Genomic DNA, 139,974 nt, shown 5'->3' on the forward strand with positions numbered 1-139,974 from the left:
AATAAATAAAATAAAAAAGGAAAGAACAGAAAAGAAATCAAAGAGGCCGATATCAGGGTGGCTCCACCGAGGAAGGCTTCCCGTGAGAGTACAGGGCATGGGCAGAGGTGCGGGGGGATGAAAAATACGACCTACACCACAATAAAGTTAGTGTGGCAAGAATGGGATGCCATGCCTGGGTCTCCTAAAAGTTATGAGGATTCATCGAATGCTCTAATCTGGAGGAATTTGAGCTTTTAAATAGTTGCCCTGCAGGCAGAGCTGAGGAGGGGTTAGTGTGAGGCCCAGAAGCAGGGCTGGAGGAGAACCTGCATCAGGGCCACATGATTTGAAAGAGTCCTAAAGCAGTGTGGACAGGGACCAGGCATGCTTAGAAACAAGGCTGACCAGACATCTGGTTAGCATCCAGGGGATGCAGGAGGCTGGGAGAATGCCAAGCGTCTGGTTTGGGCATGGGTGGATGGCCGTGTTCTTTGTGGCCCAGGGGAAGCCTGATTCTTCCATTTGTCTGCCTCCAGATTCCATCCTTGGCCTCTGGAGACTTTGCTCAGCTCCCTTTTCTGGGTCCCCATGGCAGGGTGTTTCCTGTGGTCATTCCTTGGGGATTTGTAGCTCTCCTAGGCTCTGTTTTCCAATCTTCTGTCATTGCCACTCCTGGGACTCAGAGAAGTTATTATTTGCTAGTGTAATCACTGGTGCGCATTCAGGCAGGGAGAAAAGGGAGGGCTTCCTGACCCTCTGGCCCCCCAACCCATTGTCACTCATCAGCTACAGACACTGGTAGGCGCCAGTGGATGAGATCTGGTGCTCGTGCAGAAATGAATGAGATCCAGTCTTTACTGGAGGGTGGGGGAGCTGACAAAGCGTTCTTTTCAGTCTATTTCAAATCCAGGCTACAGTAGTCAACAGGAAAAGGTGCCAGGAGTGGAGATGCCGAGAAGACAGGCTCCTGGAGCCCAAGTGTGGCTGAGACTTGAGACTAATTTGCTGGACAGATGGAGTGGTCTGAGCAGCAACTATCGTTAAGGCTTCCTGGCATCACTGGTGGCTGGAGGACACAGACAATTTAACACTGCTAAATCATCTGTCTTTAAATTTTCTCTCCTCCCTTATTGGTTGGGGGTGGGAGTGGGGCGGCATGTCCTTGAGTCCTGATTTTCATTTCTATCAAGTAGGGTGAGATTGTCCACTTTCCTAGGATTGCCTTATGAACTATGTGGTGCAATCTATGGAAGTATTTGGCACACAGTAGGTACTCCACAGCCACAGGAATGCACACACCCCTTAGGAATAGCAATCAAGAATGTAAGGCGTGGGTTCTCTTATTATGCCCATGCTACAAGGGGACTTCAAAGCTTATTTTAGCAGGGGATACTAAAAGTGATCTTCGTGGTGAAAAGGTTTAGGCTCTGAGGTGTGCTACCACTTACCCAACTTTGCAGGGTGAGCCAGGGACAGCAACCAGACTTAGACCTGGGGTGCTAATAGTGAGGCCATTTCTCTTTTTACTGAACTGCCCCCCAAAAGGGGTGAGTGAACTGACTTGGGCAGTGTTCAGGCTCTCATTTATGACACCTCCTGCTGCCCCAGGCATTTGAAATGGGTTCCTGATATCTGGCTTTCAGTTCAGTCCACCTAGGCTTCTCAGCAGGGACTGTCCAGGAAACCCCTTCTATTCGAAGCAGGTGTGGGTGTGGGAAGGATCCTTGGAGATGAATCATCGCTGCCTCCTCCTTGGTGAATCATGTTGAGACTTGGGAACAGCTAGCTGGTGGACCTGGGGGAGAGCTGAGAACTACATTGCAATGACACATCTCCACCACTAGAAGGCAGAAAAGGGATAGGCAAAACGAAGCAGCCTCTGCTGCCGCTCAGAGCTTGGGAGGGGGTGGACGGAGCATGAGGACTCAGCTGGGGCTGAATGTGGGCAGTCAGTGCCTGGGGTGCCTCCACCGCCTGCCTCTGTCCTGGCTTCTCTGCTGGAGAACGTCAGAGTAGAGTGGGGTTTGGGGGATGCTGGGAGGGGGTGGGCTCATCTACCTGATGTTATCTGTCCTGATGCTCCAAGTGCAGATGTCCAAGGTCACAAGAGAATCAGAGAGGGAAGTCAGACTGCTTTTCGAAGTTTCAGGAGCACTGCCATTGGATGGGGCACAGATCTGGCCTCCATGTCTGAGATGAGACCCCTGTGAACAGGTGTCCAGGTCCTGCTGCCTCTGTAGAGCCCCTCTCTCATCTTGTCCCTCTCTCCCTTTGATCCATTCCCCAGATTGCTTCTTTTTGCCTGATTTCCACCTGACTGCTTCTCTGTCCTCTTTGTCAGCCTCCAGTCTCCATCCCTGCCCTCTGGGGACTTTGCTTCTCCATCCCTTTTCTGGGTCCCCATGGCAGGGTGTTTCCTGTGGTCACTCCTCAGGGATTTGTAGCTCTCCTAGGCTCTGTTTTCCAACTCTGTCTCATTGCCACTCCGGGGACTCAGAGAAGTTATTATTTACTAGTGTGATCACTGCTGTGCTTTCAGGCAGGGAGGAAAGAGATCCCCTCCTCCTGCCCACCCACCAGCTCTACTGACCCCTGTTGCCAGTTAGCAGTCATAAATGCTGGGAGGCGCCTGGCGTGGGCGAGATCCTGTGTTCATGCAGAAATGAATAAGACCCAGCACTCATCGGTGAGCTCACCACATGGCCAGGGAGAGGGAAATGGAGTAGACAAGTGAATCTGCCTAAATAGGAAGACCAGGATAGTGAATTTCCCCATCGGCTCCAGCTAAGGACAGGAGGGAGGGCACAAGGAGAGCTTTGTATGTGCCAGAACAGGTAGAGATGGGATCTAGTTGGGTGAGAGAAGGCCTTTTAAGTGGCCTTTCAAAGTGTAGATGGGATCTCAGCAGGAGACACCTGTGTGGGGGTGTGGGTACATTCTGAGCAGAGTCATCAGCGAATGTCTTGGCTTCACCATGTGCTTGTACCCTTGTTCAGACAGCAAGGAGTGGCAGGGAGGCTGGAGAGCAGCAGGTGTTAGCGTGTGGAGTGTTTCACTGTGCACTTTATGGAAGAGGCACAATGGAGTTTCTGAGCAGAGAGAGACCTGCTGATGGAGAGGCCACACTGGGCAGCAGTGCTTTGTTCCCCATGGGCCCCTCCTCAGGGTGGGGAGTTTTTATTGAGCTCTACCTAAAGAAGGTGGTGATGGGAAGGGAAGCATCATGAGGTGTGGGGGGGGGCTGGGTGGTATTGCAAAGGCATAGAATAGGAGGACTCAAGACCCACTTTATCTGTGCTGTGCAGCTGGTTCCCATGGTGACCCCGGCAGAGTCCTGGGGGGTCTGATTCTGCTAGCTCTCAGATTCCCTCTGTGCTGACTGGTATTTGTGGGTTAGAGTTTCCTGCTGTGGCTCTGGCCCTGGGGAGCAGGGTGTGCCGCTGAGTCACCACCTGGGCATCTGGGCCCAGGGAACCATGGGTGAGTCACCCAGCACTGGGGGAGCAGAGAGAGGTTGCTTGATGTCCAGAGAGAGAAGAGAGCTGGGCCCACAGGAAGGGTGGTGCCCACTGGGGATGGGATAAAGAGCAGAAGGGGGCAGTGTGGAGTCTGAAGGCTTGAGGTCAGCTCTTCCCTGAGGCCCAGTGGAAGGACACAGTGTTTGTTTTTCTCCATAGAGAAGACACACTGGGAACTGGTGAGGGCCTGAGGGATGGCCGTGGCTGGGTTCAGGCCCCTGTTTTTCAGCTCCGGGTAGGGGAGTCATTCCCACCCACTCACCTCTCTGTGAAATGAAGAAATGTCTCCCTTTATTCCTCTTTTGCATCCTGTACAGACTGCTGCCCACTGCATTTGTGCCTGGTACAGAACAATCACCATTACTCATTTTGAAGTAGTTTTAAGCACATTCAGTCACTCTGCTACCCTCTTTAAGAGGGATTCTGGTGCCAGACATTTAAAATAAAACAAAACAAGCAACAACAAAAGATTTCTTAGACCTCCTGACATCCTCCTCTGGATGTTTCCAGCTGCTCTTTTGGGCCCTGGCTTTCTAAGGGTTGCCTGGATTGCTTCTCTCCAACTCTTTCAACTCTCTTACACACACACACACACACACACACACACACACACACACGCTCGCACCCATGAGCACAGGCTGTGAAGTTCCTCCCTACCCTGTGTCCCCTCATCCTCTGACACAGGAGGGAGCTGTGACTCACAGGCATAATATGAGAGCCAGGCTTGGAATGGTTCTCTAGGCCCCAGAACAAAAAATGTCTCCACCCCCACCCCGCCCCCATCCATTCTTGCTAGGCTCCCCTTTCCCACAGTGGCTCTGTCTCCTTGCTGAGGCCTGGGTGAGCTCAGGGATGCCCTTGGCTGTGCCTGGAGGCTCCTTCAGCTGGTGCTGAGGCCAGTATTGTCTGAGAGGGAGCTTGTCCAGTGAAAGGAGGTCAGATTTTATCAAGATCAAGTTGGAACAGGTTCTGTTTCCCAAAAACGACAAAGTGGAGGCCAGTCTGGCTTATAAACCTCTGCCCTTGGTGTTTTGGCCACTTTACTTCCTCTGGGGTCTCTCTGCCACCTGGTTTGGTGAGTGCTTCTATCCTACAGAGGACCTGGGTTTTGATCTTTGTCCTGATGTCTTAATCCTTGTCCATGTAGTTTTCTCTGACTTCCGAGTAGGATCTCCCATTTGGAGGACCTTTGTGAAGTTTTGCATGGGAGGGCTTTTCCCAGATTCCCCTTTGTGGTTGCCCTGTGGCCTGTTCTCCCATCTCTGAGAGAGGTCTCTGTGTTTTCACTTTGGATATGTCTGTCTAGGGTCCCATTTTGGAGGATTAGTCCTAGGACTAGGTCATAGTTATGTGAGGAGTGCTTTGATAAGAATCCCTAGTTTGAGCCAGATGCAACTGCAATGGAGTCTATCTGTAATCCCGTACTCAGGCGACTGAGGTAGGAAAGTCATGAGGTCAGGGTCTGACTGGGCTGCACAGTGAGATATTGTTACAAAAACAATCAATACTGAGTTTGTTTTGATTTTGCTTTTGCGAAGTCTTGGATTCTATTAGGACTAAGAAGCCAGAGACAGGGTCTCAGTGCTTAGTCCTGCCTGGGTTCCTGGCCCTGTGTAGTGGTAGAGCCTTGCCCAAGGAACCCACCCAATATTTTTAGAGGAATTTTGAAAAAATGACCTGTGAACTCTTCAGCTTCTAGGCTGACCCCAAGATACTGGCTATTTAATATTTTATTAGTTCTAACTCCAGCAGAATCCTTCAGTCTCCTGCATCCTGTCCCCTACCTGCAAAGAGCCAGCCTGTCACCCAGGGGCAGTAGCCGGTGTGAAGGAGGAAGCATTCTCACCTAAGGGAGCTTCCCTTTAGATGGCAGAAACTCTGAATTCAGTAGACTAGAGTTTTCGCAAATGTTTGGCCTTTTCATGGAGGCTCATACTTCTGGACTATTCCCATGGCGACTGCCAGGCAATCCTGGGGGCCCATAGACACATTCCTGACACAGATAGGAGTCAAATAGAGACTGTAGTTATCCTGCAACTTCCTCCTGCCCCCCTCTCTGCCTCCCATAGACACTCAAGTAGGGAGGCCTACCTTCAGAGGTGTGTCCTTAGGACACAAGGTTCTGCTTTAGGTGACTCCCAGACCACAGGAGACGTTTAATGTCTGATTACAGCGTGAACTGGCAGTGTGGACCTGCATCCTTAGGGAGGCAAGCTTCCAGGGCAGGGATGCAGGCACTGACCTGCCGTTCCTCAAGGAGTTTAGTGGAGTAGAAGCAGGCCTTGTAGACTGGACTTGAGGGCCCAAGTGACTGGATGGTGTTCTTTTGTGTCTCTAGATCCAAGATATCTGGTCCCCTGGAAGATGCTATGGATGTGATGGTCTTCACCTTCCACAAGTACTCTAGTCAAGAGGGGGACAAGTTCAAACTCAGCAAGGGGGAGATGAAGGAGCTTTTGAATAAGAACTGCCCAGTGTTGTGGGGGTAAATGAGGCAGGTCCAGAGGGAAGAGTCCTGGAGAGTGGGGGAGTGGGGGACGGGACACAGGACACAGAATAAATCTTTTCAGGCTTTCATTCTCAAGGTGCATGCTGGTGCCAGTGCCAGGGTGGGGCTCAGGATTTCCCCATCAACCTCCACTTCACCGGTCCATGGGGTGGACGTTAGGTCTATGTGTGAATGGGCTTATTGACGGCTGTTTCTTTCAGTATTCCTAGGCACATTGCTGTTGGGGACTTCGGAGTCCATCAGTCTAATCCTGAACTTAGAGAAAGGTAACAGCTGGCCCAGGGTCACACAAGTACATTACTGGGGTATTCATTTCTCCTTTTATTTTATACATGTATATGGCAAGCCAAGAAAGTATTCAGAGAGAATGGATTATAGCTAAGACACACACCCTGGGACATTTGTCAGCAAGGTGCAGCTAGCTCTCAATTTACTTCCTGCCCTACAGTCAGTCTCAGGCAGAAATAATTGAGGCTGTTATTGTCTTTTTCTTTTCTTTTCTCTCTTTCTTTCTTACTTTTTTTTTTTTTAAACTTCATTTTGGGTAAATTCTCTCATTGTTGTAACTGGTATTAAAAAGTTTGTCTTTTCTGAATTCATCTTGCTGATGTAGGTGGAAGCAAGCTTTGATTTTTTTCATTGTTAAGATGAAGCTGGGCTCTAGCAGAGGTTGGAGTTTAGACATAGTCTGAGGAATACCCAGCACCCTCCATTCCAGCAGAGTGCTGGAAATTCTTACATCACAAATCTGTCTGTCCTTCCTCACTGGCCTTCTTGGTACCTCACAGGGGTCTCCTGCCTACTATGAACCAGGCCAGCGGGGAGAGGATGCCAGATGCTGCTGTGAAGGGGAGGTTTTGGTGGTGAGTAGGACAGGGGCCAGCTTGGCGATAATTCCACTCCCTGTCAGCATCAGGAGAAGGTGGATGAGGAAGGACTAGAGAAGTTGATGGGCAGCCTTGATGAGATCAGTGACCAGGAGGTATACTTCTAGGAGTTCCTTGTGTTTCTGGCACTCATCACTAGGATGCACAATGACTTCTTTCTGGGGTCCCCAGACTGGCCCTGAAGCAGAGCGCTCCAGTCCCTGCCACATGTCTTCTGGGCTAACAGGGCTCTCTATCTTTGTGAATTTTGTACTAAATAAACTTTTGGTTGTTTGTTCGTTTGTGGATAATATTGCAATGGCCAGTGATGTTTTGTGCTTCGGCTGGATCAGTTGCAGGACTGGAAACAGAAAGCCTTCTAGTTTCCAACATCTTCTGCTCCCCAATTCTCCTGAGGCCAAAGGTTCTGGTCTTCGGAAGTTCATGTAAATGAGAGTTTTGGTAATTGAGGTAGGCTGGTAACATTTTATTTTGTTAAGAAAGGTATTTTAAAAAGGCATGTTGGGCATGGTGGTACAACTTTAAATCCCAGCACTCGGCAAACAGGGGCAGGATTGGGGGGCAAGGGTGGGGAAAGGGTTAGGGGCAGGGACAGGGGCAGGAGTAGGGATAGAGGTGGCAGGTCTCTAGGAGTTTGAGGCTAGCCTGGTCTACATAGTAAGACCCTGCCTTAAAACAAAACAAAACAAAACAAAAACAAACAAACAAAAGACACAAAAAGACAAATATTATCTACAACTGCAGTCATTTCACCTCCATCCAATTTTGTATTTTAAGTTTTTATTCTTGAAGGGTTTTTGAAACTGCTGGATTTTGTACCATTTACACAAATATTTGGAAGTTACCCTAGGCCTGACCTGTGGTGGCGTAACTAAATTGGCATTTGAATGCCCATTTAGACTTCTTGGTGAACAGTTCAAGTTTGGTTCAGTGACTCATAGATGCCCTACTAGCTACCTGTTGCATAATGAACCACCCCAAGACATGGTGGGTGAAATCATACTTTTATATCTCTCTTGGTTCTGTAGGTAGATTGGAAATAGTTGTGGGGGGGTCTCACTTGGGGTGTTTCAGGCAGCTGTAGATGGAATTTGGGGCTATATCACCTAAGGGTGCTCTCTCAGCATGCATGGTACTTGGTGCTGGTTGTGTGGCTGGAGCTAAGACAGAACCATCAGTGTGCTGCTACATTTATGTCAGCCTGACACAAACCACAATCATCTGAGAGGAGGGAACGGGGATTGAGAAAATGCCTCCATGAGATCCAGCTGTGGGCAAGCCTATAGAGTATTTTCTTAATTAGTGATTGATCGGGAGGTCCCATCCCATTGTGGGTGGGGCAGTTCCTGGGCTGGTGGTTCAGGGTTCTGTGAGAAAGCAAGTTGAGCAAGCCATGGGGAGCAAGCCATGTGGAGTGAGGCGGTAAATAGCACCCCTCCATGGCCTCTGCATCAGGTCCTGCCTCCAGGATCCTGCCTGTTTTGTGTGCCTGTCCTGGCTTCCTTCAGTGATGGACTACAGTGCAGAAGTCTAAGTCCAATAAACTCTTTTCTTCCCCAACTTGAAGTTTAGTCTTGGTGTTTGGTTGCAGCAATAGAAACCCTAAGACAGTCAGCTTATTGGATCCCTCACCAGCAGGTGTCAAGAAAGTGTCCTTCTCTCTATTACCATGAACACAGACCATTTGTCCCAGAGGGCCTGCTTAGCCTTGTCTCCTAGCCCTACATATGTAGAGAAGACAGAGCACTGAGAGCAAATGGCTGTCACATGGCCTCTTCAGAGCTCTGTCTGATCTACTCTGCAAGTGGACCACACATCAGAGTTTCCCAGGAAAGAAGGAAAACAGCCAGAAAAGCACTGCCTTTACTTGTCTTATTATAATTATCATCCATCTCCTCTTTTATTAACCCCTCCCCTTAAGGTGTCAACATACTCAGCTAGAAGTAGCCATATCACATTGCTAAGTCCCAAAAGATGAAGGTGAACCCCTGCATAGAGAGGCCATTTCTGCCATATTAACAAGGCAAAGGCTCTTGAGGACAAGGCTTTTCAACTCTCGTCATCACTCTGTCTTCTACCTAGAGCATGGACAATGACACCTGGAGGTTACAACAGCTGTGTTGTGATTAGGAATCAACATAGCGTAGGGGACTGACTGTGTGCTGTAGGTTTAAAGAACAAGACAATGAAAGGACACTTCAGATGTGTCCCTGGGTCTTTGACCTAACCCCAAACTACCTACAGCAGGCTTACTATATTAAAGTGATTAGAGACACTGTCATCCAAGTTTTCTATAATTTACTGCTGAATAAACTCCAAATTAGTAAAGAATTTGACATTGTGGATGTGTGTGCGTGTGTGTGTGTGTGTGTGTGTGTGTGTGAGAGAGAGAGAGAGAGAGAGAGAGAGAAAGATGAGGGTGTTGTATATGCTAAGTGTACTTGTGGAGATTAGAAGACAACTCCTTTATTCAGTTTCCTCCTGAATCTGAGCCGCCAATCCTAATGATTTGTGCAATGGAATACAGCAGAAACGATGCCCTGGGATTTTGGAACACAGCTTAAGAACTTTCAGCTTCCACTTTAGCCTCTTGCAGTGCTCACTCTAAGGTATGTCAGAAGCCAAGGGCTATGTGCTCGGAGAAGCCCAAACTATGTGAGGAGACAAGTCAGACCTTTCTTCCCAGGGAAACTCTGCTGTGTGTGGATCACTTGGAGAGTAGATCACACAGAGCTCTGAAGAGGAGGAAGGGGCCCGGTGAGAGCCCATGTGACAGCCACTTGATCTCTGTGCTCTGTCCTCCCTACACATCTAGGGCTGGAAGACAAGGCCAGGCAGGTCCTCTGGGACAAATGGTCTCTTTCCATGGTAATAAAAAGAGAGAAGACCACCTTCCTGACACCCTATTGGAGAAGGATCTGGTAACTATGGGTCAGGGAGTCATGATGCCAGTAATTAGCATCCTGGGACAGTTTTCAAAGTTCTTGTGAGCACACTGTCATTTCAGCACCATGGTAACCCCAAAGGGGCTATCATTAATGCATTTTACAGATGGGAAAGTGGAGAGGGGCAGCTTCAGCCATTTGTGGAGTGCTGCTTCTGACTAGGTGCTTGGCCTACTCATGCACCAGCCATTTAATTCTCCCGGAACCTACACCTTGCAGATGAGGAAAGAGGCTTTGAGATATTAAGGACTAGTGTCTGGGCTTGACCTACATCTATAAGAAAACTCATCATCTCTGTGGGACACTGGGATGGCAGACTGGGCCTCTTTCCTCTTTCTGAAGCCATCTCCAGAGCTTTGGACTCTGTGTGACCTGGAGGGGACCTGGCTGAATATGGTTCAGATGTACCTGGTACATCACCTAGAGTCATAGGGAAATGGTTCCTCCTTGCAGGTGGTTGGCTCTAATTTCTTTTGGTGCTGCATGGGTGCAGGGTTCTCAGGTTTGAATCTGGACAGTCAGTTGGGCTAGAAAGACCAGACTTACCTTGCTGCCTCCGAGGTTTTACCCACTTGGAGAGGTTCCAAAAATGGCTAACCATTCCTTTTGGTATTTGACATCAGACTGTTGAAGGCAGGCTAACAAGCCTCCCTATTCATTGTGCTAAGGCAGAGGAGGGTCTGGACAAGCATGCCAAGGGTCTGTGGCCAGATCTCCCCCATTCCTCCTGGGATGGTGCTGGAATGAGAAATGGAGCAACCTCACCTCCTCTCATACCATCATTTTACTGTGTGGTTCAGCCACAGAAAGCTCTCTCATGCTCTGTGGAAAGGGAGACTGAAGGCCAAGGTGAGTTAGTTGCCAAATCCAAGCTGATTGCTTGCTCAGCCACTCAGAAAGGAGCCCAGAGAACAAGACAAGTAAAAAGATCTAGTTCAGAAATCCAACAAAATGTGAAGACGGTTGGATAGACATCACCTTAATTCAGCAGTCAAGGCCCTTCTATCATTAAACAAGAGGGAAAGATATAGGTCACAGATAGGGGTGGCTTGAGATTCCCTGTGCCTTCCCCGTGATCTGGAGTAGGACATTGGGAAACGTGGTTGATACACGTGCAGTCACAAGGTAGTGGTGTGTCTGTGAATCTTGAAAACATCTTAGTTACTCTTCTCTGGGTGTCTTTAGCCTTGACCTGGGAGGAGAGAGGTTAGGATAAGTTGCTCTTGTCCTGGGAGTCCAGGCAAACATTCACTAAATGACTAATGTGTCTGTGTGTAGAGTTCAGCAGAATCTGACCCAAAGGTTAAGGTAGCACGGGAGACAAGTACAAACAGCGGAAGCTCCTAGCATTCTCACCCTTATTTATCATTTATTTGAGACGAGGTATTGTTATGAGACCTAGGCTGTGCTCAGACTTTCAGCAATCATTCAGCCTCAGCCTTCCCATGTCTAAGAGTAGAGGCATACAGTGCCAAGCTTGATTGCATCTGGTTGTAGTTATACATTAGACACCCTGTGAGCCAGAGGGGCAGCGCGTATAGTAAAGTGGTTTCCCTATGTGACTTCTGTTTTAGTTTTTGAGGCAGGGTTTCTCTGTCTGCCCTGGCTGTCCTGGAACTCACTCTGTAGACCAGGCTGACCTCAGACTCACAGAGATCCGCCTGCCTCTGCCTCCTGAGTGCTGAGATTAAAGGTGTGTGTCACTGGTGCCCAGCACCTAGGTGACTTTTTAGTTAGTTAATTCATTACATCCATGTGTCTTTTACATCATGTATCTTGATCCTATTCATATCCCCATCTCTTCACTTCTGCCCTTTATCCCTACACCCCTCCCCTAAATAAAACAAAATTTAAGAGAGAGAGAGAGAGAGAGAGAGAGAGAGAGAGAGAGAGAGAGAGAGAGAGAGAGAAAAGGCTAAGGGAAAAAATGCAGTGTCACACAGTAAACCCATATATCTTTACTTGCAAGTGTTCATTGCAGAGTCATTGGTCTGGTTTGAGAGCTCTGGTTTCTACTAGGCCTTCACTGGGCTTAGTAGACACTGGGCCTTCACTAGGACTCTTGCTCTGTGTTGTGGAGATCCTGCAGCTGTAGGTCTGTGGGTCGCATGCTCCAGCAGATCATAGATGGGATAGCCGATGGGGCAGCCTAAGTCATAACCCTGGGTCTGGGCCTGAGCAGCTGTGTGGTTGGTCCTCCAGATGAGAATGGGGATAGCTCTCCCACCTGTCCCAGGCACTGATGGGCAGGGGAGGGTAATGGGGACAGTTCTCCCATGCTCACAATTTTAGGGCTGGCTCACTCACACCTGTGGGTGGGCCGGGGGGTGAGGAGGCATGGCACGACCTAGGTGACATTTATCATTTTAAGCCAAAAATCAGAGATGTCAGTTGAACTAGGAGACTTGTTTAGCTCATCATCTCCAAAGCTACTGATTTTCAAAGGCAACTAAGAGCAAGCAAAGCTTGAGTTGGATGGCTCCACCCTTAAGAGCACCAACACAACAGCCAGTTATGGGTTCTGGGATGATGTAATGAACTGGTACCCCACTCCACAGCACAGCTCCCACATGGGTCACTCGATAGATCTCTCTACCAGCTCGCTGTTCTCATCCATGCAGTAGACACAACCAGCCATTGGCTTGTTGTCAAAGCAAGTGGTAGATCTAATCTCTGCAGGATCCTCTTGGTCCCAGCTTAGATTCTCTTCCCTTTTCCCAGCTCCAATTCTGTAGCTTCGGCTGCAACTTCCTCCCTGGCCCAGTGCTGGTCCCAGTAATCAGATATCCTTTCCCATATGTTCTCTATACTTGGCCCAGAAGGTCAGAAAGGAGGTCGATTGTTTAGGTCAAGTTAACTTAACCTCATGGGGCTGTTGGATTCGGGTGGTCACTCTGACCCCAGGGCTCAGGCCCCTTTGCCAGAAATAAACACAATGTCCAGATTCTTGGGTCACTCTATCTTATTCTTCCCTGAGGTGCAGGACCAGATACTGCCACTTAGAGGGGTGATGTGTTTTCCAGGGATCTTAGGCGATGGTGATGATAGTGAGGAGGCAGAGGGGGAGCCAGGGAGAGTCAGGGTTGCAGCTTGTAAGAAGTCCTGCCAGATCAGCTAGCATCTGCTTTCACCTCTGCTCAGCCTCCTGCTCACCCTTCTCCAGCAACAGCCAACAGCACATTTCTCAGCGGTCAGCTCACCTGTCCTGGGGGAGCTATGCAAGGTAAGAGTTCAGCCTAAGGATGGGGATGGAGCATGTGGATGGGAGGGAGTGGGAAGGAAGGACGATGACTCTAGTCAGGCCCTGGAACTGGGGTCCACTGCTGCTCACTGTGGGTCACTACAGAAGAGAGTTCTGGGTAGAAGCTGGAAAACTTCCAGGCGGGCAGGAAGATGCCAGGTACCTTAAGAAGGTTTTTTTTTTGTTGTTTGTTTGAAAAAGGGGAGAGAATTCATTCAGAGTCCTGACCTCCATCTTTGTGGAGGCAGAAGCTAAGTAAGATGACCCAGTAAGGAAGGGCGGGTTCCACTGTTCCCCACCCTCCCATCTAGGGAATTCAGTGTGTTTCTGTTGAGTTAGACTTGGGGGGCCAGAGCCCTCACATTTCCACAGTAACAACTAGTAACAAAAATAACTTTGATTTTTTTTTTTTTTTTTTTTTTTTTTTTTTGAGACAAGATCTTACTATGTAACTCTGACTGGCCTGAAAGTTGCTATTTAGACTAGTTGGGTTTGAACTCACCAACATCAGTTTGCCTCTGCCATTCATGTGCTGAGATGAAAGACATATTTCACCATACAAGGCAACACTTTGGATTCTTAGGGTAAGAATTTTCCAAACCCTCTTTGCAGGTAAGGAAATTAAATTTTTACAAGGAAATTAACTCTCTAACAAACTTCAAATGTGCTGAAGTCAGATGCTAAGCAGGGGAGGAGTTTTGAGTTAAGGCCCAATCAAGTGTTCTTTCCATGTGCATTAAGTGTTTTTTCCATGTGCATCCTCCAACTCCATATCTCTACCAAGACAAGTCTCTTAGCCTCTCCCAGATTTCTCCCTGTCGACAAAGATGCAGTGTTCCTAGGAGCTGTGGCTGTGCCCAGAAGCAGGAAGGGTTGTTGGATAACAAAGTGGGCTCAGGAGCTAGGCTACAGGACTCTTCAGCTTATTAAACATTAGTTTGTTATTGTCTGTTTCTCCCACTAGATTGCCGTCTCCCTTGAGAGGGACTGTGTTTTGTTTATGCTATACCCTGGATGCCTCGTATCAGTGCCTCTAATTATTTGTATGAACAGTGAATAGCGAGTCTGCCACTCACCAGTTATGTGACCCTGGGCAAGTCACTCCCTCTCTGGGTTAGCATTTACCAAGTCCTTACTATATCGTGGTAACATTTGTTCCATGAGCCTGGCTTGTGCTAAAACTCCACAATAATCCTGAGATAGTTACTACTTTTATTTCCATCAATGAGGTAAATCAGGTCCCAGGAGCAGAGATGACTTGCTTGAGGTGTTGGTGGGTGGTGGGAATAAGTCACTGACCCAGAAGAAAATTAATTGCTGGTCAACTCTGGCCCCTCCTTCTGCTGCTGTGTGACCATCTCTGTCCTCTGTCCCAAAGTGCTCATAACTCCTTGCCAATAAAACAGGGCTAATCACAGCCCTTCCTTCCTTCTGCCTCCATTGCTCACTCCCCTCATCCACAAGGCTGGCAACCTCCAGGAGGAGATGGTGGCCCAGGCAAAGCTGGGTGCTGGGTCCAGGGTGAGGTCAAGGGCTCTCAGGCTGCCCATACAGGCATGAGGGTTTTGTCACTGGCTGGGAAGAAGTCAGGCTCCTCTTCTCCTTCCCGCATTCTTCTCTCTCTCTCTCTCTCTCTCTCTCTCTCTCTCTCTCTCTCTCTCTGTGTGTGTGTGTTTGTGTGTGTGTGTGACATGGAAGCTTAGAGTTGGAGAGAACAGAGAAACAGCAGGAGAGGGTTTCCAGTGAATGGTGGTCTCTACTTATGTGAGCTAAGAATGACAGGAAATGCCGGACAGAATTAAAATGATCTTTTTCTAAACATCAAAGAACAACAGGTATTTAGAGAAAGCCAGACCAGACATGACATCACATGCCTTTAATCCTGGTACTCGGGAAGCAGAGGCAGGTGGATCTCTGAATTTGAGTCAGCCTGGTCTACATAGTGAACTCTAGGACATCCAGGGCTGTGTAGAGAGACTCTGTCTCACAAAACAAAACAAGCCTCCTTGTGTCTGGAGAGATGGCTCAGAGGTTTTTGCTGAGGACTCAGCTTTTGTTCCCAGCACCCACATCGTGGCTCACAATCACCTATTACTTTAGTTCCAGGGCATCCAACACCCTCTTCTGACCTCCTTGGGAGAAGTCCTGTGTTAAACAGACATGTAGGCACTCACTCATACACATAAAATAAAAATAAATGCATCGGAAGAAGAAAGGACGAAAGAAAGAAAGGGAGAAAGAAACCCCATCAGAATTTTAAGTGAGGGCTGGAGAGATTGCTTAGCTGTTAGAGTGTGTACCGCTTTTGTGGAGTTTGGTTCCTAGCACCCACATTAGGTGGATCACAACCACGTGTAACGCCATCTCCATGGGGACTCAATGCCTGTGACCCATGTGGGTGCCTGCACTAATGTGTACATTACTGATGCAATATATATATATATATAAGTAAAATAAATAAAAAACAACAAAAACCAAAACAAAATACCTCATTAAAAAAAAACATAGGTGATGGCAAAATCTGGGAAGTTGAGCAGGGAACCTGGGGGCTCTGGCCAAGCCTAAGCTTGAATTGGTTTGATGATCTGGGGAGTGAGGAAGACAGTTGGAACCCAGGACCCACACAAGAGGGGATATAAGTAGAGAGGTGATGCTGAACCCCCTGGGGACAACGTGAGTGCTCTACCCCCAGGACTGCTTGGAAAGTTGCTCCAGCGCTGAGCAGAACTTCCTCAGGAGCTGGGGACATGCCAGCTCTCACATGAATCTGTGGCCCAAATTCATCCACATCACTAGGAGTACAGAGACAAGAAAGTTCAAGCCCTGACAGCTGGAGGCTCACCAGGAGGCACTCCCTTCCTCTGGGTCTCAAAAATGCCTCACCAGGATTTCCTTCAGTGAAATAAGCAATTCACAGCCAAAGGCCACCAAACACTCCGCAATCTGGAGGCTGTGCACACAGGGTGTCCCATGGCCTCAGATTTCTCACTTGTAGTTAGGGGCCTTATCCAAATGTTCCCGAGGCCTCTCCTGTGCGGGGACTCTGGAGGTACAAGCTAAGAGAATCCAAGGTGGGTTCCCATTGTGTATTCTGGGTATCTTTATGGCAAAGAGCTCGGGAGGGGGATATGTGTGGCTGGAAGGGCTGGAAGAGGCTACCAGGAAGCCGTTGCCTATTGCCCGCTTTGGGGAAGGGCAGAGTGGGAATGAGTTGGGAGTGGTGTCTGAGACTCAGACTGGGTCTTTGATCTGTGCGTTGCTAGGTGGGTGGTGGGCCTGTAATAGAGGCTACTGAGGGAAGAAGGCAGGGGACCCTGAGGGCAGCCTCAGCGTTGACCTACTTGGGCCCTTATAATTGCTCCCTTCCTCTCTCATGAGGCTACAAATAGGGACACCCCGTTGTTAGGCTCCCACAGCTGAGACAGCAGCAGCAGTGGTGAGTGTGGCTGGTTGGGAACTGCCTTGGGTTGGGTGTTGGGGCAGCTCAGGAACCCCTCAACAGCTAGCCTGTTCCTGCATACAGGGCCTGGGTATGGAAGCAGAAAGGTCACATTAGCAGGTGAGGGTAAGGAAAATCAGATATGGTGGACTCAGAGGTCCCCTTGAACACTAAGGAGCTGTAAGCTGTAAGGAAGTTTGGCCTGGGGAGTGTGCCCGGCCAAGATCTGAGCGATGCGGGGACAGTGGCCTGGCTATGGTTCTGGTGCAGCCCTTAAGTGAGCTCCTTGCCTCTTCGCTTCGTTCTTGGGGATGAGTTGGGACAGGCCAGGGCTTCTGAAATAATAGCAGAAGTGGCGCCAGGCAGGCTGGAAGGAGCTCAGAAGGGCTCCGAGGTGCTGAGCTCTTGGGATCATGGCTCTTTCCTCCATTGGGAATGTGGGTCCTTGTTCCGGCCCTGGGCTGTCATGAAGAAGTAGACACCACAATGCTTGCCACTTCAGCCCCCACCCCCTTACTTCCTTGCTGCCCCTTTGCTCCTAGCAGAGGGAACTTGCCAATAAGAGTCTTGGCTCTGGCTGCCCTGTACTGCAGGACTCCAGTCCCCTGAGGGAGTCAAGAGTGAGTCATGTACTCACATGGAAACAACTCTATTGCTTTCTTGCCTGCCCAGGGTTTGCCCAGGCTGGATGGGCAATGTAGGGGACAATAGATATGGGGTGAGGGAAGGAATTCTAGGAAGTACTTCCCTCCCATCAGTGTGGGGGACTCTTTTCAAAGCCTTCTGTCTTAAGATTACCTGCCCCCACTGCCAGGGGAATGGAGTATGGCAGGTCATAAACGAATAGATCTATGAGCCAATGAACTTCCCAGAGAACCCCTGGTCCACATTTCTGGCTAGGCCCATGAGGCTGGATTAAACCACTTTACAGAAAAAGACAACCGAGAACCAGAGAAACAGTTCACCCAGGGCTGCAGAGGGGGGAACCGCAGCTTCTTCAGGTCAGGGGAGGAGGCATAGTGAGGTGGCAGGGGACCTCCTCAAGCTGACCACTCCTGCTGGCATTAGCCTCGCCAGGGCAAAGATGCACCGGAAAGGGCTTCCTGATCCAGCTCTTACAGGATGGATCTCCAGGTCCTCAAGGGGCAGAGGCATCTAGGACCAGGGGCTGCATCACATGGCATGGTACCCAATGGGAGACTGAGAATTTCCAGGAGTGGGGGTGAGAAAGGACTGGAGGGAATCAGTGCTCTTAGGGAGACCCTCATTGAGGGATGAATGTGATGAGGTGGGGCATGCTATTCCCGGGGAATTTATGGCAGTGTTGTGGAAATGAAATGTCTGTCCAGACAAACCACAACAGGCACAATGGGGAGAATCGGTGTGTGTATGTATGGTATGTGTGTATGTAGTGTGTGTGTGTGTGTGTGTGTGTGTGTGTGTGTGAATGTGCATTTGTGTGAGTGTGTGTATGTGTGAATGTGTGTGTGTGTATGAGAGAGAGAGCATGTGTGTGCGTATGTGTGTGTGTGAGAGAGAGAGAGCATGTGTGTGTGTGTGTGTGTGTGTGTGTGTGTGTGTATGTGTGTGTGTGTGTAAAGCAGTTGTCAAGGAGGGCTGCTCAGAGGAAGGGGAACTTCAGCATGGCGGAGTTTGACAGGTTTGGAATTAGCTCCAAGGAAACACTGAGGGTGAAGACTGGCCTGACTTTCCTTGTGAATCACACCCATTTTTTGTGACAGTGAGGATGACCCGGCCCCTGGAGCAGGCAGTAGCTGCCATCGTGTGCACCTTCCAGGAGTATGCTGGGCGCTGTGGGGACAAGTACAAGATCTGTCAGTCAGAGCTCAAGGAGCTGCTGCAGAAAGAGCTGCCCACTTGGACCCCGGTGAGCACCCTCACACCTCTTCCCCTTAGTGGGAGGTACCACTTGGTCTCTGCAAAGAATGGCCTGGGACCAAACATCAGCACAGAACAGCAAGAGGGAGAAGCTGTACTGTGGAGAGGGGACACAAGGAAGTGAGCTGACATGGCTGGATGAGCCTTAGCAAAATGGGATGTAAAGTGGGGTGACAGTCACTCTTACTGTCCTGTGGATAATGCCTCTCAGCAGGCTCTGCAGAGCAAGGAGTCGGTGCTCAGCAAGTGAGCTGAGAAGCAGGGCTGGGAAATGGGTGTCTAATCAGGATGGGTAGGATGAGGTTGGCCCCCAGGAGGGTGTGGGTTGGAATCGGGGAGGACCACCCTCAGAGGGGAGTGGTGTGGGAAGCTGCTTAGGCGCCTCACCCCGGGTTTCCTGACTTTCCCTTCTCATCCCTTCCACAGAGTGAGTTCCGGGAGTGTGACTACAATAAATTCATGAGTGTTCTGGACACCAACAAGGACTGCGAGGTGGACTTTGGGGAGTACGTGCGTGCCCTTGCCAGCCTCTGCCTCTACTGCCACGAGTACTTCAAAGACTGCCCCCCTGAGCCCTCTTGTCCCCAGTAGCCTCTATCCAGAGGGGTATGCCATCCTGGAAGGGCAGGGTCTACTCTAGTCTCTGTCCCTGTGGTGACCCTGGATGTGTAGCCACACTCTTCCTGCCCTCTCTGTGGTAACCCTTTCAGTCTGGATTTGCCAGGTCCCTAATGTGCAACCCTGGCTTCTCATGCACTGTAGAGGCTTTCCTAGGGCTGTCGAGGTAGTGAGGGGTGGAACAGAAGCCAGCCTTTGCTTTTCTTCTTGGAAGGGAGAACATCTGCTCTCTCACTTTGGAGGCTCAGCCATGTGCCCACTGTGGCAGGGGCCTACTCAACTCCTAATAAAGAAATGTCAGCTTGGCTTGGCTTGGTTCTTTTGACAGGATGCACTGGACTTTGGGACTAAGTCTTTGGGGATCTTGATTCCTCTATCACTGAAGGAAGGAGGTTGAAGGCAGAGGCCCCAAAGGCAGTGCCAGACCACATAGGAATGCACACATCTTAGGGTTCAATAGGAGGGTGGGGCCATTACAAGCCCCCATCAGGTGAGGCTGGGGGGGTCTTTGTCTCCATCTGTCCCCTGTTTTGAGGTAAGAGCCCTTGTCTTGGGCTTTTAGGAGGGCAGGAGGCTCCTGGAGAGGAACTCAGTATTTGTGACTGGATGCTTCAAGGAGGGTGTGGCTGTGGGTAAGGGTGTGGTATAGCTGTGAGAGATCAGAGAGCAGCAGTAATAGGATTAGGGCCTCGGAGGTACTTGTTCCCAGCCAGGGAGGAAGGCTCTGTATTTATTGGAAGGGGGTGGGGATAATTTGAGTCAGTCCCCATCTGAAACCACAGTCCCCATGGGCTCCAAATCCCCATTACTAACCCTTGATCAATCCCCGTATTTGTACCCCATCCTCAGAGATTAATCCTGACTGCCTATTTTATGTATTTTTCCTCTAACTCTCTTCTCCAAGCTGAGTGTTCAACCCTGAATGCTCCCATCACCCCTGATACCCTAACTGGACCTTCTACCCATTCATGAACTTCCAGGCCTCACTCCATCACACCCTCCTAGGCATCTTTCCCACCTGGGGTGGTCCCAAGGCCCCTCCGGACTTGCCAGTCTTCACCCTGGGTCTTACCGATCATGACTGAGAGTTGTTAAGGCTGGAGAGAAGGGCTGACTGATTGTCTCCCTGGCTGGTGTCACCTCCCTAATTCCTGGGCCACACATTTCCAGGACAGTTTCCTACCTCTCACCCATCACCTCCCCATCTCCTTGCCCTTGGCCCACATCCCATGTTCAGGTTGCCCCTTCTCAAAGCTTCCTAAAACTTTGGCTGAGCTGTGGCTACTGGGTGGGATCTATATCATTCAGGTCTTGTGTCCACTGGGGCTTACTCACTGCTTGCCTGTGCCTGCTGGGTAACAGGAAGCTTGGTTCTCAGGCTGGGCTGGTGGAGGGGACTGTGACATTTACTACATCAACCAACAGTAGGAGCACAGTGTCCATGCTCCCCCCATCCCCTGCATGGGCAGGGCCCAGCAGCGTATAAATAGGGCAGACATTTGGGCTTTCCTCAAACCTCTCTGTTCAGCACTTCCTCTCTCTGGGTCTGGTGAGTTGTATTGGCCCTGATAGCAGTGTTGGTGGCAATGTCAGAGGCTGAAGCTGGGACAGGAGAAAGGGAGGCTGTTGGGGAGACAGATGTTTTTAATAGATCCAGATGAGAGATTCTGATGTGGAGGCTCGTGTGTGTGTGTGTGTGTGTGTGTGTGTGTGTGTGTGTGTGTGTGTGAGTGTATGTGTGTGTGTGTGTGTATGTTGCACAAGAATGAAAACAAAACACAAGGTGTATAGATGGCATTTGAGCTCTCAAGATTTCTAAGACGTTGAGGCTTACACTTGTTGTTACAGTGTATGTTTGTGATTGGGAGCCTTGGATAGGTACCCTGACTGGTGTTTGCTGGGTTATTCAAGCCGGTGTGTGCAGGAAGCAGGCGTAGGAAGCAAAGTGAGGGAACCTGTAGGCTTTCCTTCTTTCTTCCTTCCTTCCTTTCTTCCTTCCTTCCTTCCTCCTTCCCTCCCTCCCTCCCTTCCTTCCTTCCTTCCTCCCTTCCTTTCTTTCTTTTTTTACTTTTAAATTACAGTTATTTATTTGTGTGCATGCATGGGTTGGGAATGGGGGGACTCATGCCAAGGTGAGCTTGTGGAGGTCAGAGGGCAACTTGTGGGGAGTCAGTCTCTCTCCTTCTACCATGGGCTCTGGAGATCAAACTCAGGCCATTAAGCTTGGTGGCAAGCACCCCTACTCACGAACCCACCACTGCAGCTCCTGCCTGTATGTAGGCTTTTGTGTTCATATTAGTGCCCTATGCCATACAGCACCCCTCCCCTTGTGTCCCTGCCTCTGCCATCTCATCTCACTCCTCTCTAAGCTGGTCAATAGGCAGCGGGGGTTTTTTTCCGCGGAAGGCCCATGGGCAGGCAGCCAGCAGCCGCGCCCAGTGCCGGGAGGGGGAAGAATGGGTCAGAGCCTGGTGCTTGTGGTTGAGTTGTGGGAGTGAATGCGCTGAGCGAGAACGGAAAACTTCTATTATTGAGGCCAGGCCTGAGGGCGGACCCAAAAAGCAGTTGGCACGAATCTCCAGAGATTGTATGGTAGGCTCTGCATGTTTCAGAGTCCAAAGCATACAATGCCTTCTTGCCATTAGTGGGTCCCACTCCTCTGATCTCTCTGGGAATGAGGACAGTTTCTGGAAGCGCTCCCGAATGGAGCAATTAAAATGGGGTCAGGATGAGTCTATGACCTTGGTGATGAGTAGCACCACACAGCCAGTTCTTGATACACTATTGTTGTGGGGTGGGTAAGGCTACCTTTGTGTCTTCTGCCCCTAGGTCTCAACTGTCACCATGGAGTATCCCCTGGAACGGGCCCTTGATATGATGGTGTCCACCTTCCACAAATACTCAGGCAAAGAGGGTGATAAGTTCAAGCTCAACAAGTCTGAGATGAAGGAGCTGCTGACCAAGGAGCTGCCTAGCTTCCTGGGGGTGAGTGGGCCCTGCCCATGTATTTCATGTGTGCTGCATCCCCAGGAGGAGGAGGAGGAGGTTGGGACTCTGGTGGGCACTAGCCTTGACGTAGTGCCTAACTACAGCTGGCATGTATCTGTAAAGTGGGGAGGTAGAGGCTGGAAAGCTTGCTCCTGGTGCTTGGTGTGGAACCACAGTGAACCATCTACCCCTCACTAGCCCTCAGCTGAGAGAAAGTTTAGAGTGAACACAACCGAAGAGACAGAGAAAGATCAAAACAACTGCCTAAGACAGTCAGTGTCTGAAACTGCAGGCTAGATGAGGGCTGCTGGCAAGAGAAGTTGGGCTTCTGACATGATGGTAGAGGCACATGAATGCCTGCAGGCCCTCCCCGCAATAACGCCTTGCATTGGTTAATGCATCACTCTCATGGCTGTTTCCTAATGAGATACTTAAAGCAAGCATGGAGAAGATGTGGTCCTGCACTTTCCCAGCTATCTCAAGTGCACATCCTCGGCACATCCTCCTCTACGTAGCTTAGCCCCAAGGCTTCCTGAGTGGCCGGAGGCCTTCCTGAGCTCCTAGATGGAGGCAGAGATCTAGCTTGGGTTTGGCTTTTAACTGTTCCTCTTCTTCTTCCAGAAAAGGACAGATGAAGCAGGATTCCAGAAACTGATGAGTAACCTGGACAGCAATAGGGATAATGAAGTAGACTTCCAGGAGTACTGTGTCTTCCTGTCCTGCATTGCCATGATGTGCAATGAATTCTTTGAAGGCTGCCCAGATAAACAGCCCCGGAAGAAGTGAAGACTCCTCAGATGAAGTGTGGGGGTGTGGCCTGCCAGGGGGTCTCTTCCCTGTTAGCTTTGAGCATAGTGCCTTACTCTGGCTTCTTCATACACATGCACAATGCCGAGAAAGTTCAATAAAGAATCTTGAAACTATGAGCTGTTGTCTAAAAGACTGGAGATTGTGGGTTGGAGGTTGAGGGAGGGTATATCACAGGGTAGTGGTGGGGACTGCTGGGAGTTGAGCTGGAGCCTTGTGGGGACAAAACTAGAAAGGGGTGTGGAGGGGGTAGAGTGGCCTATTTACGGAGCATGCAAGTGTGTGTGTGTGTGTGTGTGTGTGCATGCACACACATATGTGCAACAAAGCAAACTCTGGGAACACTTAACATAGAAGCCACCAGAGGCTTGGCTTGAAAGGCTCCAGATGTGGGAAGTTAGCCAGCCCACCACCCTCCTTCCTCTCTCCAGAACTGCCTCTGGGCTCAAACTGAAGTTGGGATGGGACTGAAGGTCACATCTGTTGCTGCTTGGAGTCTGGAGGGAAGACAACAGGCCTGAGTCACAAGGAAGGAGTCCTGAAGCCAGAGAAGGATGGAGAGGTGGACTGGTACCCATCCCTGACATTTATAGTCCAGGTCCTGCCCTGCTACCCATTCCAGCTCATTGGCTTCAAACAACAGATTAACCCTTTCCTGTCCATGGCTGGTGAAGAAGGGCAGTATAGAGAGGTCATTTGTGGGAGCGTAAGTCTCTCTCTATGTCTGTCTCTCTTTCCTTCTCTCTCTTGGAGAAGAGGCTTCACTCCTATAGCCAAATGTAGCCTTGAACTTCTGATCCTCCTAGTCAACTTCCCGAGTTCTGGGATTATAGAAGTATACTACCATGGCTGACTGACATAGCCATTCTCTTAACATACTGTCTCCACCCTCAGAGGGCTGTGGGACAGGATCTACTATTTCTAAGAATCATGTTGCTTAGAGGAGGACAAAGGACCTCAGGACCAATAAATGGGGGTGGATAGTTGCTAGGTGATAGAAGCAGATGATGGGGAGATGACCACAGTTTTAGAGAAATGATTTTGGCCATGTGATCTGATAAAGAAAATTGAGATCTTCATCCCCTCACTCTCTCACCTCTAGAACATGAGGCAAATGTAGCTGCCCCTTAGGGTGGGCAGTGGTTCTGGAGTGCCGAGAATGGGGTTGAGGTTAGATGTCAAGCCCTTGCCTGGGTGGTATGGGGATGCTTAAAGAAAGGTATCCACAAGCTGTCCCAAGTCTGGCGAGTTTGTTTTCTAAGCGTCCCTTCTCATCATATTGTGCTTTCTCTCCAGCCTCAGGGGAGTGGGGTAGGTGACTCAGATGTTCCCTTGGAGTTTGACTATGGAGACTTAGGTCCAGGTTAAGACTATCTTCTCTTTTTTTTGCACTCCCAGTCAATCTGCCTATCTTCCACGGCAGTGTGCTCCCAGGAGCCTCCTCCTGCATCACTCTACTTTCGGAAACTCCGGTTGCTTAGAGACAAGTTTCCGCTGTGTCACTAGTATAATAGCTGCGGTGGGATGACAAAGGGGGCAGTGGAGAGGAACGAGGCAGGCTAGGGTGGGATTTTAGCCAAGATTAGGGGCTGGCCCCTAACCAAATTCTGTCCTTAGAGTCAGTGTGAGTGTTCCAGAGTGCAGGAAACTCACCTTGACCCCTGGGCCATCCATGCATGACTGTTCCTGAAACTGGAACCTCTTCCACAGTCCACAGCCTCAACCCAGTCCTAAGCCCTCCTTTGATGGTCTTCCCCAACCCTGGATTTCTAGTCCTCCAAGCCAGGTGTCTCCAACAACTACTTCCCTTCTTTACTTTGTGTTAGCTAGTGACTTTAGCTTGGCAGGAAATATCTTCCTTCACTGATCCCATCCCAAGATGGATCCTTGTGGGCTTGGAATTGATGCAAGGATGGAGGGCTTCAATGTGGAGAGTAGTCTAGGATATGGGGGCAGATATATATACCCTGTGTTTGGTCCACACTTTCTACTGTTTCTTTCCTGGAGAGCCCAACTTGCCTTTTTCAACCTATTACTTCACCAGATGTGAGGTTTGGTAGGAAAAACGGGTCCTGGTATTGAAAATGTGTATGTCGTGCTGGGCTTCATGTGCCACCTCCAGTTCTGCTTGTAAACAGCAAGTGACAGTTTCCAGAGAGGGTTCACGTCAACTTTTTCTGGATTCCTCATATCTCTGATCCCTTCTCGTTGGCCCCACCCCTCCTGATTCTCCTGGGCCTTGGGGATGAGGGAATAAAAGCAGAGAGTACTGGTAGGGAGGCTGACTGCAGCCTAGATTCTCCAGGTTTACTTCTTCCTTGGTGAGTCCTTCCTTCTGGATGACCTTCATTTCTGCTGGGCCAGCCTGGCTGAGGATAGTGTGACAAGACATGGAAACCTCTGCAAGGAAGGCCTGGCCTTGCAAGTGGGAGCATGCTTAGGGAGGAGGGGGTAGTGTGTTTGTAATTGTGACTAAGGATTTCCTGAGAATCCAACTCTACGAGCAAGACAGCTGAGGCAGGAGGATCATGAGTTTGAGGGTAGTCATCTTAGGATTCATGGTGAGATACTGTCTCAGGGAGAGAGAAGGGGAGGAGGAGAGAGGAAGGTGGGGAAGAGAGCCGGCTCACAGAGTCAGCAGGATTTTCCTACAAATGCTTAGAGTTCCTTCCTTGCCTTGAACTGTGGTCTGACTGAGCCTCCATGAGAGGCTCATGGAGAGAGAAGCTGATGGTATGGGTGGCGGGAAATGAATGATGGGTTCAGTCCAGCTCAGGAACTTCTTGGGTTGGAGGTAGGAGTTGGCACTTTCTCCCCAGGGTTCTCCACCGGATCTACAGAAGCCTCCAGTTCTGCGGCCATTGTTTCCTTCCTCTTGAAGAGGAAGTGGTTTTTAAACAGGAGCCCCACAAGCTTCAGCTGTCTGTTCTTTTTGAGAAGTGACTAAGCTGACTGAACTGAAACCATTATTCAAACCCAACCTATAGAGCCGTATTTCATAAGGTCCTGGCCATGTCGATACCCACCCGTCCCTGCCCCTGTCAGGCTGTACATAAAGCTCTCTGGGCATCAGACTGGAGGTCACTGGGCAAGTCCAGTCACCTCTCTCCTGCTTCCTGCTGGGATCTTATCTCCCAGTTTCAGCACCAACCCCCTCTGACCCCTGGACTCCTTTTTTTCCCCCCTCCACCCCCCTCCCCCAGTGAGACACTCCTTCATTTCCAGTGACTCAGCGACTGGAGAAAGGAGGGTGATTAGGTGGGAACTATGGCTGGAAAGCCAGAGCCTAAACTGCATGGGGAAGAGAACAACAGTTCTTTGGAAGAGGCGGTCCTGTACCCTCTTTGTTCCTGGACCTCTCTGTCAGCACCTCTGGATCAGGGAAGCCCGCAGCCTTCTTTGGGGGCTGGGCATCCTCACTGCTTTGGCTGTGCCAGTATGTTTGTCATGGCTCTCATTACAACCTGTCTGTATATACGGGGAACTTCTTGTTGGAGGAATCTGGCCTCACTGTGGGCTGCTGGCAATGGTGGTTTGGGAATGACTGGTGAGGAGCAAGTCTAGCTTCTCCAGTGCTGTGATTGTCTCCTCTCCCACTCCAGAGTGCACGTGGTGATGGAGACTCCTCTTGAGAAGGCCCTGACCACCATGGTCACCACTTTCCATAAATACTCAGGGAGAGAGGGCAGCAAGCTGACCCTGAGTAGGAAAGAACTGAAGGAGTTGATCAAGACAGAATTGAGCCTTGCAGAGGTAGGTGGCCATTCTCTCGTAGCCCACTACACATTCTGAGCACCCCTTCTGGGAAATGCCCACATACTTGTAGGGTACTCTAGCCGAAGCAAGGAACAGGATGGCTGAAGGGCCAGAGACAGCGGAAATGGTTGGCATCTCTGGCTACCACGGCTCTAAGCCTCTGTGCTGGGGGATGGATCAGTCACTGGAAAGGAGGTGAGGCTGGGGTGCATGACTGCCCATGGGAGGCTATGGGGTCACATAAGGGAGATTTTGATGATGGGTTGCATAGCCTGTGTTAGGGATCTTGAGGGTTTGAGGGATGTGAGGTACCGGGTTTGGCTGTGTACAACTCAAGGATAGGGATTCTTCTTGATTCTCCTCTGTGCCTGGCACAGCCAAGGTGTTAAGTGATGTTGTCAAGTAAACCACATGGGGTAGGAAGGAGAGAGCGTTGATTCTGATTAGATGGCTAACTCGAAAATCTATGAGCGAGAGTAATAGAGCCTCAAATGCATCAGAGAACGTGCCCATTGAGACCGGGCTGGAATTCCAGGCTAGGTCTCTGCGCCAACCTCCTATTTATCTTTATAGTAAAGTCCCAAATGCCACTGTTCCCCCAGGGAGAGGGCTCCTGGAATATGTCCATGGGCAGGGGTGGCGCAGGTACCACTGTTCTCAGGTCTCTCTGTGGCTTCCCCAAGGCATGTGGCATTCACCATGCCATACACACTTCCTTTCACTTCTTTTTCTTTTTGAGACAAAGTTTCTCTGTGTGGCCTAGGTTGTCCTGGAACTCGCTCTGTAGTTCCTGACCAGTCTGGCCTCCAATTCACAGAGATCCACCTGCCTCCATTTCCTGAGTGCCACCATGTCTGGCCTGGCATACACATATTCAATACCAGGAACCACTCTGCCATCCTGGAACTAATGAAGGTAGAGGGACCCCTGGTCCATCAGGTGCTAATTACTGGGGGACAGAGCTCCAGGGGAGGAGCCTCGTCTGGGGACCAGGATCATGTCACAGAGAGGCAGTTTCCAGCATCCTGGGTATCAACATCCTGTATCCAAGGGAGACTTGGGACTGATTTCCATAGAGGGAGAGCAGGGTCTGCCTGCTTGTATTTTCTTGCTCCACCCTAGGGCTCTGTCTTCAACTTCCTAGAGGAGCCAGGGTACAGGGACCAAACTGAGAGTACATCTGGTGCCAGGCTGAGGCTGAGGGCATTCTCAGCGCCAGTGTACTGGTCTTCCAGAGAAGTATGTACTGATGTCTGAGTCCTTTTCCAGTTTGGTCTTATAATACGGGCACATTATGTCTGGGACTTGGATGATGCTCAGAACTACAGAGCCAGGACTCAAGCTGTTTTTAGTAGTTACTGGTATAAATTGTAGATTATAATTTCTTTGCATGGGAGGATGTCCCAGGAGCAAAGGCTAGACCAGCCTTCCTCCTGTAATTCATTTGGAATCAGCACTCAGGTCATGGACCCCATTTGATGTCTGGTCCTGTGTAAAGGTGAGGGTTGGGGCTGACTTGCTGAGCAGTCTCCTCCCCCTGGGCTCTTGCAGAAGATGAAGGAGAGCAGCATTGACAACTTGATGAAGAGCCTGGACAAGAACAGCGACCAGGAGATCGACTTCAAGGAGTACTCCGTGTTCCTGACCACACTGTGCATGGCCTACAATGATTTCTTCCTAGAGGACAACAAATAGCCAGGGTCCTCTCTACCCACACCTGCAGCTCCTGGTCCGGCATGCCCCCTGCAGCCTCTTTAACTGCTTCTCTTATGCTCCTGGCCCTTCTCTTTCTCATAGATGGACTCTTCCAGTAGAGAAATAAAGCCTTTCCCCCCTTTCCATGTGCTGTTTTTGCAGTGGTTTGTCTCCATTGGCTGAGTCAGGGGAGAACAAACATTTTGAGCCATTCAGCCTCAGGTCACACACAGGAGGCCTGTGGGTTCAGGGGGTGGGCTTTCACCCCACTCCACTGGCTGTCTGTTGAATGTGTCCTGGCTTTGTTCTGCAATGTAAAACAACAAAGCTGGTCCAGGCATTTGCATGCTTCCCCTGGCGGCAAAGATGCAGAGGAAACAGTGAGAAAAAGCATATTGGGAGTGAGGAGGCTGGGGTGATGGCCTGTGGCTTCCTAATGCAGTGATGCTCAGTGGGTCTCACTTGGGGCACAGCCCACAGCAGGCGACTCTGGCAGCCCTAGTGAAAAGGAAAGGCACATTTTAGCCCCCTCTCCACTGAGTGATTCCAGGAGGCTAATTCTTCCTCCCCCAACTTCCTCTTCTCAAGACTTTTTCTTCAGGAGAAAACATCCAAAACTTTTCACTTGAGATGATAACTAAGCGTGCTGGCTGGGCTGGGCTCCATTATGTGCACATTAATGCATAAGCTGCTCTAAAGATGAACTCCCAGGCAGTGAGCTGGAGGAAGCGAGTGATGGCGTTAGACAGAAATTTACTGTTGGTGGGGGATGGTGTCTGAAATCCTTTGTCCTGCTCCCTTTTTTGACAGGGTTTTATATAGCCCAGGTTGACTCAAAATTCTGCATCGTGGGAGCAACCTACTGAGCTATATCTCCAAGTCTTAAACTAGCGAGGTCGAACCACCCTTTCAGAGGGGTTGCCTAATATCATCGGAAAACACAGATGTTTACACTGCGATTCATAACAGTAGCAACATTACGGTGTGAAGCAGCAACGAAAATAACCTTAGGATTGGGGGGGGGTCACCACAACATGAGGAACGGTATTCAAGGGTCGCAGAACAGAATTAGGAAGGTTGAGAAGTATTGTCATAGATCACTAGCTGCTTGCCCTCCTTCACCTGGAGCTGACCTTGCCACCAGAGGGCGACAGTATCAGTGAGGTTCTCACTCCCCCTCACATTGATGCTGACTTTAGGGACACGTTGTGCTCTGGTTGGCAAATGGCCCAGCACACAATCCGGAGTCACGAGTCACGTGCCAGAAGTGCAAACTGAAGTATGGAAATTAGGAAAAACTCGATGTCTCCGGTTTGCTCTGGTCTCCTAGACCAGGGTCACTAGGCTCCCTCATGCCGCTCCCAATCCGGGACAGTCCTGGCAGCAGAGGCGTGGAAAACTGAGGGTTGTTGGGGGGGGGGGAGTGTTTTGCTAGCCTCAGGCGCCGGGTGGGGCTCGGGGGCGGGCCGACACTCCTTGGGCGGGCCTCCCGAATGCTGGCCGCTATAAGGCCAGCCGGACTGCGACACAGTCCATCCCCCTCGACCACTCCTTTGGCTCTTCGCTGTCTACGGTGCGGTGAGCTCTTGCTGGGGCAGCCCTAGGTCTCTCTAGGGTGGGCTCCTGGGCTGGGGGGTCAAGCCATTTCCTGCCCTAGTCAGCCTCCGCGGGCCTCCGCGGGTGGTCTGCACTGGGATCTAAGTTTGCCCAGCACCGGGATGGGAAGGGGAGGTAGGGAGAGCCAAGATCAGCTGGGTTGTGCCAGGCAAGCCCGAGGCTAAGGCATCCCTGTGGGGCGGCTCCCCGAATCTGCTTTTCTGGGGTGCGGGAGGGTTTGCCCTGGGTGTGTCATTGTCCCAGTGTGTGGTCCTGTCAGGAAGTGCCCAGGAGCAGCCTCCATCCCATCCTCTGCTCAGTCATATTCCCCAGCTCTCTTGGAATCCCTGGAGGACAATGTTCAGACATCCCAAAGCTGGTTCTGTTCGTACATCCCAAACCCCAGTTGCCCTGTGCTGTCATCGGTGTTGGCTTGAGGCTAGCTGGTTCAGACAAGTCGTCACCTGGCTTAGAGAATGATGAGAGAAGTCTTTGTTACCAGTAGCACTGACTAGCCCCTCTGTCAAACAGCTTCTAGCCCAGTGGTCAATTATGGCATGCCCCCTGGATCAGGCCATTGGCCTTCTCGTGGCCATCTTCCACAAGTACTCTGGCAAAGAGGGCGACAAGCACACCTTGAGCAAGAAGGAGCTGAAGGAGCTGATCCAGAAGGAGCTCACCATTGGCTCTGTAAGTAGCCCCTGCCCAGTTTCCCCCTCCCATCTCTGCCCATCTGAGCAGCATTTACTCTTAGTTCCTGATCTTCCGTTGGAAACACGCTTGTATACTCCCAGCCTGCTGAGGGAGGAGCAGGGGCTGAGGAGAAGTAAATCAAGGTAAACCCAAGCTGAAGGCCTATCCTTGGTGACAAATGAGCAGAGACACTTAACATGAGCAAGGACTTCCAGGGAAGGGGTAAAGAATCTAGAGTACTGGCCACCACTGAACGTGGACGTCTCCTTCTAATGTATTAGAAACTGCAGGATGCTGAGATTGCAAGGCTGATGGATGACCTGGACCGCAACAAGGATCAGGAAGTAAACTTCCAGGAGTATGTCGCCTTCCTGGGCGCCTTGGCTTTGATCTACAACGAAGCTCTCAAATAAAATGGGAAGGTAGAGATGCCCTTTGGTGGCCTATCTCAGCCAAATCCAGTGGTGGGTAATTGTACAATAAATACTTTGTTTTTGTTACATCTACTCATGTACTCTGGCTCCCCACTGATTTCTAGTTGCTTTCTGGCTTGCTGCTGAACTCACCGTCTTAGTCACAGTTAATCTCTGAGAGTAGCTCATTGACCAACCCAGATAAGGTCTGCTAGCTCACTAGGAGTCTTTACAAGCATTGGAAAAGGTTTCCCCTCTAGGCAAAGCCACCTTCAACAAAGGCTCAAGTGATCTATCTCCAGGAGGATATGGAGTGTGACGTAGAGTTAGGGGCCACTAGAAGCAGGGCAGTAATACTCCCACTTGTCTTCTGGAAGTCGAGCTTTGGTCTGGGTGTGGTGAGAGGGGAAGTATTACTAGACCGGCCCTGTCATTGAGCAATCTGCCTTTTCACTGTGTGGGAAGGGCACATCTGAGATGCCTGAAGTGACCAAGGACACAGACAACTGAGTTTTCTGCAGCTGCCTTGGAGATGGGGTGCACTTTAGGAGTCTGTCCCTACTTTCACTATGGGGCACTTTTTGTTGGGGTGGTGACCTGAGCAGCTAGCTGGTGGCTCTGTGAACATGTGACACATGAGGTGCTCACAAACAGGGCAGAGTTGGGGTCCTTAGACATGCCAAATGCAGCTTCAGGCCTTTCTGTCAATATTGACCCAGCCCGTCCCTGCAGAATGACTCACAGGGCTACTCCCGTGGAACCCAGCTGAACCCTCAGTCCCTATCAGAGTAGATGGCCAACTGAGTTACTGTCTGTGTGTACATTAAGACTTAAATCATAGGCGTGGGGAAAAGCTGTGATGTGTCTGGGTGTCACGGAGACAGCATTTGCGGATATTCCTTCCCGGAAGGCCTAATCCAAGTTGGGCAACACCTTGGCCAAAACCTGAGGGGAAAAGATTTTGACTTCATGTGGAGATCATAGCCCTTTTCTCTTATTTCCCTACCTTCTCCAGTTAACCTCTTGGCATTGAGTGGGACTTCCCTTGCATTGGGTGGGGGTTAGTAAACAGCAGCAATGACATTTCTTGAAAACCTTCTTTCTCTAGTAGCCTCCTGGTCTCACTGCACCGTTGTTCAGGGAGAGGGTCCCCGAGCCGACCTCCCCCTATGCTGCGCAGTGTTGGCTCTGCTCAGTGGCTCTGGAAAAGTATGCTTTCGGTCCTGGCCCACACCCAGTTGTTGACTCTTTGGGGTGCAAAGAGATCGCCCTCTTGTGGACAGAGAGCAGGTTGCTGAAAGGGAAACGGGTTGGGGGTGTGGGGTTGGGAGGTGGGGCCGGGAAGGGGGAAAAGGATCTTGTTAGAGAGCTGGAGGAAAGTCTAGTTGGCTTTTTGAGTTCCTGATGAAGGGGCAACAGCGATGAAGCCGGGGGTGTGGGGGTGGGAGTTAAATTTTAGGAAGGGAAGGGAGAAAGAATTAGGTAGCTATTCAGGGAATGTCCCGGTGGAGGCATGGCTCAATCGATTCGATTTCATCGGAGGCACATTTGTTAAGAGCAAGTCAAGGGAGGGAAGTTTTCTGTAAAACGAGGGGAATCCTAGCCCTTTCCCCTAGATTCCTTTCCAGGGTTAGAAGATCGAGGTTCTTGGAGTATGAGGAGGAGTTGATTGGGGTGCAGAGGCTGGTGGTGGAAAGAGAGGTTTGGTCCTTCAGGCAGGCTCTGGTGTGTATGTGTGTGTGTGTGTATATGTGTGTGTGTGGGTGGGTGGGTGGGGGATCCAAAGAAGAGAGGAGCGGAAGGTTCATCTGCTAAACAAAACTTCACCTCCCTGAGTGTAGTGGCTCACTTCTCAGGAGACAGAGACAGATGGATCGCTGTTGAGGGGTAGCCTGGTCTACATAGCTAATTGCAGGCCAGTCAGGGCTGCATAGTGAGACCCAATCTTAATGAAACAGACAAACAAACAAACAAAAAACAAAACAAAAAGGGGGGGGAGTAGGCTTAAAGACACCAAAACAAATGGCAAAACTTTTGTCTGCATTGGGAACATGGTTTAAAATTGAGAAGAGGAGAGGCATTTATTTACACAGGAACTTTTGGTAGGTGCAGCAGGCAGGGCATAGAGTTGGGTGTGGTCAGGTGCAGACTGACTATTTTCATTTGTTCAGAGGATTTCAAGTTGGCTCTTGAGCATGGTCTAGGTTCCGAGGAGGGGGCTGGGGACTTGGCAGCAGATTCCTTCCTCTCCTTGGGCATCTGCCACCTATTCAGGCTGGTCAGAGGGAGTGGCCCTGCTACCCCTCTTCCCGTAGTAGAGGCTCTGTTTTTCCCTTCCCCTGCATACTTGGCAGTAATCCCATAATCTAGTCACCCTTACACCCACGATGCTGGAACAGCAGCATCTGCTTCCATAAAGTGGTCAACCCCCAGGTAGGGGGTTGGGGTGAGCCTGACTCAGGATGCATTATCGGTCCTCTGCCAAGCACATAGCTAACTGAAGAAGGAAGCTGTGTCCCACAGCTCTTGCATTTGTACAAGGTGTCATGTCTCTATACCTACTGTGGCCTCATCTCCAGAATTATGTCTACTGTATGTTACTAACCCCATTCAAATGAAAGGATAGAGTTGCAGGACCCTTCCCAAGGTGGGGCAGTAGGAGTTCTGAGAGGGACTAAGCTCTCTTGACCCCAGGCCAGCTCATCCTCCAGTTTCTCTGCTGTTTCCAGATTTAATTTCAATATTCCTTCTTCATATGTTTCTCTTAAATATTTTAATTAAATATAAAGAATATATGAACAGCTTATAGATGACACCTAAAATATAGACACTGAAACACAAAACACCCAGTTTAAGAAACAAACATTTGGCTGAAACGGCTCAGTGGGTAAAGTCATTTGCTGTCTAGCCTGCTGACCTTCCACATGGTGGAAGGAGACTGAACACATGCATGTGCACATATAAACAAATAAATGTAAAATAATAATAATAATAATAATAATAATAATAATAAATACTCATCATCATCATCAAGCATGAAGAGATAGCTCAGCAGAGGTCTGGGACTGGGTTCCCAGCACTGAAGTAGGGCAGCTGGCATCAGCCTGAACTTCCAGATCCAAGGGATCTGATGCCCTCTTCTGGCCACAGCATGCATGTGCACTCAATAGCACATTTCCCCCCTGCAACACGTATACACATCTAATTAAAAACTAAACTTAAATCTTTAAAAGAAAGAAACACTGAAGCAGATATAGAGTTTGGTTAATTTGTTAGAGGGAGTGGCTCAAAGAGCCAGAGAGACCCAGTTTGTGCACTGGTTCATTAGGGATATACGAAAGGAAGGAGAACAATAGCTGGATGGAAAAGATGCCCCAGGCCAGGCATGTGAGGTGGGATAAAGCATGCTCCTGCCCTCTTTGGGTGCTCTACACTCAAGGACCTCTATGTATTCAGCTATCTGAGCACTCTTATTTGTTTTATTTTATTCAAGGTCTTGTATAACCCCAGAAGCCCTTGGCCTTGCTAATTTTTTGACTCTGGCTCTGCTTTGAATTCCCCATTCTCTTCCCTCTCCCTTCCAAGTATTGGAATTACAGGTTCATGTCACCATACCCAGCTTGAGCCTGATCCCTTTAGGTTATTTATAGAAGCTTTACTAGGAAGCATGATTGATTACATCCCTAGCCACTGACCAAGTTTGCCTTCAGTCCTGGAGGGTGACAGGTGGGGAGGAAAGTGTCAATCATCTAACATCTGGGTCTAGTTAGGGTTACTATTGCTATGATAAAATACCATGACCAAAAGCAAGTTGGGGAGGAAAAGGTTTATTTGTCTTATACGTCCACATATTAGTCCATTACTGAAGCCAGGCAAGGAACAAAAACAGGGTAGGAACCTGGAGGCAGGAGCTGATGCAGAGACTATGGAGAGGTGCTTCTTACTATCTTGCTCCTCATGGCTTGCTCAGCCTGCTTTCTTATAGAACCCAGGACCACCAGCCCAGGGATGCCCTGACCACAATAGACTGGGCCTTCCCCACTGATCACTAATTAAGAAAACACCTTGCAGGCTTGGCTATAGCTTTTTTTTTTTTTTTTTTTTTTTTTCAGGGTTTTTCTGTGTAACATCTGTGGCTATCCTAGAACGAGCTCTGTAAACCAGGCTGGCCTTGAACTCCTGAGTGCTGGGATTAAAGGCATGTAGCACCACTATTGCTCAGTCTTATGAAGGCATTTTTCAATTGAGGTTCCCTTCTCTCAGATGACTCTAGCTTGTGTCAAGTTTGACATAAAACACTTTCTTATCACTCTGTAGATTCCAAGGGTTCCAGAAACTGTGTGTCTGGAATGAGAGGAAGACCATACATATATTTCACAATGTCACAGTCTGTCTGCTTCTGACTTCCTTTTCCTTTTCCCCAGCTGATCCATTTCAATGCCAATACAATGCATCCTGGTATAGCTTACAATAATGTTTGAGATCCACTAAAGCAAATTGCCCACTTGTTCTTCTTTTGAAAGACATTTTATCTATTATTGGCTTCTGCTTTATGACATACACTTTAGGGGACTGGAGAGATGGTTAAGAGCACTTACTTGCTGTTCTTACAGTAGACCTGGGTTATGTTCTGAGGACTAACATGGTAGCTCACAAAGGCCTGAAACTCCAGTTCCAGGAGGAGCTGATGCCATCTTCTGGCCTTTGTGGGCACTGCATGCATGTGGTGCACTTACACACATGCCAGTAATATACATAATATAAAAATGAATAAGCCAGGCATGGTGACACAGGCCTTTAATCTAGTACTCGGGAGGTAGTGGCAGGCAGATCTTTATGAGTTCTAGGTTAGCTGAGCCTACACAGGGAGACCCTGTCTCAAAACAAAATAAAACAAAACCCAAACAAACACCTCCCTGAAGAAATAACTATGAAACATATATATGTCTATATGTATGTATGTATGTATTTCAGTGTCAGATGTTCAAATTTTAAAATTTTGATTGACATTGTGTTGATTCTGTAGTGCAAATTTTGGAGAATATTGACTCTTCAAACCCATGAGCATGATTTAATCTCTTTTCTGTTTATTTGTTTTTTGAAGCAGGGTTTCTCTGTATAGCCTTGGTTGTCCTGGAACTTACTCTGTAGATCATGCTGGTCTCAAATCTGTCTGCCTCTGCCTCCCAAGTGCTGGATTGAAGATGTGTATGTGTTACCATGCCTGGCTTATCTTTTCATTTTTAAAGGGTGTTTTCAATGTTTGAGTGACATGCTATCATATCTAATGTTTAAGAACTTGTATTAGCTTTCTGGTACTGTAACAAAAGACGTGAGACAATCAACTTAAGAAGAAAGGTTTATTTTAGTTCAGTTTTGAAGACTTAAATCCACAGTAGGTTGGCCCTATTGCTTTTGGGTCTCCCGCAAGGCAACGGTCACTGTATTGGGAGCCTGTGGTGGAACCATTTGCCTCATGGCCTAGATGTGAAAGAGAATAAGAAGGGACTGGGGCCTAAATATCCCCTTTAATGCTTGCTATATCTCAGTTGATGATAAGATCTCTCACTAGTTTCTACATTTTCCCCTTGTGTGTTGTGTGCTAGGCAAGCAAAAGTACAAATCTTGTGATTTAAAATATTTATTTATTTGGTCCCACCAAGACTGTCCCTGGTGCACAACCTGTACTAGGAAACACCAAAGGTCAAGGGACACTGGTATCACTGCCCTTGCTAATGTTCTGTCATCCTAGGATGACATCCAAGCCCCACAAGCCCCACCATTCTAGGCTCCAGCCAAGACCCCACCCTCTGGCCTGTGTTCAGCAAAGCCTCTATGTACATCTTTGAATGTGTGTCTGTCCGCCTCCTGCTCCCCCCTCCCACAGTCCACCCAGGTTAAGTAGTGCCTCACTAACAGCTGCCAGAACTTGCCTCAGCCTACCTTCCTCAGCTCCAGACCTCCTGGCTGTCATGGCCTTCATTTGAAAGTCCTCCCAGCTCTTCCTCACCCCCAGCCTGGAAATGGGGCTTTCAAGCTCCATTAGTGCCTATGACTGTTAAGAGCGTCAAGTTTTTCAAAGGAAGCTGCTGTGAAGAGATGTCAGAGATGCCAGGAAAGGCTGCTCTCTTTGACTGCTAATGGAAGGGTGAACTGTTATTACTGTTTGGGAAAGTAATATAGCAAGAGCTACTTAAATTAAATATGCATGTGCCCGGCACCCAGCAGCATCACTCCTGGGGTCTATATCATTGAAATAAAAGCATCATCCCTTAAAGAGGCAAATATATAAACACTTGGGTGAAATTATTAATTGCTTTCAGCCGGGGGGAAAACGAAGCAGGAAAGGGTTCTGCATCAAGGGAGTTAGCAAATGGCGCTTCTCAAAACAACGTACACTCATCTTAAAAAGTATCCAGAGTCTGCTGTGGTGGCATGGGCCACAACACTCAAGAGGTGGAGGCAGGGGGACTCCTACAAGTGTGAGGCTGTTCTGGGTTATACTGTGAGTTCAAGGCCAATCTGATACATATCTAAAACCCCAATCTCAGAAGCCAGGTGGCCCCAACCCTCATAAGAGGAGCTGGGGGGAGGGAGTAGAACTTAGAGAAGGTGGGAAGGAGCTAGCTATGGAGCTCTTCTTGAAGGTGTGGTAGGTGAACTGGGAGCAAGGAGGAACCTGGGAGCCACTGGCCGTTGCCGAGATTTGTCCAAAGAGTTCCCCTAGTGCCCACACCCTAGCAATGTGCTTTCAGAGCTAAGGGAGGGCAACTCGTTTCTGTGTCCAGAAGATGGAGGAGGGGTGGGAAGGCTGTGGGCTCCTGCTTCCATCCTTCTTCCAGAGGAAGACAATGACCACCGATCGGTAGGACTTCTCCTGCTGCAGGCTCACTTAGAGCTCTCCGGTGGGGAGGGTCTCACACGCTGCTTCCTCTCAGTGACCTCTCTCTTCCTCCTTCAGACCTAAAGCTCTGCATGCTCACATTCATCCCCATCTCACTCTTTATTGAAGTATATCCCCACTGAAGTCCCTGGGGTGTTGGAATGAAGGCTCATGGGGTTTCCCATGATGCTTTGCCTGGGCCCAGCATGGGGGATGACAGCACACTAACCACCAGTCTTCTCTGTATGAAGGCTGTTACTGATCTCATGAGCTATCTAGAGGAAGGTCCACTATGACTTCCACCTGCTCCATGCGCTTGCCCCTCTGGATTATTCCCTCCAGAGAAAAGAATTAGTAAGCCAAGATGTCACACATCCACTACAATAACTTCTTTTCCTATCACATATTTATTTTGTATGTGTATGTAGATGTGTGTGAGACAGACAGAGAGACAAGAGAGAGGGAGGGAGAGAGAGGAAAAGGGAAAAGGAGGGGGGGCAGAGGCAGGGGAGACACTTTTGAGAGCTGTTTCCTTCTGCTATGTGGTTCCAGGGATTGAACTTGGATCATCAAGTTTGCCTGCAGGCACCTTTACCCACAGGACCATCTCTCTGACCCCTTTCTTCTTTTAACAAAGCTAAAACACCATATGTGGGCCCTTACAGTGTGTACCCAGTGTCCAGTGAGTATCTTCCCCGTTTTCTTTCTAAGAGAAAAACAGTCTAGTTTTCTTCTTCTGTTTTTGTAAAAACAGCCTTATTCAGGCATAATTCACATGCCACAAAACTGACCCTTTGAAAGGGTTCAGTAATTGAGTGCTGAGTGTGATGGCTCACACCTGTGACCCTAGCTCTCAGGAGGCAGAAGCCGGAGGACCACCACATGTTAGAGGCCAGTTTAGGCCACATAGTGAGTGTCAGGCCAGCCAGGGACAGACGTATAATGAGATTCTGCTTCAAAAGCACCCTGAATCCAGACCCCCACAATGTTCAGTGGTCTAAATTTTTGAGAATACATTTTGGTGTTTTGCTTGTATGTGTATCTGTGAGCTACTGTGTGGGTGCTGGGAAAAATCTGGATCTTCTGCTCTTAACTGCTGAGCCACCTCTACAACTCCAACTCAGAGGTGTTTAATAAGCTCACATTCTATAACCTTCACCAAGATTTGATTTCAGGTCACTTCAATCCCTTTAGCAACCTGATGCCCATTGGTGGTCCTTCCCTCTGGCCTCTGACAACCTCTAACACACTTTCCATCTCTATGCCTTTGTCTGCTCCGGGTATTGCATATAAATGAACCACTCAATAGCCTTTTACGATGGCTTCACTTGTTTTCAGTTCATTTCTGCTGCAGCAAACACACACCAGCACTTAGCTCTTTTTGTGAGTAGCACCCATCATATGTATACACTACAGTGTGTTGATATGTACAATGGCTGATGCACATCTGTGTTATTTCTACATTTAAAAAATTACAAATCATGCTGTTCTAAACATGAGTGTTCACATTGGGTTTGTGCAGATACAGTTTCAATTCATCCGTTTAGGGACATGCACAGGCATGGATGGACTCCTTCATGGACACAGAAAGCAACTTACATGGATCTTCACATCACTCACCCTCTTTGTGAGGTAGCAATGTGGGCATTATTGTGGCCCTTGGTTTCCTGTGAGGCTTTTATCAGGGTCAACCTCATAAATGCTGTACAATTCTCCCTCCACTATTGGGGTGTTTGGCTCAGTCTGCAAACACACTTTCCAGTCCCCATATCTTCTTCTGAGCAGAGAAGGGAAGATCTATTTCTCTCTGACACAGGAGACTCCAGCTGTCTGATCTGTCACCAGGCCGGGGGGGGGGGTAGGGGGGAACGACACTCAGGTCATGCTGTTACAACATGGTTGGTTCACTGTGTCATCCTCCCCTAGCAAAGTGGTCCTTGCCAGGCTTAACAGAAGTGTTATGTAGGTGCCCCAATGCCCTGCCCAGAGAGCTGTCTGAAGCTCTGAAGCTGGGAGGGCAAAGGAGCCTCAGAGGCCCTGCGGTGCTAATACAGTCACAGTAGCTGCTAAAAGAAACAAAAAGCACCTGCTGAGTGAAATCCCCTAGTGAACCCAGCAGCTGGGAATCTGGGGGCAGGCTGCCAAGGTCACCATAGCAACCAGAAACAGCCTTTCACACAGTCTCCTTTTCAGAGACAAAGACCTGTGGACCTCTTTGTGAACTTTGGCATCTCTTGGCTGCTCAGGTTGCATCCCCTCTTTTTCCAGGTTTGAGGACTCTTCTCTGATTGGTGTTGCTTTTTTCTTCTTATTTGCATACCCATATGCAGCTAGGTAGCCCCCCCCCCCCATGAATCCTGGCATTCCAGAGCTGCAGAGCCCACCAAGGAGGAAGAGAAGGGAGACTTCAAAGCCTGCCCTCTGGGTGGCCGGCAGCCGGATCCAGATGTTCCTCCTTGTTCCAGAGATCATTCCTGAAGACTTCAGGGTCTGGCTCTTTGCTGGCTTGCTCATTGGAGAAGGAACAATGCCTTCCAGAATCACCAGGGACAGAGAGTAGAAGGTCCTTGGGTCCAAGGCTTCTGCCCTGAGCAGGAAGCTTTCTGGATTCCAGGATTTGATGAACAGGTGCAGGTGAGGGACTGGAGTTTGTCTCAGCCTCCAAGATTCTTCCCACTTGGTGACCTAGATGGGAATTTCCCTCCGCAGCGGCTTTTACTCTCTGAGATTAGGCTTCTGAGCTTGGCAACTATTGGGAAATTGTAGTACTTGTCCTTTACAGCTCTCTTCCTCCCCACCCAGCTATAGAACTCCCATGCTCTCAAGGTTGATCAAACAAGGTTGGTCTCATAACTTTCTGGTGTGCAGTTCCCATGCCTTGACCCCAGGTGTGGGTGGTGCATGGTTTCCTCCTATGCTTAGCTCATCCCCTGGCTTGGGTATATAAGCCCACTACTCTCTGTAATGAACAGCAGCATTTTCCTCTTCACTTCTTGTGGTGGTCTGTTAAATGTTTCAATCCTGACACCCTCTGCCAAGCTAGGTACTCTGGCCCCGTGGGTGCGGCAGGCAGCTCCAAACTTCTAGACCCACTTTGGAGACTTGTGACTCCAGCTTTGGATACCCATTGCTGCAGAGGTTTTCGAGAGGCCTGCTGGAGACAAAGGGCCTGCTTCTGTCATTCCCATTGCTGCTCTGCAGGCTTGTTCTGTAAGGCACCAGTGCTGGCACCAGAAGGCTTCCAGCCTTTGAGGTTTTAACAATTCCTAGAGTTCTAACACTTCTCAGAGCTAGCACCCCAGTGCTAGCTTAAACCTCTGCCATTTAAATCCTGCATGGGCACCGGTTTCAACTTTTATCCCATTTGAAGGGAGCTAACAATAAAGCACCTCACTCCTGGTTTGAACTCTTCACTGCCTGCCCACTTCTTCTTGGAGGAAGGTGGGACAAAAACCTGGTTGGAGACAGATGGTGTTCTCCACTCACTGTTTCAGAAGGGCTGTCTGTGGTAAAGAGTTTAGGTTTTGGAATAGGCAGAATTAAGCTCAAGCCTTGTTGTGAGCCTGGTGTGGTGCTCATGCCTCTCATCCAGAACCTAAAAGTCAAGGTGGGAGAATTACCAGAGGTTCTAGGCCATGATGGCCTACATAGTGACATCTAGGCAAGATAGAGCTATGTAGTGAGATATTCACTTTGTCAGCACCTGTGGCATAGACCACGCCCATGGGGGGTGGAGACAGGGCCGGATGTGACCTGGGGGAACTAAGGCTGAGGAGGGGGCTCGGAGAGCTCTCTTGCTTGCAGCACAGGGACGGGAGCACTTCCAGAGGCATCCTTGGGGCCAGGAACCTGCTGGTGTTGATCTGTCTCTGTTGTGAGTTATTTCTCCCTGAATAAACATCTGTTCGGCCTATTTGTTTCTCCTGCTCCTTATTAAACTTCAATAGGGCTACAGTGAGACTGTCTCCACCAAGTAAAACCAAACCTACCATGCCACATGAAAACAAAACCAAAGCATTTACAGACCAAGCCCACAAAACGAAATGGAACCAAACCATATCAAATCTTCCCTTTGCCTTAGATATGGGCACAGCTGTGTGGAGGCTGAAAAAATTCTCAAGGCTCAGTTTGGTCATCTTTAAATTGACATAAACATGGCTTCCTGTTAGGGATGCTTTGTGATGGAAAGAAAAGAATGCTTTTACAGTCCTTAGCATTACACTAGAGTTCATGATGATAACTATTGCTAGCACAGTTAAAAATGTTACTAGTCAGTATAGTAAATGCTTACCAGGTGGTGGTTAGAGTAGGTTGAATGACAATAGCAGTATCATTCCACAATTAGCTCCCTCAAAGCAGGGGGTGGGGGGTGGGTGTGGGAGGGGGTGGGTGTGGGGTGGGGTGGGGAGGTGGGGTGGGAGTGGAGTGGCCATCACTTCTATGGAGGAGGAAGCCATATGTTGGTGGCTAGCGGAGGAGCATCAGGCTGAAGGGGCCAAGCATGGGCCTAAAACCGGAAGTAGTGAGCAGATGTGTTAACAGTGGTTGAAGTGAAACTTGGAGGGGGTGCAGGGTGAGGAAAGCCATTTTCCTTATAAGGGACACTGGGATTCCTTCTTTCCAACCTTGTTAATATAACACCAACACCAGAAAGCTGATGGATGGGATAATAGAGGAATAAACATGATACCTGTGCAAAAAGAAGTTGTCCCCAGAAAAATCTTTTTGTAACCATTCAAAAAAGTCAGCCACAGGGCCCAAAGAGGGAGATGACCACTCAGTCTGTCACCAGCTGTCCTTAACCTTTTGCTGTAAACAATAAGAACAAAAGTGAACAAAAGATCAAAGCCAGCTGGGGTGGAGTGAGGTGGGGGTTTAAGCTCACCATATCAGGTGGTTCTGCACAGTGGAGTGCCTGGGGAAGGAATGGGTGGCAGAGGCTGTTGAGAAGCTCCCAGGAGGAGATGCGTGTGGTTCCAGCATCCAGGAAGAAGCTGTGTGGCCCATCAGAGGAGGAGGCTGCATGACATTGCAGTGCCATCTACTGGGGGAGGGACTGGTGGCCAATGTGGCAACAATCATCCACAGTGGACATGGGCTGTGGTGGACAGTCAGGCCTGCTCTTCCTGAGGGACAAGGGCAGGGCCAATAACCTTCATAAGAAAATTGAAAAGACACTATTCCAGATAAAAAAACCCCAAGCTAAAAATTCCAGGTTCTTCCACCCCAACAATGATGGGTTTTCATACCATCTTCAGAGGCTCTTATGTCATCATATGGAGATGCACACTACCAGGCATTTTACATTTTCTACTTGACCTGTGGCATAAGTTGCCCCCACCACATGCTTAAAGTATTCTGGGTACAGCAGAAGGGGGGTCCTCTCCACTACACCAAGGATCAGGGGGTGCCCATTGCTGTACAGTTGTCTTGGGGGGTCTCAGAAAAGCTGTCCTGCTGGTGTGTGTGTCTGGCTGTGCAGCTCAGGCTCTCATTGGACAGAACATCAAGTTCCCATTCAGAGGGATTGAGACCAAAGCATTGGGGACTGAAGGGCCAGCTGGGAGAGCAGAGGTGTACTCTACCTCCAGGGTTATGACTTCTCTTGCCCTGTATCCCAGCACCCCAGAAGGTGACTGGTGTCTCTTCGATAATTCTTCCAGCCCTGCAAGTTCCAGCTCTCCCAGCCCTCACCCCCTGGTGGACACCCTGGTCCTTTTCTGTTTTTTTTTTTTTTTTTTTTTTTTCCCTGACAACCCCCAAATCCCTTTATCCTCCAGTACAGAAACCAGTGTTAACTGCAGTTTAAACATAAAGCCATGGAAAAACCGGTTTAGCCTGGGAGGCCTCATTCTTAGTGATTATTACATGGGGCAAAAAATCAACACTTGTACTTTTATATTTCACAGGGCAGCAAAATATGCATGGATATTTGTATTGTACGTAGAAGTTTCCAGAACCTATTAAGTGACTGGAACAGCATACTTAATATATTTTGAAAAAATTAGAAAGATCCTATAAAAATCACATAAAAGGCAAAACATAACCCCCATATCCTCAATCTTCAACAAAGCAAGAAGTCCCTCGTGCCTTCTCTTAGCTCAGGTGAGAGCTGTTCAGTCTGCTCCAGGACCCTGCCCTTTTACTGCAGACCTCCCTCCCCACCCCAAAGACAGCACTCATGTTTCCTCATTAAGTCTTCCTAGAAAAGCATAATTACCATTTTAATGTCAGAAAGAGCTATTTGCTGCTGCCATGCAGTGGTTGCTAATGTCTCTTCCTTCTGGACACTTGAGACTGTTTCTGGTTGCACTTCTCTGAATTACGGAGGGCTTGTGGAGACTGTATTAACAAAAGCAGCTTTGCTAGCAGTGATTTTCCATAGCAGGAGGCATCATCAGATATCTTACTTCTGTGGCTTGTACTGAGTCCTGCTTTGTCATTTTGTTTTGATAAGCCATTTCTGCAGCCCAGAGCCATAGTGTTAGTTTAGGAACACTCACATCTAAGTATTTGAAACTTGACTTATTTGCTAATTTGCAAATTTGGTAAGCAAAAACTACTCCAAGGTGGATCGAGGGGACAGCTCAGGTGGGATCTCTAAGACCCCCCTTAAAAAGCTGGGTGTGGTGGCGAATGCTTAGAATCCCAGAACTGGGGAGGTGACAAGTCTTAGGGATTCCTTGAGATTCTCTAACCAGTCATCTAAGCCTACTTAGCAAGCCCCAAGCCAATGAGAAACCCCATCTTAAAAAAGGGGGTTTTCAGTTTTAACAGACATTTACAACACAACTCCCACCCTAAGGTTTAGGGATCATTTCAGAAGAGGGAGTGGAAAGATTGTAAGAGCCAGAGGGACAGGAAGTTAGCTGTGAGAGTGGTGGGGACATCCGGTGAGTTGCAGCAGATCTCCTGTGGCTTTCAGATGTTATGTGACAATGTGATTAGCTTTGGATTGGTAGGAACTAGTGGCCTGACACTATGCTTCAGAAGAGCTTACGTTGACAGTCACAAGGAAGTTAAGTGGTGGAAATGAATAGTTATTAAGGGAACTAAAGACAGCTGGAGATAGTTTGGCTCTAGGTCTGCATGGTCCCAATGCTTAATCACAAAGCTCTGGGGCGGTCTATCCATATTGTGGATCTGTAACAGGTGTGACTTCTTTTCTGGAGACTTCAGTTCATACTCTTCATTCCAAATGTAGGAATGAAAGACAACCCCTTTCTACTTTGTGTCCCCATCTGAGCTCAGAGCCTGAGGGCAGGAATGATGGAGCCCACAGGGTCTGCACAGGTAAGGAGACTGTCTTCCTCTTCTCCCTAAGACAGGAGGAAGCTGACCAGCTGGTGGTGTCTCATTCCCCATCCTTTGGCACCTCCTTCTGGCCGGTCCATGGCCGGTCCATTCCCATTCATGTGGTCCTGCCAGGAAAGTGGTCTGCAGGTGGTGTTAAGGGGTCGCTGGGGGAGTCCAGTGGTCAGCTAGTTTAAACAGCAGCTGGTTGGAGTAGAAGCCAGACCAGTTTGTTCCTCTCAGGGCTAAGTCATTGGGCTACAGCAGAGCATAGGCTCCCATAGGGAAGATCTGAATTAAGCTTTTCTGTGTCAGTATATCTGCTGTGTTGCAGTTGAATGTGCTTTTGTTTTCTCAAGCCAAACTGATCCTGTAATTTAAACCCTTCATGGGCTTCATCCATGGGCCAGGTCCTAATTGTAAGTTTGCACAGCAAGCCCTCTGAAGTTGTGTCTCTGGCTCTTCCAGTTCATTTTCTGCAGTCATTTCCCCCGCTTCCCTCCCCCTCTGGTCCGAAGTTTACAGGTGGACAGAAAGATTCCTGGACACACACATAATTCAAACCAAACACTCCCCCCTGCAACCCAAAACAAACACACCCTTCCCCAAAACCAAAACCAAAAATCTTTCCTGCCAGTTGTCTTGGAGAAACCTGGGTCATGATGGGATGTATGGGCAAGGTGCCATTTGCCTGATGGTACAGTCAGAGGCATCAAGGTCCTCTGAGAGATTAACTATTGAAAACAAGCAAAAATGCACCTGGGCATAATAAAGCCAGTGCCAATACTTTGCAAAGAGGATGCTGAGGGCAGATAAATGGGAGCATATGTATCTTTCATGTAGAAAATGTTGTGATTTGTTGCAATGTAGCAATTTTGTTTGCTAACAGGTAGGTATTTTAGGAGAAAATGATCCCAGCACTAAACTGAAGCCAAGGCATTCACTAACCTCACTCTGTAGAACCCAGGCTGCACTGCACTGCTGCTGGCAAAGGAGCCTGACCCAGGGGGCATTAGGGACTGGCTTCTTCTGATCCTGCATCCTCCCCACCTCCATGGTTCAGGCATGTAACTTTCCTGTCATGTTTCAACCCTCCCAACTTTTTATACCCAGCTGCATGTTGTCTACTCAGTGACATCTCAGGTCCTGGGTTCTTCACTGTCCCACTGTCCTGATGCATTCCTCTGCAACAGTCCTTGTTTCAAGAGGATGATGTTTCCTTCCTTCCTTCATTTCCCCCTTCTTCCTACCTCTCCCTTGAATCTGAACTGAGATACTTCTCACAGGGCCACATCACCCTCTTCTTCATTTAAGTCCTGCCATATAGTGGGTGCTCAGTAAATCTTTGCTCACATGGGGGAGGGATGTGGGGTAAAGGGCTCAGGGAGGGGAGACTGTGGAGGGAGAGTGCTTTTAGGTAGGAGTCTGATCCACGAACATTTGGAGGCTGAGCCAGAAAGATGAAGTACTACGTGAGATTAGGCCGCATGGGTGTGTCTCTGAGACTTCTATCACGGGGTAGGGGTGCCTGTGAGTCATCATCTCAGGGATACCTGGAGGGATCAGTTCTGAAGGCTGTATTCATTGTTGTGTTCCTGAGTCAGGCAGAGCAGGTGCCTATGAGTCACGATCACTGACTTACTGAAGTGCAAAAGTAGACGAGACCTTGTTCTCTTCAAACGGCCACCCTTCTTTAACCTGGATAAAATCATGGCTGGCCCCATAGCCTTCTTAGTGTCTCTGAGGTCATGACTTCCAGTTGGTGGAAAGTGTATCCAGTTTCAGTCAAAGGGTTCTACTGCTCCAGCTGGGCCTGCCCTGCAATGGGGAAGGGGCACGTGGGAAGCCTTTTTATTCTTTTAGCCACTTGTCCCCACACTATGTGTCTGCTTGCTCTTCTAAGTAGGGAGAATAGAGACACAGTCTCCACACAGACTCTGTTGGGTTAAGTTGTCCTATAGGTAGGTCCCGTTTTTCAGGGATCTTCATCTGATCATGGGACTTCAACATTGTCCCCAACATCAGATGGCAGTACAGTGAGCCATTTTTCCTCACTGGCTTTGGGGAAGGCAGCCTCTCATCCTTAGAATGTTTCATACACCAGTCAGGAACTATTTCCTTTATTTTCCATTACACAGCTGACTCTAGTCAATTGAGAGAGGTTCTCTTAGTGAGCCTCTCACTTCATCTGTGGGGATAGCGCCTACTTTCCTCCTCTATAATTATGAGGTGGGAACAAATGGAATCTTTGAAACACCTAGCTCTGTTTCTCTCTGAATAATCCCACACTGTCTTTTTCTTGAGTCAAGGACAGGTTTACTGCTTATTTTGGGGTTAACCACCTATCTAATTCCCATAGAGGACCAAGAGCTTCTCTAGAAAGCTTTGAAATGTATCCCCTTTACCTTCTACTTTGGGGCCACTGTAATTGAAGCAGTACAAATATTTAACTTCCTGTGGCATTGAGGTCTGGAGAATGAGTGAATGGATGGAATTAGAGTTGGGAGGTTTCAGGGTTGTTTCCTCCAGGAGACTTCTTGGGTGAGGACTGAGGCTATAGGAAGACAGAAGGCTGGCAAGGGAGTAGCAAAAGGGGCTCAGCTCTGAGTTCCTCCGGGGCAGACTCGGAGGCTTGGGCTTGAACCCTGCCACCTCGCCAGCTATGTGCTCTTGATAAATATATTTGTTTTCTTTGCAAGTTGCCTCATCTCGAAAACTCAGACAATCATAGAAGCTGCCACACAGCACTAGTCTTCAGGAGACACTTTATGTCTCAGTGTCGGTGGAATGACTGATCGTTGAAGGCCAGGGCTAGCATGCCAGCAGGTCAGAGAGTGGTTGGGAAATGAGAGTGCTGGGGGTGAGGAATTTGGTGCAGAAGAGAAGCTGGTGTCTGGTTCCTGGCGGAGTGGCTGTTGGAGAAGAAAGCTGAAGCTGAGCACTGTTAAAGCTATGCTGAATAGGATCTCAGCCCATCCCGCGCGCATGCCAGTCTCTCTGCCTGTGTCTGTGAGGGCCTTCCACTCAGCCTCAGGCCCGGAGAGGGCCCTAGTTGCCAGGGTCTTGTGCATTCTAAATCTGTTTTTTTTTCCCTACCTCATTCTCCCTCAGGGACAGCTCTCACTTCAGGCCCACTGTCATAGGGTCCTGGGCTTAGGGGATTTGATTCATGGCTCTGGCTCCTCTGGCAATAGTCTACCACCTCTCTTGCCTGGCTTGGAGATGCAAATGCTTGTTCATGGAGCTAGTGAAGCTGGTGAGTCCAATGGGACTGGATGGTAGTTACAAAAGGACCCAGGAAGTCCTGAGTGCCCCGAGGATGGTTGTAAGGCCAGATGGTCCTTGATATCATCCTTGCGATCACGTTCATCTGTCCAGCTACTACCCTCTTACCTTTCTGATGCTTTGTCCCTCATTTCTAGGGCAACTGTCTTTCTCATTTCCATTCACTCCTGGACATGCTTCAGAATCTAATACCAACTTACCATAGAGTGGTTGTATGACAACAGACCTGGATGATCCTTGTCCCTTCATGCCATGAGCCCTGGACAAGCCCCTTGTGTATATTCCCCCAAAGCTCCAAGTGCAGAAGGCACCTTACAGTGGCCCATATTGCAGAGTGGTTTAGCACACATGGGTGATGAAACAAGATGGCACTCGTAGCTGACCTGGGAGTTAGAGTAAGAGGGTGTGGTTACTTGAGGGTGCATTTGGAACCCCACTAGAGTAAGACAAGGTTGAGGATGTGAGGGGAAAGGGGACCTGACCAGTGAACTTCCTATAGCTGAAAAATTCTGAGGAAGTAAGTTCTTTGGCTATTTTACACAGCATCAACTCCTCACAAATGAAGCATCAGAGGGTTTCCTTTTCTCCAAGCCTTTAATCTAGCTCTTGTGGATAATGTCACCCTGGCCACAGTGACTGTTCAAAGAAGTGGACATGTGACCCGAATCAGGCCAATCAGAGCTGTAAATTAACTTGGTCTTTTATTCCTAAGGTTATAAAATCACCACAATATGAAGAATATTCTTAGGAAGACATTTACATGCAGGATAACCACTGACTATAGAAAAGGAAGGAGCATTCAGAGTGCAAATATTGCATCTTCAGAGAGGCAGGGACAATGGGGTGGGGTGTGTGTGTGTTCAGGAAATGACTTTGGTGGAGATGATTGTACAGAAAGTTGGGCTATATAGTGGTATGTGCACCTTTCCATTGCAAATTAGTATATATAGCTTTATAGGCCTTTTTGTTTAGCAAGAGAAACTCCACAAGGAAGCTGGAAACCAGATGAGACAGAAATTGTGAAAGTCATGGTCTAGGAAGAAAGAACACTGAAAACATGCTTTTGGACAAATGACTTTTACTGTCTTAATGGTTTTAGTTTACCAGATGGCAACAACAAAGTACCTTAGACTTGGTGACTTCCCCGTGTTGGAAGCTGGGAAGGCTGAAATCAAAGGACCAGCAGATTCAGTGTTTGGTAAGGGTCTGTTTCTTGGTACATAGTAGGTTTTAGTTGTTTTCATTGCTAGTCCCGTCTCTCATCTCCCTCCCTCTCCTATTGAATCCTTCCTTCAGAAATCCCCCCTCCTATTTTCATGTCTTCTTTTTGTGTGTGTTTGACCCACTGAGCTTAATTAGAGTTCTTGCTAGAGAGTGAGTAGGATGTTATTTGCTGGAGGTTGGGGAACTTATTGGCTACACCAATGAAGAAAATGGACATCATCTACCATAACAGCTGCTAACTGCCCATAGTCCCTTAGGGAGGGTGTTATTGTATCCCTCCTCTATCCATGATGAAATGTTGAAGAGTCCAGTCATGTGCAAGTCTTGTCCAGGTAAACACAGTGTGTTGAGTTTATTCTGGAAGAGGTCTTTTTGGATATGTTCTTATGTAATGGAGGGATGAAGGGACAGTGGGGTTCACTAATCCAGTCATAGGGTCTGTACCTGCACAGCCTATTTGTCCAGTAATATTGATATATGGAATTTGGGTGTGGGGGGTGGCATAGACATCAGTCTATAGCAAAATGAAGGGGAAAAGTGTTTGCTTTGCTTAAACCATAAAAGGTCCAAGGTTGAGATCCTAGATTGTTGAGCCACCTGTGCAGTTTCTGGCTGTTTGGCAAGTGGTAATGATGCTGCAATTTGTAGTTATACCATCCCATAAATGGTGTGTTTGGTTTCCAGTTGTGTATAATAAACCTAAAACAAAACCGGAAGCTGTAACTGTGGGTCTAGAACTGTGTGGTGATTTGTCTGAAGATGTAAAACCAAAGGTCTGACAGAAGTGGGTGGAGTCAGGAGTGCAGAAGGACAGTCTGAAAACACACTTAGGACTATGATTAAGAGTCACAAAGATGGCTATGGAGAGATGGTTTATTGGTTAAGGGCATTGTCTGCTCTACAGAGGACCTGAGTTTGGGTCCCAACATCCACCTGGCATCTCTCAGCTATTTTTAACTCTAGTCCCAAGGTATTCCATGTCCTCTTCTGGTCTCCACAGACACCATACAGTTACATGGTACATAGATATACAATCATGCATACATACAAACATACATGCATTTAGGCAAAGCACCCTTACACACAAAATAAAAATGCGTCTTAAAAAGTAGTCAGAAAGGTTGTCAGAAGGAGAGCTGAAAGAATAACACTGTAGGGGCTGGTAGATGGCTCAGTGGTTAAGAGCACTAATTGATCTTCTAGAGGACCTGGGTTCAAGCCCCAGCACCTACATGGCAGCTCATAACTGTAATTCCAGTTTCAGAGGATCACCATGACAAAACACCAATGTAAGTAAAATTAAAATAAATAACAATTAAAAAATAAAAGATAATAATACTGTAACTACTAAGTATATAATCACTAAGACTGTATCCATTAACATTGTAACCACTAAGACTGTATCCACTAAGATTGGAACCAGTAACATTGTATACACTAACACTGTATCCACTAACATTTTAACCACTAACACTGTATCCACTGAGATCGGAACCACTAACATTGTAACCACTAAGACTGTATCCACTAAAACTGTAACCACTAACATTGTATCCACTAAGGCTGTACCCACCAAGAAACATTGTATCCACTAAGGCTGTAACTTCTAACACTGTAGGAGGAAGACAGGGAGAGAAGGACAAAAAAGTTGCCTATCCCTTTCATTGCAGGGAGTCAGTGGTAATGCTCTGGTCAGTTAGCTAAATAAATAGAAGCAGAAGTTGCCTTACCAAGGTGGTGGCATACACAGAGCAAGGGAAAGGGAAGTCACTAAAGTGATCGCCCCCAGGAGAGGGACTGCAGGCAGAACAGGGGTACTTTTGTAGTACAAACATCTGAATTATTTAACTTAAAAAAGGCATATGCCTGCATTTGTTTGTAGCATAATGGTTGTCACATTTCCTGTCCTGTAATGAGGATGGGTCACTTTTGTAATTCAAAAGGGGAAAAAAGCACAGAAAAGAAAAGTTAAAATTGACATCTTGGGATTATTTACTATCAGTGGTAAAGTGCTGTACAAGCCCAAGGGCCCATGTTTCACTGAGTCTCAGCACCCATGTAAAAAGCAGGTACCCTGTATCAAAACCTTTAAAGCCTTGCCTTTTAAATTTTCATTCAGGGTTTAAAAAAAAAAAAGGAAAAAAAGGAACAACAAACTATATGTTCCTTATTCTTCTTCTGCTTTCTTCTTCTCTTTCTCTCCTTTTTCTCTTTTTCTACCCTTCTCTCTTTCTCTCCCCAGTTCTTGGTGAGAGAAACACACATGCAAGCATGCAGGCACACATGCTTTTTGCAATACAATGTGAGGCTTGAGTTTCTCAGGGTCAGCAAGGCAGATGAGATTTATACACAGAGCAATAAACAAAAACTGTTAGGAGAAACTTTTAGCAACAATTGCTTAGGGCTTTAAGTCAAGGAAGGCCTAAGTTAAATTTGCACAAGAAACAAAACCTGGTGCCTTCCAGTGCTCTGGCCTCAGTGGTGGCAGGGGCCTCCAGGAAAGTTTTCCCTGGGGATGAGCAAATGAGCGGATTGCCTTTGTCTTTATCTTCTCAGGGGAAACAGGAGGGAAACAGTAAATTTTGAGCTAAAATTTTTAGTTAATAAAACGAGAAGTTGAATATCTTTTAGTGTAGGGTTAGTTTAAGTTTTGGCTTCTCTATCTGCCAGTGAGGTAAAACCAGGGCATGCTTATTTTTTTTTTCTATTCAACTATGAGTCAACAACTTTGGGTGTGTAGTAATTCTATGTATGTCCTTGGGTATCTGGGAATATCTTAGATGGAATGCTTTTGCCTGGGCCCTAAACACTGACCAAATGCCTGTCAATAAGGATAATTGCAGGAAAGCAGATCTCTGTAATTACATAGGAGAGGGGGAACAAGGATCTGATAGTAGAAAACAGGTCTCACACATAGCTCAGGAATGTAATCAGTAAACTCCAACTGCATGGGGGAAATTGTTCCCAGTAAATGATTAGATAGTGTTAAACTGTGGGAAGTAAATTCCAAGTTAGTTGCAGAAAGAAATAAGCTACAGGAAGAATCTACAGCAAGAAACAGCCAATTCATTCACACGACTATAATGCCAAATAGAACTTTTGTATTGGTTTCATCCACCGGAAGAATTCTTAATTCTTCTGAGTTGTCTCATGATACAGTAGCTGTATAATTACTGTGTGATCTTGTGACTTGTAGCACTCTTGTAAGTGTACATGTGGCACTTTTGTAATTCTAGTGCTGGGGGTGGGGGTGGATAGAGGCAAATCCCCAGGACTTGATGGTCAGCCCACCTAGTCTAACCAGCAAGGCCCAGCCTCTAGTGAGAGAATAAGAACAAAAGCCCAAAGTGCACCATGCTTGAGGAGGGGTACTGAGTGAATCAAGTGTAGCTGGAGGACAGCCTGGGAGAGGAGGCCTTCAAGAGAAAGGGAGGCAAAGGTGGACTGACCTTGTCTGGGTTAGCTGAGGACTTGGACCCTTCTCTGAAGGCCTCTCAGAACTTTACTGCTCCAACCTGCTTTGAGATGGCTGGCTCCTCCAAGCTGGCTTGGGGTTCCCTGCTTTTCAGTGAGGATCCTTGAGGGTCCTTAGTGTCTGTGTCTGCCATGGATTGTTCACTGATTCCTGGTGTTATTTAGAGAAGTGATGTGTGGGTTGCACATGGATGCTGGGGGAAATAAAGGCAATTGGCCCTTAGAAGTATCAGGTCATAGCCACTTGGTGTCATGGGAAGCTGTATGGAAGCCATGTCAGCAGGCAGGGACCCGTACTTTCCTTCCTTCTTTCCTCCCTCCTTTCTTTCTTTCTTTTTGGAGATGGGGGTTTCTCTCTGTGGCCCTGGCTGTCCTGGAACTTGCACTCTGTAGACCAGGCTGGCTTCGAACTCACAGAGATCCTCCTGCCAGGCCTGTTCTGTTCTTTTCTAGTGGAATGAAATTCCAGAAAAGTTAAATATAACTTGGGAGTGTATCCTTTGCCTCAGTGCAGGTCAGGGCAGGTGTGACCCTACCCTCCTGTGCTCTGGAAAGCCAGTCTGTCCTAGCTGAGGTCTACTATGATTTTCACCCTTGCTTGGTGCTGCTAGTACTTGGCTGGCTTAATTCCACCAGCATTTCCTCAGCTGGCCATAGAAACTGCTGATAAAATGCTCAGGAATGGGCATCACAGAGCTTTTCTCTGGCTAGGACAGGGTGACCCAGTATTGATTCTTTCATCACTCTTGAGTGTAATGGGTTATAATGTGAAGATTATAATGAAAGAATATAATGTTTCTCCTGGCCTTGTGGGAGCTGTAGTTGAGGACTAGTAGTATATCCTTGAACATCAGTCTTCTCAAAGGGGGGGGGGGAGGGGAAAGGTGGGACCAGAGCGGCTCAGGGTCATTGTCAAGAATAACCAGCAGGGGGCAGAAGTACCATTTCAAAGGTGAGAGATGGTGGATGAAGGAGGGAGGCAAAAGGAGGAGAAGGAGGGGGAGGAGGAGATGAAGGAAAAGAAGAAGGAGAGGAGGAGGAGGAGGAGAAGAAGAAGTTGATTTGGATAAAGGGGACTCCTAGAGTGCAGGCAGAGAAGAGCTTGGTGGAAGTCAGTAGACTCAAAACCAGTGGGGCAGATTGCCGACCACCTTGCTTCTGGCCTTGGCAGGCGGGTCTGCACAGACTTCTGGCAGTTCACTTGAGGATCCTGTCCATCATGGCTTCTGGGAGGGAAGGAAGGCTGTTTTCCTTGGCCTCCAGCAGCTCCTGCAGCGTCTGGTTTTGATGAAGAACGTCCTCTTCTAGTACATCCTAAATTTTCTTTAATTGTGGGACAGTAAGAGGTTCTTCCTTCATAATGTTTAGGAGCATGAGTGCCAGTGAACGTCCTGTGCTTTCCTCATTTGTGTTGCTCTGTGCCAAGGCTTGTGCTTCTCACATGGAAGAGGACAGGTGTCTCACGTGTAAGGCTGCAGAGGCAGAGGTGGGCCCGGGAATGCCAGACTTCCCACCACTTGTGGGAATTTTGAGAAAGCTTTGGACATATGTGAGAGGTGGGGGTGGCTTGGAGTTGGGTGGGAGTGGAGGAAATGGTAACAAAACCTGTCAGATTGGAGCAGAGTGTCTCACTAAGGTGGGGGTGAACATGGCTGGGGTGGGCTATGAAAATGAGGGAGGACATGAGGAGAGGGATTTTTTCTTTTTCTTTTTTAAATTGTAGATACAACAGAGAGAATACCAGATGCACTTGGAATAGTCTAGACTGAGGCAAGAAGAATAGACCAGGCCATAGGGGATGGGGGAGATGGCTGAGAGCAAGAGAGGAAGAGAAGAAAAGAAAGAGGGGACTAGGAGAGGCACCAAGAGAGTCCTGGCCAAAATGGCCATTTTGTAGGAAAAGAGAATCTGGGTTTGGTGTGGGTGGGGTACTGAGAAGTGCTGAGGAGAGCCTTGGCTATGTAACAGGTATTTATTTACTTTGCTAACAGAACTTGGTGGCCAGCATCTGCTTTGATATGTCAACAGGCCTTAGGCTTTCCATTTGCCATGAGTCTCTCTGAGACCTGATAGTCTATGGAAACCAGGGAGAAATGGAGAGATAGCTCAGAGGTTAAGAGTGCTGGCTGCTCTTCCAGAGGTCCTGAGTTCAATTCCCAGCGACCACATGGTGACTCACAACCACCTGTAATGAGATCTGGTGTCCTCTTCTGACCTGCAGATAGAACACTGCATATATATTAAACATACTGTATAAATATATGTTAAATATTATATGCTACATATATAATATATATTAAAATAAATAAGTCTTAGAAAAAAAATCCAAGAAAACAAGGGAGGGACTTAGAATCCATATGCTAGGAAGCAGCAAGTTAACAAAGAAATGTAGTCTTTGGGGTGAGGTGACCACAGATGTGCAATATAGAAATATTACATTATCCTCATCACATTTGTTGTTGCTTCGATTAAATACTTAACAAAAGCAATTGAGCAGTTGGTCAGCCACCTCAGGCTGCCACCACCAAGACATTCCTGCCTGAATGGACGGTGTTTGAAAACTGTGAGCCAAAGCAGCCTTTTTCTCCCTTGTTATGGTTTGGCTAAATGAGCTGAATACAAGCATTCAGCAAGAAGCAGATGGTGACAAATACCAATATTCAGCTCACTGTTTTTTTTTTTTTTAACATATATATATGGAATTGTCCCAAAGGGCACACAGTTTATTAGGCAGCAGGTGGGAAATCAGCAGTTAGACTTGGCCACACGCTCCAGTTCATCCTTCTTGATGGCATAGGAGTTGAAGGAGCCCTTGGCAGCATTAATGAGCTCATCTGCAAGGCACTCAGCAATGGTCTTGATGTTCCGGAAAGCAGCCTCACGAGCTCCTGTGCACAGCAGCCAGATGGCCTGATTCACTCGGCGCAGTGGGGGCACATCCATAGCCTGCTGCGTCACTGTCCCAGCTCGCCCAATGCGTGTTGAGTCTTCCCGGAGGCCACTGTTGATGATGGCATTGACCAGGACCTGCAGAGGATTCTCACCAGTGAGCAAGTGGATGATCTCAAAGGCATGCTTGACGATTCGCACAGTCATAAGCTTCTTGCTGTTGTTGCGGCCGTGCATCAACATGGAGTTGGTGAGGCGCTCCACAATGGGGCACTGGGTTTTGCGGAAGCGCTTGGCAGCATACCGCCCTGCACTGTGGGGCAGATACTTGGCATACTTCTCCTTCACTGCAATGTAATCCTGCAGAGAAATATCATTGATCATTGATCATCAGTACTACATTTCCCAAAGAGCTTGATGTCTGGGGTCTCTGCCACCGCCGGTGTGGCTGTCTCCCACTCAGTCATTCTGACCATGCAGACCGCACTTCGCCGCCGCTCGCTCGGCGTGGACCACGCACTGTCCTGGCACAGACAGGAAGCTATTTATTTATATTTCAAACAATCTTGTTTTACATGTCAATCCCAGTTTCCTCTCCCTCCCCTCTTCCTCTGCCCCCCACAGACCCCCTATCTCATCCTCTTTCTGCTCCCCAGGGAGGATGATGCCTTCTATGGGGAGTCTGTTAAACATTTTTTTTTTCCACTTGTTTTCTTTGGAGAACTAACTTGTTAATTCATTTCCCCATTCACTGATTAATAATTTAATTTGGAAGAATTTAAATTTTCATTCTTTATGTATTCTAGATATGAATTCCCTATCCAATGTGTACATGGCAACAGTTTTCTCCCATACCGAAGGCTGTTTCTTCATTTGCTAGTTGTTTTCTGTCTGCACAGAAGCTTTTAAATCCCACAGAATTCCATTCCCAAGTTGTCACTGTTATTTTCTGAGTTATTGGAGTCTTTTCAGTAAGTTTTTGCCTGGTATTTTCCCTGAGTAGTCCTCTAGCAGTTTGAAAGTTTCAAGTCTTACATGAAGGTCTTTGACTCATTTTGATTTGATTACTGTGGAAGAGAGAGGAGACAGAGATCTCCATTCATTTAATTACTGTGCAGGGGAAAGAAGACAGAAGTTTAGGTTCATTTAATTACTGTTTAGGGGAGAGGAGACAGAGGTCTGGGTTCTTTTATCAGATATGTATATACATTCTCTTGGGACCAGATGAAGAAGCTGGCATCTACCGAGTCACTGGATTTCATATGAAGGATTCTAGTCACTGTTGGGAGCCACTAGGACCCCCCAAGAGCTACTATCTGACTTCTGTTTGTCCAGGTCTCCCTTAACCACTCCAATTACTCCTGCTGTTTGAAGAACCTGCAACCACTAACTCCAACACAGTTTGACATTTCACTCTTTATTATCAGTATTTCTAATTGCTTTCTCTTCCTAAAGTATCTTTCAATGCTTGGCCTGTGTGGTTAATCAGATTTCAAGAGTGAGGCCTGGGGAGATACCCCTAGGGGCCTGAATTGGAATCTCAGAAGACATGTAGAAAGAATCCAGGTATGGTGGCATGCACTTGTAATTCCATCTTAGGTACACAGAGACAGGTGGTTTCCTGGGGAACGTGCCAACCAGCTTAGCCTACTTGGTGAATTACAGCCTACTGAGAGTTCCTGTCTCAAAAAGGAGATAGACAGACAGGCAGACAGAGATAGCCTGAGGAACAACATTCAGAGTTGTCATCATTCTTAACATGCAAACATAAACACTTGCACACACACACACACAAGCATGTATATACATACACATAGGCATATGTTAGCATTCACTCAATTACACACACACAGAGAGAGAGAGAGAGGGGGAGAGAAAGAGCTTTAAGATAAACTTCTCTTTAGAAAAATTTTCAAAGGTGAACTGCCAACATGATACCCAAAAGAAATAATGGATAAAGGAGAGGATGAAGAGTTAAGCAAAACTAAGGGTATATGAAAAAACCTTATTGAAATCTGTTGCTTTGCAAGGTAATTAAAAAAAAAAAAAAAAAGGTACTCCGCCATGGACAGACCATGCTGCTATCAAAAGACATGGGTTATTAAACAAAAGTCTCAGGCATGTGATCTCTCTGTGTGTTATTGGTCAAGTAGGCTTCAGAAGCCTCCAAAACAGTACAGGCTATTTCCATTTCTCTTATTTACTTGCCATAACTAGCTAATATAACCCGATTGCTGAAGACACCATACACTTTTGTTGTAGGACATGAACAAATCAAGAATGAATTCACCAAGAAAGCTTCTCCTAGAACTAGCTTCCATGGTGCAGGAAGGTGCCTAGCAGAGTGCTGGAGAAGAGACACCAGTGGTCTTACCCAGCACCAGGCCGTGCCTGCTAGAATACAAATCTACCAGGCAAGGTGTACCCATTGGTATAATAGTGGCATGCTTGTTATGGGCATAATAACTGCTTTCCAGTTGGATTTGAAACCTGTTCTACAGGGGAGAACTTGTGCCTCCATGGTTGGGTAGGCCATAGGCCTTAGTGGGTAACTTACTACTGCTGTTTTTCTAAATGTTTATGTGCCAAGTTACCTCTAAATATTTCCATTTTTATTCATAGATTAGTGCTGCTCTCAAGCATGGTCAGAGAAGTTTTAATATCAAATACATTCTATTGTCCCTTACTTTTGTCTTCTCTTCTGAGCTCTTTCTGACTTCTGGCCTATACAGAAACTCCAAAATTAAACCAGAAGTCTAAAATAATCTAGCTGGGATCCATGTATGAGAAAGAACACATAACACTTGTTAATCTAGAGACCCGATCAAAGAGCTAAGAATAAGTGGCTGTTGAGTGCTTGGCTGTAAATGGGACATCTGCATCAGCCCCACCCCAGTGTACTCCCAAGACTTAGAAGCTTCCGCCCTACTCTTCTCTGTCCACAATCTGTACTGGAACTACAGTACAGGGACTCAAAAGAGGTCTGAGTCTTGTTCCCTTCATTTTCAAACCTCCTTTCTTCTCTCTCTCCCCCTTCTCTTTCTGTCTCTCCCTCTTCCAACAAAACCTCTGTTTGAGGTTTACTGTTCTTGAGGCCTTATTTGGAGTTCTGGCAGGAAAGTTCAATTGCTCCTCTACCCATGGCAGAAGAACAGTCCTCCATCAGGGAAGGTTGTCTTCTTGGACCAAGTTCACAGCTTCACAAGGAAACACATGGAACTATAAGGAAGTAGACAGTATCCTAGCCAGCCACATTAGTCAAACCCATTTTCATGACCTACGGGAGGACTGATATTGTGGTTCTACACCTCTCTCCTCATATCTGGATTCCCTGCTCTTGTTATCTAGACTCTGTTTTTATATTTGTTAATGAACTTTGTCCACTGGAAGAGGGCTGTTAAGTTTGATCAATGGTGATATGCCACAAAATCAGAGACAGTGACAGAGAACCTTCAGGAGGCAGAGGCTGTAAGTGACATTTCATCTCATGAAGTGTCACTGACAGCTAGAAGGAAGCCTACCCACTGACTAAGCAGCACATTTTTCCACCTAATACCAACCCATCACATCCATGTAACTCCCAGTTCAATACCTGTTTACCTTTGTCATCTTTTTAGGACCTCCATATTAATCCAAGATATGAAGTCGTGTTATTTACTCCCCTTTGCAGATGCGAACATTGAGAACCAGAGAACAAGGTTGACTTCTACAAATCACAGAGCAAAATGAATATTTGGCCATAGCAGAGCCCAACCAAGATGGATAAGTCAGACTTTCATTCACACAGACATTGAAGAACTGAGGAAATCCCCATTCAGTATCTTCATCAAACCTGACTTGTTAATCATGACATCATTATCCCTGTATTCATGAAGCATGCTGTTCATACCCATTATGGACTTCTTAGCTTTAGTGTTGTTCATTTTTATTTTCAAAAGTCTATAGGGGACGAAGACAATGATTTTCCTAACACTCTTCCCTGATCATTTCTAGCCTCTTCTATCAGTACCACTCTTCCCCCCAAGCAGTTAACCCCCCTCTATGTGTGTGTCCTCTACATATGAGAGGACACTTGCAACATTTGTCTTTCTGAATCTAGATTATTTTATTAGCACAATGGCCTCCAGGACTATCCATTTTCCTGCAGATGACATACTCTTCCTTGAGGCTAAACAAGACTCTGTTGTGGATACAGGTCACATTTTTTTGTCTTCTTGGTTGTGAGCCTAGCCCTTAATGGCTGAGCTATCACTCTAGCTCTATGGGCTACATTTTCTTGGTCCATTCATCCCTCTCTAGTCATTCATGGGTGTCCAGGCTGATTCTATGTATGTTGGTTATTGTGAATAGTGCTTCTTGCTGTTATTTCCTGAGCTACTGGAGTGCAGTCCAGAATGTCCTTGTCTAGTGTTTCCCCCATGTGTTCTTGCAGCTTCAAAGCTTCAAATTTTGCATCAGTGTCTTTGGTTCATTTTATAAAATCGGAATCTATCTGAATCTATAGATTGCTTCTGGAAGGATGGTCATTTTCACAATCACCCTCCCAACACATGAGCATGGGAGGTCTTTCCAGTTCCCGATATCCTTTTCTTTGGTGTTCTAAAGTTTTCATTGTACGAGTCTTTCATTTTCCTGGCTAGGTTGACTTCAGAGTCATTTCTGAGGCCATTGCTATCAGAACTCTTATTTAAAGTGTGACCTAAGTGGATGGAGCCAGGGAGGAAGAGCAGGTAGCATAACCTGTGTGTCTGTGTCACTTTTGGTGCATAGAGAGTCCCTGGTGGGGTGGGCTGTGATCAGGGAGGGCACAGGAGTCCTGGTGGGGTGGGCTGTGATCAGGGAGGGCACAGGAGTCCTGGTGGGGTGGGCTGTGATCAGGGAGGGGACAGGAGTCCCTGGTGGGGTGGGCTGTGATCAGGGAAGGGACAGGAGTCCTGGTGGGGTGGGCTGTGATCAGGGAGGGCACAGGAGTCCTGGTGGGGTGGGCTGTGATCAGGGAGGGGACAGGAGTCCCTGGTGGGGTGGGCTGTGATCAGGGAGAGGACAGGAGTCCTGGTGGGGTGGGCTGTGATCAGGGAGGGAACAGGAGTCCCTGGTGGGGTGGGCTGTGATCAGGGAGGGCACAGGAGTCCCTGGTGGGGTGGGCTGTGATCAGGGAGGGCACAGGAGTCCCTGGTGGGGTGGGCTGTGATCAGGGAGGGAACCAGGAGTCCCTGGTGGGGTGGGCTGTGATCAGGGAAGGGACAGGAGTCCTGGTGGGGTGGGCTGTGATCAGGGAAAGGACAGGAGTCCCTGGTGGGGTGGGCTGTGATCAGGGAGAGGACAGGAGTCCCTGGTGGGGTGGGCTGTGATCAGGGAGGGCACAGGAGTCCCTGGTGGGGTGGGCTGTGATCAGGGAGGGCACAGGAGTCCCTGGTGGGGTGGGCTGTGATCAAGGAGGGCACAGGAGTCCCTGGTGGGGTGGGCTGTGATCAGGGAGGGCACAGGAGTCCTGGTGGGGTGGGCTGTGATCAGGGAGAGGACAGGAGTCCCTGGTGGGGTGGGCTGTGATCAGGGAGAGGACAGGAGTCCTGGTGGGGTGGACTGTGATCAGGGAGGGAGATAGGTCAGGTAGATCTTCTGGTCTCTGGACAGCAGCCATGGTTATTAGATCGTCATTCCACATATGATGGCTACAGCTGAAACACAAAATATTATGGAGTATTTGTCTAAGTACTAAGAGGGTGAATCACATGATTTTAAGGTTTTCATTTACATATGTTTCTAAATTATAAATACTGCAACAGGGAATATTTTCTGAATTATTGCTTTAAAACCTCTAGTTAGTCAGTTTCTTGGGGTAAATTCCTGGGGGAATTCCAAATAGTTGAGAAAACTGAGCTGTAATTTTTAGCATAGAAACACAATAGGGGTCCAGTAAACCACTTGTTGGTTGAGGAAATTGTTTTGTTAGATGAACACAAACTGGGAAGGTACTGGCTTAAGTCTTTGTTATTATTAAGCATGTCATTATGCTATTGATGCTTTGGTGGTTCTGGTGCCGGGAGGACTGAACCTGTACCACTCACCAATACTGCAGCATCTCCCTTCAATTTCTGTGGAACCCTCTGAGATGCAGACTCTGAATCAGTTATTTGTTCTATGGCGCCACCTTCTGGGAGAAACAGTCATCAGATTGTGTGGTTCCAGGTGTGCTACAAGGGTTGAGATGATCAGCAGAGGGAGCCATTGAGCGAAGGTTCCCACAGGGGGAAGATGAAGAGGAGAGTTAACTTGTCCCTATATTGTTAAGTGGCACGTGTGTAGAGGCCAGCTCAAAGGTCTGGACTTCTCAGTAGAGTTACTTCTGGGAGGCAGTTGGCTATTTCCTAATGGTAAAAACTTGTCCTAGCACTTTTCTGTGCCCGTCATACATCACCCAGGCCACCAAAGCAACTTTTTAGCTCTTTCCACACAGAAAGCCAGGTTTCAGCAAGGCTAGGTGCACAGAGCCTTCACCTTCCATCTGCCTGCTGCCTAGAGCTTTGTTCCTCTAAGTATTTGTGGACACCCTGTCAACTCCATGCCCAGAGCAGACTATGTAGCTCCACACCTCCAAGCCTTTGCTCAGGTGGTCACCTCTACCTAGAGCTCCTCCATTCAATAGAACAGCTTAAAATTTCTCTTCAAGACACCACTTCTATAAGTAAGTCTTCCTAAATTTCTCTGGGAGAAGGTAGTCCTTGTTGGATGCCCTGAGTGTCCTCTAGTTGCTCAGAGTACATGGTACACATGTATAACTGTTAGCCCCACCCCTTGAGTTAGCTGGCCCAGTGTCTTATTCATATTGCCAACAAAGGACCTGGCATGCTTCAAGTACTCATGAAAGAGTTGTTGAATGACTGGATGAGTGTGATTCATTACTGTAGACTTTGGAGGTTCACTAATTGAGGGATGGTGTCCAAGGAAGATGTTTTTAAGTGTGGCCTTGGAGCTGGGGGGTGAGGGGAGGAAGGAAAGCTCTGATGGGAGGTTGTGTCTGGATAATGAGACCTTTTGTGACTCTTAGGTGTTTCAGATCCTGGAGGTAGGTCCCTAAAACCAGCTGAGTTTATCTTAGTAAGGGGTGTGATGATGTCATCCCAGGAATGCAGTTAAGGTTTGGTCCTGCTATAGGAGAACCTGTGGAGAGTCACATACTGGCTGTCATAAATGAGTAGACCAGGAATGGGCAGGATGTCCAGCATGGTGGGAGTTCCCCTGCTCAGAAGGCTGCCTTTGGTCTGATTTCCAGGATCACGAAGAGGCTAAGCTGTGGATGCTGAGCAGCCTGGCACTGGCACTGAGAGCAACAGGTCAGTTCCTCTTCCAAGGCATCTTGGGGGTAGTGTGGGCTGTGCTGGGTGTGTGCATCTCCTGGAGAGCAGAGACCTTCAGCTTGCCTGTTTTGGAGAACATGTTCAGTATGGAGAGCATCCCATGATGGAACTGTCGCCCCAATGTGGCTTAGAATCCCAGAGGACAAGCATGTCTTTGGGCTTGTCCACAAACACAAAGATTTGAGGACAAATATAGGTGTAGTGATTGTGTAATCTTGGTAAATTCCCTAACCTCTTTGGATGTCATTTTCCCTTTAGGAGAATGAGGTAGTGATGCTCAACTCCTCAGGGCCCTGTGTGGATTAAATGGGATAATGTACAAGATGCTTTGCCTGTAATCTAGCTGGGGACATGGGGCTGTTTGTGCAGGAAATAGGGAGGGCAGCAGCTCTCTGTTACCTCTGCTTCTGTAGGAAGTTTGGAGTAAGAGACCATGGGCATCAGATGGACAGTGCATAGAGCTGTGAGAAGGCCCCAGGATTATAGAAACCTTGCAGGGAAGGGGGATATCAGTGCCTAGGGACCATATGCCAGATGGTGGTGGGGACAAAGGGGTCAATGCCTATACTGTCTGTGTGCTCCAGTGAGAAAGAAAACACACAAACAGCACAATGCCCAGCCTGATTCTCCTGTGCAGTACAATTATTTTAGTGTTCTGCTAGTCTCATAAAGTAGTTTACTGTAGGGGAAGGGATCTTGCCTTTTCAAGGATATCAGCAATCAACATTATCACTGTCAACAACAAAAGCAGTACCTTGCCTCAAACCATCTTTTGTTCTGTTCTTGACTATTAGGAGGAAGGGACTCGGTCTGAGAAGAGGCAGGAAAGTTGAGGGCAGAGACACTGAACCAAGTTCCCATGGGGCCAGTGAAAGCATGAGGAAGCCCCCTTTCTGACAGTGCAGGAAAGTGGGCAGGAAGGCAGATGTTTCCAGGAGGAAGAGTCCACCCTGTTCTGGACCTCTGCAGATCGGGTCCTGCTCTCTCCCCACAGACTTCCCTCCTCCTGTGCTCTGCAGATTTGACCTGCGGGGCCCAGCAGTCATGCCAGACACACCAGTGGAGGACTCCCTCTTCCAAATCATACACTGCTTCCACCACTATGCCTCCCGGGAAGGGGACGTGGAGACCTTGTCCCTGGAGGAGTTGAAAGCCCTGCTCCTGGACAGTGTGCCTCGCTTCATGGACACCTTGGTGCGTCAGGTCTGGGGTTGGAGTGGGAGATAAAGAGAGGACCAAAGCGCTCAGAACGTGCTGTTGGTGGGGTTGGAAGTGAGTGGTGAGGTGCTGGAAGGAGCTGCCTCCCGCAGGAACCTCCTGGATGGAAGAGGTTCTCCTTCTGGGGAGGGTGTGCCTCTGGCAGCGTTTGCTTTATGTCCTGTCCTTCCCTCCTCTGAAGTCACCTGCTTGGTTTCACTCGAGTCCTCGAAGAACTAGTCTCTGACGCTCCAGCCTGACACCACACCTGCTGTTTCTGCTGCCTCCTGTATCCTGTGAGCATGGGCTCAAAGCTCTTCTCTGTGCCCCAAACTCAGACTCTCTGTGAGCCTAAGCCCTTTCACCGGTGCTGCCGCCACCAGCCTGGAGTGGGTAATTTAGGCTGTGGAGGCTGCCCTAGTCTGGTGGGCATGGGAGCTATAAGCTCCTCCACTTCTCAAGGCTTGGGCTTCTTAGAGCTGGATGGGACCAGCCCCAGAGCCTGGGCTTACAGAGCCTGCTCAGCCAGTCTGTCATCAATTCCCAACTACTGTGATTCTTAGGGACTGCAGCACTGAAGCAAAGTCTAATGCTGTCTTCTGAACTCTGTGTCCCAGGCTCTATCTGGCCTGCCATCTCTAGAGGAAGTGGGGCTCAACTCAGTCCTGTAAAATATCATCTTCGTTTACCTCCTTTTGAGAAAGAATGTAAAAGACAACCCCATTCTCTCTGCACTGTTCCTTGGAGAGCTCAAAAAACAGCCTGGGTGGATGTGTGCTTTAATTATTTTTGGGAACTCCTTTCCCTTCGGGAACTGCTTGGCAGCTGTCCTGGATGGCCTAGGCCTACAGTCATGGAGCCTGAGGTCTGCCTTTGCTGCAGGGTTCTTGGGGATAGACATAGGGGCATGGCTGGCAGAGTTGGTAAGGATGAACATTGATGAGGGCTCTGATTTTCTTTGGTTAGGAAACTTTGTGGGTGGGATGGGGTTATAGGATGGTGGAACTTTCACGGGGAGAGAAACTGATGACCCTCTCACAGGGATGAGAGACTGCCCTCTAGGTCTGCAACTTCTTACAAATGCATTACCTTCCTCTCCTCCAGTGCTTCCCAGATGTTCTATTCTGTACTTGAGTGTGCTTGCACCCACCAGGAATACCTGGTTGAAACATGCTTTTCCCGCCACTCCCTAGTTCTCAGCCATGCCTACCTGTCTCCATCTCTCTTCTCTCAAAATAAGAAACCCAACTTTCCTCACGCTCGTCTCCCCATCTCAAGCAGCCCCTCCCTGAGCCATTCTGATCTTCAGCTGTAGGGGCCTCTGCTCGCACACCCTGGACAGCTCCAGTGGCCATTTCTCTGTCTTTCCCTGTTTCCTGTACTCTATAGTTGAACCAGGTAGAGTTTCACAAACAATGCCTAAGCAGGTAACACTGCACACAGAGATACAGTTTGCTTGGAGATGGTCCTGCAGTCACATGGGAGATGTGCGTGTGCACAGAGACAGGTGGCTCCCCCCCTTGAAGGAGCTCTCGGTGTGGAGAAAGGAGGCAGTGTCTTGCCTTCAGGAAGCCTACAAAGGTGTCTCTCTAGGAGAGCTTGCAGTGTAGCTGGGAAGACAAGGCACAGCCACCGTGTGTGTGTGTGTGTGTGTGTGTGTGTGTGTGTGTGTGTGTGTAGACTGCTGAGGGCTGTTCTGGAACTGCTCACAGGTCTCCTGTGAAAGGGCCAGGTTTGGTCTCTTGTTCATGCCTATGCCACTCTAGGTCTGGTGGCCCAAGGTGTCCACCCACACCTGTGCCTCTTCAGCCTGATTTTGTAGCATGTGGTGATCTTGCCACTGACACTCCGTGTGAGGGCTTGTTTCCTGAATGCCCCTTGTAGGGGGACGGTGCTGCTGGGCTCTTTCCATGTCCAGTAGGAGGAGGGGTCTGGAGGATGGTGTACTGGGTGCTCAGTGGGCATTGATCTTCTTTGTATTCCTCAGGGCCGCAGGCAGCCATACTACATCACAGAGCTGTTCCGGGCAGCTGACAAAAACAAGGACAACCAGATCTGCTTTGATGAGTTCCTGTACATCTTGGGCAAACTGGTGAAGGACTATCACCTGCAGTTCCACCGGCAACTGTGTGCACACTACTGTGCCCAGCACAGCCTCTACTAGAGGGAGGACGGCCAGTCCTCCATGGGAGTCTGTCCGGGGAGGTGTGGCCTGACCAAGGGTGGCTTGCAGAACTGAGCCATATATTTCTTCCTATGTGCGCACACATGTGTACAAACAATATAGCAAATATTTCTGGGAAGTACTCAGGGCATGGGTCTGGGCAACCACCAATGTTCAGTAAAAGATGTTTAGCCTTTGCTACATGGAGCATCATTTGGGTCAGGAGACATGGTTCCTGCCTTAGGTGATCCCTTGCTTGGTCTGGGAATACTGGCCTTGAATCCAAGGTACCTTTATCTGCTGCAAGAGACACAACTTTGCTAACAGAAATCCTATCTGAGGTGTGAAATGGCCCTGTAAGGAAGGGGCTCTTCTCTGGGCCACGACACTCTCAGAGAAGGAAGTGAGGCCTCCCAGTGGTGTTACTGATCATACAGTCACTGTGTATGTGGGATAGCAGGAGGGGAGCCACATGGATGATGGTGCAGAGATGGGTGCTTCCATGAGTCTGTATGCACAGGAGATTGGCCTGGTTCTGGCAAGAACCAGGAGACGGGGAGGAGGTGTTTTAAGAAGACACAATAGCAGTGGAGACTCAGGTGGCATGTCTGAGACAGCAGAGAGCTGCCTGGAAATGAACGTCCAAGGGGAACTTGTGAGCTTCGTTTACTCAGGTGGATACTGGGATGTGGATTTTATCATTGAAAATGGGGTAGTGGAATTCGGGTATCTTAGAGGACGCATCAGGTGAGGAGAACTTGGAGACTCAATAAGGGGCTCCTGCCCATTCTGGACAGGTGCAGAGCAGACAGGTCAGCAGTAGCTGCCCATAGGGACAGAAGGAACCAAGGAGAGAAGCAAAGGCATGTAAAAGTAAAAGTCCCAGTCCCCAAGGGCAGATTGGGGAGAGAAGGGTTCCATAGTGAGACACAGGGAGCTGCCATTGGTGATCCTGGGGAAGATGATGCTGGTTATTGACCTGGGCTTGACCCGTGTCAGCATGGGAGCCAGTGTGCTAGGGAGTGCTAGGTTTTGTGTATGTTGAGTCAGAGGGGCAAGGCAAATACTGGCAAAGCCAGCCCCACAAAGCAGCAGACAACTGCCACGGGAAGAATGATGAACAGAAGCTGGGAGTTGCCAATCAGGCAAGGCTTCCTGGAGGAAAGAGGGGTTGGGTGTGGTGATGACTGGTGTTTCTCCTGGTTCTGAGCTATTCATGACTCGATGGGCCAAGTCCTCCTGTGGGTCCTGCCCTCCTGACTGGTACCTGTTGCTGCCCGATTGTGCCGCTCTTCTCTTTCTTCCCAGAAGCCCAGAGATCAGGGAGGAATCCCCTAGGAAGGGTTTCTTTGCCTCCAGGCATTTTTAGTGCCCATCTTGGTGACCTGTCTCTTCTGAAGACTCCAGGTCCTGAGTTTTCTGATAGCAGGGACTCATCACATTGATTTCCTTTGGGCAGGTATTTGCATCCCTTTCCCTGCGAGGTCTAGTCCCGTAGAGGAACATTCTTCCATCTCTCTGCAACTGGCCTAGTGTCCTCATGTGACAGGTTCAGCAGGTGTTTGGGGAAGGAAATCAGGAAGGGGACCCATGGAACTGAAGTCTAGTGACTTAGACCTATGACTCTCCTGTGACACCTCTTGATCATCTCCAAGAGCCAGTGTCCTGGGTCACTCAGCTACTCTTCCTCAGGGCCCAGGCAGGTCCTGCTTGTTACATGGAGGGGTGGTGGGTCACATGACCTTTCAAGGTCACTGAAGCTCTGGCAGCCTGAGTCCTCAGCACCTACCCCACTCCACCTGGCAGTTTCTCCACCAGTCTTGCTTCCTCTGCCCTCATTTCTTCAGACCCTGGCTATTGAGACACGGACCCGGGGACACAATCTTTTCCTGTAAACACAGGAATCATTTAGATTGCTCCATATTGTCAGGTATTTACAAATTCTGCCTTTCCTCCAGCATGCTCACTTCCTTCTTTAATTGAACTCAGAGGTCATAACCAGTGTCCCATGTCAGATATGGTCACCCATCCCCAATAAGCCGATGAAAAGAGGAAGATTATAAGTGGAAAACATAAAAAGGAGATTTACTTATGTGGCCACGTTGGAAGAAGGACCAAGAGACTCAATGAACTCCTGCAGTAAGATCAAAACTTAAATAGAGGTCCAAGGATACCCATGTCAGAGCAGTCCTAGTCCAGGTGTGGTCCTGCCTGTTACTGATCTGGGCTTCAGTCCGTCCTGTAAGGTGGTCTGAGAAGTGACTAGGATGGTGTGAAATCTCTTCTAGAGTCAGCTGCCCCCACCCTGGCTGGTGCCTTTCCCTTCTCCCACTGTGAGCCCCTCTTTCCATTTCTTTGGGATCCATTGTTTCAATCGTCCAATAGGTTGAGGGACACAAAGTGTTTCTTTAGAATGTCTTTGTCTCCACCAAACAAGTTGTGTCCTCAGCACACACAAATGGTTCCTGCTGTCAGACAACCCTGCTGCTCACTTAGAGGGAATCGTATCTGGTGGTGAGCGTTCACAGGCCCATTAATTATCCTACTGGAAGTGCTGGCAGAAGCCTTCATTAATGGACACCTTTAGGTTCAAGGAAGCTGAGGAAAGATGTTGAGTAGCACATGTGCCTCAGTTTCCTTATCTGCTAGGTTTCTGGGACTATCAAAGGAAACAGAAGATGTAAACATACTTAGAAAAGAGATGGTAAGGTGGTTTATTCTAAATCATATAAAACAGTGCCTGCTTGGGAATACGTATGATTATTGCTTGAAATCTTGTGATATAGCATTGAGAAAAACATCCTATTTTCCTACCCAAACATCAGCTTACCTCTTGTTATGGTGGATGTATACCATCCTTATTAAAAAAAAAAAGACATGATGTGGCTGAATGTGATAGTTATTGCATTGGACAATGAATAAAGGCTTGGGTAGAACAGACGGTTGACTGCACTGTTGGGGAGGACAAAGGGCCAGGATGGATAGTGCAGATAGCACTTAGCTGGATGGCTAAATAAAGAACTTGTCAGGAGAGGCATTTCAGGCTATGGAGGAAATAGATGCTGTCACATCACGTCCTAAGCCACCTCAATCCCAGTGTCTCTCTCATGTTTCCTTTGTACAATGGGTTTGTAATAACATGTGCCCCATAGGATTGAGAGTTAAGCTGGTTGATGTAAGTAAAGCATTGGGGAAGTCTTCACAATGGCACACACCCAGTAATTGTCAGCTATTAGCCTCCACTATTCACTGCTATTACAGTTGTGTCTGCTGCATGTCTGTCACTGTGCAGGGCTGTGGTCAGCTAACAATGCCTCAAGTGAGACAAGCAGAACAGGCTGAGTAACCCAGGCTCCTGTATCTCTGACACTACCAAGAAGTGATCAGGAGCCCTAGGTAGGATATACATCCAGATCTCAGCCATGCGGGCCCTCTTCCCAAACTTCTTCCTGTAGCACCCGATGAGCCCAAGGTGGCATGGGACCAGATTTGGGGACTTGGCTTATTGATTCTTGCTCTGGAGGTCCACTGTTTAGTTACAGGATCAGCCACAGATCCGTGACACGCTCATGGCTGCCCTTCCTTCTCAGTTCTTACACCTGTAGGAGCACTTTGTATGTGTATGTGCGAAGTCTCTCTCCTCCCCTCCCCTCCCCTCCCCTCTCCTCTCCTACCCTCCCCTCCCCTCCCCTCTCCTCCCCTCCCCTCCCCTCTCCTCTCCTCCCCTCCCCTCTTCTCCCCTCCCTTCTCCTCTCCTCTCCTTCCCTCTCCTCTCCTTTCCTCCCCTCTCCTCCTCTCCCCCTCTCTTTCCTGTCTGTTTGGGTTTTTGACATATCACTCATTATGCAGCCCAGGCTTGCCTTGAATTCATGGCATTTCTCCTGTTTCAGTCTTCCTGAATCTTGGAATTAGACACATTTGCCACTACATCAAGCTGTGTGTGTGTAAGTTTTTTTCTTAATAAAAACATAGTTCACATTACTAATAATGTACAATAGTGTACAATAACAATAGCAAGTTATATCCTAGGGCTTTTGACCATGGTTACAATACCAGGCATGAAGTTCCTTCTGTGGAGCAGGCTTTAAAATCCAGTTAGAAAATGGCCAGCTAAGGCAACAGTAATGATCAGAGAAACTTCCTTTTGCAGAGAGTGGCAGCCAATGCAAAGATGCTTAACTGTCAGAATACTGAGGATAAGAATCTGAGTGCTTATTATTATCGACCCCATCCCTGCCTATGCTCAGGCAACACTGAAGAAGAGAAGGCAGAAAGGAAGGAAGAGCTAGAGCATTCGAGACAACTTTATGCCAACTTATAAGCTAGAGTCATTTTGGAGGAGGGAACCTCAGTTGGGAGAATATTGAGTGGCCTGTGTGCACACTTGAGGCTCCTTTCCTTGATTGATGATTGAAGTGGGAAGGCCCAGCTCTCTGGGTGCCATCCCTGTGCAGGTGGTCCTGGATGGTATAAGAAAGCCACAGGGAGCAAGCCAGTAAGCAGCACTTCTCTGTGGCATCTGCATCAGTTCCTGCCTCCAGGTTCCTGCCTTGAGTTCCCTGAAAAATGGACTACAGGTTGAAAGATGAAATAAAGCCTTTACTTCCCGAGTTGCTTTATCACATGGTGCTTGCCACTGTAATAGAAGCACTAAGACATGGAGGGTAGGGAGCAGTGCTATGAAATGCTGTCTTCTGGACATGATGTGGATGTCATGTTCATGAACTCTCATTAAGATGTGGTCACCTCTGCAACACACACACAAGATCAAGCCAGATGAATGGACGGATAGAGGGGACCCACCCCCTTTACTGAAGAGCTTTTGCCTACCTCCTTTACCCAGCCCCCACCCTTTACTGAAGAGCTACTGGCAGTGGGTAGCTTCATTCTGAGGGTATGACCGTTGGTAGGTTTCCCACACCTTACACTCTTACACATACATACAGGCATCGTTGATTGGACTTATTAAAATAAAAGTTGACAACATAAAGTTTGGAGGGAGAGGATTTTTGAGGTACAGGGAAGTTAGAGGGGGTAAAATGGAGAGTGTATTGTTGCTAGAGTTTTTCTTTCCAGTGTGGTCCCATAGCTTTTTAGCCCTAAAGAAACACATGGACCCTATATTAATTATAAAACTGTTGGCTGATGGCTAGGACTTCTTATTGGCTATCTCTGTCTTAATTATTAACCAATAGCTATTAATCTATGTATTTCTACATGGCCTTATCTTGCCAGACAACACCTATCCTCCTGGTCTCTGCATGGCGTCCCTTTGTGGTGCCTCTCTCTGCCTACCTTTCCCAGAATTCTCATCTCCTAGTCCTGCCTATCTTCTTGCTTCTATTGGTCAAACTGTTTTATTCACCAACCAATAAGAAAAAATATAACAGAAGGACATCCCCCATCAGTGTATATGATACTTTATTGTATATGTATATGAAATTCCCAAAGAATAAAATGAAAAGAATGTTACTCTCTGTTATGCTGCTGACCAGTCTCCATGGATGGTCCCACACCCATGTGTGTGTGAGCAGCACCAATCGGTCTTAGTGCTAGGGACCTTAGGGCCTCTTAGAAAAGAGGGCATGGAGTTGGGAGGGGAACATGGGAAAGATGTAGGAGGAGTTAGAGTGTGAAGTAGGGAGGGCATATGATCAAAATACATCCTCAAAAAGTAAAGAAGTCATGAGTGTTATGAACATGGTGTGAGGTGAGACTTGGTGGGAAACCCCATGGTGCGTGAGAGACAAATACTCCATCAGGTAGGGCTTATGTGGAAAGTTTATTGAGAGAAGGTAAGGGAGTAATGGAAGAGGAGAGAGAGAGAGAGAGAGAGAGAGAGAGAGAGAGAGAGAGACAGAGACAGAGACACAGAGAGAAACAGAGAGGGCTGCTTCCTCAGAGAAACAGCAGAAATAAGAAAGTGGGTGGAGCTTGTCTCTTAAGGGGCTTTTGTACCTACATACAGAGCCTGATATGTGTGCCAGGTTCCCAGGGGGCAGGGCCAGGTTTGTGTTTGCCTGGATAGTAACAATGAGTCATATATTCCCATAGAAAAATGTTCCTTTATTTTTATTTATAATTTTTAAATTAAAAATTTTACACAGTGTATTTTGATCATGATCTTTCCCCTGACAACTTTTTCTTATCCACCAAACTTTGTGTGAGATTCCATCTTACACCTGTTGGAGTGGCTAAGACCAACAACACAAATGATGTGGAACAAGAGGAACACTCCTTCATTGCTGGTGGGAGTGCAAACTTGTACAGCCTCTGTGGAAGTCAATATGATGGCTCCTTAGAAAATTGGGAATTGATTACCTCAAGACCTAGCTATACCACTCCTGGGCATATACCCAAAGGACACCCCATCCTACCACAAGGACATTTGCTTGACTATGTTTATAGTGGCTTTATTCATAATACCCAGAAGCTGGAAACAACCTGGATGTCCCTCAGCTGAAGGAAGGATAAAGAAAATGTGGTACATTTACATAATGGAATAGTACTCAGCTATTAGAAAAAAATGACATCATGAAACTTGTAGGCAAATGGATGGAACTAGAAAAAAAATCACTTATAAGTGGATATTAGCTGTTCATTAAAGGGTAATTACACTAAGATCCACAGACCAAGAGAAGTTAGATAAAGAGGAGAGGTCTGGGGGAGGGTGCATGGATCTCCCTGGGAAGGGGAAATAGAATAGATTTCATGGGTGGATAGGGGTGGAGGACAGGTGGGGATCAGGTGGGAGAGGGATGAATGGAGGAAGAGTACCGAGAGAGTCAACTGCAACTGGGAGCATTTAGGAGGTGATATGGATACCTCGTGCAGTGGAAACTTTCTAGAATCTATGAGGGTGACTCCAGGAAGGACTCCTAGTAACGGAGGATGTAGAGCCTGAACCAGCCATCTTCTGAACCAGATAAGACTTTCAGTAGTGGGATTGGAACACCAACTCAGCCACAAAATCTATGACCCACAATGTGCTCTGCCTGCAAGATGTGCTTGGGGTAATGGTGGCTCAGAGCTTGTGGGAGTGGCCAATTGATGACTAGTCTAACCTGAGGCCCCTAGTATGAGAGGAAGCCCAGGCCTGGCACTCAGAAGCTGGACGGCTCAGAGACCTAGGTTAGAACCAAAGACTACTGACCAAAAAAAAAAAAAAAAAAGTTAATGAGATTATTCCTAAGGACATTCTGCTATATTCATAGGATAGACTCAGTGCCTTGTCCAATGCCATCAGAGAGGCTTCCTCTAGCAACTGATGGGAGCAGATGCAGAGACCCACAGCCAAACAAACATTAGGCAGAGCTTGGGGAACTCTTCAGAGTGGAGGAGGAGGAAGGATTGTAGGAGCCAGAGGGGTGGAGGACACCAGAAGAACATGGCTCAGGACCCCGAGGGCAGGCCAGTACAAATGCCTGAATACTAACAGGGATTTCTCTTTTCCTCCTGCTGGGTTGCCTAATACAGCCTTTGATATGAGGGTTTGTTCCTAATCTTATTGCATCTTTTTATGCCGTTTGGTTGATATGCCTGGGAGGCCTGCTCTTTTCTGAAGGGAAATGGAGGGGGAGTGGGTATGGGGGAGAGGGAGCTGGGAGGGTGGGAAAAGTGGAGGGGGGGGAACTGCTGTCAGGATATATTGTATGAGAGAAGAAGAAGAAGAAAAAGAAGAAGAAAAAGAAGAAGAAGAAGTAGTAGGAGGAGGAGAAGAAAAAAAAAAAGAAGACAAACAAAAAACAAAATCCCAACAACTTAAAACCCAAAACAAAAACAAACAAGCAAAAGACCAGTGAGACAAAAAAGTTATACAGATAAAGCAAAATGAGACAAAAAAAAAAAATGGCAAAAATACCATTGAGTTCATTTTGTGGTAGCCAACTACTGCTCCTGGGTGTGGAGCCTGCTCTCAAGTGCCAGCTCAAGCTGGATCACAGAGCTATAAAAAAAGTGGCTTAATGGGATCCACTGGACAGTGGAAACTGGAAGGAGAGAGGTTAATCTGTTCTCTTCTCCAGGAAACTGTTACTTGGGTCATTACAGTAGCAATCACCACCATCACAACCACCACCACCCAGGCAAAAGCAACTTAAGCAAGTGTTTATTCTGGCTTCCAATTTCAGAGCATATAGTCGGTCAGAGCGGGAATGCGAATGCATGCGTGGTGGAAAGAGCAGGAGGTAGCTGTTACATTGTGTCCCGTCAGGAAGCAGACAGAAAGGGTGTATTTACTCAGCGCTTCCTGTGTCTCCAACAGGACCTCAGCCTATGGGAAGCACTGCCTACGTTTAAGGGGGCTCTCCCTCCCTTAATTAATCTGATTTAGACAATCCCTCGAAGACATACCCAGAGATTTGGTTTCATGGTTTTCTGAATCTCATTGAGCTGACAGACAACACCAACAGTCACAGCTCTGATGACCTGGGTGCTCGTGTGGCACAGGATTGGTATCTGAGTACTTAGAGGAAGGAAAGAGGCGAGGAATTTCCCCCACTGTCTCCTGTTCTTGTCAGACTATGCTAGGACTCGGAAACTAACACACCTGCACTGGGAAATCAGATGATTCCCTCCACCGTTCTTGGCTGCAGCTTCCTCGTCTGTACACAGGCTGGTTCAGTGCACTGCCTTCCTGATAGCCAGTTACTTCAAGTGGCATCTTACTGGGGCTAGGGGATCACTCTTATGAATTCCTGGAGATGGGCACCCCTTCTTCCCTTGTGCATGAGACACATAAGGATTCTCCAAACATACTTTACCCCTCACTATCCTAGAGTAGACTCCTCTCTTCATCCCAGGCTCCTGAGGTCCAAGGCACAGTGACCATTCTGAAAGGGTGGAAGGGTGTAAACATGCTGTGACGCAGCGGTTTCTGCAGGGTAGATAGATAGAAGAGTAACACTTACATCCCAAGGCTCGGGACATCCCTAGCTTTCAGAACAGAATGATCATGAAGGGTCGTGCAGGTCAGGAACTGGTCCAACCCCTGGGAAGAAAGCTTTCCCCCCAAGACTCCACCCACCCATCCAGATACAAGCTCATTTCAGTACTCCAAACTGTACTAAAATCCAGTATCTAGGACCAGCGTTAAGGTTTAAGGTTTCTGAGGTCTTTGATACTTAGAGAACCTGGTGGAAACAGTCTCTTCTATGCATCCACACTCTCACAGCAGCACCCAGTGTCAGAGATGGTAGACTGGACACAAAGGTGATAAATCAGCAGTGGCAACAGAGCGGAGGGCTAAGAATGGGAGTCTGTCTGGACACGGGGATGGAGTGCCAGGGTCCCAGAAAAGGACTGATTGCCATGCCCCATCTTGGTTCTTCCTGCTGGGCTCCTGTCTGATAAATGTTTTCCCTGCCCCAACACTTCCACTTCCTCAGACTCAGAAACACCTACTGTGCTCAGTGATTGCCACATGGACCCGGTTGGGAAACAGAGGCTGTGGCAACTCTGGAAGGGAAGAGTACTGTCTCCATAGCCTGAGGCTGTGGGCAGCTGACCAAGCTTTCTGCTATAAAAGCAGGTGACACTTAGCTTCACGTGCCCTCTGTCAACTCAGTCTCAGGCAGGGACATCAGGTAAGCAGAGCTGTGTGAGTCTATCCCACACTGTAGGCTTTCCTTGGGGAGGGTTGGGGGATGGAGTAGCCTTCTCTGAGAGGGCAAGAAAGCACAGATCAAATGCCTGAGGATGAAGGAAGTGGAATGAGGATGAGAAAGGATTGGAGCCTTCTAGCAGAAGTGTGTGTGTGTGTGTGTGTGTGTGTGTGTGTGTGTGTGTGTGTACACTGACGTCCCTCTAATGCTCCATCCTATCCCTTCCCATCTAAGAGAGAGCCATTTTCAGAATTTTGTAGTCTGGGTGATACATGCCAGGCCAAAGCTGCTTCTTGGGTCACAAATCTACTTAGTCTTCACTCTACCACCAGTAGCTGCAGCACCCATGCCTTGGGGTTCTTCCTTTCAGGTGAGCAAATCTTTAGCTACAATGCCGTCTGAACTAGAGGCAGCCTTGGAAAACATGGTTACTGTCTACCACCAGTATTCCTTGACAAAAGGGAATCACCATGCCCTTTACAAGGATGATTTGCAGAAACTGCTCAAAATGGAGTGTCCTCAGTACATGAAGGTGAGGAGGTGCTGCCTTCTCAGGTTTTCTAGGATGCTGGGGTGGCTGGTCCTCTGTGCTGCTTTCTACAGAGAGCCATTGCTTTATTTTCCCTAAGAGCTTTACAGTCTGACTTTCTCTCCCACTCTTCTGGACAGAATAAGAATGCTGAAACCGTGTTCAAAGAGTTGGACATCAATCAGGACAATGCAGTTAACTTCGAGGAGTTCCTTGTGTTGATGATAAAGGTGGGCGTGGCAGCCCATAAAGACAGCCACAAGGAGTGAACTTATGCTGAGCTTCTGGCTTGGGGCTGGGCCCCTGGACATGTCTACAGAATAATAAAATTGTCATACCTCAGGCCTCTCTGAGTCTCTTACCTTTACTAAGGGTTGGAAAGCTGGAAGGAAGAAACCCATTGGCTTTGCCCTTTCTGCTTACTGTCCTTTGGTCTGTTCCCAGTGACTGTCACTCTTCTCAACACTCCCCAAAGTTGTTCTGAGTCTCTTCTGACCTCTGCAGTGGTTCTAGGATCTAAAAAAAAGATTATAAAAGTCTCTAACTTATATTTGATAGTTTTACTGGTCGGTGCTGAATGGGATATTTGGGAACAGAGGAATGTGAGGCAAACAGATGCTGTGGGACACAGCTTAACTTCTAGTTAAATGCCTTAGATGTGACTTTTTGGAAATTAGTGGGATAGAGATGAAGGGTGTACATATGGGAATGGAGAAGAGCAGTAGAGAGAGGGAGGAGGAGAAGGAGGGAGGGAGGGAGGAGAGAGGGAGGGAGAGAGAGAAGACCCATTCTCTGTACTGTGGCAGGTAGATGGTCTTTAGTCAGACCTTAAGTGCTAGAAGAATACCATTTGGTACCACACCTTGTGTTTCTTCACTTTCACTCCACAATTCCAAACTCAGTTAAATGGTACAGGGATGGGTGGATAGGTCAATGTGTTCCTAAAGCTCAAAGGATAGCTCTGGTCATCTGTGCACTGGCTAATGTCCCCATCATTTCATCTGTAGAATTCTCTAGGGCCTGGTACAACGAGAATGTTAGAGAACTTTCACCTGGGTTTAGCCATTGAACTGGATTTCTCTCGATTTTTTTTTAATTTAAAAATTTATTATTATTTTAAAATAAAAAATTAAATTTCATGTATGTTCTGTATTTACATCATCCCCCCCCTCTTCCTTCTTCTCCTTTCAACCTCTCCTATGTTATTCCTTCACTCCCTCTCAAATTCATGGCCTCCTTTTTCTATAATTATAATTGCTAAATACATGTGTGACTACAAACTGCTGAATTCATTCAGTGTTGTTCGTGTATATGTTTTTAGGGCTGACCACTTGGTATTGGATAACCAGTTAAGGGACTCATCCTTTGTTGACTGATTCTCCATCTCAGCAGTTATTAATCGCTTATACTCTTCACCTAAGGGTGGAACCCCATTTCTCCCATTCATATCACCATGCCAATTGGTGTCAGAATTGTTCAAGTCTTGTTTAGGCAGCCATATTGTTGAGACTTCATGGGGAAAGCTTTCCTGTCATATGGAGAAGACGCAGTCTCGCAGCTGATGTTGTAGTACTCTGGCTCTTAACAGGATTGCTGAACCCTCTTCTGTGATGTTTCCCAAGTTTTTCATGTAGGATTGTGCTACAAATGTATCAGCTGTTGCTGGGTCCCACAACATTGGTTATTCTCTGTATGTAGTCGACCAATTCATGGCTTCTGTAATATTACCTGTTGCAAAACAAGCTTCTTTAATGAGTGGTGAAAGATACACTTTTTGGTGGGAATAAGGATAATTAATTATCTAGACTATATTGGAAATGATTTTGGTTTAGGAAAATGGCAGTTGTAGGCTCTCCTCTAGGGTCTACCATCCACAGGTAGATGGCTATGATCACAATATAGGCATGGATTCTTTCCTACTGAGTGGGCCAGTAGATGGTTGTTGGTTGCTGCCCAGAAAGTAAGTGTCACTATGGCACCACTGGGGAAATCTTGCCTTACTGTCCTTGCTTTGCTTCACGGGCTTCACATATGTTTATGACTTTTGGTTGCTTTCCTCCCTTGTCAGCCTTCCTGTACTATGAAAGCTAATCTTAAGAGAGGAGGCTTCTGGGTCAGATTCAAATCAGTTCCTCCAAATTTTATGTTTGAAGTGTGTGGCGTCTTGGAGAATAAGGGTTTACCTTCAAATTCTGGGAGACAGCCAAGGACAATAACAACCGTCTATGTTGTTTTGGGATTTGCTCAGATTCCCATGATCCAGTAACTCTAAAGGAGGAATGTTAGATAAGGTTTCTATTGTTGTGATAAAACAAAAGTAACTTGGGGGAACGAAGGGTTTATTTTGCCTATATTTCCAGGTAAGAGTTCATCACTGAGAAAAGTGAGGGGAGGAATCTAATAGCAAAAACTGATAAGGAGACCACGGGGGGGGGTGGGGAGCATATTGGCTTGCTTCTCAAGGCTTGCTCAGTCTTCTTTACAGACCACTAGCCCGGGGATGGGGTGAGGGATCGGGAGGGGTGGGGTCACTGCTTCCGCTGAGCTCTGCCTTCCCATGCCAATCACCGGTGAAAACAGCCCAGAAGCTTGCCCTCAGACCAATCATGTGGGGGAATTTCCTCAGCTGTGGTTCCTTTAACTCTAGCTTGTGTTAAGTTGACATATAACTAGCTAGTACAACTGACCCCTTGTCAATCTGATGTATCTGCTAAACCATAACCATTTCTTCTTATTCATCCCTAAGATCTCATATTAATACTGATATCACAATACAAAACAAACAACTTTAAACACCCTACAGTCTTTAGTCTCTTTAAGTCACCCATGGTCTTTTTTTCAATGTTCAAAGCCACTTCAAAATATCCAAAGCCTCTTTAAACTCCAAAGTATTTTAACTGGGGGCTCCTATAAAATTAAAAAAAAAAAAAAAGTTAAACACTTTATTACTCCAAGAAGGAAGAACTAAGGCACAGTTGAAATCAAATCAGAGCAAACTCAAAACCCAGCAGTTTAAAACCTCACTGCTTACTGTCTGGGACACACTCATCACCCGCTGGTCTCCAAAGGGCCCGTATCACTTCTCTGGCTCTGCCCCCTGCAGCACATTGTTTCCTAGGCTCAGACTGGCTCCATTCCAGGGCTGCTGCTTCCTTGGTGGTTGTCCGATAGTGCCAGCATCTCTAAAATGTTGGGGTCTGTATCGCAATGAGGCTGTACCTTCACCAATAACCTTTTCTTGGTTTTCTTCCGGGACTATGACCCCAACACATGGTGCCACGCCTCAACTTTTCTCTGATCCCTTCAATCCTGGAGCTTCTACTTCAACTGAGGTTGCATATTCTCACCAGTTGCCTTTCCTGGCCTCTCACTGTCCCAAGCCTTAGCGGCTCTTTATGATATCTTCATGCCGTCAAAACCAGTACCACTTGGGAAACTCTTATATATTACCAAGTTTGATTGCCAGCATAAGGTACAGCCTTGGCTCCCTCTGGAGCAGTTTGTGTGTTGACCCTGAGAAAGCACTTCCCAGAAGATTTCACCTCAGTGATGCTGGACTTTTCTTAATCACAGCTGGCTTCTCAACCCCAACTGACCAGCATCAATTGTCCCTATAAATCAAAGTTTCTCTTTAGTGGTGCTTAATTCAAAATATCGAGCAGTCCCAATAGAGTTTTCAAGTCACTCAAACTTTCCTCTGAAACCCTACAAGCCAGACCTCTATCCTCTGCACTGCTGTCAGCATTATCTACTAAGTTCCCACAATAGCTCATTAAGCTCTGAACATCCAGTGACTTTTCTAGCCCCAAATTCCAAAGTCCTTATATGCTGCTCTCCAAACATGGCCAGATCTGTCACAACAATACTCCATGATCTGGTACCAATTTCTGTTTTATTTAGGTTTCTATTGTGGTGATAAAACATCATGACAAAAAACAACTTAGAGAGCAAAGAATTTATTTCATAGTACAGCTTGTGGTCCATCATCCAGGGAAGTCAGGACAGGAACTTAAGGCGGGAACCTGGAGGCAGGAACTGGAAGAACATTGCTTACTGCTTTGCTTCCCCCATGGCTTGTTCAGCCTATTTGCTTATACCATCCAGGACAAACAGCCCAGCGGTGGCACTCAGTGACCCAGGCCTTCCCACATACGTCATCAATCAAGAAAATGTTCTTCAAGCTTACCTATAGGGCAATTTTGTCAGGGATATTTTCTTAATTGAGGTTCTTTTCCTCTAAATGACTCTAGCTTGTGTTGACATTAAAATAACCTGCATAGGAGAGGTTTTCTTGCCTATGGCCATTGTGGAAATCATTATCAACCCAAGTGAAATAACTTTATTCATATATTTCCTGATTTATGAGGTTATTTCAGGTTAGGTACTCACATCTGAACATGAGGCAGTTATCTTTCTGGATGAGGGCTGCCCCACTCAATATAATAGTTTCTAGTTCCATGCGTTTACCTGCAAACATCATCTTTACAGCTGAATAGTATTGCATGGTGTATATGCGCCACATATTATCCATTCATCCGCTGAAAGATGGTTAGGTTGTTTCCATTTCCTAGCTATTGTGAATAGAACAGGGATGAGTGAGCACCTGTTCGGTAGAATGTAGAGTCCTTTGGTCACACGCTAAGGAGTGGTATGTAGAGGGCAACAGGTCCTTATGCACACAGATAAGCAATGGAGAAGCCAGAAAAGTTAAACACACTGACATCCTTCAAAGGAAGGAGATGTTTAACATGTCTTCCTCCTGGAATGCTGGGAATGGACGTAGTTTACAACCTGATGATCCTTTGCTGTCTGTCTGATGAGCCAGGCTCTGCCCATATCTCCCAGAATTTATGTTTTATTTATCTCGGACTCTTTCTCCCTAAAACCTTGATTATTACTTGTAAGTTATAAAACTCATCCATGTGAGAGATGTCATTTGTACAGCCTAAGTATCTCTCTCCTCCAACAGAAGTATAGCTGGTCACATAGTAGACTTACTTGGAGCTTTTTGGGAATTTTCCACTCCTTTTTCCATAGTGGTGAACCAGTTTGTACGCCCAGCATCAGTGAATGAGTGTTCCCTGGTTTTGTCGATCTTTTCTGCTCTGATTAGGGTAAGAGGAAATCTCAAAGTTGTTTAAATTTACATTTCCCTAATTGCTAATAGTATTGAACACATTTTTCTTTTCTTTTTTGTTTTTCGACACAGGGTGACTTTATATAGCCTTGGCTATCTTAGAACTAGCTCTGTAGACATGACTGACCTCAAACTCACAGAGATCCATCTGTTTCTGTCTCCTGAGTGCTGGGATTAGAGTCATGAGCCACCTCTGGCTGGCTTGAATATTTTTTGAGATATTTCTTAGCCATTTAAAATTTTTTTTTCTTTTGAGGATAATTTGTTTAGATCCATAGCCCATTAAAAAACTGGATCATTTTAATTCTTTGTATAGTCTGTATATTAATATACTACCAGATTTATAGCTGGTGAAGATTCTCTATACTTCATGGCCTTCCCTTTCACTTGGTTGATTGTTTCCTCCAGGCTCAGGCAGAGCTGAAGCAAGGACTCGTGATTTGGACTCGTGATTTGGAACAGTGCAGGCGAGATGGACACAGGATGTGTGGTCTGGAATAGACCTTGGGACTGGGGATGGTACAGAAAGTGTGGGATTTGAGGAACTCACCAGACTGTCCTGAGCACAGAATGAGAATCCAACTTAAGGCCTGCAGTGGGTGGAGGAAGGTTAATGTCAGGTAAGCTGACCAGACTGGGCTGGCACACAGGATTGTGTGACCAGGGCCAAGCCTGGGGGTTTGGAAAGGCACAGAAAAGACAAAAACATTATTATTATTGCTGCTGCTGCTGCTGTTGTTATTGGTGTGTGTGTGTGTGTGTGTGTGTGTGTGTGTGTGTGTACCTAATGTTCCTCTACAGTCATCACTACATTCTCAAAAATGTCCAAGATGGATGTACACCAAACCTGAAAACCAGAGTCAGGCCCTCAGAGCCCATGTAAAGGCAGAAGGAGAGAACAGATCCCACAGAGTTGGCCTCCACATGCACACAGTGGTACATGTAGGCACATACTCTCATGATAACAGTAAAATTAAAAAAGTGTCACAGACTTCAAAAGCTTAATAGCCCCAATCTTAGCTGTTGGCTCTTGTAATACAAGATGGACTACTACTGTGGGTGCATTTGGATGGATAGGTGAGTAGAGCCTTTGGAAGAACCTGTGTTCCCAAGGGTTGGATCAGTTTCCACCTGCTGCTCACAGCCGATCGTGATCTTGCTTTGGAAGCTTAGGGTGTCCTGATCCTTGGGAGTTAAACACCAGCTAAGTCTGTTTGCCCTGAAGTAGCCACCTATTCACTGTATGATTGCAGCAGGGACCCTTCCGGGTAGTTACTCTGCTTAGATAGTTATTGTCCCTGAACTGAGCTGAAGAAAGGAGCTGACTTTGAGGCGGCCGGCGTGAGGGGTCTTTGGAGATTTTGGATGTGTTTCATGTCCAATAGTAGGAGAGGAGGAACCAATTACACAGGGATTCACAAGGATGTGCCAGTCCCTAAAGTCCAGTACAGCACTGTTAGGAACTAGCCAACTACCAGGAAGATGGTTCATTCCTGAGCACTAGACTTACTGTTCATAGAAGACATTAAATACAAATGTAGAGGAAACAGCGGTGCTTTCTTTTTTCCCCATTTTTTCATTTAAATTAAAAACAATCGTATATTACATACCAATCTCAGTTCCCTCTTTCTCCCTCCTGTCCTCTCTTTCTCCCCACTACCCCCCCCCATCCACTACTCAGAGAGGTGAGGCCTCCCATGGGGGATCATCAGTCTGTCACATCATTCGGGGCAGGACCTAGGCCCTCTCCCCTGTATCTATGAGAGAATATCCCTCCATAGGGAATGGGCTCCAAAAGCCATTCATACACGAGGGGTAAATACTGGTTCCACTGCCAGAGGCTCCATAAATTGTCTAGGCTCCCCAACTGACACCTACATTCAAGGGGGCCTGGGTTGGTCCTATGTTGGTTTCCCGGCTGTTAGATCCCACTTGCACAGGCCAGCTGATTCTGTGGATTTCCCCAGCATGGTCTTGATTCCTTTGCTCATTAATCTTCCCTCTCTACAACTAGAATCCAGGAGTTCAGCTCAGTGCTTAGCTATGAATCTCTGCTTCTGCTTCCATCAGCTATTGAATGAAGGCTCTAGGATGGCATTTAAGGTGATCATCAATCTCATTATAGGGGAAGGGCGTTTAAGGTAGCCTCTCCACTATTGCTTAGATTGTTAGTTGGGGTCATCTTTGGTGCTTTCTTATTTACCAGTGTTTCAAACAATAACCAGGTAATGATAAGCAGCATATCTGTGCAAATAGTGGGCAGCCAGTCTCCTAAGAGTAAAGATTGGGACTAAATAGGCACAGGAGTGTGGTCACAGAAGAGGAAGTGGGAATGCTATGACACACAGGTAGAGAAACAGGTCTTTCAGGTAACTAGGCCCTAAACAGAGGGCCTGACAAGAACACAGCCAGCCTCCCTACTGCTCAGGGTCAGAGGCAATATGATCATGTCTCACTGTTATGCATTAACCAGACCTGCCTCACTGTCATGCATTAATCAGTCCTATACATCCCATTGCTCTGTGAAATTCTCCACTCTTCCCTTTGCTCCCAAATGTGCTTTGGGCATTCTAGGCACTTGCTGCTGGCCCAAGTCACAGGGTGAACAGGCTCTTTCAATCTAATTTTTCACACAAAGGGAGGGTACATATTTCCTTGTAGCATAGCACCTTCTGTCTCTCTCTCTTCCTTCTCCCTTAACTTTAAAAGAAGTCACCTTTGTAGTGCTATCTGGCTTGTACAAATAAAGACTGTCTAAAGGTCAGAGAATGGAGCTTGCCATTAGCTAACCATAGACATTACCACACACTTTGCTTTGTTTGGTAGGGTGGGGAGCTAAGACTTTTCTTCAGATCCCCTCCATACTGTTGATAATAATGAACCTCTTGCATGAAGGAGTCAATTAAACCCCATGCCTTTCCTCTCCAACCTTCTCTCTACTCCCTCCCTAGAGCCTAACAGGGAAGTGAGAGGTCCTGGGTGATTTGCTTTCTTCAGTTTCATGAAGGATACCTTTTTAGATCATACTCCTAGGCAGGGGCATGGAACACACTGTGTAAAGCAGAAGACAGAAGGGTAATTTAGCTTGGAGAAGGACTCTTGCTAGTATGCTCTATGTTTTTCTAATGCACAATTCAAAAGTGAGTAGCTAGTGTCAAGGTGGCCTAGGGAGAAGATCAGAGAGGTTCTGGGTTCACCAAGACACATTCCAGGCCCCACTCAATATCAAGAGAGTATGATGTATGGAAAACAGTTCCAGGATACACAAATGAGAGCAAGCTATCTGCTTGGGTGGTAGTGGTGGCGGCGGTGGTGGCGGTGGTGGCGGTGGTGGCGGTGGTGGTGTGTGAGTGTGTGTATGTAAAATGGTGTGGGAGGACATGTCTCAATGCTTTGGACTTGCTGTCACTAGATATTTGTGGGAAGATACTCTGAAGTAATGCTCGCCTTCAGTTGAAATTTAGTGAGTTAGCTTTTTCTGAGCCCACCAAGATGAACCATAGGGCAGGTGGCCCAGGTTGCCCTGTGAATGGGGTACCAGTTTGGAAGATTCAGATTAATACACAGTTACCAACAACTAATTCCAAGCTCATGGTTGGGCAGGGAAAGATGATGTAAGGGAGACAGGTTCTTGATGCTCCGTGGAGAAATGGGATAGGGTTATCATAATAGACAACATTGTGTCCCTCATAGGAACGAGGGGGCAGAGTCAGGTAGGGCCTGTGGCCTGGATCATGGTGATTTGGTTTCCTGTTTCCTCATTTGCAGAAGAAGAATAAGGCAGTGGGAAGTTGAGAAAAAGTGGATTGGCAGGAAACCTCATGTAACACTTGAACCACAGAGGATACCTTGGCTTATTGATTGAGGCAGATCCGGCCACTGAGATTTCCGGGGCCTGCAATTTTCCTGTCTATCTAGGCTGAGTTCAGCCAAGATCCTCCTGATTGTAATAATGGTTCAAAAGGGTAGAGAGAGTCTGGGATTGAACAACTAGTCTTCAGTAGCCAAGCACAAAGCACTTATTCTAGTAGGGTATGTCTGCATATATTCTGCCTGGGAAATGAGCCATTTTGGTTGGGTCCAGACTTCATCCCATTTGCTAGCCTCTAAATACAAATGGTTTAAGAGGGTCAGACAAGCTACCACTGTTTATTGGGTTCCATCTATACAGCAGTGTGAAAGAAAAAAGTAGTTTACAACCCAAGAAAAGACAAATGGTGGCTGTCTCTTTCCTGCCATCATCTATCTGGAAGAAAGTAGGTCTTGTTCCTTGTTGTCATTTGATACTTGAGGAAAGTATTCTGTAAGGTATGACTGATTGAAAAGTTTCAGCAGATAATTAAGAATGTGTTTTCTATCTCCCGGGCAGGGCAGTGTAACTTACAGCTTGGTCAAGATGGTAAGTCCTAGGCTGTCATGGTCATTACCTTGTTTAAAGCTCACTGAATCACTTAAGAATCTTAGACATTCATTTTTCGTCTTCACATATTTTTGGATAATCATCCAGCTGTCTTTTTAAGAGAAAACTCTTTGATGATTCTCTTACTGAAGAATTAAAGAACAATTTTGACAAAGGCCTACTATGTTTGTTGGCAAGTTTTCACTTTTTCTTGAGACACTATTGCAAAGTAATTCATGTGTTTCTCTTATATTTATGGTTGTGAGCCTAGCCTCACAACCCTGAGGCTGAGCTATACCTCCAGCCCTCATGTGTTTCTCTTAACAACCTCGTGAGAGAAGGCATTCTGATTTCCATTTTTCTAATGAAGAGATCCAAAAGGTCAAGAATCTTGAATAATCCACACCACCAGAGAAGCTAGAAAGAAAGGAGGACCCTAAGAGAGACATACATGGTCCCCCAGAGAAGGGGAAAGGGACAAGATCTCCTGAGTAAATTGGGAACATGGGGGGAGGCGAGAGGGAGTTAGGAGAAAGAGAAGGGGAAAAGAGGAGGGGAGAGGAGGACATGAGGGAGAAGGAAGATTGAGTATGTGTGTATGTGGGAATACAATAGAGCAAGAAAAGAGATACCATAATAGAGGGAACCATTATAGGTCGAAAGAGAAATCTGACACTAGGGAAATGTCCAGAGATCTACAAGGATGACCCCAACTAACATCTAAGCAATAGTGGAGAGCCTACCTTAAATGCCTTCCCTGATAATGAGATTGATGACTACCTTATATGCCATCCTAAACCCTCCATCTAGTAGCTAATGGAAGCAGAAGCAGACACCCACAGCTAAACATTGAGCTGAACTCCTGGAATCCAGTTGCAGAGAGGGAGGAGTGATGAGCAAAAGGGTTAAGATCAGGCTGGAGAAACCCACAGAAAGAGCTGACCTGAACAAGTGGGAGCTCATGGACCCCAGACTGATAGCTGGGAAACCAGCATAGGACCCACCCAGACCCCTTGAACGTGGGTGTTAGTTAGGCCTGGGTAGTCTATGGGGTCTCTGGTAATGGATCAGTATTTATCCCTTCCACATAGAGAGATACTCTCTTAGCCTAGACACACAAGGGAGGGCCTAGGTCCTGCTCCAAATGATATTACAGACTTTGAAGATCTCCTATGGAAGGCCTCACATTCTCTGGGGAGCAGAAAGGGGATGGGATAGAGGTCTGGGGGGCAGGGGAGGAGAGGAGGGAGAGATAACTGGGATTGAAATGTAAAACAAGCTTGTTTCAAATTTAAATTTAAAAAAGAAGGAAAAAAAAAAAAAAGAAAGAAAGAAACTTGAATAGCTATTAACTAGTTTGGCAAGTGCAGAGCAAGGACCAGACCTATGCGCATCATAGGTGGAAGAGGTTCTGTTCTAGCTGACTTTGTGTCTAGTGACTGAACACAGTCAAGCTGCCCTTGCTCCTCTGCTTCCTCTTTTAGCCTTTTTCTGTCTTCTCTCTCCAGTGCTTCTGTTGCCCTGGTGCCAAACAGATTCCAGTAGACTTGTCTCTGGGGCTCTGTCTTCTGCCCGAGACTCCACCCAAGATGCCTCAGGGCCTGAAGTGCTGGTGAATATTTCCTGGTGTGAGCAATCTGCTAGACAAGGATAATTTCTGGCACAAGGAATAAGAAAATTGGCATTTTGATTTCCCTAAATTCTTGGGGGTTTCCCCACTCTTCCTCCAGGATGGACGAACCTTCCTTCCAGTCTTCTTTGTGACCCAAAGCATTGTTGCGTTAGCCATGCGCACTTGGAATATCCTCCATACTCCCAACGGCATACACACAGCCCACACTGTCAGTTTGGTGGGAATTCCAACAGCTATCTACAATCTGATTGGAGGGCAGCTCAGTACAATTTACCTGAAGCATAGACATAAAGTTAGACAGGTTTACACATTGCCAATGGCGTGTAAGATAAGTATGTTGTTCAGCCTTACCCCACCACCCAGTTCATGGCTTTGGATTAGAGACTCTTATCAATGAGCATTCTCTGGCTGAAGTTCCAAGTGCTGGGTTGGCTTATGTATTCTTTGTGGGGTGCCTGTCACACCCAGGTTGTTTGGGATTTTTGCATTCAGAGGCATTTGGGCAAAATGATCTGAACCAGGATGACTGACTGTCTGACATTATGTGGTTCTCAGAAACATCCTTCCAGGAACAAACCAACAGATGTATTGTTGTATGTGTCCTCATATCTGGCACGGTCACACCTGCCCTGGGAAAGCAGTATCCAACCTGTCACTGACTCTAGTGGAGCTGTCTATACTACCGCCTTGCCTGTTTAAGACCATCAAGACTCACGAACTTGGCAGATGTCTGAACACTCTGATTCTCTGCTACAGAAAACGGTCTCATTTTGTTACTGTAACACTTCCTGCTGTACATGGGTAAATTTCTTAGGTATTGTGGAGAAACAGTGGGAGAAATCCAGAAGCAGGTCCTCCTACTGGTTACAAACAATGGGTCCTCTTTAGCTTCTTGCAGTAGTTTCCTACCTGGGTAGATGGGATTTTGGAAGAGGGCATTGCTCCAGGTCCAGTCAGCCTGTCTGTTGTAGGAACTTCCTGGTCTAGTGAATTGTGTTCTGGCTTTGGCTCCACTGAGAACTCTATCAGTCCAGGTCTATCTAGCATCTGAGAGATAAGCCTTGGTCATCATGTCCAGGGAAGTCTGAGGCCACATGCCTCTGTGTAGAAGGATTGGTCCCCACATGACTTCCTGACCTGGTGATCTCAGTGTTCTTTGCTGTATAAAACACAAGGAATGCTTTTGGGCACTCTCTCGTCCTACTCATTATGGGGCATCATGCAGATGAAACTGTCTGCTTTGGGTGGTTCTGAGGGATTGGCTTGCCACAAATTCTAGTTTCAAGCTTTGCTTAAACCTGTGTGAGAGTTCTGTCTTATTAGCTTCCTGTAAGTGTCAAAGTATCTAGTGCTTCAGAGATGCCTAACAGATGCCTGGCTCCAAGCTAGTCCCAAGTGCTTTGTGGCTTCTGAGCTGTGGGGCTTGTGCTTTGGTGAGCACCTTTCTTCCAGAATGGAGCCATGTGACTCTTTGGCTGAATTCAACACCTTTCTCTTCTTTACCTCGGCAACCTCAGTGTTATTGCAGAGAAAGGTGTATGGCCTCATTCAGCCTAAAGTCTCAGAGGGTAGGCATTGGTGCCAGTTTGTTCCTGAACTTAGCATAAGGCAGTGACCTATAGAATAATTATTTTGTTTAGTCAATCTTATTTGCATTTTAAAAACATTTGAGAGCACCATGTAATTATGTGTTCTCATTTTCTGATCTGCAAACAGATACCTTAAATGGAAATTTAAAAAATCAAATTATGTACATGCAAAATACAATAATTATGCATGCCATCTAATTCACAAAGTGTATTTGATAGAACATATTCTTAGGATTTAGAATAGGCATCAGAAGAAAATATGACTGAATTCATCAGTCAGCTACTTGCTCATCTAAAGAGAACAATGACTCAAGCCTGTCTAAGAGGACAGGGTTTTTAAAGGGAAAATTGGAAATTAACTGTATTAAGACAAAGACTAGGGCAAAAATAAAGATTGGATCTGACAGATGTCAGATGTCTTACAAAAATCATCTTTTAAAAAAGGTTGAGATGGTATTTTCTGAAGTAAAAATCTATCCTGACTTTAGGGAGTTTATAACAGCAAAGGTTTTGGAGACAGGTGAGTTTGACACTTGGAAAAATTACTTCACTTCTGCAAACTCATTCTTCATTGCAAAATAGACATCTGAGCAGCCCCAACCCCAAGGCTGATTCACGGTTTAAAGAAGGCCTTTTGCAAGGTGGTATCTGGTGTGTTGTAAGTGCCTCAAACCTTACTTCTTAACAAATGGGATTTTTGTAGGTTTATACAAAAGTTAAGAAGGCACCACAGACAGTACCTACATACCTGTGCTTGGTTTCTTGCATTATTTAACACATATTATATTTGTTTAAACTAATCGCCACTGATATGTTATTTTAAAAATTCCTTTCATTCAGACTTGCTTAGCTTTCAGCTGAAGCCTCTGTCCCTCCAGGATTACAAGTTCACTTAGATTGTTTTTAATGTCATCATCATTTTTTTCTTTTTGTATCAATAAACATTCAGCAAGTACCTCTCCCTGTCCTTCACTTCCCAGCAGTGAGGCTTGCTGTCTTGGCATTTGATAGGAAGCAAGGGTGGATCTGAACATGGAAGCTGGGTTCTGCCCTTGTCTGAGAACTTTCGGGGGACTTGGGTATAGGTGAGTGGCAGGACACGAGGCTTCAGGCTGGCCCCAGGGTGAGATGCAGGAGAGTGAAACCTGGGCAGCAGTTGTTGAATTGGAGGTTTTTCTTGAGCACTGTTCATCAATCATTTCAAAATGAATTAAAGAGATTTTTAATCCCCCCACAGAAAGCTTTGCATATGAAACCTTCATGTCTAGTGTCACTCACTAGTTCTTATTTATTCCCATAGTTCCTGTTTGTGTGTTGAGGAGTAAGTGCCCTTACTTTGGTTAGTACCTAGAATTCCACAACTGGGAGCTGGAAGTCACAGTCTATCACTTGACCTAGTACTTCTGGGCTGATAACTGCTCTTCGGGCTGAAGTAGATCTGCTATTGCATTGCCATCCATATCATTCTCAGCACTGAGCATTTACTCTCTCGCCCTTCAGGGGGACATTTCCAGCAGGCTATTTGTACACTACAAGTGCAGATACAGTCTTGGCAGTCAGCAGAAGGATCTGGATTCAGTGGAACAGTAGCCATAGGCCCCTGATGTGAGAACTCTTGGGAATCACCATCATTTTGACTTGGCCAACACAAGAAGCCTTCACAGTTGAAAGAGCAAGCTAAACTAAAGAAACCAGAAGGCTGATTTCTCACATTGTCTAACATCTCACTGGGCATGCAGAAATGTAGCGTCTGTCCCTCCAGAACTCAGTCTGAGGAAGGCTTTCTTCACTCCAGTGAAGAATACAGAAAGGTGCTCCTCTTCTGAGTTTCCTGGCCATTTTGTGTTTAACACACAGTTCTCCTTGTGTTTTCCCTCAGGCTGGTGCTGAGAATGTGTATTTGGCTGTCTGTCACCCAGCCCCCATTTGATGGAGGGCATCTAGCTGGTGTGCATCTACCAGTGTCTGACAAATGACGAGGTCAGTGACCCTCTGCAATAGCTCCCTAAGTGCCCTCCAAGCCTTTTACTCTGCCTTTCACGGAAGCAGCCCTGAGACCACCACACAAGTCAAATCATGTCACCTGCCCAGGGAAAAGCCCTCACCAGTGTCCAGCACATCTGAATACATTCTCATGAAGATAGTTCTACTCGGGCCTCATGCCTATTGTTTTCTGTAACAGGGTCTCACCTAGCAGTCACTTGATCCTGTCTTCCTCCATTGTTTTCTCAGCTACCTATTTCTCCTCTTGGGTGATATCTTACTCTCCCTGAGAGGCAAGCTCTAGGAGAGCAGGGACCTTATGTGTTCTGTTGATAGCTAGTGTCAATAGCAGCATCATGCATTAGTGGCTGATTCTGCAGGAAGGGTGAGTGATCAGTGAGTGTTTGTTTCCTTAAATGGAGTCCCTATGCTCAAGCAGAAGGAAGGGATGGCTGGCAGGCACTGAACCCAGGAAAGATGCTTTTGGAAGCACTGGGGAGATGATCAGCAGATGACTTTCATCGTAAAAAGTCCCATGGGCCTTGCTGTGGTATGGACTCCTCTCCCTAGGTCTCAGCATTCATCACAAACTCTCCACTTCTCCCAAGTCTTTTAACAACAGTCATAATGATGTCTGGTCAGTGGCAAACAGTGTATAGGACAGTGGTCCTTTAAGACTATGATGGAGCTAAAAATCCATTGTTTAGTGATGAGTCATGCCTATAAGGTATAAGGCCTCACTTGTGTGTGTCTCTGATGGTGCTGGTATAAACAGATTCACCACATTGCCAGTCATATAAAAGTATAACACACCCAACTATATAACACATGCAATGCTTGGTCATTTTAACAAGTGACTATGTTACTGGTTTATGTATTTATTATTACTCACTATTTTAAACTGTGCTCCTCCTATTTATGAAAATTGTTTACTGAGGGGCCGGAGAGGCGACTCTGTTGTTAAAAGCCCTGGCTGTTTTTCTAGAAGACACATGTTTGGCTTCCAGCACCCACACAGCAGCTCACAACTACCTGTAGCTCCAGTTCCAGATACCCTCTTTTGGTGTTCAACAGCACTAGGCACATACATGGTGCATGCACATACATGTGGGAAAACACTCATATACATAAAAACTAGAAAAAGGTAAAACAAACAAACAAAACAACACAACAACAACAACAAAAAACAACGCAGTGTTTTACCAGCAACAGCTGCAAGCACTTCATATTCGGGAAGTTTCTCAAGGTTGTCAAGATGAGGCCATATCAAATGACTGGCATGTGCCACCTAGCTCTTTGTCAGCATATTAAAGAAATAATCCCCCTTCCCCATGAGAAATCATTCTGCACACTTAGAGATTAATAAAGGAGAAGCTTTTTACTTAAAAACAAAACAAAACTAACAACTCATAGCTGATTGTGGCTAACGCCCAAGGAAGAGCCAGCCCTGAATAGAAGATATTACTGACTTGTGTGCACCAGACAGAGGCTGTACATTTTTCAGGCACTGTCATCCTTAACTCTCCACCAGGCCCAGGTCCAGGTCCAGGTCACACTTCAGATTATTTGAACAGACATGGGAGACTGCAAGTCTGGCCACTTGGGCAGGTGGGAAATGCACACAACAAAGCTGCTATTAGAGTTATTTCTTGAGCACACCACTGCTGCTCTTTTTGTGTAGTTGTTACGTGGGTCAATCTTGCCCATCTGGAAGAATTATACTTTTCCTGGTAAAAGCGTATGGAACTTAATGGCAGATTAGGACCCGATGGCAGTTGTGACTCTGTGGTGTCCCCTTGAGCTGCTGTGGTGTGTTCTTTGGGAATGGGTCTAATGGCTGGTCAGTCCTGGTGAACAAACATTTACATCCTAGCATCAAAATTTTTGCTTAGTTAGCCCTTATGGTGGTAAGACTATCTTTGGGGAATTTTGGAGGCAGTGCTCCTTCAGCTAAATTCTATGTTGTGTGAATTAAAGTCTCCTCAGCAAATCCGCTGGTAAATCTTTGATAATATCTATTCTATTACTTTGAGTTTCTATATCAAACACACTATATGATGTTTGCACAATAGCAAATCGTCCAATACTATTAAGAGACCTACAACGGTTTCCCTCTGGTGATTTTCTCCTTCCTATATTATGAGGAGCCTTGAGAGCTAAATACTGTGCCTTAAGTTGTTCAGAATTACTTTGCACCCCACCCCACCCCCACACGCTGGCACCCTAACAGCATAGGGTTGCATCTCACTAAGGAGTGTAGCAGGTCAGAGAGCATTGAGTGAGAGAGTGAGCAAAACAAGGGAAGAGAGAGGGAAAAGAGAGGTACAATTCAAGGAGAAGGAAGAGAGAGAGAGAGTGGAAGAGAGAGAAAGGAAGAGAAAGAGAGAGAAAGGAAGAGAAAGAGAGAGAGAGATTGGAAGAGAGAAGAAGAGATCGGCATAAGGCGGGGCTTCCCTAGGCTATGTGCCATGGGGATCCTGCACCCCTGGCGGTGCTGTCCTGTTCTCTGAAGCCCACTATAAGGTCTGCACCCGCAGTTTCCAGTTGTGAAGGCAAACACTGGAGAACATACAGTAGAAAGAGAGAAAACCCATGAGAGGCCTGTGGTTTCTGCTCCTGGGGCCCATTTCTCTGTCTCTTGAGGGGCTACCTCTAATAGGATCAGGAAGCCTACCTAGTCTTGAGACAAACATTAACCTAGGAAACTTGAGCAACAGTTACATCATTCCTGCTATTGTCTTGGAAATTGTAATGTCAAAATTCATAACACAGCACTTTCTAAAATATAATTTTAGGCAACTCTGGAAGGTGAGGTGAGCAGAACTCTGAGGTTGGGTTCTGGGGTTGCATAAGATTGCCTCACTGGACTGCTCACAACAGAGGCCTCTTCCCATCCAAGGCCTTGGCAAACAGGACAAAATTACAGTAATTTATTTATTCAGCGTATCAAATTTGGATTTATAATCTGAGCCTGAGCCAGGTCCTGCCACCCTTCCTCAATAAACCAATCAAAAAGGTCAAGTTGATATTGGAAAGCGACAAGAGAGATTTGTTCAATGTGGCCACATTATAAAAAGGGATAAAGGGTCCCAGCAAACACCCAAGCCCATGCTCTGGGTCCTGACAAGTGAGATTAAAATTTATATACAGGGAAGAGGATGCATGCATCTCAGTGGCACAAGTCCTCATGTGGTCCCACTGGGAGCTTCAGTCCTCATTCTGTAAGGACGTTTGACAAATTGTTATAAACCTCTTTCCTAGGCACAAAGTCCCCCTGTGGCTGAGACTGTTTCCCTTCCCCGGTGTGTAATTCCTGGGAAACTTCCCATTTTGGGGTGCATCTTTTCTGTAGTCCCATAGTTTGGCTGAGAGACATCAGTGTCTCTTTACTGTCGTCGCTGTCATTTACAGGTTCAGTACAATAGGAGCTCCATGCCGTGCCTTCTCTAACTGAGGGGCATTTTATATTCTGACCAAGTAGGTGTTTTTGGAATGGCACAGCGACAGACTCTAATAAGCTCTCAGCTAGACTATAGTGCTATTGACTCCATCTCCTAACAGGCTATGTGCCTGTGGCCTCTTTTTGCACAAATATGATGCCAGAATTTCCTTTCCTGCATCCTTTGCTGTGTCTGCCCTTTGCTCTCCCGACTGAAGAGTGAACTTCTTGGCTCCATGTCTGTCTTGTTTGTCTGTGTAGCTTTCACCTCGCTCCCTCATATGTCCATGCTACTCATTCCCACATAGCCTTGTACCTGCCACACACAGGCCTTTTTCTGAAGTATTTTTGTGTCTGTCCTGAGATGTCTGCAGTCTCAGCTTCAATGCTTTTTGGTTCTCACTTCTCTTAGCGAGGCTTGGGAGCTTAAATGTACAAATCCCAGTCCTCAGGAAGCCAAGGCAGGAGGGCCACAGCAAGTTTGAGGCTATCCTGGGTTACATAACAAGATATTATTTTTTTTTTTTGAAGAGGCAGGAAAAAGGGACAGGAAATATGAAAACAGTCCTCCAATGCATTCGAGTGCACTTCACCAGCTAAGGCTGATCCTCTCAGGTTGCTGTTCAGTATTTTAAGAGTAGTGGCAGATGCATCAGCAGATTCTGATACAGGAGAACCACCACCTCCCCTCTGGGGCGGGGGGGGGGGGCAGCTCTATAGATGGGTACCATTCCAGCCTCAAGGTCCTACCTAGTGCTACACCCCTTGACTTTTCCCTTTTCATATTAGAATGACCCAAGCACCTGTTTAGTCTTCCTGCTGGCCTTGACGCTCCTGGCCAATCCTTGCTCACTGCGGTGGCTTCTTGGAGTGGTCTGGATTGCCTAGCACTCCGTGAGTGTCCAACTAATGTATCCTGAAAGAACCAGTGGTCAAAATAGTGAATGGATGAGGAAATAAACATATTTCCAAAATTTTAGAGATTTTCTTGATTCACACAGGACCTAGATCAGATTCAGACATGGCTATTTATGACTTCCCCTGTTTTGTAAAACTAAAACTTCAGGGACCTGTTTCTACTTTGGATCATGAAATTTGGAGTAGTCCAAATCTGTTGTCCCTGCCATGGTTTCTCAACATGACTCAAAAACAAGCTGTCTCTTACTCCCTTTGAGATGAGAGCTGTGGTTTTGTGTTGACGACCGTAATACTTGTGATAACACATCTAGATCTGAGAGGAGACCTTTCCCTGTACTGAACAGGCCATTTTTTTTTCCTAATGGGAAGGAGGGGGCTCAGTCACCACGAGTGCCTCTGTTTAGCTACTTACAAAAATTCCTACGGACTCTGAGAAACTGGGTTGCTCTGAGATATTTGCCTGCATTCTAGAATGGCCACCTACATTCAGGGTTCACAGAGACATGAGACAAGGAGAAGTGCTCTTGACACTTAGTAATGTCCATCCTCTCTGCCCTTCTCCAGAGGCCAAGTCTCTAAGCAGTCCGGGCCCCCCCCCCCAGCTGCCCCAACTACTTGCCACAATGGCTCTGCTCTGTGTGTGAACCTTTGCTGCCAGCTTCTTTAGGTTTTTCCTACCTTTCTTGTTTAGCCACAATCAAGACTTTGTCTCTTAGATGGGAATGCAGAGACTGCATGGAGTAGGGACAGTGTCAGCAGCACCGAGGGAGATGGAAAAAGACTCGCAAAGTAGAGCAAATGTCTGTGCTGAGTGAGCTCTTGGCCACTGATTAGGGACAGGAAGAGCTTCCTCCATCCTGTGGACATTATGTGGTCCTTGCAGTTTATAATTTCAATCCTCAGGCTCCACTGGCTCTGTGGACCAAGGACCCAGGCTCTGTGGACCAAGTCTAGGCTCTCTATAGGACCCAGGAAGTTTGAAATGCAGGATCAGGTGGGAGCTCATCCCTTTCACTGGCAAGTGAGCGTTTTTTACCCCACCATTCTGATGCAACTATGGTGGACTTGGGGGTAATTGTTACTTCCATCTATGTGAGGATCACAGAGACCCCCCCCCAGCACACACATTTAGGATTGTATGTCTATTGGGAGGATTGCCTGCCCTTATGTATTCAGTAAAGAGTTAGTACGCGCCTGTTCTCCATAGATTCTTACTCAGTACATCTCCCCAGACATGGAACAGTTTAGGTCCATTTTGGGAAGACTTTCCAAAGGGTATGGGGAGAGAAGAGGGAGAAGGAAATCAGGAAAGCAGGGACATGCTGACAAACTGGAAATGGGTACTGTCATCCAAGATATATAGTGAGGGAGGTAAGGCTTATGGGTTCAGAATGGACATAGGTTGCTGGCTCTTTTTTTTTCTTTTAAAATTATGACCTAATGGAGGACTCGAGCTTCAGACAAGGGTAGGACTGTTTAGCACTCAGATCCCTGGGAAGGACAAGTGTGAAGGACACAGAAACAACATACAGAGCACTGGAATGGATAAAGACTTTATTTTCTATCATTTCCCAGCTCCACAACCAAGGTAAGACATTTCCTTTCACCTTGGTTGGGCAGATGCAAAGTGGCTGTTCTCCTAATTACTTCCCAAGGCCTAAACCATGGCTGTGGTCATGCCCACGTGGGTTTTTCTCATGCATCTTCTCATGGGTGGCATGGACCATCTTTGCCATCAGGACCACAAACTCCTCAAAAGTCAGCTGCTTGTCCAGGTTTGTGTCCAGGTCCTCCATGATGTCATTTATGAGTTTGTCCTTCCTTTTCTCCTTCTGTGGGTGAAATAGAGGAGACTGTTAGGGCTGAGTGTAGTCAGGGAAGAGGACCCTGGAACACAGTGAGTGACTAGATGGCAAACACATAGGAAAACCTGGTCCTGGGGTTAGATTTAAACATAAAAACAATGTACTTAGTGTTCATGATGGAACAGAGGCTAAACACCTACTAAACACTTTCTAATTTGTTCCCTAGACATCCCTCTGCCTTGGACACTAGGACTCTGCTCTATAGAAGGTTTAGCAATTAGTAAGTATAGAAATATCCTTTGCTCATCCTTATAAGATAGAAAGGTAAATGGTTCTGGAGGCTGGGAGGAGAGGAGATGTAAATTTGGATCTGACTTGGAGGATTATGCACCCACCAACTCTTCTCAGTCTCTTAGTCACCCCCACCCCAGTCCTTTCCTTGGAGGTGACTAATTGGCAAAGCTTATTTAGGCTACTTAGTGGAGGAGGCACCCAGGAAACCATGGTATATTAAAGGGGCAAACCATTTTCTGCTGATCCCAAAGGGTGTGATAAAGTGTGGGGGAAGACTCAGATAAAGATGGGCTATAATATGGTCAGGCTCGTCACTCCCCTGGGAAGAAGTTATAAAAAAAATAAAGATTTTTCTCTGACACACATACATACTGACTCCCTCCCCTTTCAGTTTCTCACTTCCATGTTGTCCATGGTGGTCATCTCTCCTTTCTTTCACTTTATGCTATTTTCTTTAACATCTTCATAATGCATATAATGCTCTCTCACCTAAGACTGGATCATGGCCTCCATCACCACCACCATCATCATTCTCTCTCTCTCTCTCTCTCTCTCTCTCTCTCTCTCTCTCTCTCTCTCTCAATAAGGCCCATTCTTAAGGGTAATTGGTCTCAGCTTTCTTCTCCAGGAACCAACTGAACCTGCCATGCCAGCTCATTGTTTTAACATCCCACCAGTCCTTTACCAGGGATTCAGCTAAAGTGTTATCCATTCAAAGGGGAGGTCCGTTTTTATTTTTTAAAGCATTTTCAGTCACCCCACCCCACTGAACCCAGCACATACTACCCACAGAGCTCTTATGTTCCTCCTGACTTCCAGGCTATTGAATTTGCCTACGTTGTTAAAGTTGCCTGTTGCCACCATTGGGATAATGGAGTCCTGAATCATCTTTACATCCATTTGCCCACAATAGGGTACCACACATTGCAGGTGTTCAACTGAACAATTTCCTTACTCATGTCTAACTTCAAGTACCTCTAGTGACAGAACCCCACTGCCCCTGGTGGAAAGTGCTGGAGTTGTCTCCCTGACCACCACAGACTGCGCCCTTCTCCCTTACTAACCAAGCCTCACCTTCAGAAAGTTTGCCAGATCAGCTTTCACCATCTTTTTGAATTCACCCTGGCTCAGGGTGTCTGTGTGTCCTTCCTCCTTAGCATATTTGTGGAAGGTGTCGATGATGGTGCTTATGCTGCGCTCCAACAGAGATGGTGTTTGGGTGGCCATCTTCTTGTTTCTATTTGAAAACAGGGGAAGCAAAGGTTACAAATAAAAGGGTAGGATGCCGAGCTTCCCTGGCCTGGGTTCTGCCCATTGTCAGGAAGGAAAGGGATGGGAAACACAAAATACAAAGAATGGTATGGAATGTAAAATAGCAAAATATTTTTATAGTACAACACTCCTAGAAAAAGTGAAGGAAGTTGTAAAATGGACAGAATCAGCCAGGGAGGGCTTCTAGAGAAGGGCTTTGAAGAAAGTTGGCCAAGGGAAGGGATGAGAGACCTTGCAGGCAGGCTTCTCTCCAGAGAAGATGAAGCTCACTTACCAAAGCTAAAGAGCTACAGAGTGTTTGTCAGGAGCAGCGCAAGCCCAGCATTTATAGGCAGCCCCTTGCTAGACACATGGCTGTCCCTGGGAAAGATTGCTTCACAGGTGAGCGGTGTGGTAACCCTGCCAGTGAGGGAGTGTGGGAGCTGGGGTGGAGTAGGAAATACAACTCTTCTTCTTCCTTTTTTTTTTTTTTTTTTTTAAATTCCCAGCCCTAGGCTTGGAGCTTATTTGGGAGGAAGCTAGTTTATTGGCCCACTTCCTTTCCACCCAACCCCCCCCCCTTTCCAGCCACCCCCATTTTAAGCAAGACAGCCGCTTGCCACACGTCTGATACCCTTTGTTTCCTTGTTCTGACTTATAATATACAAAGGTGTCAGGGGATCCCTAATGGCCATCTCAATCTGTTTTTGTTGGCTATGTGGGCACTCTGTCCCCTGAGTTTATGGCTGAGCCTTCCCTGTGTTTCCTTGGTTCTTTTGGGAAGGGCGAAGGGTTGTAATGGAGTTCTTGAGTGGAATTAGTAATAGGAGGATCCTTAGAGGTGAGAACTCTCTCTTGCTGAATACGTGAACCAATCTGATGTCCAGAAGGGGTCCTGAACACAGTTTTTTTTTTTTTTTTTTTTTTTTTTAGCTGATGTGTGACTTAGCAGGGACTGAACTCAGATACTCCAGGTCTTGTTTAAGGGCATTTATTCCCCTTTTGCATCCAAGTGAGGGTCTGTCTTCAGTACAAGTGAGACTCCAATGGGTCTCAGCATCACTCTTTCAAATCCTGCCTCCAGCTGTCATTCCTCTAGGAACTTACATCCCAGAAGACAGCTGCTTTGAAAGTGATAATTAAGCTGTATTAACTATACAAAGCAATGAGTTCCCAGCTGTCACTCATGCCCTCTGGGAACTTACATCCTAGAAGACAGCTGTTTTAAAATGACTATTAGCCTGTATTAATTATACAAAGCAATGGGTTTCATTTTAACGTTTTCATAATACATATAATGTACTTTGATTTTAAAAAATTCCCACTATTCCCTTATCATATCCCTCCTTTCTATTCCCTTTCTCTCCTATCTTTATGATAGTCCTCTTTCATATTCTTTTCTGGGGATAGTGGTTAATCAATTCATCCTTTAGACCATGAGTCAGCGAAGTTTCTTTAGAAGCCTGTCAGGGGCAGCCGGCTGGACAGTAGCAAGGGTTCCATCTGCAGCCCCTTGCTTTGCTTTCATGTTCTGTTTCTCTTCCCTTAATTTTCACATATGAAAGAGAACATGGAATGCTTGTCTTGTGTGTCTACTTATTTAACTCGATAATCTCTAGTTCCAGCCATTTTTCTTGCAAATGGTACAATTAATTTTTCTTTATGGTTGAATAAAACTTACTTTTGTGTGCATAGCACTTTTTCTTTATCCATTCATCTACTGATGGGCACCCAGCCTTCTTGTATATCTTGTATAATGAATAGTTTTACAATGAATATAGATGTGCGGGTACATGTCTATTGTATGGCTTTGATTCCTTTGGCTCTATATCAGGAATAGCAAGGCTGAGCTATATGGTAGCTTTTCAAAGAGCCTCCATGCTGATTTCCATTGTGACTGGATTAAGTTACCTTCGCATCAAGTTTCCTTTTGTTCATATTCATTCCAGCATTTTTTTTTTTTTTTGCTTCTTTGACTCCCTTCCTTCCTTCCTTCCTTCCTTCCTTCCTTCCTTTCTTTTTTCTTTCTTTCTTCTCTCTTTCTGAAACAAGGTTTTACTCTGTAGCTTTGGCTGGCCTGGAGCTTGCTATGTGGATCTGGCTGGCCTTGAATGTACAGAGATCCACCTGCCTTTGCCTCCAGAGTTCTGAGATTAAAGGTGTGCACCCCTGTGCCTGGCTGTTGCTTGTTTTCTTGATGGGATCTACTGTGATTGGGGTGAGGTGGAATTACAAGTTTTGATTTACATTTCTGAAATGGGTAGTGGTATGAATATCTGTCATATATTTATTGGCTGATTATACTTGCTCATCTGTAAAAATGTCTGGTCGGTGCATTTGCCCAGTTTCTGACTGGATTATCCTTTTGATAGTTACTTGATCCACTCTCTTTGTGTATCCCCCGTTAGATGAATATCTGACAAATGTTTTGTTTCATTATGTAGGCTGCTATTTCACCGCCATCTCCTTTGTTGCTCAGAAGCTTATTAATTCAATGGAATCTCACTGGAATTTCCTCAGCTGTTGGAATTCTATTACCTTAAGGCATTCGATTAATGTTTGAACTGATATTTGTAAAAACGTCAAAGAGCGGGATCTAGTTTCTGTTTTTGATGTTGTTTGCTTGAGAAATGTCTCACACCACCCAGGCTGTCCTTAAACTTGTTGTGTAGCTGAGGGTGGTCTTGGACATATGATCCCTATGACTCTACATCCCAAGTTCCAGTATTACAGGCATGTGCCACTACACCAAACTTATGTGAAGCTGGGGATAGGGCTTCATGAGTGTGAGGCAAGCATTCTACCCAGTGAACCTCACCCCAGCCTGTTTTAGTCTCTACATGTACTGTCTGGTTTTCCTGGTGCCACTTGTTAAAAAACGATGTCGTTTGCCCCCAGTATTTGTGTGCTGTTACTCTGTTGAGAGTCAGTCAGAAAAATGTGGCCAGGCATGGTGCACGCCTTTAATCTCAGCACTTGGGAGACTGGGCAGGCAGATCTCTGTGAGTTCGAGGCTAGCCTGTCCTACAAAGAGAGTCAGTCAGATGGCTGAAGCTGTATGGGGACATTACTGGATCCTGTTTTTAAATTTGATATCATTTACTTTTCACTAGTATATTATTAGGTTTTCTTTTCAGTTGTAATTTGACTTTATTAATCCTCCCCTTCCTTTTCCCTACTACCCTTGTCCTCCTGGTACTATCCTCAGTAGCTTTCTGTCCACTTTCATGTCACATGTGTTCTATAGCCTCTCTCCAGTTCCTCAACACCTCCTTTCCCCTTTCATGGTCCTTTTTCCAGCTTCCAGACTTATACCGTCATTCACACCCTCATCTCTATATTTATATGTATAACCTCTATGTGTAGGAACATTAAAAGCTAGAATCTCTAGTGTGTGTGTGTGTGTGTGTGTGTGTGTGTGTGTGTGTGTATAATATTTTCATTGTGGGCCAAAAATCTAGTCTGTTTCCACTTTCTTGCTACTGTGACTGAAGCAAGACACATGGTTGTGTAGGTATCTATATGTAGGATATGGACTTCCTTGGGTGTATGCCTAGGAGTGGTCTATCTGGGTCTATTCTTTAACTTTTAAAAGACCTACAGGATGATTTCCATAATGACTGAACCAGTTTACAGTCCCACCAAAAGTGACTGTATACTATCCTTGTCGTTATAGCTGTAGCATAAGTTGAGGTCGGTATCAAGACGTCTTCAGTAGTGTTCTTTAGGCTCAGGATTGCTTTGGCTGTCTGTGGTCTTTGTGTTCTCTTTTCTAGTAGTGAAAGAATGTCATTGGGCTTTTGGTGGTAATTGCATTGAATTTGTAAATCTCTTTTGGTAATATGACCATATTCACAATTTAATTGTACCAATCCAGGAACACTGAATTTCTTTCTGTTATTTAGCAGCTTCTGCTTCTTTTCTTCTTTACTTCCCTTTCTCCCCTTCAATGTAGAGAGCTTTCACCCTTTTAGTTAGGTTTACTCCTAGGTTTCTTCCTTTCTATGAGGTATAGTGAGGTTGATAGTTTTGCCAATTTCATTATCAGAAAATTGATGATTGGTACGTACAAAGAAGCTACTGATTTTTATATGATGATTTTGTACATTGCAGACCTTGTAACGTCACTGAAAGTGTTTATCAGATCTAAAAGTTTCCTGGTGGAGGACTGTGAGAGTATGTGTGTGTACATATGTGTATGTATGCTTGTGTGTGTGTGCTTGTGCATGTGTATATGTGCACCTGTGTGTGTACATGTGTGTGCACATGAATGAGTGTGTGTGTGTGTGTGTGTGTGTGCACACTTGTATGTGTGTTTATAGTTTCCCACATTATGCTTTGAGACAGGGTCTTTCTTGGATTCAGGTAGGCTGGGCAGATAGATAACCCAAGGGCCCTGAGGACTGTCTCTGTCTTCCCAGTCCTGATATTGCAGACATGTGTGGATACACATGGATCTTTGTGTGATGTTAAGGATCTACACTCAGGTTCTCATGCTCTCATGGCTAACAGCTAAGCCATCTTCCCAGCCCCATGGATGTTCTGTTCTGCTTTATGATGTCATCTGTGTTAGTACCATGGTGTTTTTATAGCTACTGTGGCTCTGTAGGGTATTTTGAACTTAGGTATTGTGATTTCTTCAGCATCATTCATTTTGCTTAGGTCTTCCGTGTGTCTTGGGAAGAAGGATAGGAGAGCTGGTAGGATTGGTTTGGTTCTTTGGGGTCTTTTGTGCTTCCATATGAATTTTAGGATTGATGACAGCTGTTTTTCTATAGCTTCCCTGTGGGCAGCATGGGTTGGCCTTGAATAAATGATTCCCATTGTCCACAGAAGCCAAGATGGCATGGCCCAGGGCACAAGCTATCTATACACAGACCCCACCTTTCTCTAGGCTCCTTTTCACTGTGGACTCAGAAGACCCACCTCTCACTCCTCACCTCAGGAGTGCCCTTCCTCAACCCTCAGTGTGGAATCCTATCATTTTCACCCTTCTGTTCAAATGCTGTTCTAGTCTTCCCATTGGGAGACAATCTCCTCCTTTGGAATCTTTCCATACAGCACTCTGGCTTTTAGCATGTGCTTTCTTGGAGTAAAGTTATATGAATATTTGAATCTGTCTAATAATTGGTTATAGATTCTCAAGGAGAGGTTCTTGTTCATATCTCCTCTCATGCATATAGCTTGGGTGTGACACACAGGAAACCCTTGCATTGCTGAATCATCCTGTTTCCTTATTGGCAACCCTCACCCCCTCAGAACACAAGGAGGAACTATTGGCTTTGGGTGGTTCCTTGGCACCCAAGGTTTGTCCTGGACTGTACCTGTCATCAGGAAAAGCACCCCCTCCCCATCTTTACTAGCTCTTTTCTCCAGTCATCTTAGAGGCTTTCCTCATTGTCTTTAACCCCTATATGTGCTAATCCTTGTCCTGAGACCTCTCCTGCCTTTCATGGCTTATATAGCTCATGTGGTTGTGGTTAAGAGTTCAGGGTTTCTACCTGAAAGGTTTTTATTAATATCCTCATTTGCTATGAATCTGTTTAGGTTATTGACTCTTCTTGTTTTAATTTTGGTGATTTGTCTGAACCTAGAAACTCATCCATTTGTTTTATATTTTCCAGATTAATGGAATTTCTTTGGTTTCTGTTGTAATGTTTCCCTACTCATTTCTGTATCTGTCGGTTTGGATCCTCGCTTTCCATCTCTTGGTTAGTTGGGCCAAAGATTTGTCAGTCTTGTTTGTCTTCTCCAGGAACCAGCTCTTTGGTTCATTGACTCTCCTTTTGCTGCCAATGCTGTTTTATTGCACTGTGGTCAGATAGGATACAAGGAGAGATTTTAATCTTTTTGAATTGGTAAGGACTTGTTTTGAGTTCTAGAATGTGGTTCAAGAGCTTCCTTGTGTTGCTGAGTGGAATGTGTATCTGGCGTTGGGTGGAATATTCTGTAGATTTCTGTTAAGTCAATTTGATATAAGGTGCCAACTAAATTCTGATGTTTCTCTGTTAATTTTCCCCCAGACTGGTCTATTAAAGAAAGTGGGATACTGAAATAACCTACTATTATTGGATCGATGTTAATATGTGTCTATAAATTCAGTAGAAAATTTTACAAAATTGGGTGCGCAGAGTTTGGTACATGTATATTTAGAATATTTATGTCTTCCTGGTTAAGTGATCCCTTGATTAGAATGAAGTGTCCCTTTATCTCTTATGATTAGTTTTAGTTTGAGGTCTATTTGGTCAGATAGTAGGACAGCGATGCCTACTTGCTTTCTGTTCCCAATTGATTTGGTCCCATTTGACTGGAGTACTTTGCAGATCATTGTCCTGTAATCTCTAGGCTCTATCCACACCAAGTGTTTTCTAACTAGTCACTCGAAGGCCACCTCCAGCCCTGCTGCACGTTGGGCTGCTCCTGCCTCCATGTGGAGAACTCTTCAGTCACTTGACTTCGAACTCACCCTGAAACTTTCCCAGGTCTTCACACTCACCTCATTTTTACCAGGACATCCCTTCTCAGAATCTGTTTGCTGGGAAACTTGACCTCCCAAGCTGACAAAGGTGCTATCCCTTTTCTTGTCCCTGACCATCGTTTTCCAGTCTTCCTACCTCCCCTGGGTGTTGAATGAGCTATTGTCCTAATTTCCCTTCTGACTAAACTTCTAGCTCCCATCTCAAGACTCGGAAGTGTCCTATCTCGGCACCCTTCTGCTGGCTGACTCCACTTTACAGGAATCTCCTTGAAGTCTACAACCCTTTGTAGAAAATAATAGGCTTTCCCAAAGCAACACACTGCAGGCAGCATTGTAATTATTGGCCTTTTGGTCTGTCTCCCTCACTGCTCTATTAATCTGCTAGATAAGTTTTGTGTAAGAGAGACTGATGAACGTTTGTTTGCTAAATGCAACGAAGAAGGTTATGTTTAGAAGGTTATTTTTCTGTAATTAAGAAGTTGTGCAACACAGGAGACAGCAGGGAAGATGACAAGGAAGTGGAGAGGAGTCATGGAGAAATTGGACTGTGGGGAAGATCCTTGCTGCTTGGGTAGAAGAGTATCATCAGGACTATCAAAGTGCATTTGCTGCCCCCTCATGGCCCATCTGGGGCATGACAGCTTAGGTACTCTTTTGGACTCTTAATTTTTTTTTTTTTTCAGCCGTAATTCACTTTATTTGTCTTATATAAATCCCCTTATGTGGTAGCCACAGCTGGAGTCTGTGTCATCTGAACGGAGACTCTATTGTGGGTTTTCACAAGATGCTCAATGAATTCCTGATATGGAGACTTGGTGGACACAGTTTCTTGCCAGAGGTCGGGGGGTTAAGCAGCTGTTAGTCTTGGAGTGGCCTGGGATGGCAGTGTAGCTACTGGATGATGTGGAACGTCATTAATACCTGTCATCAGCAGTATCTTCTTGGGCACAGGAGCAGAGATGATGCCAGTGCCTCTGGGGGCTGGGATGAGACATATTAACACAAGTCACAGCCACCTGTCACCTTTCATGGAACACTGTGGGGCTTTCAACTCTTGTTCCCTCAGTATCTTCTCCACACAGGGACAATGGAAAGCTTGGCCAAGATGATGGCCCCTCGAATGTCAGTGGCTACTTCCTTTGAGCACTTAACACCAAGACCAACATGACCATTGCAGTCCCCACTAGCGACAAAAGCCTTGAGCCCGGTCCGCTGGCCAGCCCAAGTCTTCTGCACTGGCATGACCTTTAGAACCTCATCCTTTAGGGATGTGCGCAGGAAAAAGACAATAATCTTGGGTTCCTTAATGCATGTGGAGAACAGGGACTCTTCCAGGGTCTCGATTTTCTTGTCCTTGAATGACAGCTTGGTAACAGGGATCCACTCCTTGTCTTTGGCTTTACCTCCATGTGCCAAGTCCTCAAGCAGGACCACGTCCCCAAGACGTCCATCAACTCCTCCATGGAAGCCATGGGGCATCCTATTGGTCATTTGGTGAGAAGACAAGGAGGAAGAGGAGGAGGAGGAGGAGAAGAAAGCTCTGGTTTTGCAAATTTAAGGTAGGAGAGGTTGTTTTAGGATAATTCTTTTCAATGTTTAATATTCTATTTAATATTAATATGTACAAATTTGATTTGTGTCCCTCAAATCCACCCTCATTCCAGTTACTTCTCCGTTCTCTCTCCCAACTTCATTGTTCTTTTTGTTGTTTTTTTTTTTAATACCCTTTGCGGATTCAGATTAAGCATTAAAAAAATTCTTCTCGCATACATTACATCTGGGCCTCAGTTTCCCCTCCCTCCATTCCTCCCAGTCCCCCCCTATCTGATTCTCTACTGTTTCCCTTCAGAAAAGAGCAAGTCTTCCAAGGATATTAACCAAACACAGCATAACAAGTTACAATAAGACTAGGCACAAATCTTCATACCAAGGCTGGATGAGGCAAGCCAGTAGGAAGGAAAAGGGTCCCAAGAACAGGCAAAAGAGTCAGAAATACCCCCACTTCTACTGTCAAGAGCCCCACAGAAACACTAAACTAAACAACCATAACATATTTGCAGAGGACCTAGTGCAGACCCACGTGGGCTCTGTGACTGCTGCTTCAGTCTCTGAGCCCTAGGAGCCCTGCTTAGTTGATGCTGTGGGCTCCTCTGCCTCCTACACGCCTTCCTCCCTCTTCTGCCGGGTTCCCCAGGCTCTGACTAATGTTTGACTGTGGGTCTTTGCACCAGTTTCTGGATGAAGCTTCTCTGATAATGACTGGGCTAGGTACCACCCTAAAAGCATAACAGAATATTAGTAGGAATCAATTAATTGCCGTTTTTTGGTTTTGTTTTGTGTGTTTTTTTGCCATTCCTGTTTGGTTCTATCCTAGGTCTCTGGGCTTTCCAAGCTCTGGTTCCTGGTCATTCAGGCAGTGTCAGGACTGCTCAGGTGCAGGCCACACCAGCCCACCTCCACTGCTGTGTCCTCACCCCGAACTCACTGGACATCCCCTGCCCAAGTGCAGGCCACACCTGCCAGAAGGACAGGTATGAAAACTCAGGCATTTTTGTTGTTGTTGTTGGTGGAGGTGGTGGTGGTGGTGGTGGTGGTGTGTGTGTGTGTGTGTGTGTGTGTGTGTGTGTGTGTGTGTGTGTGCGCGCGCGCGCATGCACACATTGCAGTTTTCACCTTCGGACTTGTTGGGGCAGTATGTATCCTTTGGTTTTTATGTGGCTGTGCTGCATATCCCTGGCTAGGTGGGCAGTGAGATATCTTTGTCTCCTATCTCACAGTTGGAGTGCTACTAGTACAGAAGTGTGCCACTATATTCAGCTTTTTAACCTGAGTTCTCGAGGTATCAGGCTGACAGAACTAGTACTTTTATCTGCCGAGCCATTTCCCCAGTCCCTGTCTTCAGATTTTAAAACATTTAGTTTTTAGGATTCTTTTGTGTTTATGAGAATTATGGGGTATCCCAAATAGCTTTTATGGGTTATATTTCTAAATACTTACTGAATTAGAATTTGAAAAACAACCAACTTGTTTGAAGTAGCATTAAGAACCCACTAACACTGACCAGGCAGTGGTGGTGCACAATTTTAATCCCCACACCTAGGAGGCAGAGTTTAAGGCCAGAGGTAGTTCTAGGTTAGCAAGGCTAAACAAAGAAACTCTGTCTAAAAAAGAAAAACAAAAAACACCTCATTAATACTAACCTGTTAAAAAGGAAGTAACTGTTCATTTTACAAAGCTATCTCAGTTATGTCTTTAAAACAATGTTCACAAACCTCTTAACTATATGACTCAGAGGAAGAAAGTTACAGTTTTTTTTTTTATTTCTACATTCAACGTATTGCTATATTATATTCTGCTTGGGTTGAAGGTGGGAAGAAAAACTCATCTTCTCATATAAGCAGTTGGAAGGTAGAGGAACACACCAGTAACTTTAAATATAGTTATAGATATTATTCTTTATAGGTATTATACTATACCATAACTACCAAGTAGTAAGTTCTTAGATTTAAAACCATATGAATGTACATAGTTTCATTACAATCGAGTACTCTCAATTATTCTAAAACTCAAATGAGTCTTTTATTTAGTAGCGATTTTGTAATATATTAGTCAGTTGGAAAATATTTGTTTATTGACTCATGTATGTGTTCTAAATGATGACATGTTTTGTTGCCCAATCTATGGCATGTTTATATGTGTGTGTTTACATATGTGTGGATGTGTTTATGTGTTGTGCATATAAAACATTTGTAACACCACCACTGATCTCATCACTAAATGTACCTGTTGGGAAAATGTCAGATCATGCTACAAACAGAAACTCCCCCAAATGCTAGGTTATGCTTGAGAGAATCAATTTCACTATCCCGACAAATTTTATATTGTTTTCCTTGAAATTAAAAGCTCATGTTGTTCATTTTCAAGAAATGTATGTCATGAAGTCAAACAGGAGGATTATGCAATTTGCCAGTTTTCTGTCCTTTCGAGAAGAAAACAGTTGAATGAAAAATGTGGCTGGTTCAGCTCATAAATTGACCAAGGTGTTTTCTTTCAAGAACCAGGATTGAAAGTTAAGAAAACAAGTAATTGTCTTTGTTCCATCAAAAACATTCTTAGGGTAAAGAGTTTGAAGGCAATCCTGTGCAGACCCATGACCAGCAGGTACCCCTGCCTCCTACCTGCCTCCCCAGAGCTGGGTCTACTTCATACTGCCTTGTATTTTCAGGGCCAGTAGTAACCGGGGAAGGTGAGGAACTGGGTCTTACTGGTTTGCAGGGGTCTTCCTGCTGAGTGGGGCCCAGGTTTGACTTTATGAACCCCCAAATGGACTTGGAGGCCCAGGTTTCCTTGAGGTGATCTGTGAGAACCATTACCTTGGGCTGTCTTACCTGAATCATGACTGGCATCTGCCTGCTCGCTTTCCTTTCCTGGACTTCCTTTCACATCTTTTAAAGCTTGCTCTGCTGTCCTAAGACTGGGCAAGAGATAGGCTCGGAAGCTTTGTCATGAAATTATGATTACAATGTGTGATGACCTCTGTGAAAGACAGGCAAGGTCTTGGAGGCAACACTAGGGTTGAGTAGACCTCTGGGAAGAAGTCACGATGAGGCAGAGTTTCTTCTTCGGTGATGAAAGAGGTAGGAGAACACCAGAAGGGTCCTGTGGTGGTGGGAGAGGACAGATTCATGGAGGCATGGGAGAGATGAGGATTAGGGGAGTTGATGGGACTCTGTAAACCCACAGGGTCAATCCTGACCACATGTTCCTCCATCTTGATGCTCTCATAGATATTTGTGGATATCTAGAAGGGTGAGATCATTTCCTGACTATAAGGCATCCATTGCTTAGTTTCTTCTTGAGCTTTCTATCTCCTGGTTTTCTGCCAAGAGAAACCCCTTCACTCCTCCCAGTGCTCTTGAATGCACGTTGTCAGGCCTTAATTTTTAAGGGTTTTATTGCTGATTAGGATGCACATTCTGAGCTACTGTAAAACAGTGTTTCCAGCATTACAGATCCACCATATTGGAATTCTTGAGCTACATTGCCTTAGTTTCAGGCTCTGACCTATTCACCCTGGCCCTGGCTGAGCTCAGTACTCTACTCACTGAATGGCTCAATCCTGGGCCTGAGTGCATGCCTATGGAAGGGCAGTGAAGTGAACCTGGCACATAAGCAAGGGGCCCCTTTGTTACCAGGGAAGTAGAGGTCCCTCTTGTGACTTTCAGCCTCATTAAAAATGTAATTCTAGCCGGATGGTGGTGCCTTTGATCCCAGCACTCGGGAGGCAGAGACAGATCTTTGTGAGTTTGAGGCCAGCTTGCTCTACAGAGAGAGTTACAGGACAGGCTCCAAAGCTATGTAGACACCCCATCTCAAAAAAACCAACCAACCAACCAACCAACCAACCAACCAAAAAAACAAACAAACAAACAAAAAAACCCCATAATTCTAGTATGGACTCAACAGGGCAAGCAGTGGCAATTTTATACAGAGTTTAAAAGAAAAAATCCAGGACAGACAAGCTATAAATATTGGCAGCTGCTCAGAGGAGGAAGATCAAGCAGAGAAAAGAAAAATCCATGAGCTAAGTTAATATGGAGCTAAGCAACATGGTGGACAAGCAGCCGCATGGTAGAGACGGGAACATTAGGGAAAGAGTACAAAGGCCCAAAATACTGTAGAAAGCATAATTAGGCTTCAACCAACATCCTAATAAAAGAGACAATAAAGAAGAGAAAGGAAAAGCTGTGCTTCTCTGAGTCAAGAAGGCAAAATTAACAGCCTGATGGCAGCTTGTATGGAATTGCACTAGGGGGCAGATCATCTGGGAAGGACAGGGTGCTATCTCACTAAGGGCATAATGGTCCCTGCTGTCTCCTTAGCATAGCTTAAGGTGAACCCGCTTTTGTGAGGGGTGATTGATCTGCCCGACTGGATTGACTCTTAAGTGTAGGATACAATGGCATGTCTCCACTTTGAACACTATTCTTTTCTTCTAGGAGGCAACAGCTTTTCCTTGGTGGGCCTTCAGTGCTACTGTGACACTTTCCAGGAAGTTTTTCATAGGACAATCTTTCTGCATAAGGCCATTTCCTGAAGGGTCTTTGAAGACTGGCCTGCCTGCTGGGAGTTGAGAGGCTGTGTATCCCCTGTGAAGATGCCAAAGTCTCACTGTCATGTGGAACTTCCTCTGTGAGGATCCACGGCTCTGAATGACCAGGCTTCAGACCTTGAAACCTGCTCAGAGATGACTTAATGAGGCCCCGGGCCAGAAGTGGGTGAGGACTGTCATAGTGATTTGATGGTGGGTGTAGCGGGAGGGCAGGTGATGCATACACAGGCACAGGGTCAGAATTAGGCACAGTGGACTTCCTCCTGGAAAGGTGGCTTTTTATTTCTCTTTCCTCCCATCCTGCCTCTGTTGGTGACCTTGGTAGGAAGGTGTCTGGAGACTTTAATCGATAGCCTTCAGAACTGTGGAGCAGATTGCTACTGGCAAGGAGTTCATTGATGTCAGAAACAGCTTCTATGCAAGCAGGCCCCAGTTGGTTGGGCCTATGGAAGGCTGAGATGAAGAAAGAGGTCAAGGAGGATGTGGCAATTGGGCCCTTTCCCAGGGAGGAGGAAGCTGGGATTATTCACAGGGCGGTTCTCTGTAGTCTCAACCCATCTGGTCTCACCTGAGTTTCTTTTGGAGCTCTGAACTGAGTTGACTCAGTCTCTGGCCTCTGGCCTCCATCTTTTTTGGGGGTCCCTCGCTTCCTGTTTTGAGGAAGCAAGAGCCCGAGTGCTCCATTCTTAGGGACTGGGTGCTCTCTAGAGCCAGGGAAAGCAGGAAGAGACACCTGCTAGAGGAGGTACAAGACCTGGGAACCACGGCTGGAGGAGGGAACCACGCGACAACGTGTGGTGAGCTGGCTGTACTCTGATCTGCTGGGCTGGAATAGCACAGGGTGCCCAGGTAATTCTACTTTGCGCAGTGTGAGAACATGGTGGTGTGTAGATAGTATGTGTACCCTCTCTCCCTCGCCTCCCCTTCTTGTGTGTGTGCTTGTGCACATGTCCTGTGAGTATACCTGTGTGTATGCACGTGGAAATTAGGGCTCCATGTTGGGTCTTTGACAACAACTGCTTTCCACCTTACTTTATGAGACAGGGTCTCCTAGTGGATGAGCTCATGGATTTGGCAAGGCTGGAAGCACAGTGAGCTCCAGGGATCTGCCTGGCTCCACCTCCCAGTACTGGAATTACACACTTGCCCAGCCACACTCACACTCAACATATATATTTGACACTGCTGCTGGAGATTTCAGACTCCTATGTTCTTGCATGGCAAACACTTTAGCAACGGAGCCATCCCCCAGTTTCAGTTGTTTATGTTTGAGTGAGATCTTTAAACCATCTCCAGAAGGGACTAGACTCTACCAAACCAGTCATAAAGTCAAGTGTCCTCTGCCCCACAGCCAGATTCAGTCTCTTCCTACTCCTACATCCCATGTACCTCAATGCTCTTATCCCTAGCTAGAAAGGGAATGTCTGCATTACACCTCTCCATGGGAGTTTGAGTTTCATAGGCAAGTTTTAGATTTTGTTCCTGTTTATACAGAATGCAGGGGTGGGGAGAATATTTAAGACTTACTGGCAAGTATCTAAATAAACCACACACAGTAGGCAGGAGTAAATAGAGTTGCTAGGTGTCTGTTCTACGATATTGTGCACCAGCTGTGTACATGGCACTCAGAGGAGCCACAGCTAGGTGCTATCCCTCAGGAGGCCCACTGAAAGCCAGTAGGTAGACAGGTGGCATGTCATTGGCAGCTGGCATAGTCATGTCAACTGTCAGTGTCTCTCCTAGGGTTGCTGCTCATCCTTTGTGTCAATGTCCTGGGACCTACCGAGGATGCTTCCCTGGCTTCTTATCATCTCTACCCTGGTTCTCCCAGTATGGGGTAAGTTTTTTTTCTCTGGACTAAATGCATGCTCTTCCCTGGTATGTAAGAAGAGCTTTATGGCATCTATAGACCTGAGGCTGCCCTAATTAATAGTTTGCAATAAATGGTTAAATTCTTTAAATCTTAAGTTTTTCCATCTGAAGACCGAGAAAAGGTTGCTTCCCTCTTAAATAGAGGATTCAGTGAAGTAATACACATGACTGACTTAGCACTTGCCAGTAAGAACCAATAAGAGGGATCAATGGTTATATCTGTGTCAATAATATGCCAACCACCATTTTAGCTAACTTAGATTTGTGCCTGTCAACAAAACTATGTTCCTTTTGAGCAATAATGTAAACCAGTGCCCGGTGACGTCCTCACAGTCCTTCAAGTGGGGGCATGGGGTTGACTGATGCCCCAGCACTGAGCAGGAACTGGCCTGACTCACAAAAGGCAATTATCTAACTATTTATTCTTATTGCATCTAATACACAAAATGTACACAAAAGAGACCATTGGGGTTTTGAGGTGCCCAAATACATTTCCCGGGTGTTTTTGCCAATTGCATATTTAGATATGGTTCATAAAATTGTTCAATATGCCTGACTCCCTACCTGTAGCAATGTACTGTCATCCTGGGGGATTACCTGAAGAGTATTAGAGAAGACCATGCTATCACTTAGTAGAAGTTGTTTCCTGGCTGGCCCAGAGGGGCTTTTTGGAGGAGGAGACTCAGGGAGACAGAGAGGCAGTGGAGAGGGCCAGCTGTTTCTGGCTGGAGCTCTGCTATCCCATTATTATCAAAGGGTTTTGGAACTCTTTGAAGACAGATGAAAACAGGAATGTTCTTTTGCAGGTGCTTCCTCCTGGGAAAAAATGCAAAATCAACAGATGTCAGAGGGGCTGCAGCAACTGCTTGGCAACATCTCCCAGTTTCTGGAGAAAGGCAAACTGAGCAGAGATGGTGAGGAGGCTTAGCGAACTTTCCAGGTTCTCATGTGGTCAGAAATGCATCTCAGGTCTGCACAGCCAGCTGTGACAGGGTGGATAGCATCGATTGTAGAGGGGCTCTGCCCAGCAGCTTAAGTGCATTTTCTAGGATGATATCAAAGAGGAGAAACAGGGTAAAGATCCAAACCCTGAGTTCAATGGGTCAAAGAGTGAAGGGCAAAGACCCGATCCCTGAGTTCAGCAGGTTGAAGAATGAAGGACAGAGAAAGACTGTCTGAGGAGGAGATATGATCCCTTAAGGAGAGTGGAAGTCACAGAGGAAATAGCCAGAGAGTGCACAATGAGGGTATGAAGACTGGATGGGGGTAAGCAGCAGCATGGACATATTTCCTAATGCAGTGCATTTATGGTGGGGATTCCTGAGATGGAGAAGCAAAATATCCAGAGTCCTTGGCCAGTTCAGCTGCCTTGAGTGAGAGAGTCTGCGAGGTGCACACATGGAAATGAGCAGGGAGATCTGACTACCTGCTGATAGCTCTCTGAGGGCACCTTTACTAGCCCCAGGCAGACAAAATTCAGACTAACATGTGCAGCTCAGGTGGCAAGTGTTGGATGCACTGATTGACATGCCATCTCCTCACAGATAATTTCATCATGGTCTCTCGTGAGGAATGGGGAGCAAAAGCAATTGGCTGCCAATCTAAGCTGAGCAGGCCAGTGAATGTCCTTGTCATACACCATGTCCCTGGACTAGAGTGTCACAACCAGACTGTCTGTGGTCAGAAGCTTCAGGAACTGCAGGCCTATCACATCCACAACAGCTGGTGTGATGTGGCCTACAAGTAAGTGGCTGGGTCTGGATCTTCAGGCATGAGGCCAAAGCTCTCTGTTAAGGTTCTTACAGTTTTTTCCACCTATTTTCCTCATTTTCTTGGCTGTGGTTCTATCTATTTTGTAATAAACACAGTATTCGGAAGTCTTCAAGAAATTCTGATATAATTTTCTGGGAAGTACACACCTCTGAGACACATAAGACATAACTACTCCTTTAAATGTGCCTGGAAACTCTTGGTTTGTCTCACATACTGTAATGAGAGGTTCTTTGTCCTGGTAGGGACCCAATGCCCTTGAGCCCCCAAATGAACACACAAGACTTATATTAATTATAAAACTGTTGGCCAGTGGGTAGGGCTTCTTATTGGCTAGCTCTGTCATAATTATTAACACATTTCAACTAATCTTTGTATATCCACATGGTCTTGGCTTACTGGAGAACGCCTTACAGTGCATCCTCTCTTCCCGGGTTCATATCATTACTCCTCTCCATCTACACTATTCAGAATTCTCCTCCTCTGGTAGATCTGCTTATCCTTCCTGTCTGGCCACTATCCACACGGTATTTTATTCATCAACCAGTAAGAGAAACAGATACGCAGAAGGACACCCCCATCAATACACAGTATACAGAACCCTTTCTTTTATTCCTGAAGTGCATCTGAACATCCTCTAGACTGATCTGGGCAGAACAAGAACCACCATTTCCTCAAGGTAGGGAGATTGTTTGATTTCCTCAGTGACACAGAGAAGTACAGTCACCTATCCTAAACTAGCAGACCTACCTTTGTCTCAGGAGGTCTCCGCTGCATTGCAGGTATGGGCTCTTATCTCACTGGGGCAACCATCCCAGCTATGATCTCACCAGCCAATCTAGGAGACTCCTGTCTGACTTTGACTAGTTGTCAACAAACAGTCTGGCCATGGTTATAGTAATGGCTTCTGGCTTTAAGTACCCACAGCATCTCCACTTTCCCACATCAGGCTTTCTCCAAGGCCTCTGTGATTCGGAGGAGTTAATGGCCCCTGGGGGACAGGAGTTGGTGGATAACTTCATCAGCCAAGCCCTTCTGAAGGATGGTTCTAAACTTTTCAGAAGGATGTGGTGGGTGAGTGGAAGCCAGGGTCCAGTGCTGTGTGTTTGTTCTCAAGCTAGCTCAGGGGCATAGGCTGTTGGATTTTCTTTTTGTTTTTGTTTTTTTGTTTCTCTGCTCCATCTCTCTGGCTTCTGGGATCCCTCCCCAAACACATTGCCTGCCACCATGTTCGTGTTTCACATGCTGTGTGTGTAGGAAGTTACCTGGCAGGGAGAAACGAGTGAGCAGCCTGTGTGGAGGTTATGTGGGCAGTGTGCCTTCTGCGGGAGGTAGGAGAGCCTCTTTAGGGATGTATGGAGTCCGTGGAGACTAATATTGTGTGTCTAGGTCAACTGTACTTCCTGCAGATGTTCCAGGTCTCCCTTTCTTCCCAGTCTTTGGGATGATTTATGTACAAACTAGGTGTCTGGGAAAGGAAGGGAGGAGGCAGTGTGGGTGTGGGTCCTTTTCAATGGTAAAGATGAGGATGTAGGATTTGGTCTTTCTCTTTTCTCAGAGAATCCATGCAGATACTTTTTAGTGAACCTGCCCTGAGCTCTTCTTCCTTCTGAGTCTGGGAGGTAGTTTTGTCTCCCAGGAATGTGTGTCAGCGCCAGTCATTAACTTGTGTTTCCCTGCCCATAGTTTCCTGGTTGGTGATGATGGCAGAGTATACGAAGGTGTCGGCTGGAATGTCCAAGGCTCACACGATCAAGCCTATAACAACATGTCCTTAGGCATTGCCTTCTTTGGTGCCCAGAAAGGTAATGGAGCCCCAGATGACTGTCCTTCTGAGAGCTCCTGCTGCTTCCTCTCCAGGCTCTGCTGCCCTCGCAGGCAACTCCACAAAGCCAGTTTCTCTTGACGTTTTCTTCTCTATTGGTTTCCAGCACAAACAATGAGATGCCCTTCTTCCTTCTGCTCTGGGTTCTTTCTCTAGCTCTGCCACACTTCTTCTTCAGACCCCCAGGCTTCTCTAGGTGAGCCCCCCTCTTCTCCCCAGGCTTCTATTTGCCAGGTCCTTGCTCTGTTCTTCTTTAGGCTTTGCCTCTGTTAGTGACTATCATATCTTTTCTCTAGTACTGACGGGTCTGTAGCTGTAGGCCAGGTGTCTCCTCTGTCCATCTTTCACTTATAGATGTTCTATTCATTAAAAAAATAAAACAAAACAAAACTACCTTGATGCCTCTGTAGTAGGTATTTTTCTTGTGGCTGTGACCAAAAACCAGATGAAACCAGCTTAAGGAAGGAAGGGTCTAAGCTCACAGTGTGAAGGGAGACGTCATGTCAGGGGCATGAAGTGACATCCACTGTCAGGAACAGGAGGGCGACATTGCTGCTCACCATATCCTTTCCTGTGTTTGGCCCAGGATTCCATCCCATGGAATGGTGCTGTCTGAATTTAGGGTGGCTCATCCCACCTCATTGAGCACATTCAGGAAATATGGCCACAGGTTTGTCTCCTAGATCTGCTCAAGGGGCAGTTAATTGCATTAAGTTTTTCCCCATACTGTATATTTTGACCATGTTTTCCCCCTCCTCCGTCTCCTCCCTGATATCTCTACGTTCTTACCTATCCAACTTCATGCTCTCTCTTTAAAAAAAAAAAAAAAACAGTCTAAGCAAAACAAAATGAAACAAAAATCTCAAAGCAGGGCAGGACCCATGAACTTTGTTTTGTATCGGGCTACTCTTGGGACATCATAGTCCCCGACGGCCTTCCATTTTCTTCCAAGCCAGTTGATCCCAGTTTCCTGCACCCTGCATTCTAACAGGGTCTGTCTGTGAGCTGATTTTTCTCTCTCTCCCTTCCTTCCTTTCTTTTTTCTTCCTTCCTTTCTTTTTTCCACTTATTTTATATCCCAACCATAGTTTCCCCTCCCTCTTCTCCCCCCCCCCCCATCCACTCCTCCTCTATTCAGAAAGGGGCAGGCCTTCTAGGGGAATCAACAAAGCTCCTCCCCCTTCATCAAGGCTGGGTGAGGCATCTCTGCTGGGGGAATAGGTTATAAAAAGCCAGACTGTGAGCTGATACACACACACACACACACACACACACACTTTTAATTAATTAAATCAATTTTTTTTTTTTTTTTTGGACCTGGGTTTCTCTGTGAAACAGTCCTGGCTGTCCTGGAAATCACTTTGTAAACTGGGCTGGCCTTGAACTCACAGAGATCCTCCTGCCTATACCTCCTAAGTGCTGGGATTAAGGGTGTGTACCACCACTGCCCAGCTCTGTTAATCTATTTTGTATAGCTAGTTCTCATTTCCTACTCAATACCCTTTGGAATAGTTCAGGGAGATTCCATCCTTCCCATTACTGCAGTACGAAGCCCAAGTTTCAGAGAAGCCTAAAGAGACCCACTGTGAGAAAGAAGTCAGAAGGAGCCTGAATTTTTATTTCCAATAGGAGGGTGGTACCCACAGAATTCCTGTTTAATTTATGGATTTATTTGTTGGTTTGGGATTTGAAGCATGTGTTTTTTTTAGATTCCAAATGCTTTTCAAGAACAAGGGAGGGGATGGCTAACAGCGTTTGATTCAGGGTTTTTTTTTTTTTTTTTTTTTTTTTTTTTTGCTGAGAAAGACGATAGTGGGAGCTTCCTGGGCAGAGCTACCCTGAATCTCTCTTGTGAACGGGCAGTGTGGCTATTTGAAATCTTGGCACAGCATTGCGAAGGGCTTCAACCTGAGCCACTCAGAGCTCTGTAATCACAGGTCCTTGATGCTCACCCCTCTGACTTGATGGAGGATCTTTTCCCCATTGTTTCTCTAGCAGCTGTATAGGTTTGTTGGGGGCACCTCAGCTTCTTCCCACTGTACCCTGATACTACGTCAGACAGGGCTCCTTATAAATCACTCTCTTCCAGGCCACAGTCCCAGCCCTGTTGCTCTGTCAGCTCTGAAGGGCCTGATTTCCCATGCTGTGAAGAAGGGCCACTTGTCACCCAGGTACATCCAGCCACTTCTTGTGAAAAGCGAAAACTGCCTGGTCCCTCCCCAGAATGGGAGACAGAAGAGAGGTGAGACCCTCTCCCTTTCTGGTTTTTCTAGCCCTCCATACTAGGATGGTAGCATTCTTAAACGTCATAAGGAGCAACCTCTTCAGGCTTTGCTCACATGTGGTCACCAGCTGTCTAAAATGCTGGTTCTGGCAAGTCAGATGCTGTTTCAGCTTAACGAGCAGCAACGTCAAAATCAATGTGTTTTTAGATTTTTTAAATTTTTATTGTTTGATGTGTATGAGTGTTTTGCATGAACATATATACATACATTGTGTGTGTGTGTGTGTGTGTGTGTGTGTGTGTGTGTGTGTGTGTACCATATGTGAGCCTGGTGCCCAGGGAAGACAGAAGAGGTCATCAGATCCTCTGGAAGTGGAATTTCAGGTGACAATGAACCATTATGTTGGCAACGGTGAGTGTTGGCAACGGAACCTTGTCCTCTGCAAGAGCAACAGGTGCTCTTAACCCCTGAGCCACATCTCTAGACCCAAACCAATACTTTTCTTTCTTTTTCTTTTTCTGGTGAATCACCAGTGAGTTTTATTGGGGTTAATTACAGGAGTTTGGATGAGAGCTTCATCATCAAAAGTCCACCCCAGCCTGAGTGGCTACTCTGTCAGCTGGAACTCATTGTACAATCTGCAGGTAGTTCAACGAGTTGAAGGAAGGGTGTCTTCTTCAGGCAGCCCAGCCAGTGTCAGCTTCTCCCAGGCGGCTCTGCTGGTCTCAGAGTCTCAGTATTCCTTACTGCTTGAGTGCATGGGGCCAGGAAAGGCCTGGTGAACCTGATTAGTATCAAGGACTTCCTGAAGCTTTTGAGATAAAACCAGAAAGAACTATTGGCCTTTTCTTGGGCTTAATGAAGTTTGAAGAAACTTGTCCTTATGAGCCCTGGGTCAGCTTGCCCCCTACCTCAAAGTTGCTGCCTTGCATCCACATTGAGGATTGCTTTATACAGGCAGAACCTTATGGATTTTAAGTGTCCATCACGCATACTTCCAGGATAAAGCGTCTGTGTTTGCTGCTTGGATCAGTTCACTCCAGAGCACCACAGTCAGAACTGGGAGGGGCTTTGAGGTTGGCTGGGAGATCTTAGCATGCTGAGGATCACAGCAGCCTTCAGTTGTCACGTGGTTGGCACGGTGTGGTAAAATGAATCCTTTACGAGTTATCATTTGTTTTTCTTGTTTTGTCCCACAACAGCTTGCCCCCACATTGTCCCACGGTCTGCTTGGGGGGCAAGAAACTCCCACTGCTCCAAGATGACTCTCCCTGCAAAGTATGCCATCATCCTTCATTCTGCTGGGAGAACCTGCAGCCAGCCGGATGAGTGCCGCCTGCTGGTCCGAGATCTCCAGTCCTTCTTCTTGGACAGGCTAAATGAGTGTGACATTGGGTATAAGTAAGTGATCCCAAGGATGGGTGGGGCTGTTTTCCTTTGGCCAGAGAACGGGAATCTCTCAACAGGAGGAGAAAGGGAGCTAATTTTGACTGAGTATTCACCACATGAATGACCTACAGGTACTTACATTGGCTTTTAGCCGCTCTAGGGTGCTCTTATTTAAGAGACAGGTAAGGGGCAGTCACAGCTCTAAGCATGTCCTCAAAATGTGTGTCTACTAAAGGCAATCTATGGATATTGTGGATTCCCAGGCTTCTGAAGAGATATTAGAGGAAGGCACAGTGTGAGAGACCGAAGTCTTTGGAGGAGATCACCCCAGACCCACTGTTTCCATGCAAACGCTTCTCATTACACTGTGGCCCAGGCGTCGCCCTCTGCTTGGCTTGCAGTGTTATTGTGGTGGTCCTTCACATCTAAGACTCAGAACAATCAGAGAAAGAGGGAGAGAGGGAGGGAAGGAGGTAGGGAGGGAGGGAGGGAGAGAAAGAGAGAGAGAGAGGGAGAGAGAGACTTTTCTGCATGGAGAGACTGGGTGAATGTGTTACCTAGAGGAAGGACAGTTTTCCCTCCTCCTCCATTACTTCCCTCATCCTCCTTCTGTGTCTGTCTTTCTCTTTGTACTTTTCTTTTTCTCCTCCTATCTTCTTCCCTCATTCCCTCTCATTTATTATAATCAAAATGAATGTCAAAATTCTATGACTGAGTTTTGTTGGTCAAGGATACGTATATTAAAAGGCAGTAACTTAAGACTAGCCCACACAGAAAACAAAATGTCCCACAAAGCAGGCAATGGCACCAGAGGATGTTTCTAGAGCTTGAAGGAATACCTTGCTCATTTCTCATCACAATCAAACTAAGGATAAGCCACCACTGATTCATATGGTGTGTTTGTACTAATAAAAAGTGTCACTATTTTAATATATATATGCATATATATAATTTTTCTTATTTTACATATTGATCCCAGTTCCCTCTCCCTCCCTCCCATGCCCCCAACCGCCATCCCATCCCATTCCTCCTCCACTCCACAGGGAGGGTGATGCCTTCCAGGAGGGATCATCAAAATCTGTCAAGTCATTTGGAGTAGGGTCTAGGCCCTCCCTCCTGCCTCTAGGCTAAGGGAGTATCTCTCCATGGGGAATGTGCTCCCAAAGTCCTTTATTGCACCAGGGGATACATCCTTGTTCCACTTTCAGAGGTCCCTTAGACTGCTCAGGCTTTCTAACTGAGACCCATGTTCAGGGATCTGAGTTGGTCCAATGTTGGTTTCTCAGCTATCAGTCTGGGGGTCCATGAGCTCCCCCTTGTTCAGGTCAACTGTCTCTGTGGGTTTCTGTAGCCTGGTCTTGACCCCTTTTCTTATCACTCCTCCCTCTCTGCAACTGGATTTCAGGAATTCAAGAGCCACTATCTTAGGGACATTCATGGATTAGCTTCTGGGACTGTATTTTAGTCTTGGCTGTTCCTGCCGGCACCAGTGTGCAATGTGCTTGTCTCAGTTGGATTTGTCACTTGCTTCATTCTACTAAGGCCACTGATTCTCTTCTTGGTCTCCATTCTAACGAAGCTCTTTAAACATGGGAGAAAATATTACGTCTAGTCATCTGTAAGAACCTACCAGAAAATTGCTAGGTTTCGCCACTCAGGAAAGTCTGATGGTGTTCTTAACTGCAATGGAGGTGCAACTATCAAATTATCAATTACCAAATTATCAATGCAATACCAAATACAAATCTGGAAATCTCACACTGAGGATGGAAGTTTCTGTTTCCTACTCAGGCTCCAGAAGGCAGCTACCTTTTCCCAGGCTTCCTAATTGTATTGTGCATCCTGTCATCATTCTGGAGAGGGTCTGACCAAACACTCACTTCTCCCACATCACAGCTCTAGGCTGTGCTCTGGGGATGCTTCCGGCAGGAGCACAGGTGGCCCTTCCCCTCCTGGAGCTAAGACTTCAGTGAGGGGGAAGGAGCTTACAAAGCAAGTCTCAGCAAAGTGAATCAAGTATTCCTATGAAGGACACATGAAGGATGAGCAGGAAGCAGCAGCCAGAGTGAAGAACTCCTTTTTCAGAGAGTAACTTGGTAGCTGGAGTCCAAGAAGGGAGTGGGCACAAACTAGAGGAGGAAGCATCAAGAGTGTTTCAAAACGCAGGCAAAGGCCTGGATTCCTGTGCAAGAATAGTGTCTCAGAGGAAGTTGCTTATGATCACATAAATGCCAATATTGGATGTGGTGAGAGGTGACGTTGGGAGGCGGGAGAGCCATGTCCTGAAGAATGATGTATCTTTAACTGGGGAGTCTGGGTTCTGTGCAAAAGTCTGAGTGCAGGATATTACACGGTAAGATTTGTACTTTAGAAAAATGCCTGGGATGATGCCTTGGAAACAGATTAATGAGGGTGAAGCCAAAGGCAGTGAGATTTGATGATGTGGCAATTCAGGCAAGACAAGATGTTGACAGGGGTAAAAGTGTACATATGTCACAGGGAGATGTGGAGGCACTTAAGAGTTCGTGAAAATGAGTGACTAATGACTAAGGCGCAGGACTATGTCAGGGAGGTGTCTGGGAGATACCAACAAGTCTTGGCTGGCAAGTGGATGGAGCAAGTGGGCTGAGGCCTGGGATTGGAGCCAGGGGATGGTAATGTTTTCTGCAGTGCTATCCCAGAGAAGAGCAGGTGGGAGGTGGCTCCAACTGTGGGTTGTGCATTTTCATGGATATTGAAGAAGTCATGGAAACGGATAGGTTAATTCTGAGAGTGTGAAGAATCAGGAGGAAGAGGCATAGGATGCACCCCAAGAAGTACACACTCGAGGAGCACACACTTGAGGAGAGTGAGCACAGAGGCCAATCTTTTAGACATGAGGGTGAGTGGACCATCACACAGAGAAAGTCAAGAGAAGAGGGTGTCTGGAGAATGAAGAAAGGTCGACAGGTTCAACTTCATGGAAACTAGTGGTTAGACATTTGGGAAACCAGGGGGGTGAGTGGCCAAGTCGCTTATGTTCTAAAAGCAGCTACTGTGACAGGTTACCCCCGTGGAAATCTGTAAATGTTTTAAGTCTGGGTCCCTCTAGAGCCCCACTCCTCTAGATGCTTTCGTTAGCATACCACTCACAAAAGACTCTTTCTTGTTCTGTAACTTGGCCTTATAGTAAAGAACAATACCTTGATAGAGGGAGCTGTTACAGGCTTAATGAGAAACCTGGCACTAGGGAAATCGCCAGTGATCCATAAGAATGACCCCAACTAAGAATGTAAGCAATAGTGGAGAGGCTACCTTAAATGCCCTTCCCCTATAATGAGATTGATGACTACCTTATATGCCATCCTAGAGCCTTCACCCAGTAGCTGATGGAAGCAGAAGCAGACACCCACAGCTAAGCACTGAGCTAACTCTTGGAATCCAGTTGCAGAGAGGGAGGAGTGATAAGCAAAGGGGTCAAGATGATGCTGGGGAAATCCATAGAAACAGCTGACCTGAGCAAGTGGGAGCTCATGAACTCCAGTGTGACAGCTGGGGAACCAGCATAGAACTGGACCAGGTCCTTTGAACGTGGGTGTCAGTTGGGGGGCTTAGGCAGTCTATGGGGCCTCTGGCAGTGGAACCAGTATTTATCTCTAGTGCATTAATGGGCTTTGGGAGTCCATTCCCTATGGAGGGACACTCTCTCAGCCGAGATACATGGGGGAGGGTCTAGGCCCTGCCCCAAATGATGTGACAGACTTTGATGACCCCCCCATAGGAGGCCTCGCCAACTCTGGGGAGTGCATGGGGATTGGGATGGGGAGATGGTGGGAGGAATAGGAGGATGGGAGGGAGAGGGAACTGGTAGTAGTATGTAAAATAATTAATAAAAATTAATAAAAAAGAAATGACTGAACTGATGAAGGAAGGTGAGTGTCAATCCCAAAATGCTTCTCTTTCTTGCTAATCTCCATCTCTCCCGTGGGCTTCCTCCTCCAGCTTCCTCGTGGGCCAGGATGGTGGTGTTTATGAAGGAGTGGGCTGGAATAGCCAAGGCTCCCACACAGATGGATACAATGACATTGCTTTGAGCATCACCTTCATGGGCATCTTCACGGGTAAGTGGAAGCTTTGGGTAGTTATGATCCTCGTGTGATGTTTGGGGACAGTGTCTGATTTGGACAAGAAAGACATCAGACTCAGGCATCATTTACAGCATCATATACTGAAGCTTTGTATTTATATGAGTGTGGCTGGAGGTGAAGCTCAGATCCCAGAGAGAATAGGTACTCTAAAATTGCACACAGACAAATCTCTCTCCTCTTTCCCTCCCTCCCTCTCCCTCCCTCCCTCCCTCCCTTCCTCCCTCCCTCCCCCTTTCTCCCTCCCTCCCTTCCTCCCTCCCTCCCCCTTTCTCCCTCCCTCCCTTCCTCCCTCCCTCCCCCTTTCTCCCTCCTTCCCTCCCTCCATCCCTCCCTTACCTCTTCCCTCCATCCACCCTTTCTCTGCTACAATGAATGAGTGAAGCAAGGGAAGAATGAATGCCTTTGTGAGTAATTTGAGTTCCTCTTTGTAACCTGTCCTATTTTGGTTCTCATTGTAACAGCTCTAGATGGCTCAGCCTTTTACACATAAGGCTGGTATTTGGGGATTTACCTTGACTGTACTCAGAGCTCCTGACCTAGAGCTAGGGTACTGTTGTTGAATCTCTGGAAAGGTGAGGTATTGTCACTGCTACTCATTCTGGCTGGTTTAAAAATGAGCATTAGATGGGCAGTAAGGGCAGGCAAGAAGATGCTGAGTACCGAATTGTGGGGAAGGCCTGTAAGCCTCACCGCTCTGACATTCTGGAGGAGGTAACTCATTGTCACAGACCCATCTGTGCTTTGGAGGGTGGCTGGCACTGTCATCCCTTCTCCCAGCTCAGAAGTAAGTGTCCTTTCTTCTTCAGATTTGTCAACCAAGAATATGTCTAGGCATTGCCAAATGCTCCTTAAGGGACTAAAATGTCCTCACCAGAGAACTATCAGGACACCTTTCTGCAGTAGGAAAACCTTCAGAGTTCTTCAGATCTGTATTTATAATTCCAGGACCAGCAATTCAGAGTCAGAAAAACTCTGGGGCGGAGACATATGGAATCTTGATCTGGCATTCTGTCTTTCTGAAGAGTGACTGCCAACAGTCAAATATGCTAGTTTAGTGGTGGGCTGGGTGTCTTTTAGACCATGTTCTGGCCTGGGCTGGGCACCCTAGGATCCTACAAACAGTGGTCTGGCTGTGTTTTGCAGGTTCCTCACCCAATGAAGCTGCACTGGAAGCAGCCCAGGACCTGATCCAGTGTGCTGTGGACAAGGGGTATCTGACTCCTGACTACCTGCTAATGGGTCACAGTGATGTGTCCAATACTCTGTCCCCTGGACAGGCATTGTATAACATTATTAAGACGTGGCCTCACTTTAAGCACTGAGGGAGTGCCCAGTCCCATCTGAGGATGCTCTGCCTCCTGCTGGGTGTCTGTTCTTAGCTCCTACCCTGGACTGGCATCTGTTCTCTCATTTCAAAGTTTTACCTTGTTCATTTCCCAGATTGGGATGACCATATCTTCTCCTGGTGGCACCCACCACTGTCCCCCAAGTTAATTATGTATGGTCCTGAATCTTCCCTCCTGGGCACTTGTCTTCTCAGCCAGGCGAGGTAATGGGCTGGTTCTTGTCCTACATCTGTATCCCTAGTCATCTGCCCTTCTGCTTGGTGCACAGGCACCTGTGGTTTGTCTGGCAGTTTCCAGTGCTCATCCACAGCCCAGGTAGGGTGTTCTCTATTTCTCTGCTCACATATCCACCTGTACATATGTGAATTCTCCCCCTATTTAAGCATGTAGGTTGCCTGCTTCACCACCAGGCAGCCTATGTCAGCTCTGTGATCTGTGTCTAAATATTAGTCGCATCACCCCCTTGTCCTGCTGTCCTGCTGTCCAGCACTGCATCCTCTTACTGTTCTCTGCACTGGAACTTCGTGGTTGGGGACTCGGAGCTGCCTGTGGTGACTTGTCCATAACAGATGCCTTGTCTCTAGAGTCCTGTGCCGTTGTATCCACAGGGCACCCTGAATGCCAGGACCACATACATGTTTCTCCAAGGCCAAGGCAGACCTGTGCCAATACTTGTTGCCCAGTACCCTGGCCTGCTGGGTCCTGCTGCACTGACCCTGGTGCTCCACAACCCTCACTACCCTCATTCTTTGTTATGTTAATTGGAAACTCATGAGGTGTTGTTATTCTGCAAAGTGAAAGGGAGAGTGAAACAGAAGAGATGAATAAAAGGAATATAATGTAGAGATTGTCTTGCTGAAGTTTTGTCCTGTTTTATATGCTTCAGTTGTTCTTATTGTAATAAAAATAAATACAAGAACTTTCTGTCTTTGTCCCCTGTCTTCTCATTTTTGCTGGGGACCGAACCTTGGGCCTCACCCAGGCTACACACTGAACTACATTCCTTGTCTTGAAGCACATACTTTAAGGCAGAAGTTTTGTACTTTTTTTCCAACAGCCAATGGAATCCATTCCCTTGTCTGTGTTTGTTATCAGGTCAATTGTGTCAAGAGTGCCAGGTTCTCCCTAGTCTCCAGGGGCAGAGCAGCATGGTCAGATTTGGGGTTTCCTCTTGTCTCCTTCAACAGGACAGGCTCCAGACCAGAGAATCCCAGATACTCTTTCCCAAGCATCCTGACAGCCATGGACCCTCCACTGTGGAGACTCAGGACAGGTTCATGTGATCCAACCTCTCCTCTTCTCTGGAAATATAAGATGGAGCTGAACAGACTCCCAGTGCTGAGGCAAAATGATGTTGTTCTTGGGGAAGCAGGAGGCAAGATTCCCACCTTTCTGGGAGTGGGACTAGTCTCTTTCCCTTCCTCTCACCATCTACATCTAAGTTCTTCCTTGATTCATATGAAAATAATTGTAGGACTGAGCTGTTGACATTTTTCATGCATTCATGCTATTTAAAATTATTCCTTCATGGCCTGGGTAGTCTAAGGGACCTCTGACAGTGGAACCAGGATGTATCCCTAGTGCACGAAAGGCCTTTGAGAGCACATTCCCCTTGGTGGGATATTGCCCTAACCTAGAGGCAGGAGGGAGGGCCTAGTCCCTACTCCAAATAACTTGACAGATTTTGTTGATCCCTCCTAGAAGGCATCACCCTCCCTGTGGAATGGAGGGGGGAATGGGAGGATAGTCGGAGGTATGGGAAGGAGGGAGAGAGAGAGGGAAGGAGAGGGAACTGGGATAGATATGTAAAATAAGAAAAGAAATAATAAAAAATTATTCCTTCATATACCATCTAATTAAAATAAGTTAGTGATTGTTAGATGACTGCCATTTTAGTGTCAATTTCTAGGCCCTATAGACAGAATTTCTCTTCTGTATACTTGCAGTAGAGAAGGTACTTTCTGTTTCTTAGCTCTTCCCTGAACATCTGCTCTAGGGATAACAGCATTATACATTCATAGGTTGTGGGACTTACAATACCACCCTGTGTAAAGTGTTACAACTAGTGTCTGGCACATGGTGAGACTTCAGCTGTTGCTTTGTTGTTACTGTAGTTTTTCCCAGTAGCATGGCCACTCCTGCTTGTCTCTGTTTCTTCTTGGATAGCAGCTTTGACTTCCCTGGAGTTTATTGTTGTCCCTGTTAGTGGCTCAACTGCAGTCATATGAGGTATAGAGGAAGAGAACAAGGCCTGGTCATACAAGAGAGCAGATGTGAAGATGCCCGTGGTCACAGTTAGAATGAAGCTGAGTTTCTCTCTTCATGGTCATTAGTGCTAACAGACTGATAAGTATTTATATATCCTGTAGTTAGCAGTCTCCAGTACTGAAAGGACTTAGGTTGAAGATGATAGGTTTGTTTCAACTCATGTTAAAGAGGGCAATCCAACTCAGCCAAGGTCCCATGTCAGTCATGTGCTGTCGATGACACTGAAATCCTAAAGTAAGCTTCTGAAGCTGTTATGTCTTTGGTAAGACATCCACTTTTACAACACGAAGCAGTCAGTTGTTCCAGAGTGGCAGTAGTCATCTTCCGCTGGCCTTCATTTATTTTCATCATTTATCTAACAGACTGGAGAGTGTCTCTCTATTTTCCAGTCACCCTGGGTGATTCTGGACCTTCACAGATTTTTTTCCCCCACAACCCCTTTATTTAGTGATGCTCTCATTTCTTCCTCTCCAAAGTGCAGAGCTTCAAGCAGTGTGTTTATTATATCTTGTTTTGATGATGGTAGTCAGGTGTCTGATGCAATATGTGTCTGTAGTCAATAACAAGAAGATCAAGGTCTGGAAAGAGCAAGTTTGGACAACTTGTGTTTATATGACTATGACTGAAAACAAGTTTGCATGGTCAGAATCCTTATGATCATGTGAATAACCTGATTTTACTTTTCTCTGGATTTAGCTTAAGGGAGTTCATATAAATACCAGACATCTGGCAGTAATCAAGGTCCATGTAAAACATACTTCCTCTCATCCAAACCAGTCTGGTTATCACTGTTGGTGAAGGTACAGCCTGCTGGCTACAGAGACTAGTACCATATTCCCAGGCAACATCCTTACTGGAGAGACTCTGCTACCACTTGTGAATAGTCATTGCCATATATTCTTACCATCATGGGCAGCATCATTATTTGTCCTCCTTCTGATGATACCTGGCACATCTATGCCTACTCTTCATGCAATGCCTCTCCCAGCATCTCTCCCACTGTACTGTGATGACCTGAATCTCTGCCACGATGTTCTATTCAGCACTGTTTTCTGTAGAGTTGCACAGCTGTCAGGAAAGAAGAAGGTTGGCAACAGCATGGAAACTGAAAGTCCATCTCTCCCCAAGTGCAAAGATATAAAGCATGTGGGGTGTGAGACAGACAAAGACAGTGACACAGAAAGAGACAGAGACAGAGAGGCTCAGTGGTGAAATCTGTAATTGGGTTAGGTGATGTCACTATCCGAGCTGAGCACTTGAAGAATACCATACAAAGAAAGAACACTCAATGAAAAGTATAAACACTTAGGAAGGGAGTAATAGAACTACGGAGATAGCAATAAATTAAGGAATGTGTGGTTCAGAAATGACCATTGAGAACAAGAAAATTGTCCTTATTTATTTATTTTGGGATTATAACTTATATTTCTTCCTTTCATTTCCCCCTCCAAACTCTCCCATATACCTCTCCCTGCTCTTTCAGATTCGCGGTGTCGTATTTTCTTTCCAAGCTAATTGTTATTGCATGGACATATGTATTTATTTATATTCCTAAACATAAACCACTCAGCCCCTAATGCTACCTGTATGTATGTTTGCAGGGCTGACCTTTTGTCACAGGAACATCATTTTTTTTTTTTTTTTTTTTTTTGGTGTCTTCTCTGAGGAAGGTCACCTCTCCTGCTTCAAGCTTTGTCCAGTAACTATAGTTTCATATATATGGGACAGAATCCAGAATAAATGGACAATATTCCCTACCAATTTAGTGTATTGTAATCTAATTTTATGATGGGATTGCACTCAGTTGTCTAGGCTGCTCTTGAACTCATGATTTTCATCTCCTAGCCTTTTCTGCTACTTGTGCTGAAGGTGTCTGCCATGGCCAGCACATCAAGAAGTTAAAATTGAATAGTGCCATAGATGAAAATGTAAATAAAATGAAGAATATCCATATAAAAAGCAAGCGTACAAACTACATTCAAGTATCAGACATAAGCATATTGCCACATATTTTAAAAAGTAAAAAGGTCATTGTCATTATCTGTCATTGCCACCAATGATTGCTGACTCCCGCTGTACCTGTGTTTCCAAAAGTCTTTTTTTATATATATAATTTTTTTATTTAATTTTATATAACAAAGTCCAATTAAATGAAAACAAACATTTATACACAATATTTGGGAATTTGGGCGTCGTTCTTTCCAAACTACTTCCTGCTGGTAAGGGGCGCTGTCTTGGGGGATTCGAAGAAGATTCAGATATCCTAGCTGTAGTCTGTAGGGCTGTTTTGTCCAGCTGTTGTTTCCAAAAGTCTTAATCCAAGATTCCATACATCCCTTGAGACTGGAGCTCACTAAGTGCCTCCTGATGAGGACAACAGGATGTGCAGGTGCAGGTCCTGGGAGAGATGTGTGCACCCTGAGGTGTGCTGCTGTCCATCAGTGAGTATCCCACAGGGCTGCCAGTCTCCTATCAAGTGGACAGAGTCTTCAAGGATGCTAGGTCTGGGCATCCACCTTAGGGGGCTGCACCTCAGGTGCTTTTGGAAAGCACTGCTAGAGAGTTTATGTGTGAACCTCTCCATAGAAATGAAGAGAGGCAGGGGGATAGGGCTGTGGTGGCTATTCTTGGTTGTCAACTTGAGTATGTCTGGAACTAACTAAAATAAAAAAAAAAAAAAAATGGAGGGCCCACCAGTTTTGTTGAAGTAGGAAGATCCATTCTAATCCAAATCTTTGAGGTGGGAAGGGAGGTCTTTAATCTGGATCTTGGGCCGGAAAACACACCTTTAATCAGAGCTGCACTTACTGCTGGAAGTTTATATGAGGACATGGAAGAAGGAAGCTTTTACTCTTTGCCTACTTGTCCTCACCTAGCTAACAAATCCAATCCTTTACGGGTATCATTGTCTACTACTTTTGGATTCCGGCATCTACTGAAGATCAGCTGAGACATCTAGCATTATGGATTGAGCAACTACTGGATTCATAGATGTTTGGTTCATAGGCAGCCATGGTTGAATTAGCTGAACTGCATTCTATAAGTTATTACAATAAATGGCCCCATCTCTTTCTCTCCATATATGTATATATTCTCTCTCTCCACACACACATACACAGTCATATACATACACAATCATTCTTTACGTTCTGCTATTCTAGAGAAATACGTTTCAATGTAGGGATGAAACCAAAGGTCAAGAACTTTCAAGGAAGCAGTGTAATATTTGGGAGGTAAGGATCATGAATGAACATGGTGGCTACAGGTCTGAGGTTCTAATGAGGACACATAGTGAACTATTCCCTGAGATTATAATTTTATGTCTTTGACAGAATTCCAGTGTGTGAGAAGAAAGTGGGGACAGTAATTAACACACACCTGGCACCACAGCCCTCAGAGAAGTGGAGCAGACCCATCTCCACTCACATGACATTCCTGATGTCAGGGACATGGTCCACAGATCCCTCTGGCCCCTGATGGTTGGGCTTCTTGAGGACTGCACATGGAAGGAGTTAAGTCAATATGGCTACTTACCAAGGAGAAGGAACCTGGACTTTTTCACAGCCTGGTATTCTCAGCCCTGCTCTAGTTTCATGAGTTCCTTTAGTGACTCTACTTAGAGTCAGCCTTAAAAGCTGTATCTTGGTGATTGATCTTTGTTGATGATTCCTGTTGTTCCTTCCTTTTTGAGAAACTAAAGCCTCAGTGCTCCAACCCCATGGAAGAGTACCCTCTAAATTTTAGAGGGTAAAATTTTAGAGTCTAAAACTAGGGAGAACAAAGTTAGGAGGAGGTGATGTTAGAGGAGGGACAGAGCTGGGAGGCTGAAGGTGGGAACTGCCAGGTAAGGAGGAAGAAACCAACCAAGCCCTTGGCTGTTGTTTGGGCCAGCACAGAGCCCTCTGGTGTTCTGGGCATGGAAGTGTTCATTGTTTAGATATCCTCTCTCCTCAAAACCTAGACCCCCCCCCCACTGGGGGAAAATGGGAACATGGTAGAGAAAGTTCTCCTACCTCTCATCTTTAAGACAACCAAAACCCAGGGTTCTCCAGTGATAAGTGGGGACAGTTGTGAGCCACTGACTTGAGGGTCCCTCACCCCAGAAGCTCCTCAAAGGAAGCACAGGAGGCCATGTAACAAATCCAGCCTCCTTTGGGAGCCCCCCCCCCCACCGCAGTCACAGTTTACAAAGATCTTCACAGATATTGCCCAGTTAGCACCATTCCCTGTTCTGCAGGGTTGATCAGAGGGAAAACATCACTACCTTCCTTTACAGATAAGGATACTGTACTCTAACAACTTACAATTGTAAGTTTACACAGAAGGCAGTATTGAGTCCTAAATGGGTTTTTAGGTACTCACACTCCGTTGCTCCTACTGCTAGGGTTCAAGTATTCTTCCACACATTGCCCTGCGTCCATTTCAGTAAAACTTTTATAGGAGTGGGGTTCTATTAGAAGAATTTGTGGACAGTCATCAGTGAAGACAGGCTGGGGCTGGTTGGGTTGGAAATGGCTGGCATGTTGAGTGGAGACCAGCTGCTTTTGTTTCTGCAGTGACAAGGGTCACATGGACAGGCTAATCATGGGAATTCCCACTCAAATATGGGGCAGAAGTACAAGATGGTCACATTATCACAGGTAACTCCTAGGAGTTCAGAGCAGACAGACAAGTTGCTAGTGGTTATTTCATTATGATGATATGGCAGGGGAGGGGCTTGAGCTATGAGCAAGAGCAGTCCAGGAATCAGAAGCATTGTGGAGGGCACTTACATAGAGACTTTATTGTTCCCCAATCCCACAGTTCTACAACCAAAGATATATATGATACAGCATTCTCTATAGCTTTGTTTGGGCAGGTACCGACTTGGCCTTCTGATTACTTGTTAGGACAGTCGCGATGGTCACCCTCTCCGAGGCTTGGCCCAGGGCTGCGACCATTGCCATAGTCACGTGAGGACTCATTCTTGTGAATCTCCTTGTGGTCCTTAATCAATACCTTAACTAACAGGGTTAAAAATTCATCAAAATCCACAGCACCATCTTCATTTCTGTCCAGATCCTCCATCATGCGGTTCATGGCTTTTTCATCCTTCTTTTCTTTCTGTGGGTAGAAGAGTGATGGCTATTAGTGCTGGTCGTGGGCACAGAAGTAAACTAGGAAGCACTGTGAGTGATCAGAATGCAAACCTAGGCAATAAATTCAAACATAGAATTGATGGACTGAGTGTTCATGATGAAGGAAATGCTGGACATATGCTAAACACTTTCCAGTTTGTTCCTGAGACAGACCTCTACCTTTGACACTAGGACTGTTAACGGAAAAAGTCAGAGAATTATATGTGGGTCTAGAAATATTCTTTGTTGTTCACTAGAACAAGTGATAATGAAGTCTGCTGTGAAGAGGATCTTAGGAATCTGGTCTCCTGAAAGGTAGTTTTTATAGGTTGTGGAAGTCATACACATTAACATCTGATGTGGAGGAATCTGCACCTCCCTCTTCTTAGAGGGGAGGCACTCAGGAAGACAGGCCTTATTGGATCTTGAAGGGGTAGAGAATGGTAGGTGCTCTGCCTACCTCAAAGGCTGTGATAACTTATATGAAGTGGGAGGATCCAGGAGTAGCAGAGAGCACCAGCCAGCTTCAGTTCTTCCACCCACTGGCTGGAACATCTTGGCTAAGTACCCTCCCATAACACTGTGAGCCCATCTTGGAGGCCAGTGCATCCTGCTCTATTCCAGTGCTTTGGCCATGCATGTTGAGAGAGTTGATAGAGTAATGGAGGGATCACACGGGGGTGGGGTGGGGGAGACTTGTCTAGCGAGGCTCTTGTGTACCCCCTGTCTTCCTGGAAGTAGCACCTTGTTCACCTGAGGTCCTCACTTCGGGGAGCTCTCTTTGTCCCTGATATCTCCCACAGTAGCTTTTCTCCACTTTAACAGGCACTCTAAGAGGGCTGCTGACTGGTCTACAGGGCTACACATTATAATCAACTGACACTGGGACCCATGGCACATGTTATTTGCTTCCTTCCTGCCTGGATTTGGAAAGAGAACACAAAGGCCTTTGAATGAAGCCCCGTACCTAGAAGCAACTACGCATCTTTGAGCAGATGGATTTATTGATACTTGACAGTGCTTTCTGCATGCCAGTGCCGTGCTGGGTGTTCTCCACATGCTTTTGGTTCATGCATTGTCCACCGTAGACCCTCAGGTCTACTGAGTCCCCACCTGAAACTTAGTGTCCCTCAGTTTCCAGTCAAGAGCTGTCCTTGTGTGTCTTCATTACCAGGGATAACATCTAAGCTCAAATGTCACCACCTCAAAGAGCGAGGTTTCCCTGCTTTACTCTGTTGAACCTGGCATGGACCAACCCTAGGACTCTATTTTATCCTGCTCCACATTCCCAGGATGTTGGCTTTGTCTGTGTTCTTAATGTTATCATCACATCATCGGTTTCAGGTTCTCCTCTACATGTGTTTTCCCACAATAGTGCATCACACATTACATGTGCTCAGTTCCTGACTGTTACTGTCTACATTTGTCCACCTCCAATGACTGAGCCCTTGCAGTGCTGTGTGGAAGGTGCTGGAATTTTCTTCCTGACTGTTGCAGGCTGTACCCTCCTCCCTCACTAATCAGGCCTTACCTTGAAGGAGTTTGGCATGTCCTTATTCACCAGCTGTTTGAATTCCTTCTTGCTCAGGGTGTCTGGGTCTCCCTCTTTCCCAGCGTGTTGGTGGAAGGTTTTGATGATGGTCTCCATGCCTTGTTCCATCTGTGACATTGAGGGCTGTCTTTCTTGCAGGCTATTGGAATCCTGGAGAAGCAAATGGGCATGTAAAGGAATGGGTTATCAAGCATCCTTGATCTCCTTTATGGCCTCTATCGGGCAAGAAAGGCAGGGACATACACCATAAGAGGAAGGACAGGGTGCCATTCAGTGGGGTACCATCCTGTCACACACGTATGTGAGATGCATTTTAGACAATGTAGAGAATAACAAAATTGAAGAATTTTATAGCAAGAAACGTTCACAAAGTTGAAGGAAGCTACAAAGCTGCCAAGGCAAGGAAAGGGGGATCCAGTAGAATGGTGTGGAAGAAAGACAGGCAGAGGAGGGAAAAAGAAACAGGCCAGCAGCCCCCTGCCTAGGGAAACTGAGCTCACTTACCGAAGGTGAGGAGTCACACAGCGTTTGGCAGTGTGGAGCAGGCCCTGCATTTATAGGATGCCCCTGGCTGACACATGTCTCCCCCACCCAGGGAAAGAATGCATCACAGATGAGCAGTGTGGTATCCCTGCAGGGGATGTGAGTGATTGAGGTGGGATAGGAAGTGTTCACATAGCTCTGTGGATGGAAGGTTGTTAATAAGAGACTAGAAAATGGAGGCTGATCCCCTTTAGGAATTTTCATCAACGTGGTCCAGGAACTCAGAACTACTAGGCACATGATACTGTAACCACAGAGAAGCTTCCTGATACCCAGTGACTGAAGCCTTTGAACTGCTAGGACTACACTCATTTACATGTCCCTAGTTTACATGACCCCAACTTGCATGGTTGAGATTGCACACATAGAAATTACATTCATAATAACTCATGCTAATCCCAGAATTGTATGTCAGTCCATCAGGATTGTCTTTCTTTACATGGTGTGGTGTGGATCACGTGCCAAGAAACTGTACTCCAAGGTACTGACCCTAATCATAAAAGGACTTCTCTCAAATGGATACCCCAGCAGCCCATTGCCCTTTGTTGTAGACCATTTTCATATTCTGCACTATCCAGCAGCTTTCTTTTTCCTCACAACAGAATACTTTATAACTATAGACTCATTCATTATTTCCCAGCTGTTATAACTATGCATGTGTCCAACCAACTACATTGGAGCCCTGTTAGAGGACTGTGTAGGTAGCAGGGCCCATTCTTGTACTTATTCCTCTGGACCCTCATGCTTGTCCTGCATTGACTTCGATTCCTAAACATTTCTGGATAGGTAGTCTCAGCATCACTGGAAGGGGTCCTTGCTCCAGGGCTTGATTTCAGACCAGATCACCCTTAGTCTTGGGTTGCATCTGCTCTTTTCCAGCTCTTGGGTTTCTCAGCAGAGCTAATATCATGTGGTCTGGGACATCCTCTAACAGTTGTAGCAGTATTGGCTTGCTGGTAGGGCTACTTTTTCAGGGATGCACACTTGGTTTCTGGTGTGCTCTCTCCACTGTTCTTAGGGCTGAGTGACCCGGGAGTGGCTTTTAGACCCGTAGAGAACAATTGTGTTAAGGTTGGGGACTGTCATTTCTAGCCAAGGTAACACTGTTTAAGTCCAATGAAATCCCTGCTCTTGCTGGCAATTCTCATTCCTTCCCTTCCTTGTGCTCAGCCCTCCTGAGATGTTTACCACATCTATCTGAAGATTTGCCTGTGATACCAGATTCATGAGTCTTCCTTTTTGATATCTTTATCTGTCACCTCTGGTCTATGTGCTATGTCTCTCTTGGCTGTCCCCTCCCTGGAGCCCTTTCAAAAAGCAGGACATTTTGAAAGTTTCAACCGTGAGTGGAACTACTATCCTCAGTGTCAGGTGGTCCTTTGTAAGGAGATATGCCTACCTCAGAAACTGTTCTTTGTGTTAGCATTCAGGCATCTTTATTGTTCTGTCTCTGGGGTTCTGGCAGGGTGCATCCTCCATTGTGACCCCTACGAGCATCACCTGTGCCCATTCACTATGTTCCCTTTTAAAAGGGTCCTGTCCATCTCCCATCTTTCTTTCTGTTTCTGACCATCTGTTTTTCTCTCTATTTCTCTGCCTATTTCTTTGTCTCCCCCCTTGTCTTCTGGTGCTCCTGTCTCCAGAGGCCAGCCTCCCCTCCCCTGATTCCCCATTCCCTTTTCCCTAATTAGAAAAACCCTTCCCCCTTCCTTGTAAGCTCTGCCACATTATCTCTTTTTCTCTCATTCATATATATATATATATTCAATCAATCATTGGTTCCCTGGCCCAGAAAGGCCCTAATGATGTATCTTCCTGCAAGCACTGTGAGGCACAACGGGATCCTGGAAACCCGGTCCATTTTTGACAGCTTTGCTTCTCTGGATGGCTGGATCCCTCCATCCAAAACCGGCATGGTCGGTGAGTCACTTCGTCTTCCCCACGTCTGGTTACTTCCCAAGTGGTGACTCATCTCTCCAGTGTGATTTTGTGCCTTTTGGCCTCATTATGCCCTGGTTCCAGGCAACCAATCTCTTTTGGACTCAGAGTTCTCATCCCCTACCCTCCGTGTGATGACTCGCTAGATCGCCTGTGCCTGTCTTATTTCCTGGACACTCTTGGCCTCTGCCCCTTGATTGACGAGTGACCAGGTGGTTTGTGCCTTTCTCACGATCCTTGCTTGGTAAAAAGCCAATGGAATTCGTTCTGTCTCACTCATGGGTGAAAAGCCTACCAAACATCTTCTTCCCAGCACTTAGTAATCACTTCATGCTGGGACCCTACCCATACGCTTCACTCTCAATAGATCCGCTCTCATCTACCTGCAACAAATCTGCTATCTCGTTCACTGGCAGTTTTGCCTTTCATTTAGTATTGGCAATTAGGTTTCTGGAGGGGCTACTCACCTCTGACCATTATTTCCCTGGATTTGAGGCTTCATTTCTTCAGCACGGTCTTCTCACCTTCCGGCTTTTCTTGAAGTTCTTGTACCAGGCAACTGTGTCTCTCTTGGGCTCAGAGACCTTTGCATAACAACTCACTAGATGGCCTGTGCCTGTCTTGAAATTGACCCTCTTTGAATTCTTGGAACAATAGGAATTGCAGACCTTTGGGTCTTACTTCTGTTGCCTCACTCATGGGAGCTGTGTCATTGTTTATTTCTCCTTGCTCCCATTGGTTTTTTTTTTTTTTTTTTTTGAGACCCACTGACCATTCCTAATCATCAGGTATTGTTGCAGGACTACCAGCTGTTGGTCATAGAGCTGGAGGGCAAGGCTACCAAACATGTCCAGGTGATGCTGTGGTAATGGGAAAGGATCAGGTGCTTTAAGCCTTAGGGAGTTGATTTGGATCCACCAAGAACGACATTTTGCCAGGTCCATGTGACACCTGATGGTTCAACAGAGACTGGACAGTAAAATGAAATAGCCAGCTACTTCAGAACATGGACAGTGCCCCAGCTTTCCCATGACCCCCAAAATGAACAGGGCCCCCCAGGTCAGCAGGAAGTAGTCTTGAGAACATGGCATCCTCATCCCCACTTCACCTGCTACCCATTTCTAACTCCTCATATTTTTGTAAGAAATAAAAAGGGAGGAATATTAGTATTCAGGCACCAGGTCTGTCCTTGGGGTTCTGACAGGGTACATCCTTAGCTGTAGCCACTAAGAGAATCACTTGAGCACACTCACTGTGTTCCCTTTTAAAAGGGTCCTGCCCACCTTCCATCTCTCTTTTCTCTCTCTCTGCTTCACTGCCTGACTCTCTGTCTCTCTATTTTCCACCCTGCCTCTCTCTTCTCTTCTGCTGCTCCTGTTTCCAGAGCCCAGTCTTCTTTCTCCCCTCCTTTCCCCATTCCCTTTCCCCTAGTTAAAAATCTCATCCCCCCCTTTTTTTTTTTTTATAAATTACAACACTTTGAGTCTTCTGTGGACACATTATCACCCTTCCTTTGAGGGACATGACCTGGGAATTAAGATTTTTGTCCTTCTGTCTCAAGAAACAGGCCCGGTCTTTCCTTCCAGAATTATCTCCCTAATTTATTCTAAAGAGTTGGGATAAGTTGAGCTCCCAGACTTTGAAGAAATAATATCTTCTCTTCCATACAGATCTGTCACCAGATCTTTCCGTTTTATGAGTGGGCCCCACTGTGATCAGTTCCTACTGAAGCTAACTGACTTATTCTCTATTCCTTACCACCACACAACAAACTTTGTTTTCTGTCTAACACCTTTGCTACACCATTCTCAGTGTTTAGATTAAGCTTTCTGTCTTTGAGATACATGCTTCTTCCTTGTTTCTGTCATATAATCTTTGAATTTCTGTCAGAGCTCATAATTGTTAATTAGTATAATTATTTATATATGCTACCCTGTCTATTGTTAGCCTGTATTCCTGATATATTTTTGTTATTTATATATTTTCCTTTATGACACACTTAAGTAGATACTATTTGTAATATATTACATAATAAAGTACACCCAAATGGTTTAATTTAAATTAGCCAATTAGGACACCC

The 139,974-nt window shown here is 46.5% G+C and overlaps 9 protein-coding genes and 2 pseudogenes across 11 annotated transcripts; 7 read left to right on the forward strand and 4 right to left on the reverse strand.

Annotated features, from left to right (window-relative positions):
- The first annotated feature begins 13,042 nt into the window (after nt 1-13,042).
- On the forward strand, nt 13,043-19,343 carry S100a3 (S100 calcium binding protein A3). 2 transcript variants are annotated; one of them, XM_051199157.1, is made up of 3 exons: nt 13,043-13,064; nt 18,264-18,409; nt 18,847-19,343. In XM_051199157.1, exons 1-3 carry the CDS (start codon nt 13,058-13,060, stop codon nt 19,009-19,011), a joined length of 318 nt encoding a protein of 105 aa, XP_051055114.1. In that variant the 5' UTR covers nt 13,043-13,057; the 3' UTR covers nt 19,012-19,343. The 2 variants fall into 2 exon arrangements, with proteins under 2 accessions (XP_051055114.1, XP_051055115.1); XM_051199158.1 differs by lacking the exon at nt 13,043-13,064 and adding an exon at nt 16,410-16,518.
- A 1,127-nt stretch (nt 19,344-20,470) lies between these two features.
- Nucleotides 20,471-22,949, forward strand: S100a4 (S100 calcium binding protein A4). 2 transcript variants are annotated; one of them, XM_051199159.1, is made up of 3 exons: nt 20,471-20,587; nt 21,868-22,023; nt 22,648-22,949. In XM_051199159.1, exons 2-3 carry the CDS (start codon nt 21,883-21,885, stop codon nt 22,810-22,812), a joined length of 306 nt encoding a protein of 101 aa, XP_051055116.1. In that variant the 5' UTR covers nt 20,471-20,587; nt 21,868-21,882; the 3' UTR covers nt 22,813-22,949. The 2 variants fall into 2 exon arrangements, with proteins under 2 accessions (XP_051055116.1, XP_051055117.1); XM_051199160.1 differs by lacking the exon at nt 20,471-20,587 and having other exon boundaries at nt 21,852-22,023.
- A 2,169-nt stretch (nt 22,950-25,118) lies between these two features.
- On the forward strand, nt 25,119-28,345 carry S100a5 (S100 calcium binding protein A5). Its single transcript, XM_051199162.1, has 3 exons — nt 25,119-25,154; nt 26,436-26,586; nt 28,141-28,345. The coding sequence occupies exons 2-3, from the start codon at nt 26,449-26,451 to the stop codon at nt 28,282-28,284; spliced, it is 282 nt and encodes a 93-aa protein (XP_051055119.1). The 5' UTR covers nt 25,119-25,154; nt 26,436-26,448; the 3' UTR covers nt 28,285-28,345.
- A 2,038-nt stretch (nt 28,346-30,383) lies between these two features.
- On the forward strand, nt 30,384-31,079 carry S100a6 (S100 calcium binding protein A6). The gene is made up of 2 exons (XM_051199163.1): nt 30,384-30,570; nt 30,855-31,079. The coding sequence occupies exons 1-2, from the start codon at nt 30,433-30,435 to the stop codon at nt 30,984-30,986; spliced, it is 270 nt and encodes an 89-aa protein (XP_051055120.1). The 5' UTR covers nt 30,384-30,432; the 3' UTR covers nt 30,987-31,079.
- A 24,763-nt stretch (nt 31,080-55,842) lies between these two features.
- On the reverse strand, nt 55,843-56,516 carry LOC127232843 (40S ribosomal protein S5-like; annotated as a pseudogene).
- A 6,643-nt stretch (nt 56,517-63,159) lies between these two features.
- LOC127232844 (protein S100-A15A) lies at nt 63,160-66,952 on the forward strand. Its single transcript, XM_051199152.1, has 3 exons — nt 63,160-63,368; nt 64,387-64,586; nt 66,577-66,952. The coding sequence occupies exons 1-3, from the start codon at nt 63,332-63,334 to the stop codon at nt 66,751-66,753; spliced, it is 414 nt and encodes a 137-aa protein (XP_051055109.1). The 5' UTR covers nt 63,160-63,331; the 3' UTR covers nt 66,754-66,952.
- Nucleotides 66,953-76,180: 9,228 nt separating this feature from the next.
- Nucleotides 76,181-77,226, forward strand: LOC127232852 (protein S100-A8). Its single transcript, XM_051199164.1, has 3 exons — nt 76,181-76,337; nt 76,726-76,887; nt 77,025-77,226. The coding sequence occupies exons 2-3, from the start codon at nt 76,747-76,749 to the stop codon at nt 77,151-77,153; spliced, it is 270 nt and encodes an 89-aa protein (XP_051055121.1). The 5' UTR covers nt 76,181-76,337; nt 76,726-76,746; the 3' UTR covers nt 77,154-77,226.
- Nucleotides 77,227-97,519: 20,293 nt separating this feature from the next.
- Nucleotides 97,520-99,348, reverse strand: S100a9 (S100 calcium binding protein A9). The gene is made up of 2 exons (XM_051199153.1): nt 99,156-99,348; nt 97,520-97,814 (listed from the first exon to the last, which is right to left on the reverse strand). Exons 1-2 carry the CDS (start codon nt 99,306-99,308, stop codon nt 97,626-97,628), a joined length of 342 nt encoding a protein of 113 aa, XP_051055110.1. The 5' UTR covers nt 99,309-99,348; the 3' UTR covers nt 97,520-97,625.
- A 7,180-nt stretch (nt 99,349-106,528) lies between these two features.
- LOC127232930 (40S ribosomal protein S2-like) lies at nt 106,529-107,289 on the reverse strand (annotated as a pseudogene).
- A 7,331-nt stretch (nt 107,290-114,620) lies between these two features.
- On the forward strand, nt 114,621-126,965 carry Pglyrp4 (peptidoglycan recognition protein 4). The gene is made up of 7 exons (XM_051199166.1): nt 114,621-114,708; nt 115,339-115,537; nt 117,251-117,369; nt 119,479-119,631; nt 120,817-121,015; nt 124,985-125,103; nt 126,274-126,965. The coding sequence occupies exons 1-7, from the start codon at nt 114,621-114,623 to the stop codon at nt 126,450-126,452; spliced, it is 1,056 nt and encodes a 351-aa protein (XP_051055123.1). The 3' UTR covers nt 126,453-126,965.
- Nucleotides 126,966-133,622: 6,657 nt separating this feature from the next.
- LOC127232931 (protein S100-A9) lies at nt 133,623-135,509 on the reverse strand. Its single transcript, XM_051199253.1, has 2 exons — nt 135,393-135,509; nt 133,623-133,847 (listed from the first exon to the last, which is right to left on the reverse strand). The coding sequence occupies exons 1-2, from the start codon at nt 135,507-135,509 to the stop codon at nt 133,623-133,625; spliced, it is 342 nt and encodes a 113-aa protein (XP_051055210.1).
- Between the last annotated feature and the right edge of the window lie 4,465 nt (nt 135,510-139,974).

This window comes from Phodopus roborovskii, unplaced genomic scaffold (assembly GCF_943737965.1).
Source record: "Phodopus roborovskii unplaced genomic scaffold, PHOROB, whole genome shotgun sequence".
NCBI lineage: Eukaryota > Metazoa > Chordata > Mammalia > Rodentia > Cricetidae > Phodopus > Phodopus roborovskii.

Bases quoted from the DNA above. Each gene is read 5' to 3' on its own strand.
- S100a3 (XM_051199157.1), top strand. The intron at 18,410-18,846 runs GTGAGCACCCTC...TCCCTTCCACAG, and splicing joins AGCTGCCCACTTGGACCCCG to AGTGAGTTCCGGGAGTGTGA.
- S100a4 (XM_051199159.1), top strand. From the start codon at position 21,883: ATGGAGTATCCCCTGGAACGGGCCCTTGATATGATGGTGTCCACCTTC. The intron at 22,024-22,647 runs GTGAGTGGGCCC...TTCTTCTTCCAG, and splicing joins AGCTGCCTAGCTTCCTGGGG to AAAAGGACAGATGAAGCAGG.
- S100a5 (XM_051199162.1), top strand. From the start codon at position 26,449: ATGGAGACTCCTCTTGAGAAGGCCCTGACCACCATGGTCACCACTTTC. The intron at 26,587-28,140 runs GTAGGTGGCCAT...GGGCTCTTGCAG, and splicing joins CAGAATTGAGCCTTGCAGAG to AAGATGAAGGAGAGCAGCAT.
- S100a6 (XM_051199163.1), top strand. From the start codon at position 30,433: ATGGCATGCCCCCTGGATCAGGCCATTGGCCTTCTCGTGGCCATCTTC. The intron at 30,571-30,854 runs GTAAGTAGCCCC...CTAATGTATTAG, and splicing joins AGGAGCTCACCATTGGCTCT to AAACTGCAGGATGCTGAGAT.
- LOC127232844 (XM_051199152.1), top strand. From the start codon at position 63,332: ATGCTGAGCAGCCTGGCACTGGCACTGAGAGCAACAG. The intron at 63,369-64,386 runs GTCAGTTCCTCT...CTCTCCCCACAG, and splicing joins ACTGGCACTGAGAGCAACAG to ACTTCCCTCCTCCTGTGCTC. The intron at 64,587-66,576 runs GTGCGTCAGGTC...TGTATTCCTCAG, and splicing joins CTCGCTTCATGGACACCTTG to GGCCGCAGGCAGCCATACTA.
- LOC127232852 (XM_051199164.1), top strand. From the start codon at position 76,747: ATGCCGTCTGAACTAGAGGCAGCCTTGGAAAACATGGTTACTGTCTAC. The intron at 76,888-77,024 runs GTGAGGAGGTGC...TCTTCTGGACAG, and splicing joins AGTGTCCTCAGTACATGAAG to AATAAGAATGCTGAAACCGT.
- S100a9 (XM_051199153.1), bottom strand. From the start codon at position 99,308: ATGGCCACCCAAACACCATCTCTGTTGGAGCGCAGCATAAGCACCATC. The intron at 97,815-99,155 runs GTGAGGCTTGGT...TTTCACCCACAG, and splicing joins ATCTGGCAAACTTTCTGAAG to AAGGAGAAAAGGAAGGACAA.
- Pglyrp4 (XM_051199166.1), top strand. From the start codon at position 114,621: ATGCAAAATCAACAGATGTCAGAGGGGCTGCAGCAACTGCTTGGCAAC. The intron at 114,709-115,338 runs GTGAGGAGGCTT...ATCTCCTCACAG, and splicing joins AGGCAAACTGAGCAGAGATG to ATAATTTCATCATGGTCTCT. The intron at 121,016-124,984 runs GTAAGTGATCCC...TTCCTCCTCCAG, and splicing joins GAGTGTGACATTGGGTATAA to CTTCCTCGTGGGCCAGGATG.
- LOC127232931 (XM_051199253.1), bottom strand. From the start codon at position 135,509: ATGGAGACCATCATCAAAACCTTCCACCAACACGCTGGGAAAGAGGGA. The intron at 133,848-135,392 runs GTAAGGCCTGAT...TTCTACCCACAG, and splicing joins ACATGCCAAACTCCTTCAAG to AAAGAAAAGAAGGATGAAAA.